Source organism: Lissotriton helveticus, chromosome 1_1 (genome assembly GCF_964261635.1).
Source record: "Lissotriton helveticus chromosome 1_1, aLisHel1.1, whole genome shotgun sequence".
In the NCBI taxonomy this organism is placed as follows: Eukaryota; Metazoa; Chordata; class Amphibia; order Caudata; family Salamandridae; genus Lissotriton; species Lissotriton helveticus.
Genome location: NC_136057.1, coordinates 96,378,584 through 96,522,762, shown reverse-complemented (window position 1 = coordinate 96,522,762; position 144,179 = coordinate 96,378,584). Strand labels below are relative to the sequence as shown.

The following is a 144,179-nucleotide window of genomic DNA, read 5'->3' as shown; positions in this document are numbered from 1 at the left end:
ATAGTGAAGGGTAGGTAACGCAAACCTTTAACACGTCGTGCCTATTTCGTTCCTCATTGATTGATTGTTTGCCCGAACATTGACTGTTTGGGAATTGGTTCTTTTTGGAGGTATTCCCTGTTTGCAAATAAACGTAGGAAAATCTTTGCAAGTAGTGAAAGGGTAGGTAATGCGGACCTTTCTCCCCCGTTGTAATCTGTCATGCCTATCTACTCCCCACTGATTGATGCACCTGTTTCACCCGGACCATTTACTAGAGATAGGTCATCTGGCCCGACCAGAGAGCACCCCTAGTGAAAAGGACATATGCAATAATAACGAAGTGATCACTGTATCCTGTTAACAGAAACTTTAGCATGAAACAACCTGGAAAGAAAGGAATAGGAAAACGAAAATCAGTAGGCCACTGATGAACTTTTTATTAAATAACAAACAAAGAAACGATAACAATACGTAATGATAAAACCTATTATTGTCCTAGAAACAAGAAACGTTAGAAGTAAGCCCGTAATAAGAAACCTGAAAACAGTAAGAGAAACCAAGTGTGACATTGCAACGGCCACAAGGCAACGAGGCTTCATCGCCCCTCACTGCCCCAAAACGTGTCTGTCCCACCGCCTGCCACGGCCAAATAACGGCAAACTGGGAAAGATACAAGTCAGCAGACATCCGCCCCATTCTGGAAACTTCCAAAGTGCAACAGGTTTGCGGCTACGCCCAGCCGGAAGCAACACATATAAGGCGGGTCCTGCTGCCAACCGTCGGCAGAAGATCATCACGTAGGGTGTAGCCAGAGGAAAGGCCGAGGCCAATGGGACCCGGCCAAGGGGATTGCTACGACAACCCTGGAGAGTTGCAAGGGAGGGAATGTCTGTGTCCTCGACCCTCCCCTCTCTCTCCCAGTCCGGCCACCATCAACCAGAGGCCGAGGCCGACGGGATCCGGCCGCGGTGGCGGTAACCCTGGAGAATTGCAGGTTAGACCCTCTCTCTCCCAGTCTGGGCCAGCATCCATGGAGGGCCTGGGAGTGGAGAGGCCACTGCACGAAAGGCCCAGGAGAGGCACCACACGCCAAGGCCTGCCCCACCGGATGAGCCAAGGAACCCGTTCATGGGGCCAGAGCAAAGGGCGTCCGGCCGCCATCCACCGGAGGTCCGGCCCAAAGACGGACGGGACATTTCTTCTTTCTTTTATAATGGCTGCGACAACACTGGGGGGGGATGTCTTGCACATGCCTCCGACCCCCCCCCTCGTCCTCATCGCCTGGTCCGGCCATAACAAATGTCAAGCGAGACGCCGTGGGGTGCACTGGGTGGGAGAGACGGTGCGAACAGGCCTCTCCCGCCTCCCCAGGTGGAGGCTTCCCAGCTGCACCCTCAGCGCTCCAGGCGCCCGGAAAAAGGTTCTTCCACTGTGGCGATGCTGCAACGTCTCGCCCGGCAGGGTGGAGCCCGTCTGCTCATTTGACCCCGCGATCGCTGGTAGCTACCGAACTCTCAAAATGGCGGTCGACCTGGCAAGAGCGGGCCCAACATAAAGAAATGGCCCGGTCACTGGTTGACTCCACCACCGTAGTCCTCCACGACCTTGAAGATTCTAAAGGAGCCGCGGGAGTCCCCGACCCCCGCAGACACCCCCGATGGGGAATGACTGCCATGATCGCCCGTGGAGTGACGAAACTGTAGCCGCGGGACGTCGGCGCTCCCATGCTGGCGCCAGCCTCAGTTTGAATGACTAGAATCCTGCAGACCACAGTTCGGATCAGTTCCGGTGAAAGCACAGTGTGACCCGGTAGGAAAAATTGTTGCACCCCCCTCCCCTTTTTGACTGATGGTTCAAACCACCGATCCTTTCCTTTGCCCTTTTAACGGAACTTTGGACTGCCTCCCCCGGCCTGGACAATCGGACACAGAGGAAGAGGAGTGTCAGAGGGTGCGGTAGTGAATAGGGCGAAAGGGAGGTGTCGGGCGGGCACAGGGTGTGATTCTCAGGGAAGAGCAGCGCAGATGGGGGGAGGTTTATTGCCCATGCATAAGACAGAGAGCGGGGGTGACCAGTGCCTGGGGGAGATGCTTGCAAGGGTGGGGAGCCATGCTAAGGATCGACAGCGTGCAGAGAGTGGGTCTGGTCAAGGCATCTAAAATGGCTGCCGTGCACGACAAAAGTGTGGCATTTGAAAAAAGGCAAGATGACGCAGACAATGTTTTTCAACACTTCCTGATTTCCTTCGAATCGAACGTTAACAGACGTTGGGGCATATTACCAAAGTTAAGCGATATTTATCGCTAACGATGCTTAGCAACGAATTTTTTCCCGCTAAGCATCGTCAGAAATTATCGCAGATAAACCTTGCTATTATCAAGGTTTATCGCAAATGCGATAAAAAACGGCCGTAATGCATGAATATCGCTGAAAAGTCAGCGATATTCATGCATTACCGAGCTAATGCTCTTAGCCATGTTATCCACCTCCCATTGGATAACATGGCTAAGAACTGCTCAGGGCAGGTGTTAGTTTTTGGAGATATTCGCGCTTAGCGCGAATATCTCCAAAAGTTGGTAATAGGAGATAGATATCTTGCATGTTGTAATGCAAGTTATTGTGGTATATGGAACTCATACCATAATCTCTCAGGAAAGCAGGAACTGATCCTTTTGGGACCGCCTGAGAAGGCCTAGGGGGTGAGGGGTACTCTACTTTGCCCCCTTTTCACGTTCTGAACTATTTTATTTTACTCTCTTCTGTAATTACACAAAATGGCAGCGATAGGATGCATCAGAGACAGACAGTGAGAGAAAGGAGGCCGGAGATGAAGAAGAGATGTCAAATACACATTGGAGATAATATAGTGGGAGAAGGGAAGTAAATATGAGTAAACTTACTATGTAACATAAAAATGTTGCACTCTATACTATAAGTCTCATTTTATACTACAATCACTTCGCTACAACCTCATAAATTAAAAATAAAAATGAATAATGTCTCAAACAATTTTTGATTTCTAAATATAAATTTATTCTTCTGAATTTTCATAATTTGAAAGAACTAGTAACATGTCCTCATCAGGAATTTCCTCTTCAATCATCTCATCAGGAATCTCCTCATGAAAAGTCTGCAATGATGATTCTTGTAACTCTATGGTCTCCAAACATTCGATAAATTCGCCGTCAAGCGATTGATCAAAAAAATCATTCAAGTCATCTCCTCCTTGTGAGAATATTTCATTATTGGTGCTGTCAATTTCAATAAATGTAGTGGATAATTCAAAAGAAATTGCCACGGTCTCTTCATTGTGATCCATTTTATTTTGAAATTTCTTGCTGTAAATTGCAGAAAAAAATAATCACTTTCATTTATCGTTTTTAGTAATACATAATATAAAACTAACTTTATCAAGTATTTAGTATAAGAGAAGGACTGTAAATAAATAACAGAAAACATTTTTCAAATTATCTTAAAGTGTACAACATAGTTCCCCTTACAAATTAACAACTCACCTTTTTGAAAGTAGGAGAAGCGTTAGTACTGTGTAAATCAAACACCAGAAATTGAGCACCAAAAACTCCTCACAAATGTACCTCAGACAGTAGTATCACAAAATGGCTGTGGTTTCCTCTCATTTTAGATATATACATAACCAATTAACTTTCATCACACACAAATACAAAACCAAAGCAACATTTTAATTGGTTCTAAATTTCAACACTTTCAAATGTGTTTTCCCCATGCAATTTTCCATAGGACATTTAGATACGTCTACAGCCTGAATGGCTGAACGGAATTACACCAAACTTGGCAAAATGGTAGCTGTGGTTTCCTCTCATTTTAGATATATACATAACCAATTAACTTTCATCACACACAAATACAAAACCAAAGCAACATTTTAATTGGTTCTAAATTTCAACACTTTCAAATGTGTTTTCCCCATGCAATTTTCCATAGGACATTTAGATACGTCTACAGCCTGAATGGCTGAACGGAATTACACCAAACTTGGCAAAATGGTACATCAAACCTAGGGGGTCAGGGAGGATCTACTATGCCCCCTTATGGTCATTTGCCCCTTCGCTTTGGCCTCCTCTTGTCTCTCGATCCTACCGAGAGACAAGATGGCGGCCGCTACGGACTGTTTGGAATGTTTACAGACGCCGGAGAACCAATCAGCTTCGCTTCACAAAGCTCCGTAACGCGAAAAGTACGCGAAGCGGAGCGCTGCCCGGTCCGCTGTCACAGATATATATCTTTTTTTTAAAGTTAATTTCTCAAAATCCACTGGAGCACATATATTGAGACATAGCAAAGGCACATCGGGCTACCAGTCCCTACAATTTTGCCAAGTTTCGTGCAAATCCATTCAGCCGTTCGATTATTATTTTATTTTTATTTTTTTTGCCCCGCGGGGCCCTTTTAAAACCTCCACATCAAACCTAGGGGGTCAGGGAGGATCTACTATGCCCCCTTATGGTCATTTGCCCCTTCGCTTTGGCCTCCTCTTGTCTCTCGATCCTACCGAGAGACAAGATGGCGGCCGCTACGGACTGTTTGGAATGTTTACAGATGCCGGAGAACCAATCAGCTTCGCTTCACAAAGCTCCGTAACGCGAAAAGTACGCGAACTGGAGCGCTGCCCGGTCCGCTGTTACAGATATATATCTTTTTTTGAACGTTAATTTCTCAAAATCCACTGGAGCACATATATTGAGACCTAGCAAAGGCACATCGGGCTACCAGTCCCTACAATTTTGCCAAGTTTCGTGCAAATCCATTCAGCCGTTCGGGCTAAAAGTGAGGCCAACCGCCCTATGGAAAACTCAATGTTAAAAACACGTTTTGGGACCCCCCTTTTTTCTCGGCCCCCCCTTGACGAAACCCCCCCAAATTTCCAGGGGCTGCTCAGAAACAAAATGTTCAATTTTCCTGAAAATTTCAGCCAATTCCGTCCACAAACGCCAAAGTTATTAGACATAGAATTTTCAAAAATCCCATAGAGAAAAAATCCTAACTATATATACCTACTGGCGACCGCCAGTAGGTAATATATATATATATATATATACATATATATATATATATATATATATATTTTTTTTTGTTTTTTTTTGTGGGGGGAGTCCCCCACACCTCCTTTCTACCCTTTTAATTGTTTTCCTACCATGCTCCGGTGTTCTAAAAGTTGTGGTTCCATCCTTCGTTGTTCCATCGTTCGTGGATGTTACCTTCGTGGTACAGCCCTCTTCGTTGTTCACTCTTCGTTGTTCCGGTAAGTAGTTGTTTAAACATCGTGGTTAAGGATGTTTCCCCCTTAGAGACCTCCGATGCCACTGCTCCTGCTCCTGCTTCACAGGGAACCTGAACCTACTTCTCCTCAACAAATACCTTACCACACACGCCAACTGAACTAGGCTCCAATAGCTCACTCTCTCCATGACTCGACCGTTTGGGATAGTTAGTTATTTGATTGTTTCAGCTGTCTAGTATGTCATTCACTTCTATAATTTATGCTGTTCTAATTAGTCTGCACACTGTAAACACACCTTTTTTTGCCTGATTCTCTTTATCTCTTTTTATGCTTGCTCGCTAATCTAAGTGTTTAGCATCCTACTCAGAACTACGTTATTCTATTTCTCATTTTATGCATCCTATGTAAAGCTGCAATATGCTATTTCTTTTTATGTAAAGCGCACTGATACCTTTTTGACTAGCTTACGATATATAAAATTTATAAATAAATAGGATAAGTATTCCCTTAGAGCCACCTTTTCTCATGTTGTAACCTCCCATTGGGACTGCCCCCTTACATGTGTTGCTGCGCTGTATCTTTTATTTACAATCTGGAGCACTATTTCCCTATAAGACTTTCCCCAACACGCTCAACCGCAATGTAATGACTTTTTGTTTTTGCAATGCATCATGCCTTGCTTGGACTTTAATAATGGCGGCCGCTCAACTTTTCTTTTGTTGCGCGTGTCTCATCCAACTTCATTTTTGAAACATTGTACGATTTTTTTCTCCCAGCGTGGCACGATGCTAATGGAGCCCATGTGTCTTTTTTTCAAAATGTGCGGCTCTACTGACTTGCCCTTCTCATGAAACTTGATACTTTATCAAAAAAACAAATATATATATATATATTCTTTTTTTTTCCTTCGAAAAACTTGTCTGTCAGTAAGCGGGGGTCTGCACCAATAAAGTATTTCATACTTTGAAAATTGCTCCTGTGAGTACTTTCCGTCTGGTACTAAGATATCAATCGTACCTTCTTGAAGAATATATATATATATATATATATATATATATATATATATATATATATATATATATATATATATATTACCTACTGGCGGTCGCCAGTAGGTAGTTATAGTTAGGACCTAGTTTCCATAGGAAATCCGCAGCATTCTATTGGGAATAACTTTGGCGCCGGTGTACGAATCTTTGCGAATTTCTCAAAGAAGATGGCCCGCTCCGCTCCGCTCTGCTCGTTCCTTGAAAGTTTGGGGGGATTCGTCAAGTGGGAGCTGAGATAAAAGGGGGTCCCAAAACGTGTTTTCCCCATGTTATTTTCCATAGGACCTTTAGACACGGGTACAGCCCGAACGGCTGAATGGAATTATAAGAAATTTGGCAAAAAGGTAGAGTCTGGCTCGCAGATTATGCTTTTCTTTAAATTGTGTAAATCCCTCCAGCAGTTGCTGAGAAAATTAAAGTTGAAATCAATTAAATATCTATAAGCGCGCACCCCTGTGCTGATTTGCTGTTTGACGTCTGTCAACATTCGATTCGGAGGAAATCAGGAAGTGTTGACCGACATTTTGTCAGTGCGAGTCAACATATTGTAGAGAACAAAGGGGCAGAACATGGAAAGGGGGCAGGGTGGAGACTCCCTGACCCCAAGGTATTCTCAGGGTGTCTATTAAAGTTGCGGGGTGCGCGCACCCGATTGCGCACCCCGTCTCAAAATGGCTTTTAACTCGATTCACATAAAAGTTTCAAAACGTTAGAAGGAGGCAAGGTAGACACTCTCTGACACCCTAGGATTTCTCAGGGGTCCCTTAAGGACCCCCAAGACCAAAAAGAAACATTTTTTTTGTTTTCTCCTCGCAAAAAAGTTGCAGGTGCGCGCACGGTCCGCGCACGGCGACAGAAAAAGATTAAAAAAATTGAGTTAAATTACAAGTTTGAGTGTTTAGATGTAAGTTGGCTCTAAAAAGAGCCGTTGTGTTAATTGGGTGTTTTTTGTACCTACAAGTAAGTACCGATGCAGAGTCTTATGTTACAGAGGAAGACTCTATTCCCCTCATCGGTGAAATGTACACCATCTCTCCTATAGATGCCTTGCATGTTGTAACGCAAGTTGTTGTGGTAAATGGAACCCATGCCATAGTCTCTGAGGAAAGCAGAAACAGATTTATTCACATGTTTCCTTGCTTTCTCAATCTGTGGACAAAATTGGTTGGACCAGTTCCATTTTTGCCTTTGGCATATATTAGAATATACCAAGGCAGTTTTTGGAAAAAGTGACATCAATTGCCCAAAGATGAACTGTTGGACTTGGCCCTTTTCACGGAATTTCTTTTGCTTTTTGCTTCCCTTAATTCTGAAAGTCCCCCTTTGTAATGTAGTTGTATAGGCCCTGTGAGGTTGTAATGCCCTGGGTAATGTTAAAATCCATGCTAGGTGCAGGTGCCCTCTTCCCTCAACATGGCTGCCATAGGCCCCTGTTACTGCAGCGTGGTCTTGTAAAGGCGCATTCTAGTTGCCAGGAGCTGGCAGGGACCCCAAACAATGTTGCCATTCCATCCTGCCTTGCCTGCCCACAGTGAGAGTAGGGAAGCTCCTGGCACCTTCTAGAATAGGGGCGGAGATTAGTTTTGCCGCCTTAGAGGGTGGTCACCTGACCTGGGCCTATATAAGCAAGGTAGGGAAAACTTTCCAGTCAGTTGGGGCATCACTGACCTGGGGAACCCACGCAGGAGTTTTAGGCGGGAGGGCCTAGTTAGGAACCTATGCTACTGGGAGTGACAGGATTTAGGTGCTGCCTCTTAAGCTGGGTGAGGTGTCCTAGACTAGCCCCCTGATCTGGCCCGGCGCCAGGGAACCCAGGGACCATCTACAGTGACCTGCATAGGAAGCCTGCCTGCAGCCCCCCAACTCAACCCCCTTCAAGAATCAAGAAACAAGAAACCAAGAAACTGATATTTACAAGGGCGCAGGAACCATCAAGCGCCAAGAAGAAGAAGTCTAACTGCGCTGACCAGGTACTGGACTGTGCTGCACCTGCGCCCCTTTTGCCCTCCCCTGGGTCCCTGTGCTAATCTGCCACTGTCGTGTGGCCTGTCCTGCATAAACTGTCTAATTTTCCTCAGCTTGCTGAACTGGACAAAGCGCTGTGCCCCAGGCGCTATCCCTCTGATCACCTGCTGAAGCGCTGTGTCCCCTTGAGAAGCACTTATGTTCTGCAGACAATTGGGCCCTGAAGCGCTATACCCTTGAAGCGCCACGAAGTCCCGGTGTGGAGCGCTTTGGCCCCATTGTGCCTGTGAGAAGTGCCGAGGTACTGGTGGCCTCCATGCCCCTGAGGCACTAGGTTTTTGAAGCGCCATAACTGTCCAGCGCTGTGCCCCCAAAAGCGCCGTCTGCGCACTCACCGCAGTCGTCCTGTCTGGCGCTGTCTTCCCCAGTCACCGCTGCAGCCCGGACGGTCTGAGGCACCCTGCGAAGCGCTGGCATCGCCGTCATCTGTCCCGGCGGGACCCCGGTAGCCGGAGAGGTCCGCCGCCGTGTCGCCGTGGGCCGTGCCCGGCCCGGAAGAAGAGCGAAGCAGAGGCGCTGTTACCCGGTGCGCCAGGGCCCGGATCGACTGGAGGGCCTTCCCGCCACTGCCAGCATGGTCTCGGCAGCCCCACGATGTCAGAAGGGGTCCGCCGCAGTATCGTAGCGGGCCGCGTTGGGCCCTGAAGCAAGAATACCGGTATCACGTGACGGGCGGCGCCGCGTCATCGGCCGCGCCCCCGTCTGTAGCCGCGCAGCCATTGGCTGCTGGTCACACACCCCAAGGAGCTGCCCTGCCGTTGGCCGCCGTGCCGCGCCCCTATTAAGTCAGGCCTCTGAGTGGCCCGGTACCGGGAGAAGCCCCGGCCGGGCCTGAGAAACGTCAAAGAGGGGGCCAGAAGGTTAGAGTGCCAGCTCCGATTCGCTGCACCATCGGGGCTGGCGGAAACCCCGGCTAGGGCCCCGAGAAGCCCCGCAACCGGCCCCACAGCGCAGAGAAGACCAGAGGGCTCTGAGAAGAGCACGAGCCCTCCCTCCAGCCTCCTGAGACCACGCAAGGGCCCCGGAGGGCCGAAATACCCAAGGTAACCCCCGGGGAGGAGGGCGGTAGGCCGGGTAAGGCCCGAGGTCGCCCCTCCCCTGGGGAAAACTGTGACTGGGCCCCGTTGGCCCCCCTAATGTGCCTCGAGTAGCCTGGAGGCTTGGGAGCAAATATTTTCCCCATTGAACTGCCTTATTGCCAGTTTTAGGCTTGGAGCCTGGTAATTGAACTGGGAGTTAATGTTTGGTGAACAAATAATCCACTTCATTGACTGTTGGTGCATGGTGGCAGTCTTATGCTGCCTTTACTGTTCATACTGCTTAAATGTTTTCATGCCTCCTTATGGGAGGATATTTTTCCCTGTACTGAATTTCTTGCAGGGGTGGGCCTCTATAGTTCCTGACGGGGTTAAGTTCTGGACCCTAGTGATTTATGCCAGTACTGTTTCGAGGGCCTGATTTTGGTCGCAAGACTGTTGATATTTACAAGAGGAAATGCTTATGATTTCTCCCTACAGGTTGACCCATGGTTTATGAAACTACCTTCCAGCCGGCTGAATAAGTTAACGTGACAGGCTGTGTATTTGGAGTTTTCTGCTGTACTGAAAGTACTTAATGACATGCTCTACCTAAGGTCAATGGAATGTTTTACCCTTGCGTAAACAAATGTTTAAATCTTAGCCTTAGGCATGGCTTAACCTGGCTACTGAAGCCATTCACTCCAGCTAATTAAATATTTTACTCCTGTCTAGGGTAGGGGTTCCTGAATGCCTACAGTGATTTAAGGAAATGTTTTATCCCTGCGTATGGAAATGTTCTACTCTTAGCCTATGTATGGTTTAACCTGACTAATGAAACATTTCACTCCAGCTAATTGAAGGTTCACTGCAGTGTAAAGAAACGTTATTTCTTTCCTGACAGGATTATTGAAATGTGCTGCATTGCTGATAAAATGGTCATGTTTAACTTATGAGGAGTTCCCTCTGATTGAGGACATGTTTTACTTCCTAATGACCTATTTACTCCTGATTAGGAAATGTTTGGGCTGTACCTAAGGAAAGGTTGCCTGATTCTCCCTAAAGTGTTTAGGCCTGCAAAGGAAGTTGTTGACTCCAGGTCTACAGTTATCTAAGGTACTGCTTACTGCGGGCTAAGGAAATGTCCTAGATGTAATGAAAAGTGTTATCCTGTAATGCACTGCTCATTCCTGCTGAAGGATATGTTTTTAGTGGAGAAGTGTGGCTCACCGGTTAGAGGCGGCAGACCCAGAAGCAGAGGTCGGCCCGGGACCAGGGTTCAATTCCCGACGCGGCAGGGTACGGAAACAATGTCAGCGGGCTCGATAAATCTCGCCTCGGTGCCTCTCTAACCATGGGGTGCTACGCTGCAACTCTGGGCCATAGTTGCTTAATCTCCACTAAGGCGGCCCACCCGCTGCGGGATGCCTGGCTTTCACCCTGGGGATACCCAGTAGGGGTTATCTCACAGGGAAAAAGCCAGGACGGGTTCCCAAGGCAAGCGCCTTGGTGCCTTCGGGTGATACGTGCGCTATATAAGTCGCAATACATTTACATTTACTCCTGCAAAGGAGTTTTATGTAATGTTCACCCTTGTTTGGTGAGAGGTTACTTGCTTTACCTACTGAACAGGTTACTTACTTGATGACATGGTGATTTCTCCATACCTAATGAGATGTTTTGCTCCTGTTTAATGAGATGCTAATGCTTCCAAGAAATGTTCATCTTTAACTACTGAAATGCTAATTATCTACTGAGATGTTATTGTAACAGATTCAAGTGATTATTGAACTGCTCCCTTTTCTCCCCTCGTATGAAATGCTTTAATGACTAATTGATACTGTGATTTTCCACTCCTGAACCTTAATCTTATATAAAAGTTATTTGATTTTTAATCAAACACACTGGAGTGGCGTCAGTCATTGCGTGCCTTTGATTGTCTCAGTGAGTGTGTGCTGTGTAGTCACTTAACACCTAAGATTTCGGGTGCCTACCTGCTCGTCCCAGGCTACCCCATGGGGAACTGGCGACCCCAGTTCCTACATGAACTTTAAAAGCATTTCCAGACCTACCCCAGTCAATGTGCCTAAATCATTTCCACCAAAGTGCACAATTATGATGTCAGGGTGTGGTAAATGCATAAAGGATTTTACCAATGGTATCAATTGGTGACTTCTTAATCCTCTCTGTCCAATCCATACAATGTCCACATTTGGTAAATCAAGGTTGTAAATACCTCTGTTAGCTGCGTATTTTTCACTCCAGTGGACAAAGCTATGACCCACAAAACAGATTTTTGGCATCTTGAAGGTAGATGTGCTTGTATTCAGATGAGTTGTGGAAATGAAATGGCAGTTTGAAAGTAGGAGTTATGAAAAAAGTGGTTGAGATTCAGTGCACATGAAAAACAAGAAATGATTGGTGCTTTCTTAAAATTCAGCACTGAAAATTAGGGTGCATGCTTTTTTTTTAAAGAAGTCATTTCAATGGTTGAGGAAAAGTCATTTCAAGAAATAGTGCACATGATTAGCTGGTACATTGAGAGGTCAAACACCCTTGCTGCATTGTTTTGCAACATAGTATGATGAACTTTTCAACAGTGAGCTGGGTTAGGAGGGAGTTACCATGGTAACAGGGGAATGAGCACTGGGAGGATGGGTGAATGTTATGTGACTTTCAAAGAGTTCAAATGTACAACCAATTAAAATGTGCAGTTTGGTTTTGAATTTGTGTGGGAATAATTTTTATTGGTTATGTACAAGAATATGGGTCTGAAATGAGAAAGAAACTGTGCCATTATTCTCAGGCTCCAGTGAAAAAAGCATTATTCAGAGATTCTGCTTAAGAAAATCTGTTGAGTGTGACTAACACTGTTCTACATCTTCTAAAGCATTTTTAAAGGTGAGTAATGATTATTTTAATATAGACTGCTGTATGCACTATGGGGAAGATTATGAAGCATATTGTGCTTCTTTATTCTTGCATTTTGTGTCATTTTTTGTAATGCTGTTTAAAAATAGAATGGTGCATATTGGAAATGTATTGTGAAAATGAGTTAGGTTTCTGCTTTGTTTTTTTTAGTGGTCATTTAAATGAGCTGTGCTTTGTGTCAAAAACGACTTACCATGGAAAACATTTTCTGGTAAAAAGTCTGGTTTTTAAATTTTGGTCAAGGATTACACTGAGTGTCTGTTTAAAGTAAGAAATTATATTTCTATATTTTTCAATAATGTCACATGTGCCTTCTAACAGTTTGCCTCTTTTAGCTTAAAAGGTATTCTGTGCCTGTGTCTCATCTTACTCTGTGCCTGTGTGTTATCTGAAATATGATTCATTTAATGAAGATACACTGCTGTATGCAGTATGGGGAAGTTTAAGAAGCATATTGTGCTTTTTTATTTTTGCATTGTGTGTCATGTTGTTTTGTAATGCTGTTCAAAAATTGTATGGTGCATATTGAAAATGTATTTTGCAAATGAGTTAGGTTTCTGCTTTGCTTTGTAGTGGTCATGGAAATGGACTGTGCTTTGTGTCAAAAACGATTTACTAAGTAAAATGTTTTCTGGTAAAAAGTCTGGTATATATATATGCTTATATGTAGGTGGGCTGTTTTTGGCCAATAGAGACAGTGAAATATTATGAGCAGAGACACACATACTGCTTGTAGAGACAGACATGGTAAATTATATGTAACATCCTGGTCATGTGCCTACGATCACACTGTGAGTCAAGCTTGATTTTAAATGGATCTGGGTGAATAATATGCTTAGTTGATGTCTTTAAAAATATGGAAGGACATGTTTTTTAAAGATATGGTAGATTACATGTAACATCCTGGTCATGTGTCTAAGATCACACTGTGAGTCAAGCTTCATTTTAAATGAATCTGGGTGGATAATGTACTTACTTGAAGTCAGTTAGGCTTTATGATATGTACTGCTAGAGAATCTTAGCCAGCATGTCTGTTAGGCTTCTTAGTTGCCAAAAGATCTATGGTGATTCCTTTTAGCAAGTAAGAGGCCTAACAGACATGCTACCTAAGATTCTCTAGCAGTACATATCATAAAGATTGCATGTAACATCCTGGTTCATGTGTCTAAGATCACACTGTGAGTCAAGCTTGATTTTAAATGAATCTGGGTAAATTATTTTTTTAGTTGATGTCTTTAAAAAATCATTTCTTGAAGTCAGTTAGGCTTTATGATATGTACTGTTAGAGAATCTTAGGCAGCATGTCTGTTAGGCCTCTTAGTTGCCAAAAGATCCATGGTGATTCCTTTTGGCAAGTAAGAGGCCTAACAGACATGCTGCCTAATATTCTCTAGCAGTACATATCATAAAGATTACATGTAACATCCTGGTCATGTGTCTAAGATCACACTATGAGTCAAGCTTGTTTTTAAATGAATCTGGGTGAATAATTTGCTTACTTGATGTGTTAAAAAATAATTTCTTGAAGTCAGTTAGGCTTTAGGATATGTACTGCTAGAGAATCTTAGGCAGCATGTCTGTTAGGCCTCTTACTTGCCAAAAAGGCTCTATGCTGTGTAATAAAGATGTGTGAACATGGTTATAAAATTAGTGTTTTTTGTTTTTTTAGTGTTTGCTGCTCAAATCCAAGAATCTGGAGTGTAATTGAGAGTGTTTTGAACCTTCAAAACCATTTATAAAGGTGAGTTGCTAATTTGTAAAGGGGATCCATTTTTGTGCAGCTTAAAATAATAAGAAAAATTTCTCTCAATGTTTCCACCATTTGTTGTACCATTTTATCTTTTATGTGTACCATGTCTGTATCTGCTTGCACTATTTATGTATGTTGTCAAACTATTTTACTGTCTCTCTGCACCATCTCTTTATGGGACTGCTCCATGTGTTCTTTTCTTTTCTTTGCAGTCCTGCTTCATCTATCGTCTGCCTGTAACAGTTTAGTGTCTGCGTGCATTATTTCTTGCTAAATCTGCATTATCTCTCTAACTCTGGCTGTACCATCTGTCTGCACCCATTCTTGTGTATTTGCAGAGGCCTATTATGATATGGCTGTTGGTATGTGTTATGCAGTCCTACCATGATAAATATTTTCCCTCTCTGTCTGTAGTTTTGCACTCTCTGGTTGTACTGTTTTCTCTTTGTCTTCTCTATCTGTGCCTCTGTGTGCTTCATGTAGCCTCGGGATGTAACATTTCAGTGTCTTTTTGTAGCATTTTTTCTCTATTGTACTAATTTATCATCTGTGTGTACCATGTCTGAGTCTGCTTGCACTATCTGTGTCTGTTTTCATACCATCTCACCGTGTCTACTGGCAAAAAACAGACCATATACATGTAAGCAAGAAATAACATTCCTTTTTCATTTCAACAGGACACCCTGGATCTTTATTGCACAACATAGTGCCTTCTTAGCAAATAAGAGGCCTAACAGATATACTGCCTAAGATTCTCTAACAGTACATATCCTGAAGCATAATTGTGTTCCAAACGTGATTTTAAAACACAACAACTAAGCAAATTATTCACCCAGATTAATTTAAAATCAAATTTGACTCACAGTGTGATCTTAGACACATGACCAGCATGTTACATGCAATCTACTATGTCTGTCTCTGCCTGCACTATGTGTCTCTATGCTCATACCATCTCACTGTGTATCTGCACCTTCTTTTTTTGAAAATGCTCCATCTGTTCTTTTACTTGCAGCAGTGCACCATCTGTTCTCTGACTGTAACAGTTTACTGTCTGCCTGCGTTATTTCATTTTTCGTCAGCACCATCTCTCTATATCTGTGCCTGTACCATCTCTCTGCACCCTTTTATATGCATTTGCAGAGTTCTATTATGATATGGTTGCTGTGACTAACCGGAGAGCTGCACACGGCTGGGCTTGGCTCCACTGCGTGTTTGTGGCCGGGCTTGGCTCCGCCGACCTTCGGTGTTGTGTTGTGTTGAGAGGGCCGGGCTTGGCTCCGCCGGACCACGTGAACCACAACCCCCATCAGCCCCTTGCGGCAAGGACGCCGCCGCGCAGGCAATCAGGAAGCGCCTGGGGGCGCATAAAGGACTCCTTGCGAAGGAGAACTGCGGGAGCCGCTGTGACTAACCGGAGAGCTGCACACGGACGGGCTTGGCTCCTCTGCGTGTTTGTGGCCGGGCTTGGCTCCGCCGACCTTCGGTGTTGTGTTGTGTTGAGAGGGCCGGGCTTGGCTCCGCCGGACCGCGTGAACCACAACCCCCATCAGCCCCTTGCGGCAAGGACGCCGCCTCGCAGGCAATCAGGAAGCGCCTGGGGGCGCATAAAGGACTCCTTGCGAAGGAGAACTGCGGGAGGCGCTGTGACTAACCGGAGAGCTGAACACGGCTGGGCTTGGCTCCGCTGCGTGTTTGTGGCCGGGCTTGGCTCCGCCGACCTTCGGTGTTGTGTTGAGAGGGCCGGGCTTGCTCCGCCGGACCGCGTGAACCACAACCCCCATCAGCCCCTTGCGGCAAGGACGCCGCCGCGCAGGCAATCAGGAAGCGCCTGGGGGCGCATAAAGGACCCCTTGCTCCCTCGTCCCGCGGGACGCGCGCAGGCGTGCCCGGGAGAAGCCCGGGACAAGGGCGGGCCGTCTGAGGCCAGAAGAGGCTGGGCTGGGCCACGGACATTGGCTCTTTGTATTTTGATCCTGGACTTTTAGTAAGACTTTAATTTATAATTTTTATTCGTTTTTTAATGTTTGATTCATTTATCTTGGGCTCCTTGCTAATATAGTTTTCCACAACAACCACCTTAGGCTAACTAGCATTTGCTGGACCTATCATGTCCAAGCTCAGGTCCTCAAAACCAGCGGCAATTAATGATACAAGGACATTGGACAACTATCTTGTTAAGGTTGTTAGCAAGATCAATAATGATAGGAGATTATCACTAAGCAGGGTAAGCCCAGAAACTTCACCTTCAAGGCTGAGCTCGCCTACCACTCCGTTGCCCCACCTAGACAGTGGCCTGGCTGCCCTTAATAATGTTGACACGAATAACGATGTATCCATCATAGTGTCAACAGATGAGCGGGAAAGTTTAACTGAATCTATCCAAAGTCAGAGCCTGTTACCTTCCTTAAGGCCCTCACCAACTCAATCACCTGCACGGAGGATGGTGCGAGCATGCAGGAAGGCTCCTGTCAAAAGGGCGGTGGGTCGGAAGACCAAAAAGGTAGGCACAACATTATCCAGCAGGGGAGATACTCCTGAGTCCATAAATATTGTTGAGGGAAGTACCTTGCATCCAGCCCATATTGAACTCTTGGCTACCATCATTGAGTCAAAATTAGAGGCATTAATTAAACCATTGGTGGCAAAGATAGAATTAGTCGCTCATGAGGTCACCAGATTGGGGGGTCTTTTAGATTCCCATATGACCCAGTTTTCCATCCAGACGAGCCCTCAACCTGGCCCATCGGGTCCTATGGGCAACATTACGGTGGGACCCGTAGCATCTACATCGGCTATCACTAGTGTCAGTGGCACAGGGGTCATTGCTCAGGCGCCCTCAGTCGTAAACGCACTGAATATTCCACCTTCTAATCTATCATCAGTGGTAATTCCCATAGCACAAACATCAGCACAACCACAAGTAGCACAAAATAGCAGTCAGAATATTTAGCAGGGGGAGATACTGCCGGGAGAGGTAGGACTAGGAGGAAAAACTTTGTCAACCTTCCACCGGAGTGTGTTCCATACACGGTAGTATTAACAAACGTCCCAGAGGTTGACTCTTGCATAACTGACCCTAGGCTAGAAACTCACGCTGCCTTAAAAAATAAAACACTTGCTTGGTTAAATAGGAATTGTGGCTTTCCGCTTGCCTTTTCAAATGATATAATATCCACTCGTAGAGTTAGCTGGATTGGCAATGGGAGAAAAAATATAAGAGGGGACTGTATCATTATAAATTTTAAACATCCACAACACGTTGCTACAGTCCTCCTTAGAGCCGCCTCTTTACCAACCTTGGAAAATTCCGTATGTGCTAGACCCCTTGGCTTCTTCTACAACCACCTGGATAACATCCAACATCGATTGCCTCATCAGCAAAGGTATCCTGTAAATGGCTGGTTGTGTCCCGAATGTACCTTTGAATGTACCCCTGCACCAAAATAGTGCGGACTTATATTGTTATCAGTTGGCAAATAGGCAGTTTGATCATACTTTACCTCTGTATAATCGTTTTACTGCTTTATCAACACTAGAGGAAAATGATTGACTGCCGTTGCCTTGGGGAATTCTATCCAGTCATCAGCACCATCTCTCAAAATCGCCACATGGAACATTGCAGGCTTAAAGAATAAAACTGGGAATGCTGAATGGCTAATGTCATTAAAATCCTTTGACATTATTGTCCTACAAGAGACATGGGATCAAACGAACAGTTTCTCTTTGGATGGCTATAGCCACTTTTGCAACCCAGCTATTAGTAGTGTGGCAGGAAGATCTAAGGGGGGCTTGTTAAGCCTATTTAAACTGGATATAAAAGGCACATTAACCCAATGTTCTTCGGGCTCTGAAAACTGTTTGATTGTTGAACTTTCTACCCAAGATAAAGCTAAGATTCTTTTTGTTAATTTTTATAACTCACACGCAAATGAGTGTACCAGTCAAAATTTGGAAGTACTGTATAAATTCTTGTCAACCTATAGTACTAACGTAAATACTTTTGAATTGATATTATTAGGGGACTTTAATATACACCCATGCACCCTACCATGCATTATACAGGATGATGATGGTCCCCCCCTCTCCTCACCTGTCCATCTGGAACATACTAGGCGTGGAGAGCATCTTGAAACTTTTCTTGCAAGATGGAATTTATATGAGTCAGGCTGCGGGGTTGGAAAAAATAGGTCCCCTACGTTTAAGGGAAGAGATATGGGTACTATTATAGATTATATTTTTGTGTCTTCTTTTTGGTTAAACAATGTGATAAAATATTACACAGAGGTGTCAGCTTTTAGCAATCATAATCCTGTTTTAATTGAACTGAAACATACGGATTTAATTTTTCTAAAAACAGTAAATGTTAGAGGGGGTGTAAATGTCATGGTAAAAGATCAGAACCGTAGGTTGAAATGGACAAAAATAGTCCCTGAAACCTTTCTTCAGGAGGTTTTGTCTAAAGTAGAGGATGAAGTTGCAATATGCCTAGCGAATAGAACACAATGTAAAGATGTTATAGTAGCATTTGATAATATCTGCATAGAAATTAATTGTAGTCTGCAGAATAAATCCAGGCAGAAGCCGCTAGTTGGGCAAAAGATGGTTCGACAAGAAATGCTCAAAAGCGCATGGAGTGCTACTTAAAGCTTTGAAAGCAACCCCCAAAAATCGTGTAGATATAGCTAGTGCAAGGATTTCATACAAAAAAAACTATCCTAGAAAGGAAGAGGGTCCTGAAAGACAATGCTCTGGCCCAACTTCTTGAACCAGAAACCTTAAAAAACAGTGGCCTATTTTGGAAAATCATAAATCAGCCACTCTTTTCCGATGACGAAAACACCCCTCTAGAGGCAAATATTTCAGATGAGGGCTGGATCGAACATTTTAGACAGATATATACAGAAGCTAGCAGTGCTATCACTTCTGTTGTCATTCCAAGGGTGGAGGTAATGGAACACTGTACTGCAGAGGATGCCGTCACTTTTGTGGCAACAGAAGTGGAAAAGGCAATAGATCAGACCCTGAAAAACAAAGCACCGGGCCCTGATGGGGTACCAGGGGATGTTTTTAAAAGTGCCCCGAGGTTTTGGTCTAAAGTCTTATGTAATGTTTTTAATGCTCTTACAATTGATAAAATCCCGGACTCCTGGAAAAAATCCATCATTATACCGGTCTTTAAAAAGGGTAACAGGCAAGACCCATCCTGTTATAGACCCATTTCATTGATTGATTCATTGGTGAAAATATTGGTCCGGGTTATTTTATCAAAACTGAATGACTGGTTAACTGAGAAAGGGGTCCTATCAAACGTTCAGTATGGTTTTAGATCAAAAAGGAGCACAATAGATCAAGGTCTTAATTTGCACTTATTGGTAGAAAAATATACGAGGGCCAAGGAGGGGTCCATGTACTTGGGGTTCATGGACCTCTCGTCAGCTTTTGATCTTGTAAATCGCTCTAAATTATGGAAAATTTTGCTCGATATAGGATTGGACAGGGTCCTTGTTAGTCTTCTAGCAGACTTACATACTGATCTAATAGCTTCGGTCAGAGTCACCCCGGAGGGGCGCTGCACGAGTCACTTTGAATCAAAAAGGGGAGTTAGGCAGGGGTGCATTTTGGCACCCCTCCTATTTACTGTTTACATAAATGCCCTGGAACCTGCACTTAAAGAGGCTTCGAATGACATCTCACGTGTAGGAGAACTTGGAATTCCAGTTCTTCTATACGCGGATGATGCTGTCTTGCTCTCACACACTGGTATTGGTCTTCAACGTTTACTGGATGCTTTTGAGGACTTTATGGGTTCTTTGGACCTAAAGATTAATGTAAAAAAGTCTCAAATTATGATATTGGGCAATGGTAAGAATAATAAGCGCCTAAAAACATTCACTTGTGGCAAACAAGAGCTTTGCAGACACCTTCCCTTACTTAGGGATCACTTTTGATGATAGAGGCACCTGGGGCCCCCAGTTAAAAAATTGAAATATTTCCCTTGCTAGATCATCTTCTGCATTGCAGGGTTTTACAAAAAAACTGGGAGCAAGGCCAATAGTAACTCTTGTTAAAATCTATAAAGCAAATGTCTTGCTGTTGCTACATATGGAAGTGCTATATGGGGATACTGTCCTACGGAAATTATACAGATCACTGAGAACAAATTTTTAAGAGCCGCTCTCTCTGTACCACAGTCCACTCCAACATATATTGTTCACACTGAACTTGGTTTAGGATATATCTCAGACCTGATTAAAGTGGCCCCTGTTCTGTCTAGGCCAAAGACCTGGTTGAACCAAGAAATCCCCCTTAACCATATCATCTTAAAAGACTGTTTGCAGCTGGATAGAGTAAACAAAATCCCGTGGCTAGTTTACATTAAAAACTGTCTTGTTAAGTTGGGGAGATCGGATCTCTTTTTTTCCCCGGCCTCTATAACTGCTAAAGACATTGTCCAGATTAAAGGCATGATGGGTGAATTGCTAAATCTGGAAAGGGAACAAGTAGAGCTTGAGAAACCAACGGTGCAGAATAGCATTATTTTGAGCACACAAGTGGGGCCCGAATTATATTTAATTACTGTAAACCAACCCTATCATCGCTTTCTTTTAACTCGTTTTAGGCTTAATTTGATTCATCTAACCCTTGGACACTTCCCAACCTGGAGTACTCCCGAAAATGCGATGCCGTGTACTTGTGATAATTTTTCGATCCAGAACACGTTACACTTCTTGATGTTCTGTGATCACTACATGGCACCAAGAAGGAAATATCTGATCCCGATCCTAAAGGAGGCAGGGTTTATTCAGGTTAAGCCAGCGCTCCTGTTTTTACAGTTATTACAGACCCCCAGGACTATGTTCCATGTTGCTAGTTTTCTAGTGGGGGCTGTCAGGATCAAGAAAAGGAAGTTGTCCAATAATTTAACTAATATGGTTCTAAATGATTGATTTTTAATTTTGGTTATAGGATACATTTACCTCATGAAATTAATATATTTAAATGCAATATGTAAGCGATGAGAATAGAAGGTTTTTATTTAACTGACCGCTTTTTAATACATTTTAATAATGAGTTTTTAAAATAAGAACATATTTTTTTTCTATATTCCTTATTTTTGTATATAGATACAGCATGTAAATCAATTAAGAGTTAATTTTGTATTAATTATGTATTAATGATCGTGTGAAATTGAATTGTGCCTATGTCTTTTTATGATATTAATTTATCGAAAATAAAGTATTTTGACTGACTGACTGATATGGTTGCTCATGCTTAGCATGAAATTTAGTACATGCTGTGCAATGTAGATGCTGAGTGTGCTGTTGAAAGGCAAAAGCAACTGTCTCTGTGGCAAGTAGTAATCTTTTTAGTGATTTTATATTTCTGCACTGTGACTTCCACCTTCAGTCTGTACACAGTTTAAACACCAGTTTATTGTGCTAAACTCAGAAAATCCATCCCTAGAAATAAATTATAAAGTCTTTCAACAGATCTACAGACCAGAAAACCCTTAAACAAAACTCACAGTAAGACCCTCTTTGACTGCAGTAATTATTTAAATAAATTGCAAGGGAAAGTGTTATGTGTCTAGCATCACAGTGTGACTCTGTTTTCAAAAAAGAGGAAGGTGGCAGATTAATTTGTATACTTAATGTGTTTAAAAGTATGGTAATGTATGTACTTATAAAATTGGTAAAGGTCGTTTTTAATCATCTATTTGTGAAAAAGATATAATTAAGTCTTTATATTTCTTTGGAACGACCAGCAACATAATATTATTGATACAATGGAAGAGCATCAAGAAAACGTTGCTTTGAATTTTGACATCTCAAGTGATTATTAGAGGAAGTGAAAGATGGACTTTTTCCAGAAGAAAATGATACTGGAAATGAAGATTTTTTGTATGAGAGTTTGGAAAGTGCTTTTGTTGAAGTGGTAGAAGATTTTGAATTGGAAAATGAAAATTTGGTTTATGATGAAAATGAAATACCGGATGAAGTCATGTTGCAAGTTTTATTGGACTATGAAATGTTTCACGAATAAATGTATAATTTATAATAAAACATTTTTCGAGTCAGTCTTCTTGTAGTATTGCTCGTTCATGTTTTTAATTAAAATGAGAATAAATGTTTTAATGAAGTGTGTTAGAGATTAGGGTCAGAAACATTAATTCCACTATGACCCCCTACACCGCCTGAAAACTACTGTACTGTTCTTAACCCTGAAATATTATTCTCAGGAAATACTATAATGTTGACACACCAATGCACTGCCATCAAGTCACAAACAGCACTCACTACATGATTTCCTACTCTGTTCAGAGACTGTTGCTATGTCTTAATTTTACTTATAAACTGAACCAGTGTTTACATTATTTAGTGGTTATAATTTCTATGTTATATGTTAGTAGAGGTCTATATTATTTTTTTATATTATTTTTTTTCTTTATTCATAACAGATTATAATTTTGAACAGAAAGAAAAATCAACAAGCCGAACAAAAATGAAAAAAGAAAAAAACAAAAACAGACATACTATTCGTAGAGAAAACAATTAGAAGAATTACGTAATCAACAAAGGACGGACAAAAGAAGAGTGCTCCTGGTAAGACAACCAAGGATTTTATAAAGAAAGTATGTCAAAGGAAAACAAATTTTGGATAATGTGGGAAAGGAATAACATTTGGGAGTATCAACAAGGAGAAATCAGAGAAAAAAGAAAAATGTTTCCTAACTCTGCGGTGAACAAATTAATAGACGAACTAATCAGTTTGCGGAAATCAGGAAGCGTATGTTTTATAATAGAGTAGGTTCAAATTTATAAAAAAATTTAAGAATTTCTAAAAGGAAATCGGCTTTTTATAAGATAAAAAGTATATTGAGAATATTGTTGAACGCGCATTTGAGACAAAAAAAAAGTTATTTGTTTTAGTAATTAATAGAATAAATACACTGAATAAGGAAATCAAAGTTTTAAAAGCTAAGAGTAAATGGAAAAGAGTAATTAATCGGACTCATTTTTGTGATGTTTTTTCTGGAAAATGGATGCATAGTTCAAGTTGTGAGCCATTTTTTAATGACGAGAGTTACTTTCAAACTAATGATTTGTTGCATGCAGTTGACACCAGTGGTCAAGCATATGAGGTGAAGGACGGTTGTCCTATTGAAAATGAGAAAATTGTGCCTAGAAATACAGAAGAGGTGATAGCTGATGATGTTTTAGGGAGACGTCCTAAGGCTCCTGTGTACACTTGGAATTGTAGTAGTATTTGCAGTGTACGACAGGATTCAATTGATTTCTTTTGCAATTTCTTACGTAAGTATGCTAAGAAAAGTCTTAAACAAAAAGTTAAAATGTTGCAAGAATTAGACCCTTGCAGAGTGAGAGAAAAAACAGGTCTGCAAGGGCATTCTGTGGCTTGTCTTTCTAAAAAAGTATGCCAGAGTGTTTTTCACCATTTCAGGATGTTAGCAGTGCATCATACCGAAGTAAGAACATTAGTGAGAAGGTTGTATTATGCAAAAAGTCCAGCACTTAAGCTCAAACAGTTAAATAGTGCTCTTTTGCATGGATCTGAATTAGATGTTAAGAAGATCTGTGAAGAAATTGAGGTTAAATATTTTGGTCCCGAAGAAGACAGTGCAGAAACTGATACAGTAATAGAAGGAAATGTGGTAGAAAATGTCCGGAATTTTAATACTGAAAATTCTGAACAGGAAATAACAAAGTTTAAGGTTATTGCAGGTGAAAAACCAAATTTTCCTTGTGTGTGTTGTCGACGTACTCATTACAAAAATCAAACCATGTTAGTTGATTTATACTTAAAAAGTGAAGAGGAAAATAACAGTGAGTTGAAAAATTTTGCAACTTATTTGTTGGTAGAAAATTGTTTTGATTTGGGTTCTGATCAACGTATTTGTAAATATTGTTATAATAAATTAAGTGATAATAGAATGCCTGCTAGAGCTGTACATAATAATCTTGAGTTAGTGAGTATTCCATCTGAACTGAAGGATTTAAATACCTATGAGACTATTCTGATACAATGTGTGCATCCATTTCAGGCTATTGTTTGTATGGAGCCTAAAACAGGGAAATTAAATCCTTCAAATTTACAAAGAGGATTAAAGGGAAGAGTTGTATATTTGCCTCTTGATTTAAAGAAAAACATTGAGACAATTAGTGTTGAAAATGTAGAAGACAAACCTTTAGTTATTCTAGTTAATGGTGGGCCTACAAAGAGTAAGAAAATCTGGCAAGATTTAGTGGATGTTAGAAAAGTCAAAAAGGCAACGTTGTATTTGGTCAAAAACAATAAATACTATCAAAATGTATACGTAGGAGATGAAGAAATAAATGAAGAAGAGGATAATGATGTGTCTGCTGGACAAATTGAAAAAGTGGTTGTGTCCAGAAGTGAAGAAATTTATGAGCATTACAGTGTTCATCCACTGCATTCCAAAGAAGCAATTGGGAATTCTATTGAATTATTTCAGATGAAAAAAGCAGAAGGAACTCCCATTAGTGTATGGGAAGAAAGCTTTGAAGCTCGTTGTTTTCCTCAGTTATTTCCAATAGGTCAAGGTGCACGATATGATGACCGACCTATGCAGATTCCTGCTTCTGAATACCGGACAACAAGATTATATGCAGAAGATCCGAGATTTCGTCAATGTATTCCATATTTGTTTCATCTTCTGTTTGAGAGTGATTTATCTGGACTTTCTTATGCAGTAAACCATATACTAAAAAGTGGAGTACAGCTGCAAAATGTTTTAGCAAGGTAGTTTATGGATAAAGTCCAACAGAAAGACACTGTTTTGGAATCTCACCTAATTAATCTAATGGCATGTCAGCGTGGTTCTAATGAGTATTGGTACCGTCATCATGGGGATTTAAAATGTATGCTAAGAAACTTAGGAGCACCAACATGGTTTCTAACTCTAAGCTGTGCTGAATATGCTTAGGAAGATTTACTTGAATTTCTTCGAGAGGCAAATGCAAACATCGAAAATATAGAGTACAAGACACCTGGAGAATTGTGCTCTTTGGATCCAGTTAATGTTTGCAGATATTTTAATCATAGATTTGAAGCTATGATGTCTTTTATTACAACAAAAAAACTCCTCTTGGCGAAGTTCTGGATTTCTTTTGGAGAAAAGAGTATCAAGCAAGAGGTGCTCCTCATATTCATATGCTATTATGGATCAGAGATGCTCCCAAATTTGGAAAAGACTCAGATGACACTGTACTGTCTTTCATTGAAGAATATGCAACATCTGATATACCCAAAAGTACAATTGATAAGGACTTAAGAGGGAAAGTGTTACGATTTCAAAGCCATCGTTGTGGCAAATATTGTCGATGAAAATTCAAATCAAAGGATAAATTCTATACCAAATGTCGTTTTGGATTTCCACGACCAGTAATTTCAAAAGGAAGAGTGAACAATTTTATGTCGTCTTTGCGACATACTGTTACAAGAAGATCACCAAAAAATACATACAATTTAAGAAGAAATGAACAGTCAAAATACATAAATGACTATAACCCAGTCATTTTGTCCATGTGGAATGCTAACATGGATATTCAATATGTTTCAGACAACTCTATTGCTGTGGCTCGATATGTAACGTCTTACATCACCAAATCTGAAAAGACGGAACTAAAGGATATGTGGGAAGACATTTCTCATGAAAAGAGCCTAAGTAAGAAATTGTATACCTACAGTTTGAAGATGTTATCTCATCGAGAAATTGGAGCATATGAATGTTGTGATCGATTATCATCAGCAAGTCTTTATGCAAAATCTCGAACAATCATTTGGGTGAGTTTAGGTCTTGCAAGAACACGAAACCGAGTTTTAAAACATGTTCAAGAAATTGAATATTTAGCAGAGAAAGAACCAAACAGTACAGACATTCTGAAGACAAACATGTTGGATACATACTATCCAAATAGAAGTAAACTGCTTGAAAACATTTGTCTGTATGAAATACTACAAAACTACACTTTAAAAAAAAGGAATATTACAGAGGATATTGATAAAGGTGTATATGCTGTGATTGGATGTGAAGGATGTCTGGTAAAACCATGGCGTAAAGAAGAGGAACTACTTGGTGACTTTGACAGTTATGAAGATTCATTCAACGCATCTAAAAATAGTATAGAATGTCCTGTTTTTAGTAATTATCTGCAAATGTTGAAGGACGAAATAGAGCAAGAAGCAACAATAGAAGCAGAGATTGCTAGAGACAGTTCTCAAGATAGTAAAAGTTCTGCTTCGTTGAGTCAAGATCCATTAGGACAACCAATTATCCAAAATGAAGCAGCCACTGCCATGGATGGGGTGGAAAGAGCAATGGAACAAGTTCAACAGGATGTAATAAACTTAGAAGAATTGGAAAAGCAACTTTATCTTGAGCAAAAACAAATATATGATGAAGTGACAAAGCAGATTGAGCATGGTTTTCGTCATGAGAAAAAAGAATGCTCATGTATGTCATTTCAACCTGTCCGACTGTATGTGAGTGGAGAAGCTGGAACTGGTAAAAGTTTTCTAATTAAAGGAATTGCCACATATCTACAGCAAAGAACTGAGTCATCACTCTCTTGTGTTGTTACTGCTCCAACTGGGTTGGCAGCACACAACATTAAAGGGATTACTTTACATCGTTTATTGATGCTGCCAGTTGAACATGAAAATACATTACAATACCACAAGCTATCTGGAGAAGCTTGCTGTGAAGTTTCTAGAGTCCTTAAAAAAATGAAACTTCTCATTATTGATGAGGTAAGCATGGTATCAAATGTAATGCTTGCCTTTGTGCATTTAAGAAGAGTATGATGTGTTATTTGGAGGCAAACACATCATAGTTTTTGGAGATCTACAGCTAACTCCTGTAAAAGGACAACCTGTATTTAAAACTGTTACACATGAAGACACCAGAAAGTGCCTGGGAAGTATTGGAAATGTTAATATATGGTCACATTTCAAATATACTGTACTCATTCAAAATATGCGACAGGCAAAGGATACTAAATATGGAAATATTCTTCAAGATATAAGAATTGGAAAACTAAGTGAACATGCCAAAGAAACTTTACAAACAAGATTACTTTCCAATTTGTTTCCAAATGAAAATAATGTGGCAGAGAAAATATATAGTAAAGAGGCAGAAGATAAGTCAGTTATATGGTTGATGCCAACTCTACAAGAATGTTCAATGTTCAATGAAAAAATGTTGAATTTAGAAAATGAAGAAATTAAGAAACTGGAAGCTAAAGATAGAATAGAGCATGAAGGAACTACTATTATTTTGTCAGAAAGGTTAAAGTTAAAATTGGATACTTTAGAGAAATAAATATCTAAAACTGCTGGTTTAGAAAAGAATCTGTATGTATGTTTAAAATGTCGATTATTTTACGTAGAAATTTACATGTGGAAAGAGGTTTGGTGAATGGAGCAATGGGTAATGTTGTTGGTTTTGTGAATTATCCAAATAGAGATGAGATTGAATTTTTAAAAATCAAATTGGATGGAATTGAAGAGGTACAACAAGTCAGTCGTTGTTCAAATTGATTTTTGCTTGTAAAAGATTTATATGTCTGCCGAAAACAGTTTCCTGTTTGTTTGGCATTTGCGGAGACTATTCATAAATCTCAAGGTACAAGTGTAGATAGTGCTTTGATAAATATTGGAAGTACTGTGTTCAAAGAGGGTATGGCCTATGTTGCTTTATCTCGTGTTAGAACTTTATCTGGATTGTATCTGATTGATTTTGATGAGACAAAGATTAGTGCAGATCTAAATTGTGTGAAGGAGTATAACAGGTTAAGAAGAGAATATGCTCCAAGTTTACCTCAATATCCTTTAATTGAAAAGTGTGTGGTAGGTCGAAAAAGGAGATATGAGGAAAAAAGTACTGAAGTAGTAGATAAACGAATAAAAATAGATGAACCTGTGATTGGTAGCAAAAAGCAAAAAGTTACTACTGAAGAGATTGTTGGATTTAAATTTGAAAACAGTTCTGGTGTCAACTGCTATGCAAATGTAGTGGTTAATGTTGTTTTCTTTCTTAAAAGTTTACAGCAACAGATTGTTGAAAATCGGGACCAAACATTTTGTTGTTCATTAAATTCTGTGTTTAAGAAATGTAACAGTGATAATAGTCAAATAGCAAATGTTTCTCAACTTCGAAATGTTTTAGACATATGTGCTGAACTAAATCAATTTTCTCAGAATATTCAGCAAGATTGTCAAGAATTTATTATGTATATGCTTACAGTTTTACAAGATGAAGGTGTAGATATTGATAGTCTTTTTGGCCTTTCTTATAAATGGCAACATAACTGCAACAATTGTTCATTTTCAAGTTTTACTGACATACACACTGAAAGATTTATATATTTAACATTACCAGACTGTAAAGCAGTGTCTTTCAAAAATCTAGTTAGAGATGCGCAACAAAACATGGTCTGTTCTCAATGTAACTCAGAAATGTTATCAACATTATTTATCCGAAGATATGGACAGTATGTAATTTTAATGTTCCAACGATGCAGACCTGATGGAACAAAATTGACAACTTCAATTAAAAATTTTGTGGCTTCTCAACTATCAATTTCTGGAAGAACTTTTCTAACTGTAGCAATTATCTTCCATGATGGTCCTTCAACAACATCAGGACATTACACAGCTTATTTGAAATCTCCAACAGGCTGGATTCACTGTAATGATAGTCAATTGACTTTTAAAAAACTTTTGCCTTTTGACTTACCAAATTCTTATCGGGTGTTTTTGCAACCCAAATTTCAGTAAAATTACTTGGCGTAGGAAGATTACTGCTGTTAAGAAAAGATACTCTGTTGTTCAGAAGTATCGTGCGACTGAGGGTGACCAAATTTAAAAATGAAACTTGTATTTGGCATAGTGATAGTATCAGGTACAGGTTTAAGTAATGTTTCATGGTACAGAACACGTTGGAACGTTTTATTCTAAAGGTCGGGAAAAGAATGGTTAAGAGTACAATTAAGTAATTTGCAAAATAAGGACTTTACTCATACTATTTGGCCGTGAGGAATAGTATCTGAGAACAAAATGACTACTTCAGATAAATGTTGGTAAAACATGCTTGTACGGAAGTTTATTGAGAGGTATTTAAAAATAAGTCATATTATTTTATTACTTTGTAATTGTTGAAGATGTAGCAACCTTACACAAGAAATTGCAATTTAGAGAAAAACATTTAAGACATGTTTTTTCGCATATTTACATTATGTAATCAAATGCTGTCTGGGTTTTTTAAACACAATCATTTTGATTGTGTTTTTTCCCCCCGCTGTTATATGATGAGTAGTATTGAGCTCACTGTTTATAGTGAAAATCAATATATTCTGAGAACAGCAAAAATAAACCATATAACATATTGTACAAGTTATTTTGTATTTTGTATTCACAAATATTTATTATAACTGATTTGTTTATTCTCTTCCACAGATATTACATTTATAAGGTAAGTACGACTAATAAAAAATACTTTTTCATTAGTTTTTTATTTCTGTTTCTCCCTATACTTCCCTCACTCCCTCTCTCTTACCCTCACTCCCTTCATCTCCTCACTTTGTCAGTCCCCTTCTCTCACGGTCACTCCCTTTAACTCATCCACATTTCGTCATTTACCTTTCTTTGCTCCTTCCCTGAGTCCCCTTCTGTCACTGTTTCATTCACTCCCTCTGTCTCTTCACTTTCTCACTCCCCTTGTCTCATGCTCACTCGCCTTTATCCACCCTCTATCATCCCTGTTTCCTCAATCTCAATGCCCTTCTCTTACCCAACCTCACCCCTGTTTCCTTACTCTGCTTCCTTCACTTCTCCTCATTCACTATACTTCTTTCCATACTTCAGTCCCCTTAGCCTACTCTATTTCCCTTTGTCCATCCCTTACACTCCTTCCCTGTCTCTACCCCATTCACCTTCACTCACTCACTCTTCTTCACTCTATTTCTCTTAGTGCCCTTTCACTGTCCTTAACTCACTCCTCTACCCTTAGTCCTTTTCTTTTCCATTACTCATCACACTCCCCTTTCCTCCCTCACCATACTTTCCTTTCCACAGTCATTCCCTCAGTCCCTTCCTCTCTTTCACTCAGTCTCTCCCTTTCTCTTCCTTTGTTTCACTTTCTGTTTCCTGCACTCCTACTATCTTTTGTTTTATGAAATGTATATTATAACTCTATTTTTTCTTATCTTCCACAGATAGTATATTTTTAAAAGAAATTTACTATTAGTTTGTTACTATTTCTAAGGTAAGTATAACAAACAAAGATACTTTTTAATCACTCTCTTACTTCTCTTTGTCTCTTGATCATTGTTAAATCTATCTCTTATTCGCCTTCCTTAACCATTTTTACTTTCCTTTAGTTTCCTTTAATTAATCAATCCATCAATCAATCATAACACTTGTATAGCGTGCTACTCACCCGGAAGGGTCTCAAGGCAGTTGGGGGAAGGGGGCCACTACTGCTCGAACAGCCAGGTCTTGAGTTGTCTCCTGAAGGCGAGGTGGTCCTGGGTCAGCCGAAGGTGGATGGGGAGGGAGTTCCATGTCTTGGCTGCCAGGTAGGAGAAGGATCTGCCTCCGGCGGTGGCTCTTCGGGTGCGTGGTACGGCGGCGAGGGCGAGGCTAGCGGACCGTAGCTGGCGGGTGGGCGTGTGGAAGGTCAGGCGGTCATTGAGGTACTTGGGGCCCAGGTCGTGGAGAGACTTGTGTGCGTGGGTGAGGAGCCTGAACGTGATCCTCTTGTTGACGGGGAGCCAGTGCAGGTTCCTCAGGTGGCCGGAGATGTGGCTGCGTCGAGGGATGTCCAGGATGAGACGGGCAGAGGCGTTCTGGATGCGTTGCAGTCTTTTCTGTAGCTTGGCTGTGGTTCCGGCGTAGAGGGTGTTTCCGTAGTCCATCCGGCTGGTGACGAGGGCCTGGGTGACCGTCTTCCCGGTTTCGATCGGGATCCATCGGAAGATCTTGCGGAGCATGCGGAGGGTGTGAAAGCATGAAGAGGAGACGGCGTTGACTTGTCTGGTCATCGAGAGGGAGGAGTCCAGGATGAAGCCCAGGTTGCGTGCGTGATCTGTCGGCTTGGGGGCGGTGCCCAGGGCTGGGGGCCACCAGGAGTCGTCCCAGGCGGAGGGTGATGGCCCAAGGATGAGGACTTCCATCTTGTCTGAGTTCAGTTTCAAGCGGCTGTTCTTCATCCACTCGGCGACGTTTTTCATCCCTTCGTGGAGGCTGGTTCTGGTGGTGTCTGGGTCTCTGGTGAGGGAGAGGATCAGCTGGGTGTCGTCGGCGTAGGAGATGATGTTGAGGTTGTGTTGGCATGCGATGGCTGCGAGAGGTCTCATGTAGACGTTGAAGTGGGTGGGGCTGAATGATGATCCTTGCGGGGCGCCGCAGATGACTTCGGTGGCCTCGGAACGATTATTATTTCCCTTTTTTCTTCTTTACAGTCTTTCTGTCATTATTAATACTGTTTTTTCAGCCTCACTCACCTTGTCTAACTACCTTTTTCTCTCTCTGTCCTTTACTTGTCTTTCCTATCACCTACTATCACTACATTTATCTTGCTTTTTTTTCCATTACTCTTTTCCCCTCACTCTTATATCCCTTCCCTCACTATCACTTCCCTTTACTGAATCTCACTCCTCTTCTCCCACTTCATGTTCTCTTCTCTGTACATCACTCCCATTCCTTTTCTTCTTCTCCAATTTCTTCAGTACCCCTCATTTTCTTTTCCTCACTTCATCTGTTCATCTTGCTCCCTAATTTCTTTTTCTCATTCCCTTGTGCTACCTCCTTTTCATTTACTCTCTCACTCATATTTTGAATATTTTTTTTCTCTCTTTTATTGTGTGTTACTCAGTCTAACTTCTCTTCCTGTCTGTTTCTCACACCTTTTCTCTTTTGCTCTCTCTTTCCATTACTCTTCCTCACACTCTTTCACTCATTTAATTCCTCAGGGGCAAATTTAGAAGCCCATTGCGCCTCTTTTATATCACCTGTGCGTCACTTTGCTTATGCAGTGGCAGTGCAAAGAAGCGCCATAGTGCAGGGAGATGCATCATGTTGTAAAACCCTGCACCACATGAAACCAGTTTCAGGTTTCATGTGGGCATTTCCACGCAGGGGTAGGCGTTCCGTCACAAGAACCCCTTTGAAAAGTGATTCAGTGAAATCGACAAGATTTCACTGAGTCACTTCACCAACACTGATGTGTCAAAACATTGCATCTGTTGAAGCAGGTGTAAAGGTTGACGTAGCACATTACAGATAGAGCAAGTTGGAAAAGTGCTGGAGTTGCGTCCTGCATAGAACAGAATTTTAATACTGTGCAAACTTTCAGCCCTCGATGTAACATGCATCTGTTTATTCCTGTGCCATGGTACACCGCATTGCAGATGCGGTGCATCATGAGTGGTGCAAGGATTAATTTGTGTATCGCATCTTTCCTAGCGCATCTCTGCTATTTTGCTGAGATGTGTTGGGTAACATAAATGTGTCCCTCTGTTCCATTCCCTTTCTATGCTTTCCTAAGTCCCTTCAGTCTCTTACTCAATTTTTTAATCACTTATTTCCCAATTCTCACTTTCACTTACCTCCCTTTTATCATCCTCAAATCCCCGTCCTTCATCATCTTTCCATTTCTTTTACCTTCACTCCCCTAACCCTACTCTATGTACCTCTCTTTGTCCCTTACTCTCCGTCCATATATCCATCCTCACTCCCCTTCTGTGACTCCTCCACCTTTACTTTCTTTTCCATACTGCTCTTCCCATAATTTTTAATTTCCCTTAACTCACTACCCTACCTTTAGACATCTTTTGCCCCGCCGTTGCATCACTTTTGTGACACATCGGCGGTGGAAAAGATGCGCTATGGTGCGGGCTATTTACAACGTGATGCATCTGGGAGATGCGTCACGTTGTAAAGCCCTGCGCCTTAAGGAGGTGTTCTGGTGCAGGGGGGGCGTTCCTGCGCAGGAACGCCTGCTAAAAGTGGCTAAGTGAAATCTACAAGATTTCACTCAATCACTTTTAGGCCAATGCTATGTCAAAACCCTGCGCCTGCTTGAAGCAGGATTAGTTGAATGGGCCCCCCAGGAGCATTGCTGGAGCTGCATCGCGAATGCGACGCAACTCCAGCAATGCGACACCTTTACGACACAGATGCGTCATGCATGTGTGCCGTTTTTGCCCCATGGTGCACCACATTGTAAATGTGGCACATCAGTGGTGGCGCACAGGTCGTTTTGCTTGTCGTAGGTTACTTGGCGCATCCCTGCTAATTTGCAGAGATGCACCATGTAACGTACATCTGTCCCCTAGTTTCAGTCACTCTTTTACTTCACTATCTTCAGTCACTATACTTCCTTTACCTCACTCATTTGCTCAGTCCCTTACTCCATTTTTGTCATTCATTTCATTTAGTCATTTATACACTACACATTCATACAAAAGAAAGATGACACAGTGCGTAAGAAATAGAGCTCTTTTTGGAAAAATAATTTAGTTCTGAAAAGAACTTTTTTTTTTGTTTTGTTGTTCTATATATTTTTTTCTTTTTTGAAAGTTTTATATATTTTTTTATTTTTCTAAAAGGAACAGAAATCTTCAACTGAAACACTGTTCAACAGGGACAAAATAAATCCAAACTTTGAAAAAATGTATCGTCTCTGGGAGCATTGATGTTCATTAATTCTGCGCTCGATCAGAGTGAGGCTCTGCTCCCCGTACACAACAATTTCAAAACATTTGTTGCATCTCATGTGGACTTTGGACAAGAATGGTCTTAGGTCCATCTGTGCAGTGGATGGAGATGCAGGTCGCCCTCCAGATGATGTGCTGGCCACAGCTGGTGGTATTTGTGTGGCCAGAGCTCTTGTTGATGCCTGTGCAAATTGGGTGCACTTGTCTGACATGCCTTATCATAGTATGAATTGAAAATGAGTACTTTTTTGATGGATTTCCTCTTGATAAAACAGTGCCACATATAGTACAAGTGACTTTCGGGGCATTCACTTTTTTTAGTCCTTCAGGAAACGTAAAAAAATTCCATATGAAAGATTCCTTCCCTTTTCTTTGAGGAAGCCGACAATCTTCCCCTGAATCGGAAGAAGAATCCTATCTTGCAGCCATTTCAGAAAATTCTCAGGAAACTTCAAAAAGGCTCCTTCTCCCATGAGAGTAAAATAGATAGTGAGGGAAGTGGGTGGGGTTTTTGAAGATTCTAGAACAGAAACTACTATAAACTAATCAAAAGTGTTGTTTTCGAGTCACATGACTTGACGTGCGCGCTAGGGTGCGCGCACGCGGTGGGCGCACCCGGTCGCGCACAGCGGTTTGAAATGGCGTGTTACCCTATTTACATAAAAGTTTCAAAATGTGAAAAGGAGGCAACCTAGACACTCCCTGACCCCCTAGAGTTTCTCAGGGGGTCCCAGAAGAATCTCGACGGACCCAAAACCCCTTTTTTTTTGGGAAAAATAGCGGGGTGCGCGTACCCGGTCGCGCACGTTGGTTTAAAATGGCGTTTTAGGGAGGAGCCTCGCGCGCATCTGTGATAGCCGCGTGAGCACAGGGCTCCCGAGGACCCTTGCTGCCTCCCGAATTTATCCTGGATAATATCCTGATTTGATGAAAGATCATTGAAGACACAGCCCGGCTGATGTAATAGCAGGTCGCTGGGTCGGAATCGGACGTTGGGTCCCCAAGTTACGCCATCCTGAAGTTTGTGGCCTTCTCCATGGGACCGCCTGGGCTTTGAGTTGTGGCTTTACCCGGATCGTAATTCAACAACAACGGCTGCGGGGATCAGTTCACAGCCTCACTTCACTTTCGGTTTCGTTTCTCCTGCGCACCGTATCCCCTCAGCGGGGTGAAGGCTGATCGGGCTGGCTCCTATGACAGTTTGGCTGTGGACTCAAACTGACTCATCTCTGCCTCCGGTATTCTTGTGGGTGAATTCTAAGGAGCCATTTGTACCAGATCCCAAACTTCCCTTCGGGGCTCCCGGCTCGCCATGATGGGCAAGCCCGAGGGCGAAAAACGGAAGGTCAAGACCACCTTACGAGGAGGCTCAACCCAGACGAATGTCATGGACCGCTACACGCTTACTAAAGGATCCCCCGGTGGCATACCTAAGACCCGGGAGGAGGCTGTCGACGACCCTGCTGTATCGGCGGACTTAACGCTACAGGACGTGATGGGTGCCATTGCAGGTATCAAGTCCTCTATTGGCCAACAATATGAAGCCCTGGCTCTGAAGCTGGACACGGTGGCTATTGATGTCAACCTCATTCGAACTGATTTAGCCAAGACGAACGAGAAGGTGAAATCACTTGACCTAAAGACATCCAGCCTCACAACGGATGTGTCCGACTTGCAAACAGAAGTGCGCAATCTTAGAACTGCCAATGACTTTTTTGCTCGTCGCTTGGAGGATTTTGAGGGCCGTGCACGGCGCAACAACGTGCGTATTATTGGGGTTCCGGAAGACTCAAGTCCCCTCTCCACTGATCTTCGAGTGGAGGACCTTATCCTCAACCATCTTGAACCCAAGGGCCTGAGTAAATTCTTCGCAGTTGAACGTGCACACAGGGTGCCGGGGGGGCAGGCGAAACCCTTTCCCCCCCCGTCCAATTATCGCACGGATCTTCAACTTCAGAGACCGGGACGCCATTTTTTGCAGGCGGCACGGACAAGCGGTCCTGCGCAGTTTGAGAACACTGCTGTGAACTTCTATCCGGACTATTCCCAGTCGGTCCAGAAGCAACGAATGGGATTTCAAGGGGTGAAGCGGCGGCTTAGAGACATGGAGTTGAAATACGCGATGTTCCCGGCCTGACTTCGTGTTGAATATGACAATCGGACACTCTTTTTTGTCCGGCCTGAGGAAGCAAGTGATTGGTTGGACACTTTACCCGCTGGCCGTGCCGGCCAGGACCATACTGGTGGCGCCGAGGGGGGCCTAATGGACCAAGAATGACTACGGCGTCTATGTCCGGAATAATATTCATCGTGGACAGCTGTGACTCACTGACTTCTTTGATCATTCCCTGCGTATCCTGGGAGGTAGCGGGGATGGCGGGACGCTTTCCTCCTCTGGGGTTCCTTTGTGTAGATTAGTTGTTTGTTTGTAATTGTTAGTGCGACAGGCACACTGCAAATTGGGGTGGCTTCCGAGTCTGTGCAGGGGTGCAGGGTGGGGGGGAGTTGTGTTGGGAACATTGGGGGGAGGGAGGGAAACGTGATGGGGTTGTTCATTTTTTCTTTTCAAGGCAAAGTATTTTTATTATTTCTGACATTGGTGTGGCGCTCGTTTTGCGATGGGAGTTCATTGTGGATTTGGATGGGGGTAGGGGGTTGAGGGTACTGTGCTGGAATGTGAATGGGTTGGGTGATCGGATAAAGAGAGGGGTGGTTATGCAGCTTTTGCGGCGCCCCTCGCCTGACGTTGTTCTGCTACAGGAAACGCACTTGATTGGGAATACTTGTTATGCTCTTAATAGAAGGGGTTATCGCCTAGTCGCCCATTCCGGATTTACATCTAGTTCTAGAGAGGTGGGTATATTGCTTAAGACCTCACTCCCCCTCGAGGTTGATGATGTGGTCCTTGATGCCAGGGGTCGATATGTTGCACTTGTTGGGCGGTGGGAGGGAAGAACGGTTTCATTGGTGTCGGTGTATGTTCCTCCTGGCCTACAATCCACAATGTTTGCAGACTTAGGGCGGATGGTCTTGGGTCTCCCGAGGGGGGGGTTTGATATTGGGTGGTGATTTCAACTCCGTCGTTTCCGGCAGAGCGGATCGCTATCCTCCCAGAGACCTTCCCGCTGCGCAATCCTGGTTGGGTGACTTTCTGGAGACATTGGGGCTGGTGGATTGTTGGAGGCTAATGCATCCGGAGCAGATTCAGTTCACCTTCCATTCGGGAGCACATGGTAGTCTAGCTAGATTGGATTATATCCTGATACCGGCTGCCATGTCCCCTTCGATTGGAGAAATTAGACACCTGGCTCGGGGTATATCTGACCATTCCCCTATCTGGTTTTGTTTTAATCTGAACACAGGCGCTGAAGGGAGGGTAGCCCCGATTAACCCCTGGTATCTTCTTAACCCCGAAACTCGTACTGAATTGATTAAATCATTTGATCTGTATTTTGCTGAAAACGTAGGTTCTGTGGCCTCGCCTGTTTCGCTGTGGGAAGCCTTTAAAACTGTTATCAGGGGACAGGCATTGTCTTTGATTGGGTGTGGCAAGAAATGTAAGAATGAGGCAATTGTTCATCTCGAGACAGAAATTATTGAATTGGAATCTGCATTGGAGCGGGATGTGACTTGAGAAGCATTGCATAACCTCCACCTTAAGCAATTGGAATATAAAACTTTGGTAACTGACGCGGCCAAGATGATGAGTAGGGAACAGCAGGGACGGTTATATGATGTGGGCGAAAAAGCTGGAAAATTGATTGCCTGGCTGGATAGAAAGGAGAGAGTCGTGTGGTTCCTGTGATTGAGAGATTGGACGGTGTGCGTGTCACGGACCCTGTTGAAATTGTTGACTGTTTTGCTGATTATTTCCGAGAGGTGTATACCTCGGTGTCCGATAGGCCCGAGGAGGATTCCCAGTCATTGCTTAAAGATATCGCACTGCCGTGCTTGTCAGAATCAGATCAGGACCACTTGGATGCCATACCCTCGGTGGATGAGATAGCCATCGCGCTGCGTTCCGTTCGTTCTGGCAAGGCTTTGGGTCCCAATGGCCTCCCTATAGAATTGTATAAACTACGCCCCGATACCCTGGCTCCTTATCTTCGAGATATGTTTCTTGCTGCGCGTGAAAACGGCTCCCTCCCTCGGGATCAGCATCTTGCGACCATTGTGGTGATCCACAAGGAGGGCAAGCCATGGGATCGCTGTGCGTTTTATAGACCTATTTCGCTCTTAAATGCGGGACCTAAGATTCTCGCCAAGCTACTCGCTAATCGTCTTATTACGGTGATCAGCGACCTGATTCATCCGGATCAGTCGGGTTTTATCCCTCATCATAACACGGCATTAAACTTACGACGTTTGCATGGTGTTCTCGCGAGGGCCCAGACGTTGCGTGAGCTTGCCATCTTGGCGTCCTTGGACGCCACGATGGCCTTTGACACAATTGAATGGTCGTATCTTTGGGCCGCACTCGCCAAGTTTGGATTCGGCTCGGGCTTTATTGGTTGGGTCAAACTCCTATACGAAACGCCACTGGCGCAGTTGGTGGTTAATGGTCGGGTCTCCATGCCTTTTGCTCTTGGGAGGGGCATGCGGCAGGGTTGTCCGTTATCCCCGCTTCTCTTTGCTCTTGGAGCCACTCGCCGCTTGGCTACGGTGGGAACCTTCAATGAAGGGCATACGTTGGAATCCGGAATTTGAAGATCGTGTCTCATTGTATGCGGATGACATTTTCCCAAAAATCCCTTAACGTATTGTTCGACGTGCTTAACTCCTTCGGGAAGAACTCGGGCCTTGTTATTACCTGGTCAAAATCCTATATTTACGAGCTCGAGGATGGTGTCCCTCGCATACCGCGGGGCTGCCCCATCCAATTGTCGCAATCTGGTTTTAAATACTTGGGTGTGTTTATCTCGTTGGACCCGGCGGTTCGATACAAACGAAATCTACTTCCCCCACTCCAAAGGTTGCGCTCGGATGTAGTGCGATGGCGTAGATTACCGTTGTCTCCCTTGGGGCGTGCGGCCCTTTTTAAAATGATGTCCTTACCTCGATTTCTGTATGCTCTTCAGAATAGTTTTGATGTGATCCCGTCGTAATATTTCCGGGAGATAGAGTCTTTGCAGAGACAATTGATATGGGACGGACGTTCACGCATCGCTCTTCCAAAATTAACACTTCCTTGGTATGATGGCGGCATAGCACTTCCGGATATTCGTAGATATTATTGGGCTTCCCAACTTGCTGCCATCAACCATGGGATGTATGGCCCGGCTCTTAATCCAGCGTTTGAAATGGATAGGTGGCTGCTCCCGGGTGGTGACTACTACAGGGCGCTTTACTCGGGATCCTCCCGTTCACAACTTTCGGGACCTACCGCTATAGCCGTGCGTATATGGCATAGCGCGACTGCGGCTACGGGTTGGAGCAATAGACTAACCGGTGCAACTCCGCTTTACGCCTCTGCAAAATTGGGATGTCTATGGAAGACGAAGGGGTTTGATAAATGGGACACGATCTGTATTAGTAAAGTGCGTGATCTCTGGGTTAAAGGAGGGGTGAAGACCTTCTCGGACCTACAATTGGAATATAAGCTGAGTGACAGGGAATTTTTTCGTTATGTTCAGGTACGCCACGCCTTGAACTCTGTGTTTCCTGTGGGTAGTGATATTCCGGAATCCTCCCCCCTTGAAGATCGTATATTGGATGGTTATGTGCCGGACAGTACTATCTCATTGTTTTATAAAAAGATGATTAACGACCGATCGAGTCTGCTTGATCACCTTCGTGAAGCCTGGATTGCTGATGGTATTGAATTGGATGATGAGGACTGGCAATCCGCGATCTCCTCTCCCAGGGAGGTTACGATTCCGGCCCGCCTCTGTTTGATCCAACTCAAGATCCTCCATCGAATCTATGTCACCGGCCCCCGTCTGATCCATATGGGCTACTCTACGGATGGCTTGTGTAGGCGTGGTTGTGGTCTCCTTGGCACCTATCTCCATATAATATGGGAATGCCCTAAGTTGGTGCGTTTTTGGAATCGTACATATGATGTGATGAGTGAAGTAACTGGTGTTGTGATGATGCCTGAATCCCGGCAATGTCTGTTGAATGTATAGGGTCCGAATGATTATGACGTGTCGCAGCTTCGGTGGGTGACTCTGGACAATATGGTAGCCAAACGAGATATTGCGCAATTGTGGGGGTCCCCGAGGCCGCCTACAGTGACTGCTTGAAAAGAGAGTATGGACTGGTATATGTTCAGGGAAAAGACTGTGTATATAGCGAGAGGCAGACCCAGAAAGTGGGGAAAGATTTGGAACCAGTGGAACTCATACCGGGGAGATATCTGTACGCCCCCACTCGCAGAAATTCCTAATCCTGCTCAATCGCCCTGACCTACATTCCTGCTATGTTGTGATACATTGTAATGTTTCTATGCGGTCTCGCCTCTGCCCCCCCTTTTCTCTGTATTCGACGAATCTTGTTTACTGTTGTCATGTGTCTCCCGTCCTCTTTGAGCGCAAGCCTAACGGATGTACTGTTGTCATATTGCCTTGATTGTTTGTTGATGTGTTTTCGTTGTATTAATAAAAAGTTACAAAAAAATCAAACAATTAAAATAAAAAAAATGGCGTTTTACCCGATTTATATAAAAGTTTCAAAACGTGAAAAGGAGGCAAGGTAGACAGTCCCTGACCCCCTAGAACTTCTCAGGGGGTCCCTAAACAACTCCAATGGGCAAAAAAACCTTTTTTTTTGCTTGAAAAATTTGCGGGGTGGGCGCACCTCGCAATTTAATTTAAAAAAAAAAGGTGAAATCATGTGACTCAAAAACAACATTTTTCATTGGTTCATAGTAGCTTCAGATCTAGAATATTCAAAAATCCCACCCATTTCCCTCACTATTTGCTTTATTCTCCTGGAAGAAGAACCCTTTTTGGAGCTGGAAGCAGAAAAAACAACAGGATGGCAGAAAGACAGGAAAGAACATCTTCTTCTTCTGACTCCCACATGGAATATCGCCAGCACGCCAAGAATGGGAAATCTTCTTTTATTTGGAAGTTTTTTACTTTTCCTGAGGGACTAAAAAAGGTAAATGCCCCTAAAGTAACGTGTACCCTTTGTGGTACCGTTCTTTCAAGGGGAAACCCTCTTAAAAAATACTCTTTTTCAATCCATACTATGATAAGACATGTAAAAAATGTCCACCCTGTGCAATATGCCCAAGCAGCCACAAGAGCTCTGGCCCAGCAGATTCCACCAGCTGTGGCCAGCACATCTACAGCTCGACCTCCATCACCAGCAACAGCAGAAATGGACCTTAAGCCATATTTGGCACATGTGCATATGCGATGCAACAAATGTTTTGATGGTATTGTTTTTGGAGAACAGAGCCTGAAAGTAATTGAACGCAGCATTCAGGATCATAAATGCTCTGAAAGGAGATAATTTTTTTAATATTTTTCTTTTATTTTGTTCTTGTTGAATAGTTTCCAAGTTGCAGTTCCTGACTTTAAAAAAAAAATACCAAACTTTAAAAAAAGCTAAAAAAAATATAAAACAACAAAAGAAAAAAAAAATTCTTTTCAGAACTCATTCAATTTTCTAAAAAGAGTTATACTCCAAATACACTGTGTCGTTTATTTTTTAGAATGAAAGCGTACTGCATAAATGAGTGATTGAAATGACTGAGTGAAGGGAAGGAAGGGACTAAGAGAAAGACTGAGACAAGGGGAATATGGTGAGTGACAAAAGAGGAGTCGAAGAGTGAGTGAAAGAAGGGGACTATAGGTAGAGGAGTGAGTTAAGGGGAATGAAAAACTAAGGGAAGGGCAGTAAAGAAAGGAGAAAAAAAAAAAACTTGCAGTGTTTTGATGTTGTATTTATACACATATTTTATTTAGGGGTTAGCATTTAAAAAACCTTTGAAATTCTCTAAAAAAAAACATAGGTTTCACACACGTTATAGTTAGGAATTAGCATTTAAAAAACCTTGCAAATTCACTGAAAAAACCATAGGTTTTACACACGTTATAGTTAGGAATTAGCATTTAAAAAACTTAGCAAATTAATTGAAAAAAACATAGGTTTTATATCAGTTAAAGTTAGCTGGACAATTTACTCATACAAAACCATTGAAAAACCCACGTTATAGTTAGTTGTACTCACTATAACTGGTGCGCCCGCAAAGCACTGCTAATGACGTCACATATTACATCACTCATGACATAGTCAGTGACATCACTCATGACATCACTGATGACATCTCAAATGACATCACTGATGACATCACTGATGACATCATCCTTGTGAAAGAATGGCAGACCCTCTCTCAGTGTAATATAAGGTTTGATACACACATTGAAAAAAGAATCAAAACATTTCAAAACAATGGAGAAACTAATTCCACTTACAACAACCTATTCGGAAGTTGTAAAATATACATACACATTAACTCATTCACCAACATTTCTATATAGTTACTCATACACATACTCAATCATCATAAATACTCATTCATCTATACATTTTATTACACAACGAAACTCATCCTTAGAGTTACTCACACACATACTCACACAAGCAAATAAATTATAAAACAACCGTACACTTGCTTACACAGCTATACATACACCACTATTCTTACTTCTACAGAAACGTACACATACTTTTTCACAAAAAAATCACTTATAGGAACAAAAACGTATTTATACAGAAACTCTTACAATCTCTCACTCTCACACATACTTACCTAGATGCATCAATTTTTACTGATACAAATTTAAAACATATGTAGTTACTCATAAAGAAATGATTCAGACAGTCATTCACTTACTAACACACCCATACACACACTCATCCACCCATACAGTCCTGCACACATGCTGTCTTCAAAACATATACAAACAGTAAGCCACTCCTTCATTCATATATGCACAAAGTAATACCCCCCACCAAACTTAACAGACACTCTTACTAATACTCAAAAAACGAACTAATAACCCATATAGACAATCATGTAGCTACTCACCAACCCAAGCATCCGTCTATAGATAAAGGGAGACAGTGATACAGATATTTACAACTTTAAACAATAATTGCTAATACATGTATTTAGTAACATACACTTAATAAGTCAGTTATACAATCAATAGAAAAAACCCCATCCATTTAAACACTTATTTAACCGTTTGTTCTTCCATCGATGTTTAGGTATATATATATTCACTGAAAAAACCATAGGTTATAGACCATATATAGTTAGGAATTAGCATTTAGAAAACCTTATTTCACTCACACAAAACCATTGAAATTCCATATATAGTTAGTTGCACTAACTATATATCGCGCACCCGCAATCCACTGCTGATGATGTCACATATTACATCATTCATGACATGGTCAGTGACATCACTGATGACATCACTGATGACATCTCAAATGACATCACTGATGATATCTCTTTTGACATCAATGGTCACATCAATGATGATATCATTAATGTGACAATACAATGCATCTCCTCAACTTTAATATAACCTCTGTTACACCCAGTGTTAAATACAGAGTATAATTTTTGAAACCATTGACACACCAATACTAGTTACTACATACGCATTCACTGATTCCTACGTCTACACACACATTCACTCATTCACCCATACAATCATTCATACATACAATCACTCATCTTTACAACACTATCATATGCACTCATACACCTATACAGACACTCACACTCTGCCACTCATCCATGGAGTTACTCACACACCTAGTCAGTCCTGTAAAGAATCAATCACACTTCCATTTTCTAATCTACACAGTTAAACATAGAGTACCTTACATTTTCAAACATATACTAACACATACTTACTCTCTTATAGAATCACTGATACAAGTACACATTGATCTGCACAGAGTCACACACCTCCCAGCCAGCCATACACACACTCAGTCTCCCATACAAATACTTGTGCAACCAATCAATAACCCATATAGCTACTTATATAGCTACTGATCAACACATGCAGCAGCTTGCACAACAACAGACATACTGATGCACACTTTCAGACAGTTTAGTCACTAACCCGTGCATTTAGTAAGACGCATTTAATCACTCACTCATACAGTCAATCACGCACCTACTAAAACCTTCATTCAGACACTTATACATCCACTCATTCTTCAATATGTAAAACATATTTAAACTTTACAGAAACACATAATCACTGGATGTTGTCATCAGTGATGTCATCAGTGATGTCACTGACCATGTCATGAATGATGTAATATGTGACATCATCAGCAGTGGATTGCGGGTGCGCGATATATAGTTAGTGCAACTAACTATATATGGAATTTCAATGGTTTTGTGTGAGTGAAATAAGGTTTTCTAAATGCTAATTCCTAACTATATATGGTCTATAACCTATGGTTTTTTCAGTGAATTTTCAAGGTTTTGTAAATGCTAATTCCTAACTATATATGGTCTATAACCTATGGTTTTTTCTGTGAATTTCATTGTTTTTTTAACAGCTAATATCTGTAGCTGTAAAATGTATTCTTCTTTAAATCCAAAAATATATTTTATATGTTTATGAATAATTTTTTTTTAAAATATTTTTTTTTCTTCGTTCCCGCTTCGCGAATCGGGAAGCTTCCCGTTAGCTGACCTTGATGCCGCGAAATAGACCGCGAGCCGGTAAACGTTTCTTTACCGCAAGTGCCGCGTTAGAAAACAACATCGTGACGCCTCCCGTCCGCATGACGTTCCACGTTGTCGCGTGATACGTCATATGACGTGCTACGTTAGCGAACTGGTACGCGAAGCGAGTGCCAAAGCGCAGGTTTCTGGAAGCAAACCGGGAGGCCCTGCAAAGCGCTTAACGTAAACACAGCAAGTCATGTGACTTGGTAATAACACTTTTCATTGGTTCATTTCACTTTTGGTTTCCTAATGATGTAAGACTAGGTCATATAATCTAAAATGAACACTTTTGATTGGTTGAGAACTCTTGTTTTTCCCAAATGATGAAAATCCCTCCTTCTTTCCTCACTCTGACTTTCATCATTGTGAGAGAAAGACCCTTTGTGATCACTGAGCAATGGCTTCTTTAGTAGCTTCAGCTGGTGCTTCCCCACCACCTCCACCACATCCAAGGAAGAGTGGACCACCTGCTCAAGTTGTAATTCAACAAGAAGAAGAAGAAGAGGAACAGGAGGACGAGCACGAAGAGAGGCAGTTTTTGCCTGAGCAGCCCAAGACGTCTCACCGGAAAGAAAACTTCATTTGGCAATTTTTTAAAATTCCCAAAGGTCAGAAAAAAGTAAATGCAAGATACGTAACTTGCCTTATATGTCAAGATAGACTGTCCAGAGGGACCGACAAAAAATACAGTTTCGGAAACTACACAATGCATCGCCATATGACTAGGTGGCATCCTAACAACTACAGTGCTGCACAGTTTCGGAACGACCTAGATAATCTCCCTATTATGGCCAGAAGATCTGTTGTACCGGAAGTAACGGGACCAGAGGGCAGGGAGATGGTGCCAAATATACAAATGAGATTTGGTGAAGTAAAACACACCTGCGTATTTTGCGATGGATTCATTTCCTACGGAGAAAGAAGCATCACTCTGATCAACAGAGCTATTGACTATCATATGCAAGTTTGTCCGAAACGCCCAAAATAATAAATACTTCTTTTTTTTGTTTTGTTGCTCCTGTTGAGCCCTTTACAATGAATCGTTTTCATTGCCCCCTCCAAGAAAAACCCAAAAAAATATAAAACTGTTCCGAAAAATTCAAAAACATTAAAAAAATGTTCAGAAAAATAAAAAAAAAAGTTCTTTTCAGAACTACCTCCCCGTTATTAAAAAATTGGTACAATATTTGGAACTGTGCCAACCTCTATTTCTCTTAGTTCGCTTCCTAGTTCGCTCGCTGGTACGCGAACTGGAAGCGAACCAAAAACAGTAAGTATAAGGGAAGGAAACACACACTTATGTTAAAAGAAAGACAGCTATAGGGGAGTAAACTAGAGATACTATTACCCATAATCCACTACTGATGATGTCACATATTACATCATTCATGACATGCTCAGTGACATCATCAGCAGAGGATTGCGGGTTTTTTGGCAACATGCCTTATCCACGGTTTAATAACGCTGCCTTTTGCTTTATATAAGTTTTCAAATTGTATGAAATATATACCAATAGGTCTTTATGAACCTTTAGGTAGTGCTTTTGTTCATGAGGTCTGGTCGCTTCCATACACATACAGATGTTTCAAAGATGATCAAGAAGTTTATCTGAATGGAGAGGAATGCACTGAGACGCCAGATCATTCACTAATGTGTAGGCACATACAGTTACACGATTCATGCAACAAACACCGACCAAATATGGCTTGCGTGTTGCAAGGCACGCCAGTTCCTGCTATCATCCCCACGTTCAAGTTGTTGGAAAATGGTAGTTATTTGATGCTCAATAATGAAGATTGTTCTGAGTTAATTAAAAGTATTCCTTTTATCGTAACAGTAAGTGAACGGGTTATTTGCTGCAGAAATGTTCTATTTCCTCCCACACATGAACATAGGGAGTTTTCAATCTGGCCACAAATACCAACCTTGGGACACGTTTCAACGGCATGACAAGAATAAGAGCTCTTTTGTCTCAGAGAGAGGTGGCCTTGAGTTCGGCCCGTGAAACTTTCGTACTTCACATAGCGAACACCCGTACACAGGTTTGCCTTTCAATTTCAGCAACATGTTTCCGACTATCTTTAACGCATCCTCCACAAAATCCCTGGCACACTTTTTTAAAGTTGTTACCAGTGGTCTCGTGACTTCATTTGAGAAAATCTTTGGAGTCATCCCTGCTCCCTTTCATTCCATTTTCTCCACTCTGGTTCGTGGATTGCATTTTTACTTGCATTACCAGCGGACGCTCTTGTGCTTTTTTACATTTTTAAATATGGATGTCCCTCCTATGCAACCTCCGACCCTGCAGCTGCTGACACTGTTCCGCAATCGCATGCTAGAATATTATGGCACAATGCCGTTGGCGATATTAAGCACGGCATATGGATTATCTTTTCGGTTCTCCTACTTCACCTGTGTCCAGCCTGTATTTCACTGCCTGACCTGTGATTTCGATTGGGCCATTGATTTGTGTCTCTGCGGACCGGTTTCTCCTGACGTCGACTTTAATCAGCTGATGACTCCTATCATTACTCACGAGTTGATTTGTCCTGGCGAAAGGATTATGGCTGTGGCATTGATGCATGGACTACTTGGTCCCTGGAATTTACTGGCGGCAGCACAGTCTTTCTTGGAACACAGCTTTCTTGAAAACCCACCGAGCTGTCCTCTGATGGTGATAGAGGATCCGGTGCTGGGAGAGCACGTATGTTCTTTTCCGCTTTTAAATTGGATGGCTGAACTGTTTTCGGATGAAGACGGTGACTTCCTGTTGGAGGCTGTTGCAGCTTATTTTGCATACACAGTTATGTCATAGACCTTTTTCATGTTTCATATGCTGAGTACTAGCATTTCATTGACAATTCATTGACTTAATTGTCAAGTTTTTATTATTTACCTTGCCTATTGGCTTAAGACTCGATAAAGTACTTGGCTGTTTTATTTTTCTTTAGCATTGAATTTTCCTAGTTTTTAATGCTTTACCTTGCGGACCGTCCACATATAAACTTGCAATCTGCTCTCATGAGATGGCACTTCTATTATCTTATTCAGTTCGTTTCCGGATCATGAGGAGGTGTCATCTAGGTCCTGGATATCTTTACACCGTGTTAAGTTAGCATGGGCTCATTACCGGTTTAAACGCCATTTTTCCTTTTTTGCAACTTCTGCACACGACATTTAGTTGTTGCTTTAGCTTTCCACCTAGTAGTTCATCGTGGTTTACATGAGAATAATATGTTATTGGTCTACTATCTGCTTTACTTGTTAAACTATATCTGTACAGTGAGTGCTAAAGTTTCAAGAACAACACGATACAGAATTGTTATGAGGTCTGATCTCCACGACTTCATACTCATAACATAAGTGCAACTTCTGCCAATTCTGGGCATGAGGCGGGTTTTATATTGCTTTGCCGAACACACATACACAACAGTTGATGCGGTTCACATGAAGAGAGAGCTGGTGTATGCTGATGTGATTCCTTCAAATCTAAGACACTAAAGTATGGGCACGCCCTAAACCAACACAAAGAGACCTTCTTAGCAAATAATATAATATGTGTATTAGGGAGGGTGAGATATAAGCAGCCGCGGGCCGTGGAGGGAGTTACGGTGAGGCAGGGAGGCGGGGAGGGGGAGAAGCAGGGTGGAGCCCTCTCTACCTTGCCCCTCCCCCTCCCCGCCTCCCTGCCCCACCGTAACTCCCTCCACGGCCCGCGGCTGCTTATAAGTGTTGCTAACTCTTATTCATTTACAGCATGTTAACATACTGTCACCATTCGCTTTTTATGTACTAGTAACTATGCTGGTAATTTTGCTACTGATAATATGTGTACTTGTATTCTCCACCCTGCTTCTCCCCCTCCCCGCCTCCCTGCCTCACCGTAACTCCCTCCACGGCCCGCGGCTGCTTATAAGTGTTGCTAACTCTTATTCATTTACAGCATGTTAACATACTATCACCATTCACTTTTTATGTACTAGTAACTATGCTGGTAATTTTGCTACTGATAATATGTGTACTTTTATTATCTAAGGTACTACGCCTGAGAAGACGGCATTAGTAAATAAACATTTCAAATACACATGTGTTCTTCTTAACTCCATGTTCTGGTTTCTAAGAAATATATAACGACCGACTGTTCATGAGTTCCACGTATCCTGAGGTACTATAAGTTCATATTATGGATTGTCTAAACATTGAGAGTTTGTTATATCCAATGTGACACTGTACCTAGCTTGCTAAATAGTTTTTGATTACTAACGTGAGTTTTGGGACACCCTAATTCGCCGAGGTTCCAATCCTCTGTCCACAGTTCTGTGTGAGAACAGAAACCCTGCGACAGGGGCACCCCCGACCCTTGCTGGACCTTCATCACACTTGCGATACAACTCCAGCAATGCGCCACCTTTACGGCACAGATACATCACGCATCTGTGCTGTTTTTGCCCCGTGATGCGCCGCATTGTAAATGCAGCACACCATAGGTGACGGAACAGCGGCACAGAATGACTAACACATCCCTGGTGATGCGCCAGTCATCATAAATCTATCCCTATGCTTCTTATCTTGTTAGAGATGAACCGCCATATGTATCATCAAAGTTATTTGCATTTCCTAAATAGCGAACTTTAAGGAATAAATAGCGATTCTTTACCATTCCTAGTTTGCGATGAGCTATTTGCTAATTAGCCGAATGTAGCCCAATGAAGCCCAATGTAGCCCAATGTAGCCCAAAGATGGCCGCCAGACACACAAAAAAACAAATGTAGCCCAAATATCAGCCAGATGTAGCCCAACTATAGCCCAGTGACAGAATGACCAATCAGCTTCGCAAACCTCCGTTACGCGAAGCGGAGCGCTGTTACAGATATATATCTTTTTTTGAACGTTAATTTCTCAAAATCCACTGGAGCACATATATTGAGACCTAGCAAAGGCACATCGGGCTACCAGTCCCTAATATTTTGCCAAGTTTCGTGCAAATCCATTCAGCCGTTCAATTATTATTTTTATTATTTTTTTTTGCCCCGCGGGGCCCTTTTAAAACCTCCACATCAAACCTAGGGGGTCAGCGAGGATCTACTATGCCCCCTTATAGTTATTTCCCCCTTTGTTTTGACCTCCTCTTGTCTCTCGATCCTACCGAGAGACAAGATGGCGGCCGCTACGGACTGTTTGGAATGTTGACAGACGCCGGAGAACCAATCAGCTTCGCTTCACAAAGCTCCGTTGCGCGAAAAGTCCGCGAACCAGAGCGCTAACCGGTCCGCTGTTACAGATATATATCTTTTTTTAAACGTTAATTTCTCAAAATCCACTGGAGCACATATATTGAGACCTACAAAAGGCACATCGGGCTACCAGTCCCTACAATTTTGCCAAGTTTCGTGCAAATCCATTCAGCCGTTCGGGCTAAAAGTGAGGCCAACCGCCCTATGGAAAACTCAATGTTAAAAACACGTTTTGGGACCCCCCTTTTTTCTCGGCCCCCACTGGACGAACCCCCCCCAAATTTTCAAGGGCTGCTCAGAAACAAAATGTGCCATTTTCCTGAAAATTTCAGCCAATTCCGTCCACAAACGCCAAAGTTATTAGACATAGAATTTTCAAAAAACCCATAGAGAAAAAATCCTAACTATATATACCTACTGGCGACCGCCAGTAGGTAATATATATATATAAAAAAAAAACAGAAAGACACACATTCACTGGATGATGTCATCAGTGATGTCATCAGTGATGTCATTTGAGATGTCATCAGTGATGTCATGAGTGATGTCACTGACTATGTCATGAGTGATGTAATATGTGACGTCATTAGTAGTGCTTTGCGGGCGCGCCAGTTATAGTGAGTACAACTAACCATAACATGGGAATTTCAATGGTTTTGTATGAGTAAATTGTCCAGCTAACTATACCTGATATAAAACCTATGGTTTTTTCAATGAATTTGCTAGGTTTTTTTAATTGCTAATTCCGAACTATAAAGTGTGTAAAACCTATGGTTTTTTTTCATCATGCCGCGCCCATGATGAAGGTGCTCGTTAGCACCGAAACGCGTCGGGAAAGGCAATAAGTTATTCGGGTTGCCCTGCCACTTTTGGAAAATAAAGGTTTTGTTGAAATCTACCTGCCTGGAGTGCTGCCTTAAACGTGGGGAAACTTTGAGGAATATATATATATATATATATATATATATATATATATATTTATATTACCTACTGGCGGTAGTTATAGTTTGGATTGATTTCCATAGGGAAATCGCAACATTCTATTTGGAATAACTTTGGCGCCGGTTGAGCAATCGGCCTGAAATTTTCAGCAACTTTGCCTCGCGGTGCTCCGCTCCTTCCCTGAAAGTTTGGGGGGGATTCGTCAAGCGGGGGCCGAGATAAAAAGGGGGTCCCAAAACGTGTTTTCCCCATGTTAATTTCCATAGGGCGGTCTGTCGCACTTTTAGCTCGAACGGCTGAATGGATTTTCACCAAACTTGGCAAAATTGTAGCCCGATGTGCCTTTGCTATGTCTCAAGATATGTGCTCCAGAGGATTTTGAGTAATTTAAATTAAAAAAAATGTATATATCTAGAGCCGCGCCCCGGTACGCGTACCGGGGAGCGCTCCGGGCGCGCCACGCGACTTGCGCACGGCACGGCAAGCTGATTGGTTCTCGGGTGTCTGTAAACATTCGAAACAGTCCGCAGCGGCCGCCATCTTGTGTCTCGGTAGGATTGAGACACAAGAGGTGGCAAAAATCAAAGGGGGAAATGAGCAAAAGGGGGCAGGGTACACCCCCCCGACCCCCTAGGTTTGATGTGGGGGCCATAAAAGGGTCCCGCAGGACAAAAAAAACCAAAAAAACTTTTCGATTTTCGCGAGGGGAGCGCCCGGTACGCGCACCGGGGAGCGTACTTTGGTGAAAAATAGTGAAAATAATAGTGTAAAATAATCATTTTGAGTGATTACAGGTAGGGTAGCTCTGAAAAGAGCTTTTGGGTTCTGTGGCTGTTTTAGGTACCTACAAGTACGTCCCACACACACCCACACGCACACAACCCCACACCCCCACACCCACACACTCCTCACACACACCTCACACACGCACACCTCCACCCACACCCAAACACCCCACACCCCCACACCGACACCTTACACATCCGCACCCACACCCACATCCCACACACCCACACTCAAACACACACCTCACCCCCCCAACACACACACACACACACGCACACACAGATATCTCACAGACACACCCCACACATCCCACACACACAACTCCCCCCACACACACACCTCACAGACACATCCACACATCCCACACATACATACACATCCTACACACATACCCCCCACACCCACACACACCCCACACACACCTCACACACCCACACTCCCACCTACACCCAAACACCCCACACACCCACACCCACACACACACCTTACACACCCACATCCCCACCCACACCCACATACCCCACACACCTATATACCTAATCCCCCCCAGACACACACACACACACATACACACCTCACAGACACACCCCGCACATCCCCCACACACACCTCCCCCACCCTCACACTTGGGGAAAACTCAGTGAAACACTAAAATAATAATTTAAAGTGTTTAGAGGTAGGGTATCTCTGAATAGAGTTGTTGTGTTGTGTGGGTGATTTAAGTACCAACATGTAGGTACCAATGCAGAGTCTTAAATTTAATGTACACCGTTTCCTCTGTAGAAAATTTGCATGTTGGTATAGAAGTTATTGTGGTATATGGAATCCATACCATAGTCTGTCAGGAAAGCAGAAAGAACATGGAGGCAGGAGATGAAAAAGAGATGTCAAATACACATTGGAGATAATATAGTGGGAGAAAGGAAGTATCTATGAGCAAAATTACTATGTAAAAACAAAAAAGTTGCACAGTATAATATAAGTCTGACTTTACATTATAATCAATTTGGTACTAGTTTAAGAATTACATATAAAAATGAATAATGGGGGCGTGGCCAAGATGGTGTCGGAGTAGGACGCTTCTTTGAGCCTCTCCGACGCCGTTCCGACAAAGCACCTGATAGCTGGGTCTGAGGAGTGCTGTACGACGCCAGACGGACAGCGGAGGTCGCCGACGCCTGGGGGAGCGGTCCGGTGCTATTGGAGGAGCGGAGCGAGGCTTGCGGCGCTCGCCGGCACGGAGTCGGGCTGGGGCCTGTGGAGCACCGATCTCGCGTGCTCGGGGGGCCGGTCTCGATCTGGGCGGTGCCCGGCACGGAGAGGAGGCGACCCGCATTGACGTTCCTGCTGCGGCCCGTGGTCCTGCCGAGGGGCGGAGGACGCGTCTTGCCGTGGGGTCTCCCATAAGCACGCGGAGAGAGGCACGGCTGTGCTGGCCTAACGGAGCGGAGGAGATCGGAGAGCGGCGAACAGGGTCCCGCTGGAGGCGGCCGACGGAGCGGAAGATCGGAGGAGCCGGGAAGACGACGGTGAGCTGCTCCCCCCCACCTAGCCCATTGAGAGTGCCGGAGCAGTGGGGAAGAAGACAGCGGGGGCTCTGGGGGCTCGGGACAGAAGCTTGCGGGCCGCCTTGGCAGGAACGGGCCTGGTGCAGAGGCAGAAGCGGACCCTGTCCTGATTTTACCGCGACCTCTGCCGGGGATTGCCGCTGAGCCACGCTGATCTGCCTACATCTCTGGGACAAGCAGCGGGAGCCCATTGGGGAATCTGGATTCATTGGCGGTGGGGTCCCTGCACAGCTACTTGCGCGGCCCGAACGGCCTGGCCACGCGGCCTTCACCTCTACGTGCGAGGCTGGGCGGCGGAATTGAGCCGCCATTTTGACTGCACCATCTCGGGCGGCCGGGCCCTGCTTGCTCCCGTGGCCTGGGCTACTGGCAGGGGGGCTCTGCGATACCAGTGCGCCTCCCTGTGAACTTGGGGCCGGAGGAGGTAGCTTCCCCCCCGCCCACTATGCTCTCTGGCTTGGAGGGTAAGCTGGTCGCCTGCTGTATAGCCATAAGAAGTGTCCCTATCAACGGAGGAGGGGTCTCAAGGCTGCTTGGATCACCCGGGGGGGGAGAGCTACGCCAACTGCCGGTGCGGGCCCCGCTTGAGCCCCCCAACTGGGCCTCCGGTGTGGAGGGGACGCCTGGCCACGTGCAACAGAGGGAGACCCACGATGTCTAACGCACTGCGGAAGGGGAAACCGGGGAAGGATAGTGCCCCTAAATCTTCGCAACAACCGGCCTCGCCGGGAGCCAGTGGCTCGTCGAAACAATCGGATGATGAGACGCCCGCCACGAAGGCATTCATGACTGAGCTCTTTGCTTCCATTAAGGAGGATATTTCCGAACTCAGTTCGCAATTGGCCTCTGATCTTCGGGAGGTGAGGCGAGATGTCGATGGGATTGGTGAGAGAGTGGCGACGTTGGAAGACCACGATTTGAGTATGGCGAATGATGTGCATCAATTGCAACAAGACGTCATCCGCCTTACTGAGCAAAATTTGGATCTGCAGACCCACGCAGAGGACCTAGAGAACCGCTCCCGACGGAATAACATTCGTATCAAGGCGGTGCCGTGGGACGGAGAGGCGGGAGACCTGCGTGGGTACGTTCAGGCTCTGTTCTTGCAGATTCTGGATGAGGAGGATGTTAAAGAAATAAGGATGGACAGAGTGCACAGAGTGGGGTTGCCCAGGCGAGGGGGGGACCGCCTCCGGATATCCTCGTCTGTGTGCATGACTTTCAGGTGAAGGAGCGTATCTTGCGGAAGGCTAGAAGCATCTCCTCCTTGCAATTTAGGGACCATCATCCGCAGCTATACCAGGACCTGGCGGCATCGACGCTTCAGAAACGGAGAGAGTTCCGGCCTGTGACCGCCTTCCTGCGGGATCGTAATATCTCCTACTCCTGGGGTCATCCCTTTCGTATCATATTTCGCTGGCAGAATAGGCTGGCCCAGATCAGCTCCCTGCAGGCGGCGAAGGATCTTCTGGGTCTTGAGGACATCGCGCCGACCCAGGTGACCCACAACTCGTCACCGCGGAGACGACGTCGCTCCTCTTCCTGGCATAGAGTTGGTTCCTCCCCGGAGCGGCGACGGCCGGACCGCACAACCAGCGTGCAGGAGAGGGGAGCTGCGGTGGCTTCGGTGGCCTCCGCCACAATGGCTGATTCTCAAGAGGGCTCTGGAGCGGCGTGACCCATGTTTCGCTGAATGTCGTCGGAGGGGCTCTGGCCCTGAGGTTCTGGGGGATCGATTGTACTTTTAGAGAAGAAACCCCAAACCGTGGCCTGGGGGTCACTAGGTGGATCCCCTTGATCCAGTATCAGTCCGGGGGGGCCTGACGAACTACGGTCTGCTTGGACTGATGTCTACCCGACTCAGGTTTAGTACCTGGATAGGTTTCCTGTTGTTCTTCTGTTGGGGGGGAGGGGGTGGGGGGGGGGGCTCTGGTGTTGGGGGCTTGTGCTCTTAGATGTGACATTCTGAGCTGTTTTCTATTGGTTTCCTGTTTGGGGGGGGTCGAGGGTGGGGGTGGGGGGGAACGTGGGGGGGGGAGTGCAGGGGAGTACGATGGCAGCGACTTGAGTGGTTTGTGGCATGTATGGTGGTATTGGGGGGGTGTCGGGGGAGTGCGTGAAACGGGAAGTGGGATTGTTAGAGTTCTTGGAGGCTGACGATCATTGTGCTGGTACTTGGGGAGGAGGGGTCGGTCGTCTTACCAGGCAGCATTTGTTGGGTGGGATTTCGTCGGCAAGAGGGGGATTCCTGAAATGCCTACTGAACGCTTTGATCTTATGGTTCCACTATGCCTGTTAGTATAGGGTCCTGGAATGTTAAGGGCTTGAATTCGACGCAGAAGCGACAGAAAGTATGGAAGTATTTGAATGACCACCAGTTGGATATCGTAGGGCTCCAAGAAACCCATTTGGCACGCAAAGATGAGCTGCGCCTTCGACATAGGGCATATCCCCTTATATACAGGGCATCTGCATCCACAAAACATAGGGGGGTGGCACTCATGTTCCGCGCTGCGTTGCACTTCCAACCTATTGACATCTGCGGTGATAAGGAGGGCCGCTGGCTGATGGTAAAGGGCCTGGTCCTGGGATGGCTGAGTACATTTGTGGTAACTTATCTGCCCAATGCGGGCCAAAATCAGTTTTTACAAAATTTGCTGCAGAAAGTGGGTGACTTTGCTGAAGGCCACTTGTTCCTCCTAGGGGACTTCAACCTGGTGTGGGATAAGGATGTGGATAGCTCTGGGTCCCGTAGAACTGACACAGGGGTGTTTTCTGCTCCCTCGCAGCAGCTGGTGGGGGAGTTGGGGCTGGTTGACGGCTGGCGCTTTTTCCATCCTACCACACGCGACTACACCTTTTTTTCACATGTACATCACTCCTACTCCCGTTTAGATCACATTTTCATTAGCCAGGCCCTCAGAGGAGCTGTTCTTGATGCCACCATTCTTCCACTTTCGGTGTCTGACCACAGTTTGCTGGTGCTTAGCCTTCGTTGGTCGTCGTCCGGCGACGGACAACGGAAATGGTACTTCCCGGCCTCGGTGTTGAGGGACGACGCCTCTAATAAGGCATTGCGGAAGGCCATCAGGGAGTTTTTTTAACTTAACCCCGTAGCGGACACCTCGGTCTCCAATACATGGGACGCCTTTAAAGCGTCTATCAGGGGCACGTGCCTGGGTCTCAATGCCAACCTCAACAGGTTACGGCGTAAGGACCGTGAGGAACTGAAATCCGAACTGGCGGACCTCGAGCGGGCGCATAAGCTCAAACCTTCGAGGGTGACCCTCCGACCCTTGACCGCGGTCCGGGGGAAATTGAGGGCCCACTACAACAATAGGGCCGAACTGACGCTGTTGAGGCTTGGAAGGCAATCCTACTCTGGTGGGAACAAGGTGGGGAGGCATCTGGCGCGTCAGTTGAGGGATAGGCGGGAACGTGAGTACATCGGGGGTATTCGGGATGCTACGGGTGAGGAGCAGCACAGGGACGAGGCGAAGGCAGCCGTCTTTGGACGCTTTTATGCGGACCTCAACACGGGGGACAGGTTACAGGCAGATGCACAGAAGGAGTATCTGCGGCGCTTACCCCTCCCCCAAATATCCGAGGAATGGAATGAGCTGTTGGGGGGCCTGATTGTCCGGGAAGAGGTATTAGAGGCTATCAAGAAGTTAAAACTACACAAGGCACCCGGGCCGGACGGCTATACTGCCGCTTTTTATAAAACATACGCCGTTGACGTGTGCGATTTTCTGGTATCCCTCTTCAATGACATGGCAGAGTCTGGTTCCTCATCTGGCTCATTCGCGGAGGCGGTGATTACGGTCTTGCCGAAGCCGGGGAAGGACCCCACCCAGTGTGCGTCGTATCGCCCCATAGCACTCCTCAACATCGATGCCAAGCTGTACTCGGCGATTCTGGCACATAGGTTACAAGATCTGATGCCGGCGATAATTCAGCCTGACCAGTCTGGATTTATCAAGGGGCGTCAAACCCACGATAATACACGCAGGGTGGTACATCTAATAGAAAAAGCTAACCGGTTCCACATACCGGCGGTCCTGGTCGGGCTGGATGCCGAAAAGGCTTTCGATCGTGTGGACTGGGGCTTCCTGTTTCATGTGATGGTAGCCTTCGGCTTCTCGGAGAGGTTTATCACCATGGTGAGGGCTAACTTTTCCAACCCTCGGTCCCGCGTAACTGTGAATGGTCACATGTCGGCGTTTTTTCCGCACTCTAGAGGCACCCGACAGGGTTGCCCTCTTTCACCTCTCCTGTTCGCGTTAAGCATTGAACTCTTGGCTGTGGCGAGACGGGAGCAGGAGGGGATTCGGGGCATTCCGTTCACAGGAGAGCAGCATAAAATCACGCTCTTCGCGGACGATATTCTCTTCTCCGTGGCGGATCCAGAGGGCTCTTTGCCTTGCATCGCAGAGACCCTGCGGCGATATGAGGAGGTAGCCGGGTTCAAGGTGAACTATAGCAAATCATACATCTTGAACCTTACTCTCTCGCGATCCGAGATAGAACGCGTGCGTCCGCTGACGCCTCTGGCTTGGGCCGATAATTCCATTGTCTATCTGGGGGTCCATTTGACTCAGACTGTGGGCAAACTATTCTCAGCTAACTTTCCACCCGTGCTAGCAAAGCTTCGAGCTGAGCTGGAGAGATGGAAACCTAAGTTCCTGTCATGGCTGGGTAGGATCCACGCTGTGAAGATGGTTCTCCTTCCTAAATTCTTGTATTTATTTCAGGCCTTGCCCATACCTATAGACAGTGACTACTTTCGCCGTCTTAAGACACAGATTCTGCGCTTTGTGTGGCAAGGGGGTCGGGTGCGTTTTTCTTTTTCTGTATTGCGTCGGCCGAAAGCCGAGGGTGGAGTGGGACTGCCTGACTTGCAGCTGTATTATAAAGCGGCGCAACTGAGGGTACTGGTGGAGTGGTCGCAGCAAATGTCTGAAAAACACTGGCTACACATGGACCGGAGTGTGGCAGGCAGGTCGATATGGGACCTGGCTTGGAAACCGAAGAAGGATCGGCCCCTGAACGCCTATATTAGCACACCTACGGGTACCACGCTCAAGGTGTGGGATACTCTGGCAACGGACGAGCGCTGGACTACGTTCCCATCACCGTTCACGCCTGTGCATTTTAACCCGGCTTTCCCCCCGGCGTTTTGGGAGGGGGCCTTTGATGCTTGGAGAGAGGGTGGCTGCAGGGCCTTGACCCATCTGTTTCATGGTCGGGATCCCCTTACATTTACTAACTGCATGAGGGATTATGGGATCCCCCAGTCTGACCGATATCGCCATGTACAATTGCTCCATTGGGCCTTGTCGCCTGGGGTGCTAGAAGCCGCTACGAGACCTCCGTCACCTTTCAAAGCCTTTATACTGCGGACATCGGCCATGAAAGGCGTCATCTCTTTCATATATCAGCTTTTGCTTAAATTAGCCGCATCGCCTAGGCCGCGCTACATGGAGCATTGGGAAGAAATGATAGGGAGAGATATCTCTGACAGTGAGTGGTAGGCATTATGGCGAGATCTGACAGCATTCAATCACTCGCTCCATCTAAGGGAAGCCCACCTTAAGACCCTTATGCAATGGTACCTATGCCCTACCAGGCTTCATCGCTTTTATCCGGCTACCTCCGATAGATGTTGGAGGGGGTGTGGGCTCCTCGGGGACTTCCAGCATATTTGGTGGGACTGCCCAGTAATTCGACCATATTGGGAGGAAATCCTCTCACACATCAGGGACATACTTCGATATCCTATTGAGGATTCTATGACCTCGGTGTTACTGGGTCTACGCGAACCCGGTCTTGAACATCAGACACGAGCGGATAAGAAAATCTTGTGGCTGTGTGTTGGAGCTGCCAAGATTACACTGGCTGCTGCATGGAAAAAGAAGGAGGCACCGGCAATATCATTGTGGCACGCTCGACTTTGGAAACTCCTAAGCATGGAGAGAATGGCGGACATCTTCCTCGACAATTTCAAAAACTTCCAGTTTCAGTGGGGTCCCCTAGTCGCATTCCTCTCTAAAGGCCTGCCATCAGCTGTGTGTCCGGCATCTATACGGTCACTGCACCTGTTTCAAGTTTAAGACTATCGATGGGATGGGTATTGGTATGAATGGAGTCGCCGCCAGGGGGGGAGGGGGGGGGGGTGGTGGGGGGGAGTTTTTTGTTCATGGTTTACTGAGGTACATATTAACAAGGCCGAAGCCTATGCAGTTATGGAGTGAAGGACTGTGGGATGGGCGGACTCCTGCCTGAATTTTCGTACATGTAGATGGACGCATGGTCCTGATCAATGACTCCTGAGACATTCTGCTGGGTTCCGTTATGCTTATGATGCCTCATGAAGCTTTCTTGCGCCCGTGTGGGCTCTGTATGGTGCCTTGGTAACCTGTTTGTGTTGTCTTGTTTTCTCAAACTGCAAATAAAAATTTTACAAAAAAAAAAATGAATAATGTCTCAAACAATTTTAGAATTATTAAATATAAATTTATTTTTGAGATTCATTTTCCAAATTAAATATAACGTCTAACATTTGACTGTCCGAAATGTCCTCTTTTTGAGTGAACATAACTTCCAACATTTGACTGTCAGAAACGTCCTCATATTGAATGAACAAATCCACAGATTCTACACATTGTAGAAGTTCATGGTTCTGTGATTCATCCATGAATTCCAAGTTATTGTGTTCAATGATTTCTTCATTGTTCATCTCTAGGACAATTTCAAAGTAAACGTTTTGTTCTCCTTCCATTTTTGTGCTGAAATTTGCATTAAAAAAAAATCAGTAGAAATATGGCACTGTTGGGTTTAAGTTCAGATAGGTAGTTTTGATTTTTTAACAGTGAAGTTAACTTTGGGCAGTGTATGATAACAGGCAGGAAGTAGAAATATAAAAAAGTGCCTGTGAAGAAACGTAAGTAAATTCATCATTATAGCAGAGAAGCCTAAGTCAATCCATAAATATAACAGAGGAGCCTATCTCTATCTATAACTATAGCAGAGGGACAGTAAATAACTATCAGAAAACGTTTTTACAAATTAACTTAAAGTGCCCCTTACAAATTATTAACTTACTTTACAGAGAGGTGAAGAAGACAAAATGCGAAAATCCTTTCAAGATGTACCTCAGGTAGTTGTAGTCAAAATGGCCGTGTTTCCCTCTCATTTTCATTTATATTCATGTACATAACCAATCAAATGTCAGGAAAAAAAAGTAGAAAATGAAAGTAACATTTTAATTGGTTGTAAATTCTAACACTTCAGATGTGTTTTTGTGAAGTAATTTACCTCAGGGTATTTAGAGAGGTCTACAGGCTAAATGGCTCAATGGAATTTCATCGAATTTGGGAAAATGGTAGGGATTGGTATGTAGTATGAGCTATTCTATATTTGGTGAAAGTGTCTCCAGTGGTTTTTATGTAAATTAACTTTTAACATTTTTTTAGAGCGCTTCCCGGTGCGCGCCCCGGTACGCGTACCGGCAGCGCTACGGCAGTCCTCCATTTTGTTTTCGGTAGATTTAAGACAGAAAATGGAGGACAAACAACGTTGGGAATGGGTATAAGGGGGCATGGTAGGCTCTCCCTGACCCCCTAGGTTTTCTGAGGGGGTTTTAGGAGGCCCATATAGGGCAAAAAAAATGTTTTAATTTTTCGCGGGGTGAGCGCCCGGTACGCGCACCGGGAAGCGTACCGGGGAGCGTACTATGGTGAAAAATAGTGAAAAAAAGTTAGAAAAAGATAATCATTTGGAGTGATCAGAGATAGGGTAGCCCTGAAAAGGGCTTTTGGGTTCTGTGGCTGATTTAGGTACCTACAAGTAGGTACCAATGCACAGTCTTAAATTTAGGAGGAATATTCTATTCCCCTCATCTGAAAAGTGCACACCATCTCCCCTGTAGATATCTTGCATGTTGTAACGCAAGTTATTATTGTATATTGAACCCATTCCATAGTCTCTCATGTAAGCAGAAACAGATTTATTCACATGTTTCCGTGCTTTCTCAAATTGTGGACAAAATTGATTGGACCACTTCCATTTCTGTCGTTGGCATATATTGGAATATACCAAGGCAGTTTGAGGAAAAAGTGCCATCAATTGATCAAAGGTGTCCTTTAAAAGCATTTCCAGACCTACCCCAGTCAAAGTGCCCAAGTCATTTCCTACACAGTGCACAATTAAAAGGTCAGGGTGTGGCAAATGCAAAAAGGTTTTCACCAATGGTATCATGTTGGTGACATTTCAATCCTCTCTGGCCAATCCATTTAATCTTAACATTTGGTAAGTCAAGGTTTTGAAAATGTCTGGTAGCTGCATACCTTTGAGCCCAGTGGATATAGCTATGTCCAATAATCCAGACAGAATACATGGTGAGAGGAGATTCTGATGCAGTCAGATGAAGTGTGGGAAAGAAATGGCAGTTGGAACAATAGAAGTTTGCAAAAAAAAACCTGTGGAGTTTCAGTGCTCTTGAATCACAAGCAATGATTGGTAGAATGAGATAGTTGAAAACTGAAAGTTAGGGTGCATGGTTGTGTTCTGTGTAAGAAGTCATTTGAATGGTTAAAAAAAAGTCATTTAAAGAAACCTTGCACCAGAAAAGCTGGTGTATTCGCAGGTCAAACATCCTTGCTGAGGTGATTTGCAACATTGTAGAATAAACTTTTAACCCTGGGAGCTCAGTGAGGAGGGAGTTGCTATGGTAACAGGTAGAAAGGGCTGAGGGGGGGAAGGGTGTTGGTTTGAAAATACAGAGGGAAGAGCTTTGATTGGTTACCATGAGCAATATGTGTGTAGAATTAGAGGTTTGCAGTGCCTTTATTGTTTGCAGTGCGTGGAGAACATACCTTTTGCTCTGCTAAAGAAATATTGGTGTGTGTATCTGACACTGTTCTGAATCTCCTAAAATATTTGTAAAGGTGAGTTATGATTCATTTAATATACATAGAGACTTGTATACTCTATGGAGAAGATTTGGAAGCAAATTGTGGTTTTTTAATGTTGCTTTGTGTCATGCTTTTTGATAATGCTTGGTAAAAAGTTTTTACTGCATAGAGTAATTGTATTTTGTAACATTGTGAAGTTTTAGTAGTGACATGGAATGCTTCTACATAGGACCTGTGCTGTGTTTTTTAAATGCGATGTCAAAAACGATTTTGGAAAAAATGAATGGCTTTTACATTTTTTAAAAAGAATAAAGAATGTGTGCATGTTTAAAGAAATTCATTTGACTCTTTACAATGATGTTACCTGTGTTAACTCAGTGTAGGAAGCATATTGAGTTTGTTTGCATAGAGGAATTGTATTTTGTAAAATTGTGAAGCTCCATGTGAAAGCTTTTGCCTCAGTCTTATCCCTGCTGTGAAGCAGATGGTTGTACATAGGATCTGTGCTGTGTTTCCTAAATGTGATGTCAAAAACGATTTTGGAGAAAATGAATGGTTTTTACATTTTTGAGTATAATGTGACGCAGAGGTTTAAAAAGTGACGCATATACCTACATACGTCACTTTTTAAATATGGGGCAAAAAGGTACATGTTTGGGCTTTCCTGGGGAGTGTAGGTGGTGAGACTTGTATCTAAGAGTGCAGTGGACTAGGCTTCATGAAGCCTATCCCCGTCTGCCTTCTTAGACACAGGTGTCAATTTGACTCTTTACATTGATGTTACCTGTGTTAAGTCAGTGTAGGCAGCATATTGAGTTTGTTTCCATAGAGGAATTGTATTTTGTAAAATTGTGAAGCTCCATGTGAAAGCGTTTGCCTCAGTCTTATCCCTGCTGTGAGGCAGATGCTTGTATATAGGATCTGTGCTGTGTTTCCTAAATGTGATGTCAAAAACGATTTTGGAGAAAATGAATGGTTTTTATATTTTTGAGTATAATGTGACGCAGAGGTTTAAAAAGTGACGCATCTACCTACATGCGTCACTTTTTAAATATGGGGCAAAAAGGTACATGTTTGGGCTTTCCTGGGGAGCGTAGGTGGTGAGGCTTGTATCTAAGAGTGCAGTGGGCTAGGCTTCATGAAACCTATCCCCGTCTGCATTCTTAGACACAGGTGTCAATTTGACTCTTTACAATGATGTTACCTGTGTTAAGTCAGTGGAGGAAGCATATTGAGTTTGTTTGCATAGAGGAATTGTATTTTGTAAAATTGTGAAGCTCCATGTGAAAGCGTTTGCCTCAGTCTTATCCCTGCTGTGAGGCAGATGCTTGTACATAGGATCTGTGTTGTGTTTCCTAAATGTGATGTCAAAAACAATTTTGGAGAAAATTAATGGTTTTTACATTTTTGAGTATAATGTGACGCAGAGGTTTAAAAAGTGACGCATCTACCTACATGCGTCACTTTTTAAATATGGGGCAAAAAGGTACATGTTTGGGCTTTCCTGGGGAGCGTAGGTGGTGAGGCTTGTATCTAAGAGTGCAGTGGACTAGGCTTCATGAAGCCTATCCCCGTCTGCATTCTTAGACACAGGTGTCAATTTGACTCTTTACGTAGATGTTACCTGTGTTAAGTCAGTGTAGGCAGCATATTGAGTTTGTTTGCATAGAGGAATTGTATTTTTTAAAATTGTGAAGCTCTATGTGAAAGCGTTTGCCTCAGTCTTATCCCTGTTGTGAGGCAGGTGCAAGATTTTGACATAATAGAGTCCTAAAAGTGATGCAGTGAAATCTCATAGTTTTCACGGTGTCATTATTATGAGGCTTTTTGCGGAGAAATGACCCCTCTCTGTACATTACACTTGACAGAGGTGTAATGTGGTGCAAAAGGTTTAAAAAATTACGCATCTACCTACATGCGTCACTTTTTAAATATGGTGCAACAAGGCACATTTTTTATGACGCCAATGCGTCACAAAAAGTGACGCATCAGTAGTGCAAAACTGACGCATGGCTTTATAAAAGAGGATCAATTGTGTCATCTGTGTTACCGGAGATTAGGAAATAGATTGTGTAGATGAGGTGAGACATGTCCAGAGGGACAGAGGAGGAGAGGTTTATGATCAAGACTGTAGTGGGAGAGAGGCCTTTCTTGGGAAGCATAGGTGATGAAGCCTGTGTATAAGAGTGCAGTGGACTTAGACATAGGTCTCATCTTCTTTGTACTTGTGGACAGAGCTGTCTTCCACTATACTCTTCAATACAGGCCTCACCTTTTGTGCACCCCTGGAGAATCCTCACCTGATCTGTAACCCTGTATAGATCGTTTGCTTTTTGTCATTGCTTTGTTGTTTGGTAATAGTGGTCTATAATGTGCTATTTTTTTCTTTAACACAGATTGAAATCCAGATTGGAAGAGTAAGCAAACATGCCCACAAGGGAAAGGAAAAGAAAAGAATGTAACCGCCAAAAATAAAAAACAACAATGGAATTACAGCACTCTTCCACAACAAATACTTCAAAAAACAGGAACCAAGCTCCTGGTAAGACAACTAAGTCTTTTATTCAGAACATATGTACTTTAACAAAAAAAAATGGACAGTATGTAGAAAAAGAGAATGACAGAGTAAATTTGAAAAGGAAGGAGAGAACCTCAAATAATCCTACAACTGGAGCAGGAGAGAATAATATGTATAGGAATAGAAGGCAGAATCAGTTTAGAGACATTCGTAAACGAATGTTTCCCAATAGGGTGGTTTTAAATTTGTTAAAAAACATTAGGAAAGGTAAACAGAGAGCTGATTTTTATAAGAAAAAGAAAAGTGTAGAGAAGATTGTTGATCAGGCTTTTGAAGTTAAGAAACAATTATTTATTTTAGTAATCAATAGAATTAGGACACTTAACAAGACAATTGATGTTTTTAAATCAAACAGTAGATGGAAAAGAGTAATTAATCGGACTAATTTTTGTAAAGTTTTTTCGGGAGAATGGATGCACAGTTCAAGTTGTGAGCCATTTTTTAATGAGGAGAGTTACTTCCAGGATAATGATTTAGTGCATGCAGTTGACACCAGTGGTCGAGCGTATGAAGTGAAAGACGGTTGTCCGAGTGAAAAAGAGAAACTTGTGCCTAGAGAACTAGAAGAGGTGTTAACTGATGAAGTTTTAGGGAGACGTACTAAGGGTCCAGTGTACACTTGGAAGTGTAGTAGTATTTGTAGTGTGCGACAGGAATCAATTGATTTGTTTTGTAATTTCTTACGTACATATAGTAAGAAAAGTCTAAAGCAGAAAGTGAAGTTGTTGCAAGACTTAGATCCTTGCAGAGTGAGAGAAATCACAGGTTTGCAAGGCCATTCACTGGCTTGTCTTTCTAGAAAAGTCTGTCAGAGTGTTTTTCATCATTTTAGGATGTTAGCAGTGCATCATACCAAAATGAGGAAATTAGTGAGAATGTTGTATTATGTAAAAAGTCCAGCACTTAAGCTTAAACAATTAAACAGTGCTCTTTTGCATGGAATTGAATTAGATGTGAAGTAGATTTGTGAAGAAATTGAGATTTGTTATTTTGGTGAAAAAGAGGACAGTGTAGAAATTGAGACAGCAATTCAAGGTAATGTGGAAGACAATGTACAGATTTCAAATACAGAAAAGTTTGAGCAGGAAATTAGCAGGTTTAAGGTGAAATCAAGTGAAAGGCCGAATTTTACTTGTGTGTGTTGTCGACGAAGTCATTATAAGCATCAAACTAGATTAGTTGATTTATATGTAAAAAGTGAAAAGATGAATAATTATGAGTGGAAAGATTTTGCAACTTATTTGTGGGTGGAGAATTGTTTTGATTTGAGTTCTGATCAGCGTATTTGTAAATATTGTTATGATAAATTAAATCAAAACAGAATACCTGCTAGAGCTGTTCATAATAATCTGGAGTTGGTAGACATTCCCCGTGAATTGATGGATTTAAATACATATGAGTCTATTTTGATTCAATGTGTCCATCCTTTTCAGGCAATTGTTCGCATGGAGCCTAAAATAGGGAAATTGCCTCCTACAGATTTTCAGAGAGGATTAAAGGGAAGAGTTGTTTATTTGCCCATAGATTTAAAAAAAAATATTGATACAATTGGTATAGAAAAAGTAGAAGAGGAACCTTTAGTTATTCTAGTTAATGGGGTTCCAACAAAGAGTAAAAAAATCTGGCAAGATTTAGTGGATGTTAGGAAAGTCAAAAAGGCAACGTTGTATTTAGTCAAAAACAATAAGTATTACAAAGATGTATGTGTTGCAGCAGAGGAAACAGCTGCAGATGAAGACAGTGATTGTTCAGGCGGCCAAATTGAAAAAGTTGATGTGTCTAGTAGTGAAGAAATATATGAACATTATACTGTTCATCCTTTGCATTCCAAAGAAGTAATGGGAAATGCAATTGAATTGTTTCAAATGAAAGCAGCAAAAGGAAGTCCCATTAGTGTATGGGAAGAAAGTTTGGAAGCTCGTTGTTTTCCACAGCTATTTCCAACAGGTCGAGGTGGACGATATGACGATCGACCACTTCAAATTCCTGCATCTGAATATCGAACTGTAAGATTATATGCTGAAGATTCAAGGTTTCGTCAATGCATTCCCTATTTGTTTCATTTACTGTATGAAAGTGACTTGTCTGGGCTTTCTTATGCAAATAACCATATACTGAAAAGCGGAGCACATCTGCAAAATGTTTCGGCGAGGGACTTTATGGAGAAAGTGAATCTGCAAGATAATATTTTAGAATCTCATCTAATCAATCTCATGGCATGTCAGCATGGTACAAACGAGTATTGGTACCGTCGCCATGGGGAATTGAAATGTATGCTAAGAAACTTAGGAACTCCTACATGGTTCCTCACTCTTAGCTGTGCCGAGTATGCATGGGAGGACTTACTTCAATTTCTACGAAAGGCAAATGCAAATATACAAAATATAGAATTCAAAACACCTGGAGGACTGTGTTCTTTGGATCCAGTGAATGTATGCAGATATTTCAATCATAGATTTGAAGCTATGATGTCTTTTATTACCAACAAAAAAAATCCTCCCCTTGGAGAGGTTTTGGATTTCTTTTGGAGAAAGGAGTATCAAGCGAGAGGTGCTCCTCACATACATATGTTGTTATGGATTAAAGATGCACCCAAATTTGGAACAGATTCGGATGAGACAGTGATGCGCTTCATTGAAGAGTATTCAACATGTGCTGTTCCGAAAACTACCGAAGAAAACAATTTAAGGCAACAAGTTTTACGCTTTCAATCCCATCGTTGGTGAAAGTACTGTCGTCGAAAATTCAGAAACAAGGACAAGTTCTACACAAAATGTCGTTTCAGCTTTCCACGACCAGTGATTTCTAAAGGAAGAGTAAATAATTTGATGTCTTCTCTGCGACATACTGTGACGAGAAAATCACCAAAAAATACATACAATTTAAAAAGAAACGAAGAGTCCAAGTACATCAACGACTACAATCCAGTGATTTTGTCCATGTGGAATGCTAACATGGATATTCAATTCGTTGCTGACAACTCTATTGCTGTGGCTCGATATGTGACGTCTTACATCACAAAAAAAGAAAAGACAGAACTGAAGGAAATGTGAGAGGACATTTCACATGAAAAGAGCCTAAGCAAGAAATTATACAGTTACAGTCTGAAGATGTTGTTGCATCGAGAAATTGGAGCATATGAATGTTCTGATCGATTGTCGTCAGCAAGTCTCTATGCGAAATCTAGAACTATCATTTGGGTGAGTCTAGGTCTTGCTGCAACACCAAACCGAGTTTTGAAATCTGTACAAGAGATAGAGTATTTGGCGGAGAAAGAACCAGAAAGTACAGATATTTTGAAAACAAACATGTTGGATACATACTATCCAAATAGAAGTCCTCATCTTGAGAACGCTTGTCTCTATGAAGTTCTGCAAAGATATATTTATAAGAGGAACATCAGAGAAGATATCAATAATGGAATATATGGAATCATTGGATGTGAAGGATGTCTAGTGAAACAGAAAAAAGGTCATTTGATTAATCATCGAAAATTGAGTTGTGAAAATCCAGACAAAAGAGAATTTTACTATTTGGCTCTTTTGCAACTCTTTAAACCATGGCGAGAAGAAGAGGAACTACTTGGAGATTTTCTCTGTTATGAAGACTCTTTTAATGCTACGAAAGATACCATAGAATGTCCTGTTTTTCCAAATTATCTGCAAATGTTGAATGAAGAAATAGAGCAAGAATCAACAATTGCTGCAGAGATTGCGAGAGACAGTTCTCAAGGCAGTCAGAGTTCTGCTTCATTGAGTCAGGATCCACTAGGAGGACCAATTATCCAAAATGAAGCTGCCACTGCCATGGATGAAGTGGAAAGAGCTATGGAGCAAGCTCAAGAGGATGTAATTAATTTAGAAGATTTGGAGAAACAATTAAACCTTGAGCAGAAACAGATATATGACGAAGTCACAGAACAGGTTGAACATGGATTGAGTCATGAGAAGAAAGAGTGCTCATGTACATCATTTAAGCCTGTCCGACTGTACGTGAGTGGAGAAGCAGGAACTGGAAAAAGTTTTCTGATTAAAGCAATTGCATCTTATCTGCAGAAAAGGACTGAATCACCGCTGTCTTGTGTTGTTACCGCTTCAACTGGGCTGGCAGCACATAATATTAAAGGGATTACTTTACATCGTTTACTGATGCTGCCAGTGGAGCATGATAACACATTGCAATATCACAAGCTATTTGGAGATGCGTTTTCCGAAGTTTCAAGAGTCCTGAAGAAAATGAAACTTCTTATCATTGATGAAGTAAGCATGGTGTCAAATATAATGCTTGCTTTTGTGCATTTGAGAATGCAAGAAATTCTTAGAACAGACTTTGATGTTTTATTTGGAGGAAAACATATTATTGTTTTTGGAGATCTTCTGCAGTTGACTGCAGTGAAAGGCCAACCTGTGTTCAAAATGCTCACGCATGAAGATACCAGGAAGTGCCTAGGAAGCATTGGAAACGTTAATATATGGTTAAACTTCAAATATGCAGAACTGCTTCAAAATATGCAGCAGGCAAAGGATGAAGATTATAAAAATATTTTACAAGATGTAAGAGTAGGAAAAATAAGTCAGCAAGGGAAAGAAACTCTACATGGACGGTTAATTTCAAATTTGTACCCAAATGAAAATATTCTTCCAGAGAATATTTTTAAGAAAATTAACAAGAAGAAATCTGCCATATGTTTGATGCCAACTCTGAAAGAATGTTCCATTTTCAACAACAAAATGTTAAATTTAGAAAATGAAGAGATAGTGAAACTGGAAGCTACAGATAAAATAGAGCATATGGGAGCAACAATTGTTTTGTCTGAAAATTTGAAATCAAAATTGGATTCATTAGAGAAGAGTATATCTAAAACTGCTGGTTTTGAAAAGACTGAATGTGTGTTTGAATTGTCGTGTCATTTTGAGAAGGAATATAAATGTTGAAAGAGGTCTGGTAAATGGAGCAATGGGTCATGTTGTTGGTTTTGTGAATTACAAAAATAGAGATGGAATTGAAATTTTAAAAATTAAATTTGATGGCATTGATGAAATAGAACAAATTTGTCGTTGTTCAGCTAGATTTTTGCTCGTGAAAGACTTATATGTTCGCCGAAAACAGTTTCCTATTTGTTTGGCATATGCAGTGACAATTCATAAATCTCAAGGTTTAAGTGTAGATAGTGCTTTGGTGAACATTGGAAGTTCTGTGTTTAAAGAGGGTATGGCATATGTGGCATTATCACGAGTCAGAACTTTATCAGGATTGTACTTGATTGAGTGTGATGAAACAAAGATTTGTGCAGATCTAGATTGTGTTAAAGAATACAATAGGTTAAGAAGAGAGTATGCTCCACATTTGCCTCAATATCCTCTAATTGAAAAACGTGTGGTAGGCCAAAAAAGAATAAATGAGAGTAATTGCAGTGAGGTAGTAGCAAAAAGACAAAACGTAGATGAAACTGTAATTGTAAGCAGAAGGAAAAAGGATTCTGTTGAGGATGTTGTTGGATTTCAGTTTGAAAACAGTTCTGGTGTCAACTGCTATGCTAATGTAGTAGTTAATGTTGGTTTTTTTCTTCAAAATTTACAAAAACAGATTGTCGAAAATCAGGAACAAACATTGTGCTGTTTATTGAATTCTGTGTTAGAGAAATGTAGTAGTGATAGAGGAAAAATAGAAAGTGTTTCAGAAATTAGGAATCTTTTAGACACACGTTCAGGTCAAAATCAATTTTCACAGATAATTCAGCAGGATTGTCAGGAATTTTTAATGTATATGTTTGATGTATTGGAAGATGAAGGAGTAGATATAAAAAATCTTTTTAACCTTTCTTACCAATGGCAACATGACTGTGATAACTGTGCTTCATCAAGTACTACTACAATAGACTCTGAAAGATTTATATATTTGACTTTACCAGACTGCAAATCTGTGCCTTTTAATAATCTAGTTAAAGCAGCTGATCACAATATGGTGTGTACCCAATGCAAGGCTACAATGCTGTCCACATTATTTCTACAAAGTTATGGTCACTATGTCATTTTAATGTTGCAACGATGTAGACCTGATGGAACTAAATTGACAGCTTCTATTAAAAATTTCGTGGCATCTCAGTTATCGATATCAGGAAGAACCTTTGCAACTGAAGCTATTATTTTTCATGATGGTCCTTCTACAACATCAGGGCATTACACATGCTATTTAAAAACTTCTAAAGGTTGGACCCAATGTAACGACACTCATTTGACTTTCTAACAACGTTTGCCTTTTGGCTTTATAAATTCATACCTAGTGTTTTTACGGCCAAAATTTAGGTAAAAGTAAGTGGCTATTGAAGACGGGAGCAGTTAATAAGGGTTATTTTGCTGTTTAAAACTATATTCTGAGTAAAAGTGATCCAGGCAATATAAAAAATTGACTTGTCATATAGGTATTGTAAGTAGATCTCATAGTATTTGATGTTAGTATTATACAAAATGATGAACATGAGTGAGTCAGAGATGGTTTTACAAATACTTAAATATTGTGAAAATGTTGTAGAGCCTTTCTTTCACAACATCGGGAAAAGGTCATTTCAGAGTGCCTTAGAATTAATTTGTACATATACTCATACATCTGACACTATTTGGCCAAATGGAAAGGTGCAGGAATGAGTAAAGAGTCATGACTGAAAAAAGGAGTATATGAAAATATTGAAAATATTTCAGATGTTCTTGGAGCTTTTCTTCTAGAAAGTCGATGAAATGGATTTTTAAGTGAACAGTAAAGTACTTTCCAATGAGAAAAGGACCTCCATGATACAGTATTTGGCCTCAAGGAAAAGTAAGTCAATCTAACTTTAGCGTACATTTGTCATTTGTCAGTATTTAAGTTTTTTTTTAAAACACAATCTTTTAGATTGTGTTTTTTTCCCGCTGTCATATGATGAGTAATTTGAACTCACTGTTTTAAGTGAAATTCAATATATTCTGAAAACAGCAAAAATAAACTTTGTAACATGTTGTACAAGTTATTTTATACTTTGGATTGTGTAAATTAAATTGTATTCCCATTCTCTGACACTTATTTTCCTTTTTCCATCCTCTTTCAGCTCTTTTTAGTCACTTATAATGTCTTTCTCTCACTCTCTGTAACCCCCGTTCCCTTACTCCACTTCTTTGACAACCCCTCATTCTCATTTCAACTGTGTGTATCCCGTCTCTCCGTTGCATAACTTTTCAGCTTTCAGTCTCTCTGCTTTACTTCTCTTTTCCGTATTTTCCTCCTTTGCTCTTTTAGTAATTCCTGTTTACTCACTCAGCAGTATTATTGCACTCTATCACTCTAAATCACCCACTCTCCCTAGCTTATCTTTGTTTGCTCCTTACTTTTGACCTCTTCTTCCTATTTTTCGTTCACTACTTCTATGTCCTCAGTGTCTCACTCTACTTGTGTTATTTTCACTTGTGTTTATCTACCTTCTATCACTTCTTTTAACAACAACTTCACTGCTCCTCTCTCATCGTTCTTTATCCCGTTTCTTTTACTCTGGTTCCATTACTATCCCTCATTTCCTTCCTTTCAATGTCCTTCTCTTTACTTTCATCACCAAATTATTTTTTCTCAGTACCACTGTTTTAGTCGTCTTCCCCTCTCTTTCCTTCTTTTTGCTCACTTACTCATTTCCTTTTCTCACTTATTGTACTCCACCTCACTCAGTTTTTCTCTTAGTCTGTCTACCTTATAACTTCCGCAGTCCATTTTCCTCAATCGTTGTATATTATCCTGTCTCCCTTCATCCTTTCACTCTATGACTGTTCTTCATTTACTCTCAGTTATCTTCTATTCCTCAATCTTCTAAATGCATCCTTAATTAGACTGTTTTCTGTCTCAGTCATTATCTTTTTACTTACTTCTGTTTCCTGATTTAGTTTTGCTAACTCACATTGTTTTAGTATCTTTCTTACCTTCAGTTCATTTCTCTGTTCTTCTCTCTCTTTTTGTCAGTGAATCTATATGCCTTACTCTTTGTAATTTCCTCTTCTTCTATTTCTTTTTCTCTCTTTTTGTCCTTCTACCTTGTTTTATTTCCCTTTCTGTGTTCTTCACTCTAACTTTATTTCTAAATAGAGCGTTATGATTTTTAACCTCTTCATTTGTATCTTTTAATTTAAAATACATATTTTACTAATTATAACATATTTTTTCTTCTCTCTTTCACAGATACAAAGTGTAGTTAAAACAATTAATTAAAGTTTTATTTATTATATGGTAAGTATGACTAAAAAAATGTAGTTTGTCATCACCCTTTGGTTTAAGCTCACTAACATTTTCTCAATCTACCACACTCCTGTGTCTTTACTCTGCTTCCCTCACTTATTCTTATTCTACATGTTTACTCCCCTTTTCCGATTTCCCAACTCATATTCAACTTCTTTCAATCCCTTTTCTTTACTTCACTTATCCTCTAATCCCTTCCTTTGCTTCTTCACTCATTCTCTTTTTCTTAATTATTTACCTTACTCCTACACATACACCTCATCCCCCTTCCAACACATACACACACCTGTAACATACACCCCACACACACCACACACATACCTCATACACACAAAAAATCCTCCCACACACACTCCTCAAACACACACACACATTCCATACAAACACATACATCGCACATATTTACACCCACAGTCATACACTCCTCACACATATTTCACACACCCTCACCTCCACCCACACCGAAACACCCCACACAGCCACATCCCTGGCGGGATGTTGTCTTATACACGGCCAGAACTTCTGGCTATAGGACAACGGTCTAGGGTATGCTTATGCAAGCCGGTAGATCCATTGGCTGGACCATATAGCTCTGCCTGTAAAGGCTGGTCACTCACGAGCCCCACCAAGATCCGTTCCCTGGAAGACGCTACTACCATCACACGCAAGCGTGTTGCGACTCGGGATCTTCGGATCTGGTGTTTGAATGTCAGGTCTCTGGCCAAACACTATCAGTTCATTCGTGAACTGATTGACAAAGATGACCCTGATCTCTTTCTATTGACCGAAACCTGGCTTCAGGACTCGGATTCTGCTATATTGAATCTAGCCTTTCCCCAGAATTATAAGATCTTCACGGCCAACAGGGCCACTAGAGGAGGTGGTATTGCTATGGCAGTCAAATCCTGTTTCCCGGCTGAATGGAAACTTTCAGGACTGCCCGCTTGTGAAAGCGCCATATTTAAAATTGCCTTTAGCCATCACTTTACATTCAGCGGTATGCTCATTTACTGCCCTCCCGGCAAAGATTCTGTCTTCAGGTCCGCACTGGCCGATATGGTCAGCCCGATAGCGCTCGGTTGTGCCAATTTTAACATCTTGGGGGACCTCAACATCCATTTTGACAATGGGTCATCCACAACCGTGAGCACTCTATTGGCGGATCTGGAAGCCCTGCAACTCATCCAGCTTGTCACCCTTCCTACCCACTCAGGAGGCCATATTTTGGACCCCTTTTTTTCCACGCTTGAGGGGGTGAAGGTGTCAGACCCTTTGTTGATGGGATGGACGGATCATTTGCTAGTGGAAGCCTTCTGTTCGGTCCACGATAAGCCTTTTATATCGGTGGACAGGCCTATTTTAAAAAGGCCTTGGCATAAGCTAAAGCTCGAAGAGTTTTATAGGCTACTGGAACAGAAACCTCTGAGCACCCTTGTTAATGCAAATGTGAACCAAGGATACCATCAGTTCTGCACCTGGATCACCGACGCTCTGGACTCTCTTATACCTATGCGGTGGTCGAAAGGCCGGATAAAAACACAAAGCCCTTGGTATAATGAGTCTCTTGCAGAGCTGAAAAAATCTTGCCGAAAAACAGAGAGGGAATGGAGAAGATCTTACGATCCTGCTCTGAAAATTCGGTATTTCGCTGATCTGAAGGTTTATCACAGGGCTATTTGCAGAACACGAGCTGCTTTCTATGCACAGGAATTTGCTCTCAGTTCCAACCCCTCGAAACTGATTTTCAAGGTCCTGAAGGACCTGATGACTAAAAAAGCCACCTCGGAGGTGATTTGTACAGACTCCCATTGTGACAATCTGGCCACTTTCTTCTTAGAGAAAGTGGAAAAAATCTACCAAGGATTTGATACAGGCTGTTCAAATCTAGAGGTAACCGAACCTGATGCTATGGGACATGATACCCTGGCTATTCTACCAGACCTGCCTATTGAAATCTTTGACAGGCTTAGCCTCAGGGTTAAGTCAGGTTCTCCTCTGGACCCGTTGAAGCCAGCTTTTATCAACACACTTTCCCCGTTGTGCCGAGACCCCATATTGAAATTAATCAATATGTCACTGTCCAACGGAATGGTACCCACCGCATGGAAACAGGCAGTGATTACCCCTATTTTAAAAAAGGCCAATTCTGACCCCCGGATGCCAGAAAACTACAGACCTATATCCCTTCTGCCTTGGATAGCGAAAATAACGGAAGCCCATGTCAACTCAGTTCTGTCTGAGCATCTGGCTCGTAACCAGATATTAGATCCCAGTCAGAATGGCTTCCGGTCAGGACACAGTACCGAGACGGCGTTACTTTACATCACGGAACATCTTCGCCAGGTACTTGACTCGGGTCATACAGCAGCGCTCCTGCTATTAGACCTAAGCGCTGCTTTTGACACTGTGTCCCACCATATATTGATCCAACGCTTACAGGAAGCTGGAGTTACGGACATCGCTCTCCAGTGGTTTCGTTCCTTTCTATCGGAGCGAACCTTCAAAGTGGCTATACCACCAGCTCAATCCGCCACTTATTCCTTGGAGATGGGAGTCCCACAGGGATCCTCGTTGAGCCCTACAATGTTCAACCTCTATGTGAAACCGCTAGCTGCAGTCGTCAAACAGTGGGGTCTGACGATGACCTCATATGCTGACGACACACAGCTGGCGGTGACACTTAGTGGAGACCCCGAGGTGGAGGCTCCCAGATTCCGAGAGGGTCTGGTGGCAGTAGCAAGCTGGCTCCGGACCAACTGCCTTCAGTTGAATGCCACCAAAACTGAGGTGTTGGTATTAGGGAAGCATGCGGAGCTATGGGGAAATCAGTGGTGGCCACCAGAGCTGGGTGTCATTCCGATTCCTGCCTCTGGCGTCAGAAATCTAGGCATTTGGCTGGATCCTGCACTCACCTTCATGGATCACACCAAGAAGGTGGCGGCCACATGCTATGGCATCTTGCGGGGTATAAGGCCGGTTTTAAAGTACTTTGACCCCCCCACTAGACAGCTTGTGGTCCAGGCATCAATACTATCCCGGCTGGACTACGGCAGTTCGCTGATGCTAGGGATGAATCAAGCAGAGGCCTCTAGACTACAAAGGGTTCAAAATGCCGCGGCACGTGCCATTGTGGGCCTCCCCAGACACTGTTCAGTGGCTGGCACGATCGTGGCCCTACACTGGCTCCCGGTCAGACAGCGAATCAAGTTCAAAGCGCTGTGTCTGGCTTTTAAAATTTTGAAGTTTTCTTCGCCGTCGGCACTTGCCAACTTACTTACTCCCTATTTTCCTTCAAGGTCCTTGAGATCTGAGTCGCTCCACCTGGCAGTATGCCCCCGTTTCAAATTGTGCAGAATGGGTGGCCGTTCCTTCCGGGTGCTTGCGGCAGGGTTATGGAACTCGCTTCCGGTCCATATTCGAGCTCTTGACGACCTGCTTGCCTTCAGGCAGGCGATTAAAACCTTCTTGTTTCCCGTCTCTGAATAGTTGCCCCTTTCTTTTATTGTGTGTTATGTTGTAGTGTCTGTCCAAGCGCCAGGACGCCCCTTTGCTGGGGCAGCTGTGCGCGATAAAAATACAATTAACATAACATAACATAACATAACATAACATAACATCCACAGACACACCTTACACACCCACACTGCGACCTACACCCACTGACTCCCTATAAGTCACACACACTGCATTACTTATCTTTTTTTGCTGTTTTACTCAAGCCCATTCAGGTACTGTTTCCTTTACTCTCTTTGTCCTTTCTCTTTGTCACTTCACATGTGTTTTCGTAATTCAATTTTTCTCGCTGTTTCACCCCTCTTTACTTATACTACCTGGTCTTTACTCACTTTCCCTCATTGTTCTTTATTTATCGTGATTCAGCCACTACCCTTCATTCTCCATTTTTTACTGTCTTTTCTTTTTCTTTTAACAGCCAATCACAGTCTCACACTATCTCTACTTTAGTGTTCTTCCTCTCTCTTCCTTTCTTTCGCTCCTTTAGTCATTTTACTTTTTTCACTTTCATCCAATTACACCTTCTCTATTTTTTACTATGTAATAAACAATCCCTCTGTGGTCATCTTGTAGTTCTTTTTCTCTTAACATAACTCTGTTTGTGTCCTTTCCTCATGCTAACTGCTTCATAAAATTTTTTTTTCTTTTTTTGCGGTGGCGCGCCCCGGTACGCGTACCCTAAGGACATTGCGCTTACCCGTGCGTTCACCGGTACGCGCCCCGGGAGCGCCCCGGGGTAAAAAAAAAAAAAGAAAATTGACATAATTATACAATATAAAATTAGCTTTAAAATTTATTCTTTTTTATAACTATAAATATTTGCTATTAAAAAACCATTGAAATTCACTGAAAAAACCATAGGTTTCACACCAGTTATAGTTAGGAATTAGCATTTAAAAAAACTATTAAATTCATTGAAAAAACCATAGGTTTCACACCAGTTATAGTTAGCTGGAAATTTTACTCGCATAAAACCATTGAAATTCCCACGTTATAGTTAGTTGGACTCACTATAACTTGCGCGTGCAATGCACTGCTGATGACGTCACATATTACACCACTCATGACATCATTACACCACGCAGCCTGCTTCAGGCGATATTCCGCGCTGGGACGTGGGGTTTAGGTGAAGAGGTCACCCGCCCGCTGCGACGAGATTACTGCCCCATCCTCGCAGACCCCACGGGAGCAGCCTTGGGGCACTCACGACCGCCAATGAGGGGTATCCCTTTGACGCAGGAACCCCTCTTCGGCTGGATTCGGCAACCACACAGGTTGTATACTTCAGATGCCTCAGCCTGATGCGGAGCATCTCACTAAGTCACTAAGTTTATGAGCACCCCCTTTTTTGGTCCTGAAGAATTGCCAATACAGGCATGAAACATGTCGACCTATTCACGATTGAGGGTTGAACGGGACTGACTCCTCGTAGCTACTGTAGTCCCATTGCCCCTCACATTTTTTACTAAGGTGGTGTACTACACGATTAAAGCCATAGCAGTAGATCACACCAACCTTTTTTAATCCACCTCACTCACGCTCACTACTTCACCCACTAGGGCCCTCACACCCTTACACCTACCGGCAAGGAACAAAAGATCTCCACAAGAGTGTAGCACCCAGTGCTACCCGTCAGGCATTGCAGCGCCGGCTTGAAGTTGGAGCAGGGAGCCGATGATGAAACGATACGACTAGCTGGTGACATGACAACAGCCGTTAAACCAGCCTGTTGTGTGAGGCATCCCTAGTTCCGACAAGGGATACCCTTCCCTGTTGTACTGAGGCATATCAACGCCTTACACTCTAGGAAGAGAGCAAGACATCACACTGCACTACGCCATCACTAATCTCAGGGGAACTGTGTGCAATCTATTGTTGCATAGGTTGTTGGGACACGCACACTGGACCCCTATAAATATTGTCCCCCCCAATGTCCCTCCCTGTTGTTGACACTATCACTGATGACATCACTGATGACATCTCATTTGACATTACTGATCACATCACTGATGACATCATTCATGTGATAATACGATGAACCTCTTCAGACTCTAATATAACCTTAGATACACTCAGTGTAAACAGACACTCACAGACTGTCACTCATCCATGGAGTTACTCACACACCTAGTCAGTCATGCAAAGAATCAATCACACCTCCATTTCCTCAACTATACAGTTATACACACCTTACTTATTCAAACATATACTAACACATATTTACTCTCTTATACAATCCCTGATACAAGTTCACAATGATCCATACAGCCACTCACACATTCACTGGCTCTTATGCACAGTTATTTATATATGTCAACTCTCACATGTACTGTGTTTTACATATGTACTTACTTTGACATGTAGCACTGAGATATCCATTCACTCACCAATAGACTCATGCACACAGTCAACCACCCATACAGCTGTTTCCACATGCACTTTTGAACCCATACATCTAGTGAATCAACTGCTCACACATCTATGCACAGAGTCATACACCTCCCAGCCACCCACACACACACTCAGTCTCCCATACAAATACTTGGGCAACCAATCAATAACCCATATAGTTACTCATATAGCTACTGATCAACACATGCAGCAGTTTACAGAACAACAGACATAATGATGCACAAATTAAGACAGTTTAGTCACTAACCCATGCACTCAGTGAGACACATTTAATCACTCACTCATACAGTCAGTCATGCACCTACTAAATCCTTCATCCAGACACTTATACATCCACTCATTCTTCAATATGTAAGACATATTTTAACTTTACAGAAACATACAGTCACTGGATGTTGTCATCAGTGATGTCATCAGTGATGTCATTTGAGATGTCATCAGTGATGTCATCAGTGATGTCACTGACCATGTCATGAATGATGTAATATGTGACATGATCAGCATGGATTGCGGGTGCGCGATATATAGTTAGTGCAACTAACTATATATGCGAATTTCAATGGTTTTGTGTGAGTAAAATAAGGTTTTGTAAATGCTAATTCCTAACTATATATGGTCTATAACCTATGGTTTTTTCAGTGAATATATATATATATATATATATAAGCCCTATATGGCCCTTGCCCCTCCTATCTTAAGCACAGATTTGCTTTCTACCAGCCGACCCGCCAGCTGCGATCTGCCTCCCTCAGACATGTGGTTATTCCCAGATTCAAGAAAGTTCGACTGGGGGGGCAGTCTCTGACGGTTCGTGCAGCTCAGCTGTGGAACAACCTACCTGAGGCCTTAAGACACTCGTCAAACCTTGCTAGCTTTAAAAAATTGCTAAAAACTCACTTATTTATGCAGACTATGTAAGCTTTCCATTGCTCTAGCTGACACCATGACCTTTTCATCGCGCCAGGACAGTTTCGACTAACAGCGCGCGCTATAAATAAACATATAACATAACATAACATAACATATATATATATATGTGTGTGAGAGAGCATATTTATAGTTAAGCACCTGTAGGACTATGGAATTACTAACCTGCAGACTAGCCCAAAAAAATCCCTTTTAAAGGTAACATATGGCATCAGCTTAAGCAGGTCATACTCAGTGTGCCAGTAGAGTAGCTCCATAGATTGCCTTTGCTAGACTTTTAGCACTGTACGTACCTATAGGGGCTCAGAAGAACTGCCTTGAATATTATGAGAAAAAAGGTGATCGCTGAGTTAGACTGAGACATAGTTAGAGCAACATTATGGATATTACCTTTGCAGGAGCGTTTAAAAAAAAATCAAAACGAATAACTAACCTCAAATACCCATAACTTTATAACTGCTGACCCTTCACCCTTACATGGTGCTTGTAGTGTTATAACAAACTCTTTGTTCTAGCCTCCTCCATTCCACAATAATTCCTATCAATAATTTTGGTATCATGCACTGAATCTGTTTTATGACCACTTAGGATTTGGTTTAATGATCCTCTGTAAATAAGAAACTCATATCAAATATTTATACAATTAATCTAACCGCAAATCGTTTACATAGTCAGCGATTGGCCAAGATCCAGCTCGATGATATACACCTCTGTGAAGTGCCACTATGATGGCTTAATTTACGGATGCATGCCATGATGAACATAAGCATCACTTCTTCCGCGTCAGGGCTTGGGTGGTAAATGCCGTGCACTGCAAACATTAACCCTGAGAGTCACAGCTCTCATTCCGATTCTTTCACTTATTCCGCGTCAGGGCTTTGGTCGTAAAAGTTGTGCAATGCAAGGATAACTCTGAGAGTCACAGCTCACATTCTGCTACTTTTACTTCTTCCGTGTCAGGACTTGGGTGGTAAATGTCGTGCACTGCAAGCAGTAATGGGGAGAGTCGCAGCTCCCATTCTGCTCTTCTCACTTCTTCTGCATCGGGGTTTGGGTGATAATTGTCGTGCACTGCAAGAATTAACCCTGAGAGTAACAGATCACATTCTGTTCCTTTCACTTCTTCCGCATCAGGGCTTGGGTGGTAAATGTCCTGCACTGCAAGCATTAACCCTGAGAGTAACAGCTCACATTCTGCTCCTTTCCCTTCTTCCGGGTCAGGGCTTGGGTGGTAAATGTTATACACTGCAAGAATTATCCCTGAGAGCTACCGCTCACATTCAGCTGCTTTCACTTCTCTGCTTCTGAACACTGTTTTCTGACCACTGTCACTGAGTCATCACTGTTGTATGAAATGACCAAACACCACAATCAGCTGTGAATATTCAGAGGTGTGCTTATTAAATTAGTTCTTCCTGCAGGGACTCAGTCAGAGTGTGTTGAGTGTATAGGTATTAGCACTAATCCTTCCAGTTACCTGAAAATACCCTTCTTAGCCCAAGCATTGTTCCCAGTGCTGCTTTTACAGGTAGCATGAACAGGAACCATTGGATGTTTTTCTTTTTAACTCTACTTCATCAAATAATTGCTCTTAAATGGTTTTTCCCCTGTGTGTGTTTGCTGATGGCTTTGTAGGTTTAATAATAGCCTAAAACTACTTCCATATTCACTGTTCTTGTATGTTTTTTCCCTTGTGATTTTTTTGCTGATGTCTTCGGAGATTTGATACTTGACTAAAGCTCTTCCCACATTCATTACACTTGAATGGTTTTTCCCCTGTGTGTGTTCGTTGATGAGCCATGAGATTTGAGGAATCACTAAATCTACTTCCACATTTACTGCAATTGTATGGTTTTTCCCCAGTGTGTATTCGCTGATGTTTTTGGAGGTCTGCTAACCGACTGAAGCTCTTCACACACTCACCGCAATGGTATGGTTTCTCCCCTGTGTGTGTTCGCTGATGTCTTCGGAGGACTGCTAACTGACTGAAGCTCTTCACACATTCATTGCAATGGTATGGCTTTTCCCCTGTGTGTGTTCGCTGATGTGTTTGGAGGTGTGAAAACCGACTGAAGCTTTTCACACATTCACTGCAATGGTATGGTTTTTCCCCTGTGTGTGTTCGCTGATGTCTTCGGAGGTCTGCTAACTGACTGAAGCTCTTCACACATTCATTGCAATGGTATGGCTTTTCCCCTGTGTGTATTCGCTGATGTCTTCGGAGGTCTGCTAACTGACTGAATCTCTTCATACATTCATTGCAATGGTATGGCTTTTCCCCTGTGTGTGTTCGCTGATGTGTTTGGAGGAGTGATAACCGACTGAAGCTCTTCACACATTCACCACAATGGTATGGTTTTTCGCCTGTGTGTGTTCGCTGATGTCTTCGGAGGTCTGTTAACCAACTGAAGCTCTTCACACATTCACTGCAATGGTATGGTTTTTCCCCTGTGTGTGTTCGCTGATGTGTTTGGAGGAGTGATAACCGACTGAAGCTCTTCACACATTCACTGCAATGGTATGGTTTTTCCCCTGTGTGTGTTCGCTGATGTCTTCGGAGGTCTGTTAACCGACGGAATCTCTTCACACATTCACTGCAATCGTATGGTTTTTCCCCTGTATGTGTTTTCTGATGTATTTGGAGATTTGATAATTGACTGAAGCTATTTACACATTCAGTGCATTGGTATGGCTTTTCCCCTGTGTGTGTTTGCTGATGTCTATGTAGGATTGATGATTGACTAAAGCTCTTCACACATTCAGTGCAATGGTATGGTTTTTCCCCTTCGTGTGTTCTCTGATGATCTTTTAGGATTACTAACTGATTAAAGTTCTTCACACATTCAGTGCAATTGCACAATTTTTCTCCTGTGTGTGTTTGCTGATGGTGCTTTAGTAGTGATGACAAACTAAAGCTCTCGCTGCATGTGTATGATTCTTTTTTCTTGCTTAGTGTTTTTGGGATGGATATATATTTGTCTACATCACATGACCGTGTTTCCTGAAGGGCCAATATGGTTGATAAGCTACTTGCGTTATTCTCACATTCCCTATATGTCTGTGTTGTTTTGGATGCTTGATTTCTGATTGAACAATAAAATACAAGACTCACTAAATACCTATCGCATTCATAGTAAAAGTAAGGCGCCTTTCTGGGTGATTGCGTCCTTACATTGGATGACGGCTTTGCGTGCTTGTGGGTAAAGATTTGTCTTCCTTCTGGTCGGTGCAAATTGGGACAATACTCTGTGCTTTAGAGAGCAGAACCCCTCTTTTCTTTAGCCTTCAGTTGTTTGGTTCCACTTCGTTGTGCTTCTCCTTGGTTCCTGTGGTTTGGCTAGAAAGAGTTAACAATACACTGAGAGCACTGTAATGCAACTTGTAATGTTTACAGCTACTCCGAAGAGTGTCCCTGGGCCGAGAACAGGTCTGAAGAGAAAGTAAATCTGGTTGTTTCAAACATGGACAAATAGCCAGGTTTTCAATCTTTTTTTAAACATTGTCATGCTACTAACAGCGCAAAGCTCAAGAGGGAGTTTTTCCAAGCTATGGATTCCAAATAGACACAAGACCTTCCTCCAACTTTTATACCGACCTCATGATCGAAACAGGCGTTGGACGCTTGTTTATACAGCAGGTGGTTTGTCAGTGTTATTCACTGAATTGCCTTTGACTGTTTCTTCCTGGATCTGTCCTCTGTCTCTGATTTCACTGATATTTTCTGAGCTCCTTATTTTTGACTATTTTTGCTGATTTGCTGTGTTATCTTCATTATTCATAATCAATCCGGGCATTTAGGCTTATTTTCTGTTGGATGTAAAGAAATTAAAAATTACTAAATGCAAATGTAATGGAATGTGAATACACAATATTTATCTGGGTGTAGAAGAAAGACATCTCTGCTTTACCATATCTGAAACTTAACAAGGAATATTTCACCATACATGGATATTTCACTAAAAGTTCTGTTGAGCAGGTCACAGCTTATTTACTCATAAAAAGGCAGTGATTTACCACTGTTCACAGAGTAACTTACTAAAGAAAGGGAAGCCACTGAGCCCTCACATGCTACAAATACAGTTTTAGCTAGATACTCATTTAAACAAGAACAGATTGTAAAAAAGAGAGGAAGCACAAAGCATTGCAGGTAGGTCAATTTCATGAAGTATCTACCAAAGGGTCCTCAGGACTGTCTTACTCGTGGTGGCGGTCTGACTGACACCACGCTGGCGGTCTGACTATCATAATATGAGTGTGGTGGTCGAACTGCAACGAGACCTCCACCTCCACCTGAATCAAGTATCCTGCATCCGCGGTGGTCTGCAAACGGCCTGAATATGTGTGCGGTACATATCCTGGTCCTGCTGAGCCTATTACGATCTGCATATCCACTGCCCGTTTCATGGTGGGGACACCACCTTGAAAAGGGCAGTAGACATGCAGGTAAAGGGGCCCTAGCAGGGCCTCCAGACTGGGTTGCATGCGGGGTGCACATGTTGTGCCTCTCTGGAACTGCACCCTCGTTCCTGCATGGTGTGGCATGCAAAACATTGTGCATGCCATACAGTGCAGGAACGTGCCGCAGGCCCTCTCAGGGTGGTGGTATGCTGTTTAGGATCTCCCATGGACCTAACACAGCCGCTGCCATGAGACTGCAGCTGCACCACCCGCCCTGGATTAATGTCATAATCCGGCGGGCGGGCTCAACAAGGGCTTGGCGATCTTCCTAGGACCACCATGGAGGTGGTCCCATTGGAAGACAGCCAAACTCGTAATAAGGCCTTAGGCCACCTTCAACACTTTCCACAGCCCTCCTAGTTCAAGAATTTCTGGATCCTTCTAACTTGGAAAACTGAAGCAGTATCCTGAGTTGAGGTGGATTTTCTATTGGCATAATATATATCAATCGCCCTTAAACTAGTGTCTGATTCTGAACTGAATGACAACTTAAACAAGCATTGGCATAGCCAATAGGTCTCGCCCACAGGACCTAATAAGTGTTTAGCCATGCAGGAGAATAGGGTTTGGGGCGGGGTGGGTTTGCTTAGACTGGGGTTGTTCTGTTGCAACACAAATCAACTACAAACAGAACCAAGCATATCCACACACACGCACAAACATACACACTCATGCAAGTTGGCAGTGAAGAAGGAGCATGCGAGAACCTAATCTGCCAACCAGAGTCTGTCCCCAGCTCTTTGTGCTGCCCAAGCAGAGCCCCCCGCACACCACACCAGATGCCTTAGGCACGTCTCTTTTATTATCCAGAGTGACTAAATCGATGATATCATGGATACTGTGACAGTAAGCACTGTGGCACTGTTAATTGTAATGTTACTGATGCAAAATAATAAATAAAGTTGTTTTTTTAAAAGCACGTCCCTTTAAACAAAAAAACAAACAAAAAAAGTTACAAAAAGAAAAATATTTGTAAAAAGTTGCCAACTTGGAAGACGATGTAGGTCCCCAGGCAGTGTGTCTTTTTGCCAGGTTTAACAGAATGCCAGCCGCGTCCAAAGGTTTAAGGGTGAAGGGCAGGGGGGTGCTGGACATGACAATCTGGACTTTAGTGAGGGGTGGGGGTTGTTGTGATGAGAAAGACAAGAATTGGCAAGATTTTGTTCCAGCTCGACATTTTTTTTTTTTTCAATAAATGTCGCAAATTGCTAAACTGGCTACCAGTGTCCATGCCGGGGAGTGATCGCCATGCTAGGCATATATTGGCTTTTACAGCAACGGTGAGAAATCTCATGCTGAAACAAAGAGGCCCGGTCTCCCTTAAGGGAAGAAAGAGAGAGATGGGTCCTGCAGAAGAGTTGCTGATTTTTGACATCTTTTTTCCCAGTCCTTCCCCTCCCCCCTCCTGCTCCTCACCCGATCCGTTACCCTGTGGAAAAGTAAATTTTGCCATGTTATGTGTGCCTACGTGTTCCCCATCCTATGTTATATGTGCATGATTAGATATGCATGTATTCCCCTATGATCGATTAAAGACGCAATTACAGTTGTGTCCAACTCTAGTATGTCAGTTTCCAGTTCTCGTGAAAGCAACGAGTATTAGGCCTATGTTGCCATGTTTTACAGTGTACACGTTAATTCATTGAATTGTCCCCGTTTCTAGGCCTCAAAAGGGCCCGGACGCCAGATTCAAGCTCCAGTCTTCTGAACCCGCTCCGAGGAGCGATACAGCCCCCACCTGCATCCCTGACCCTTCACTTACTTCCGCGCCGCGTGGTGCCCGGCCCGGCCTGGCTCTGCCTGCCTGTCTGCCAAGAGTATGTTATGCTTCTAGTTATCAGTCCAGCTCCTCGTCTCTGCATTCCTAAGCTACTGAATCGCATCAACAGTTTCAGCTATGATCTAGCCTTTCTGTCTCCATGCAAGAGAAATACTGTATTAATATTCATAGAATATTCCTAGCACACGCATTACACGAAGAATATATGCATGCACCAGCCTTAGAGTCAAGTAGCCTCTGCCCTGATAGCTTTTAGTTTCTATCAACATGTACTCCAAACACAAGATACCAGATATGCCATAGGTACATGTCGTCTTGACCCTGCAGACTTTAGTCTCCTCTTCTAGTGCAGAAGTCATAGCCCCCAGTTCTTCCTAGTCACACGTCATTGCCCGTTTGCGCGCACCACTAGGTTAAAGGTCCCAGCTGCTCAGGTAGCCCCCTCCATGTTTCCGCCTATTTTATGACACTTCTGTGACGTTTTCATCACATGTCCATGTACACGCCTTCTTGTTACACCCATTTTGTCCTTATCTTTCGCGACTGCTACGAGTTACGCCTACTGCTACGCCTATTGTATGCAATGTAATGTAATGTATTATACTATATATATGCTGCACTGTCGATGAGGCATTGCAGCTGCCATCCATTCTATTTCCGTGCAGGCTATCCCGTTCCTGTCCCTTCCCTTATGCCTGATTAAAGCCTGTTAGACTCAGATACCTCGAATCCTGTCTCTTATTTATTGAGCTATCTGTTTTATTCAATGTATTCAAAAATAGTACCGGTAATTAATTATTTATTTACCACATAATGGCGCCCGAACAGGGACTTGCCCTTTCCCCACGCGCCGGCGAAGCCACGCAGGCCCCCTGACCCTCTGCAGCCGTGACGGAACCATACCGTGCACGTGCAGATATTTCTGCTTCAAGTATCCCTCAGGCCCACGGAGGAGACGGAGACTGCGGTCCAGCATCCAGACGAGTCGGTGAGGAATGCGGCGAGTCCCGACCAGAGCCCAAGCCGAGAGTACAAGGTCCGAGGTATCCGGAGGCCCACCTGTAACTGAAGTCCGAAGTTCGTAGTCCGACGTCGTAGCAGTCCAGTCCAGTCCGAGGCCTTCCGTTCTTGCTGCCCAGTGAGTACCGTTGCTGGGGTAGTATCTAGACAGGGTCAATTAATTTGTCTCTGGTCCGATGGGTTTGGGTACACAGATCCAGTCCGAAGTATTCACTTAGGTGGATACGGGTCCTGACGTGTCTCTTTATGGGACCGGTATGTTCTTTACTGTTTTTAGCAGTGCATCCAGTAATTCTAGTAAGTCTGTTCTCGAGAAGTCCGAGTATTATGTTTTAAATGTACCAGGTAATATTCTGTTCGAACTGTTATTAATGTTATTTAATGTGTTTTCAATGTCGTGGTATGAGTGATTTGTTTTGCTATTCATTACTGTGTTTATCGTGTATTGTATTGTGTTTGGATTCAAGTCTAGAATGCCTCTGTTTTCCAAGTTATGTCAGATAGGAACCCGGAAAGGGTTACTCGAAAAATCAGTTCCTGTCCCGCCTAGGGACAGTCCAGGACATTTTATGTATCATAAGCATGGCTTAAGTGCCATATTGTATTTAGATTTATGGGTCGACTATACCAAGGATCTAGAAGAGAAATATAGATGGCCTGTATCAGGTACATGGGATGCCGAGTGCATCATGCGAGTAGAAGAGGCATTATGGAAAAAGAAAGCCCGACAGTCCCAGAAAGATGCCATCGAGTTATGGCGCAAAGAATCTCATAGAAGAACCGAAAAAGAAATCAGAAAAACAGAGTTAAGTAGGGAATCCGCAGAAAGAGCCCAAGAAAGGGAACTTCTAGAAGAAGGTGAACGAGTTAGAGCAGAACAATCAGACAGACAGAGAAATGCTCTTATAAGGGGCATGTATCCTCTTCTTGCCGAGGGTTTGCCGAAGGCAACCCCGGAAGCATCCAGTAATTTTCCGCCACCATTAGTCCCGACTAAGCTACGTCATAAACCGACCGCAGCTGAAATTTTTCTTTCGTCCTATTTGGACGATACAGTTCCAGAATATGCAAATCATATTCCGCCTGTTCAACCTCAGCACCCTGTTAATAATGTAATCCCTGTTCCTCCAGCCACTGGTCCCGGGGACCAAGTTAATGTACCCCCGGCCCAGCCTACAGTAAATGCACCCGTTTTACCAGTCACGTTACCAGCACCCGCACGTCCGGTATTACCTGACGACTCTAGCCCAGGAGGGGCGGCGGGAGGCGCTCCTACCACCCCGCCTCAAACGAAACGAATGACGCTGAGAGAAGCAGCGTTACAACGTACACCGAAAGTCTCTACTTACGCAGCCCTCAAGAAATACCTTACTGATTGCGTATATGATTCAGTACCAGGTGAAGATTACATGATACTGTATTCAGTACGTTTACGACGAGTTACCACCTTTTTGGTTACTCTGCCAGACATGAAGGACCATCTAGATAGAATATATCGTTTTATCCGTACAGGGGAGGATCCAGAAAGTATTCACGAAGCTATGGCACACAGAAAAGTCGAGACTCAACATCTGATTTTACAGTTTCTGATTAACTGTTTAATAAGAGAACAAGACTATCCTGAGAAAGATAAAGATAAGATGAAAGTCCTGACAAAGTGGAGTGATAATATAGCCGAGGGAAAACACAAGACACAGAATTGTATAGACGCTATGTACAGGAAAATCCGTAAGGAAATTCTAGACATACACGAAAAAGAGAAAGCAAGGAAAATAGCCGAGAAAGAGAATGACTCTTCAAGTGAAGAGGTAGACAGCGAGAATCCTGACAGAATAGCGTATGTAGGTAGAACTAGACTGTCCGACAGACATTCACGTCCAGATTACAAGAAAAGTTTTCCTCCTCCAGTGCCAGAACAATGTTCTCTTGAGCAAGTATTCCAAGCTACCGATAAAATTCTGAAATCACGAATAGGTTATAGTGAACTTAATACCATGCATGAACAAGAACTAGCCCGATCAGCAGTCCGATGGACTAGTGATTCTACCACGTTTCCAGATGAAATAGTGGCACAAATGTTCCTGAAACTACCCCCAGCCGAGCAACGTCTGGTGGGTATGTATATGATCCAGCACCTCATCACACTGTATGAGGTTCAGCATTCTGATCCAGGTCCTTTACATGATGTATTGAACGAGTTACTCCAGTACAGATGGAAAGGTCTAGGTACCGATTTAATTAATGTCATTCTAGAACAGCGCCACAAATACAGTACGTTCCTGACTCCGCATTTTGTTCCCGTTCCACCCCCAGTAAGGAAGTCATTCTACATAGATAGACAGAATCCGTTACGAGAAGTACATCCAGTTAGGACAACGGGGGGTGCTCTAGAACGAGTATTTGTTTACACCCCCATCACGAAAATAGAACTTTTGGAGATGAAAAAGTTAATTCCCTGTCATGATAAAGATCCAGCAGGGTTCCACCGTGAACTAAAAGACATGCTCCGTATGGGAGAATACACGTATCCTGATATCATTAAAATGTTAAAGGTCTTGTTGCCTGCGGGCATATATGAAAAACTTAAAGAAAAAGAATGGGAGGTGGGAGAGAATAAGATAGATTGGTCCGCATTAGAAGCCGAAGATAACACACGAGTACCAGGTACCGGTCTTGGGGATAAAGCTAAGGCTTTGCCCGAACTGTTAATACAAGTCTTGCCCAGATTACTAGCCACGAAAAAGGAAGATTGGGATGCTATCTCAGCCTGTAAACAGAAACAAGATGAAGATACTAGTGACTTTTATTCTAGATTCGAGAAATGTTTCATTATTAATAGTGGTCTGAAAACAAGTAGTGAATCGTACCCTCATCTTTTTGTTACCAAACTAGTCGAGAATTCAAGTCCACAAGTTAAAAATCGAGTACTGAAAGTCGAGAGTTCTTGGCAAGCTAATACTCCGTCACAAATGCTCCAGATGCTCCAGTACCACCAGAACAGAATCAGGGAAGAGCAGGAACATGAAAGAAGACGTATGAAAGACACAAAAATGAAAGTATTAGTTGCACAGTCTGTTCCACAAGACAGTCAGAAGAGGGGTCCGAATCAAGCCAGTCATCCTGCAGCTCCCGTTAAAGGGACATGCAATTATTGTAAACAGCCAGGTCATTTTATAAACGAATGTGCAGTTCTGAAACACAACATAGCTACTGGTAAGACTAAAGAGAGACCGCGTCCGTCTAGACAAGAACAAGTTTTACAGACTTCCCAGCCACCGCAGAACGCACAACAGTCAGTTACAGTACCGCAGCCTATCGCTGCAACACAGCACGTTACACAACAGATGTACCAGTATGCACAGTCAGAGTATCCAGATTATCAGCCGTATTCATGAAACAGCCTAGAGAGGGAGGTTGGCTTGCCTCTCATCGAGATTCCTGTAGATCAAGAGGGTCCCTATGTACATAGTCAAGTATTAGGAAAAGACAGAAAGTTTCTGATTGATACAGGGGCAAGTAGGACTACCATCAGTCATGACGAGGTTCCAGGGGCTCCGCTCTCAGGCTCAAGAAATGTTTCCCTTGGATTTTCAGGAAAGCCTATTGTTAATGAAATATCGAAACCAGTTACTCTAGAAGTTGGTCCACTGTCCCGAACTACTGATTTGTTACTTACGAAGTCATGTCCAGAAAATTTATTAGGCATTAAGACACTGAAAGAATTAGGTGCCATAATTTGTTGCTCCCCAGAGGGAGTAAGACTGTTCCTGCAAGATTTTAAAGGTCATTATGTATTACGTGATTTTGATCCAAGATTATTGAATGTACCACAACATTTATGGGCGCAAGGTCCAACTGATGTAGGTTGTATGCATATCACACCCTATCGTGTCACTCTGAAACAAGGTGTTGTATTATCACGAATCAGACAGTACAAATTGCCACCTGAGGCTGTAGCAGCCTTATCTAAAATTATTGACGAGCTTATTGTTCAAGGAGTAGTTGTAGAAACTGACTCCAATGTATGTAATTCTCCTATCATTCCAGTCCTGAAACGTACTGATCCAAATGCACCTCCAGTGTATCGATTAGTGATTGACCTTCGAGAACTTAATAAATGTATCATACCCCAGTACCCAGTAGTCCCAGATATTTCCTCACTCTTGACTGCCATTGATTCTGAAGCCACATTCTTTACAGTTATCGATCTCAAGAACGCATTTTTCAGTGTCCCCATTCATCCAGACAGACAGTTTCTTTTCGGATTCTGTTTAAATGGAAGAAGCTATAAATTTACACGAGCTCCTCAAGGTTTCACAGAAAGTCCTAGCATTTACAGTCAAGCACTTAAGAGACAACTAGACAATATTCACATGCCAACTGACACTGCCCTACTCCAGTATGTCGATGATCTACTGATCACAGCCCGTTCTGAACGTGACTGCGAACGTGCGTCACTTACAGTTCTGTATTTTCTGGCCGAGATGGGGCACAAGGTGTCCCCTTCCAAATTACAATTCTGTGTCCAGCAAGTGGTATACTTGGGACACTTACTGTCCAAGAGGGGTAGGCAGTTGACACCAGACCGTATCCAGTTAATAGCGCATCTTCCACAGCCCAAGACTCAGAAGGAGGTACGAGCTTTTATCGGCCTCACTTCTTACTGTAGACAATGGATTCCTCAGTATGCATTTCTAGCCAAACCACTGATACAGTTAACGACACAGGAGGCAGCCGTATCGACTGTCCTCCCTTGGACCCAGGAACATACACTTGTTTTTAATGAATTAAAGAAAGCTTTATGTAAAGCACCTGTTCTAGCAACACCAAACTACAGTAAGCCTTTTACACTTTTTGTTACTGAACGTGATGGTACTGCATTATCTGTTCTCACACAAGATCAAGCAGGACAATACAAGCCCTGTGCTTATTTTTCTAGCACATTAGATCCAGTAGCCCAGGCTCTGCCTGCGTGCCTCAAGTCAGTTGCAGCCACAGCTCTAGCTATCAGACAGAGTGATTCCATAGTGTTAGGACATTCCCTGACAGTACAAGTTCCACACTCCGTGGAAGTTCTTTTAAACCGAACACAGACCCAGCACTTGACAATTGCACGTTTAACAGGTTATGAACTGACACTGTTTCAGCCACACATAGAAATCAGGCGCTGCAACGTTTTAAATCCAGCTACACTGTTACCCTCAGTTACTTCAAGTCCTGCCACACATGACTGTGTGGAAATTGTTAACACCATGACAAAGCCAAGACAAGACTTGACAGATATTGCATTACCAGATCCCGACCTGACACTTTATGTGGATGGTTCATGTATGAGAACAAGTACAGGAGAACTAGTAGCCGCGTATGCAGTGACTACTGAAACCGAAGTTATAGAAACACACCGTATTGATACCCTGTCTGCTCAAGCAGCAGAGCTAGTTGCTCTGACCCAAGCCTGCATACGTGCCAAGAATCTGAAAGTTAACATATACACAGATTCACGTTATGCATTCGGAGTCGTACACGACTTTGGAGTGCTCTGGCAAGAGAGAGGTTTCATGACTTCTCATGGAACCAAGATTCAGCATGGTCTCCTCATTCAAGCTCTGTTAAATGCAATACATTTACCGACAGCTATCGCCATTATGAAGTGCAAAGCACATACGAAAGTTACTGATATCATTTCCCAAGGTAACGATCTAGCAGATCGTACAGCCAAGCTTACAACTCAGACTCCAGACATTCCAGTTAACATGGCACCGACACACATTCCAGAGCAGACTACTTGTATGACAGTTAAGGACCCTACACAAGATGTACTAGATATCCAGTCACATGCTACCTCTGATGAAATCAAGAAATGGTCCGAACAAGGAGGGGTCCAGACAGATCAGGGATGGTTGACGAAGGGAAAAGCCACATGGTTTCTCCCCGACTCAATGGTTCAAGTCATTATTAATACCGCACATAGTCCAGTACACCTAGGAGAAAAGGCCATGTTAGACAGTATCCAGAACATTTGGTTCAACAAACATTTACGAGCAGCCGCCAAACAGAAAGTGCGTACGTGCATGATCTGTTGTCAGTTCAATCCAGGTAAAAGTGTCCCGGTGGAACAAGGTGGATTCCAACCTCCCGACCACCCTTTTGAAGTCCTCCAGATGGATTATATTCAGATGGAGCGATGTCGAGGTTTCAAGTATGTCCTCGTAGTTGTATGTGCTTTGTCCAGATGGACAGAAGCATATCCAGTTCCAGATTACACAGCCGCGACCACTGCCAGGCAGTTGGTTCGTGAGTATTTTCCCCGCTATGGTTTGCCAAGGGTCGTGTATTCAGACAACGGCCAGCCATTCTCCTCTGAACTCATGAAACAAGTATCCCTTCTGTTAGGGTACCAGTGGAAGTTCCACTGTGTACGGCACCCCGAAGCAGCTGGTCTAGTTGAGAGACATAATCAGACATTAAAAATCCGCATTGCAAAAGTATGTACAGAAAAAGGTGTAGATTGGTTAGTAGCACTGCCAGTTGCCCTTTTTTATATGAGAATGGTTGCACACTCCAGATCAGGTCTGTCCCCGTACGAGGTCGTATTCGGCCGTCCTCCAAATATGTGGGGTACACCTATGCCCCGAAAGATTACAGACGTTTCCAGTAATATGCTGACAGATTACCTAGCTTCCTTGATGTCTGCCCTACACTCTTGTCGTTCACAGGTCGCCGCTGCTTTTCCAGACAACACCGAAGTGAAACCGCACGAAGTCATACCAGGCGACTTCGTCCTCGTAAGAAATTTTGATCGTTCAAGTCCGCTGGAGCCCCGCTGGAAGGAGCCCAAGTTGGTGTTATTAACAACAAGGACCGCAGTCAAGCTCGAGGGACGCAAGGGCTGGGTACATACCAGCCACATCAAGAAATTCCATGGATTACGACCAAAGACATTTATCAAAGACTGCCCCGTTCTCAAAGACTGTCCAGACACAGACTCTAAACTTCCCCTGTTAGAGAAAACTCCGCAGCAGGAGTATAAAGCCAAACTCCGGTCTAGTAAAATAAGTCAGCCAGTTTAATTGTTTAAGTCCCTCTCGGGTGAAGCGGTTAGACAGGTTCCTGACATGTATGAGATAGACCCACACAGTGAGAGAGTTAGTCAAAACTCTAAGAGATGTATTATCGTCCTATTCTTTTTATTATTCTTGAGTCTTATGGTTACCTGCATAAGTTATGCTTTTCATTTATGTTTTCCTATTTCACATGTACATATGTTTCCTAATGTTACAGTAGAGCACACATTTAGTGACCTGCCTCCTCACGAGTTATCCTATCGTCTTGCTATGCGTAATAACACATTTATCAGAATGTTACACTATTCACACCAGACCAGCAATGCCACTAATTGTTGGGTGTGTGGTCGACTTCCCCCTTTCCAGACACCGAAGGGAGTTCTGCCACTTTTTCCTTATCCGTTTTCACACAATGGTTCGTGTGGAGCATGGTCCACGTTAACGTCATCCTCAATTGATATGTCCCTTCTGAATCGAACATGTTTCCCAGACAAGCAAGGTCTTTCCCATAGAACAGGGTTAGATCTAGAAAATGAAGTATATGATTTAGGTAATTATTCCTCGAAATTTATGGTTCTGAATGTCCAGTCCGATACTACTCCAGATTTGCCCGCTATTTCAGTACTACCAGTTAAAGGCGAATTATGTGTCAGAAAGAATGGTTCCGCACATGTAGGACATAGTGATTGTACTACTGTGGTCGAGTATAGTGACAGTGGGAAATCCATTTTCAAAGCCTCACGTCATTCTTATTTTGTTTGTGGTCAGACCGCATATGTTCGTCTTCCCCTCGATTGGGATGGAACCTGTTACATTGCCTTCCTACTGCCACCAGTTTTTCTAGCCCCATCCGATTATCACAGAAACACACATCTAGTACACGTTAGACATAGAAGGGAGACTGAGTCCCCAATTGTCGATCAAACTGAAACTACTTTAGAACAATATCAAGACTTCAATAAAGGTTTCTTTTTCTTCATAGGTCCTGTCCAGAATAGTAAGTTAATACGTAGGTTAACCAGAACCCTTGAAGCAGTAGTGAATGAGACTACTTCCGCTCTAGGTAATTTAACCGAAGAGCAATCTGCCATTAGATTTGTCGTGCTCCAAAATCGTCTCGTCCTTGACGTCATACTGGCCGATAGGGGAGGAGCTTGTAGAGTCATCGGATCTAGTTGCTGCATTTTCATTCCTAATAACGCACCGTCTGTATATTCAGCTATAACCAGACTTCATAAAATTGCCCATCAGTTACACCAAGATCCAGGCACCTGGACATGGTCCGGTTGGCTCTGGAGTATAATATCTGCATGGGGATGGAAAGTATTGTCATTTATAGGTATAGCAGTAATGATCATATTCAGTTGCTGTCTCTGTTTACAATGTGGCCCTGCGATTTGCGGCTTGTGTGCTACATCCTGTATTCCTAGTCCTAAGTCCCGTTCCAAGACAATTCGAGACGAGCAAATGATGCTATATGAACAGATAGATGGTATCATGAATATTGATGTTTCCTGATGGAAACGTAGGGCACAAGGAGGGAATGTGGAAAAGTAAATTTTGCCATGTTATGTGTGCCTACGTGTTCCCCATCCTATGTTATATGTGCATGATTAGATATGCATGTATTCCCCTATGATCGATTAAAGACGCAATTACAGTTGTGTCCAACTCTAGTATGTCAGTTTCCAGTTCTCGTGAAAGCAACGAGTATTAGGCCTATGTTGCCATGTTTTACAGTGTACACGTTAATTCATTGAGGTGTCCCCGTTTCTAGGCCTCAAAAGGGCCCGGACGCCAGATTCAAGCTCCAGTCTTCTGAACCCGCTCCGAGGAGCGATACAGCCCCCACCTGCATCCCTGACCCTTCACTTACTTCTGCGCCGCGCGGTGCCCGGCCCGGCCTGGCTCTGCCTGCCTGTCTGCCAAGAGTATGTTATGCTTCTAGTTATCAGTCCAGCTCCTCGTCTCTGCATTCCTAAGCTACTGAATCGCATCAACATTTTCAGCTATGATCTAGCCTTTCTGTCTCCATGCAAGAGAAATACTGTATTAATATTCATAGAATATTCCTAGCACACGCATTACACGAAGAATATATGCATGCACCAGCCTTAGAGTCAAGTAGCCTCTGCCCTGATAGCTTTTAGTTTCTATCAACATGTACTCCAAACACAAGATACCAGATATGCCATAGGTACATGTCGTCTTGACCCTGCAGACTTTAGTCTCCTCTTCTAGTGCAGAAGTCATAGCCCCCAGTTCTTCCTAGTCACACGTCATTGCCCGTTTGCGCGCACCACTAGGTTAAAGGTCCCAGCTGCTCAGGTAGCCCCCTCCATGTTTCCGCCTATTTTATGACACTTCTGTGACGTTTTCATCACATGTCCATGTACACGCCTTCTTGTTACACCCATTTTGTCCTTATCTTTCGCGACTGCTACGAGTTACGCCTACTGCTACGCCTATTGTATGCAATGTAATGTAATGTATTATACTATATATATGCTGCACTGTCGATGAGGCATTGCAGCTGCCATCCATTCTATTTCCGTGCAGGCTATCCCGTTCCTGTCCCTTCCCTTATGCCTGATTAAAGCCTGTTAGACTCAGATACCTCGAATCCTGTCTCTTATTTATTGAGCTATCTGTTTTATTCAATGTATTCAAAAATAGTACCGGTAATTAATTATTTATTTACCACAACCCTAACACTGATGCCCCTCGTGTATTGGCTTAGCAGACAAGCATTGGCAAAGCCAATAGGTCCCGCCTTTTGGCTTTGCCAATGCTTTTTGCTGACTCTGTTCAGCCTTTTAACAAACAGTGGTGTGCCGTGGGGGGAAGGGGTGGAGGAGCACATCACAGGCCACCGCAAGTGGGTGGAAACAAAAGTAATGCAGACAATGCGAGGAGGGCAGGATTATGTTTAACACAGACAAAGGAGGGGGCGGGAGCAAAGGGTATGCGAACAGCAGTGGGCGGCGGGAGCCTGGTGAACATGGACAACGGGAGGGGGGGTGTTACCTCATGGGTTGCCGCAAGTGGGTAGGGGGAGGGACAGAGGGAATGCGGATAACGGGAGCATTGTGAACACGGACAATGGGTGGGAGGCGGGAGCAAAGCAACAGGAAATTAAACAAGCACGGCCTGTAAAATGAAAGTGACCGCGCTGTGTTTAATTAGTAACCTGATACACAACGAGGAATGCAGCTGCCACCCAGCGCTCCACTGCTCGCTCCCGAGAGCAAAAAAATGTGGGAGTGAACCTTTGGAGAACAGGTTGGACATGCACCCGCCTTTGGCCATTTGCATGCTTTTATTATTGAAAGACACACGCAAAGGCCAATCCAATGTGTGGGAGGAGTCAGACCCACACGGAGAAGTTTAGAGTGCTCACAAGAAGCCTCCCATATGGCAGCGCATGCGCACTGCACAAGGCTCGACATAAAAAGTAAGACTTTAGTTCTTCCTACAGTATTTAAAGTTAAGATCCTGTTGTAGTTCAATCAGCAGCTCCTTCCATGGTTTTCGGTAAATTGGAATGAGGGATTTATTGCAATTACCTGCCTATATTGTGCACACAGATAAAGCAAACAAATATGAATTCATGAAATGTATTATGCAACAATATCAGTCATTTATTCCTTATAGACAATCCATCACGACCAATAATTTACCTGAAATATCAAGCCTCCAACAGATGTGTGCATATTAATAATTGCTTTCCATGTTCTAGTTTTCCATGATATTTGACTTATTGTGGTCTGTCTGAAGGCCAGGATGCTAGTTTGTGACTCAACAGGGCTTTGGTAGAGCAGGAGGAGGTGTCTGTTGTTCACAGGTGAAGTCACATTTCTCCCATCCCATATTTCTTTTATCCAGGTTTACCTCATTTCATGTCCTTCAGCTCCCCTACTCCCCTCGGTCTGTGTACTCACTCTACAGGGTTCATTGTTAGCTTTGGCAGGGGGACATACTTGAAGCATGCACACAGCAGATGTCAGATAATGGCCTGATAGTCAAGAGGCCGTGGTTGGCAGTACGGAGCTCACAAGCTTCATTTCAGAAGCTCGCCTGGGAGGTACTAATTTAGGAGGTGCACAGGAAGGGGCCTATTAGCTATAAACAGAGAGAGTGTACAGGTGAGTGGTTGTGAGGTATAAACGGAGGAGGTGCACATATAGGCACCTATGAGGTACAAACAGAGCAGGTGCACAGGTGGGTGCTTGTGAGGTATAAACAGATGAGGTACACATATAGACACCTATGAGGTACAAACAGAGCAGGTGCACAGCTATATCTGCTCCTAGGCCCTCTTCCTATAATGCTGGCTCTTGCTCCTTCTACAACACTTGCTGCAGACACTGATTTATCCGACAGGTTATTGCCTCAAACATGACAGATCCCGTCCGATTTATTATAACTAACACAGGATATAAGGCACTTTTAATAGGGTGGACAGGATACCTGCCACATTGGTGACAGAATAAACCATCCACCTAAATATAAAACGGGCCCTTGGCGTATATTGTGTCCAGTGTCTTGTCAGTGTTGGAAAGTATACATTTTATTAACGGCACAGTATTATCTCACCACTGCTGTGGCTTGCAGTCATAAGGCCATTATGAACTGACTATGTTTTTGGCCCGGAACGCCTGTGACTAGATTAGCATGAACGTTTAGGAGGGAGATGGTCCTCATGATGAGCAGGACTAGGGGTTTTCCCAGGGCCTGTAAATAACCGTTATTACTGTTTCTCTCTTGGTGTCAGTGAGCTTGACTGTGTCCCCAGATGAGTTGTTTGCAGCTTATCTTATTTATGCTCAAAGAGTTGGAGTTTTTAGGACTAAGCAGCTCTTTTAACAATGTTTGAAAACAAAATTAGTCAGGTGATAGCTGCCAGGTGTACATGTTGTTCATGTGTAGAATCACACACTAGTAAATGTAGCGCACGCATGCTTCACCTTGTCAGTTTGTGAATGACCGCTAACTTGTGAATAAGTGAAAATTCACAGACCCCAATCTGACTCTTTCTGACACTTAGAGTTTCACTTCAACAAAATGCGGGAGTAACTCTCCTTCCAGGGTAGGAAGAGAAATGGATTACCCTCTAAACGTGGTGGCGAGTAGTGCTATACGGTACATTGCACCATTTATGCGAGCAAAACTGGGGAAATGGTACAATGCACTGGGAAAATGGCATGTGATGACAATGTGGCATGACCTTCCCACTACATGTGCTTTTACACTTTTTTTGGGCTGTCTGTGTCCAGTTTATCAAGGCTCAGGGTCTAGTTTCAAGTCAAGAGATAGTGCAGGATTAGACTAATTATAATGTCATACATTCCAACAAATGCCTTTACGCAATGCCTTTACCACGTAACACCTTTACCACGCAAGTCTTTACCATGCATATGCCTTGACCACGCATAATGATTTACAACAATGGCCCTGCCATAAACCACCTCAAAATGACTTTATCCAAAGGACGATCAGCCGCACTCCCACTCCGTGTGCCACGAAGACGACAAACCATTGTCCAAGCGCTCACTACTGTTTTAATAATTCTATAATGCAGCAACACTCAACACACAATGCCTACGCATTTCGACTCACGCCTTCAACCGAGCAACCCAGTGTACGACAACCACAGTGTTTGTAAAACAAACATCAAATGATCACTACACATTTAAGGTCTCCAACGCGGCTGTCCTCTAATCACCTATTACACATTTTGTGATATACTGCTCCAATTCCCCTTGTAATTCCTCATTTCGCCCACATTTTCAAACAGAAACGTTGGCAGTTTTCTGTGTTAAAGTAAATAGATTCTCTGTATTTCCAGATTTCATATTTACGGTGGGGAAGATAACTGCTTTTACCAGCCTCATCCGAACTAAAGAGATTATACGTAATAAGGGTTACACGATGGCTGACCTCCAGACTGCCCTGGGGCTTGTCTTGGCTGCTCCACCTTCAAGTCTCTGTGGTTCGCAAGTAAACTTCCCCAACGAACAGGGCTCTTAACGCCTTAATATCTCAGCGGGATGGTGTACTTGCTTGCAGCACATACAGGAGATCACCATATCTAATTAAGTTGGCCAAACTTTATGACAAGGCCTAAAACACATGCAAAGGTAATGCGCTGGCCAGCTTCCCGTACTTAGCTGTGTTCACATTCAGTCCTGTTAAGCACTGCCATGCTCCCCGAAGGAACTTCCCGCCACTGACGGGCTGATAATCATTTTCAACTCTAAAGCAGGTGTATTTCACGAATAGAACAATATCCAATGAGTCTTCACTCTTTCATACAGCATCCCTCTCGCAAATAACATTTGTTCTCCAGCAAGGCTAGGTTACAGCAGTAGCCAGTGTGTCAGGTCAGGGGCTCTAGTCCAAGAAAGAAATTCCCTCTTTGACCCAGGTTAAACTGTGAAATACAGCAATAATTAGGAGTTCAGTGGGCCCTGGTGCCACTGCACCTGCTGCGCAAATGGAAGCTACGCCTCTAGGTTGAAAGTAGGAATGGAGGAAAAACAATCCGTGTTTGGGATAAATGTGATTACATAGAAAATTGCGGGTGTGCTCATGTCATTTAATATGTTTTTTAAATTGTAAGGCAGGCTTGGGGAATACCTCATTAAAAGAGGCTTTCTATCTTCTACGGCAGAAAAGGGTGTACCTACAAAGAAATACACATACAAAGGTCTGCACAGGGCCACAAACACACACACAAAATATGAACACACAGATAAGTACCACTATACCGAATTCTGTGGAATTGATAAAAAACTCTGTGAATTCTGCTCCGCAGCTCCATTCCGTCTCACCACAATTAAGAAAACAGAATCCTCACATACCCTTGGGAAAACGACAAGTAACATTATTACATGCTAAAATCCATATAATCATCTAACAAAAGTGAAAATAAAAATACAGCAAGCAGTGAGAGACGTGATGATTCTGGGGTCCTTCCTAACCTAGGGAGAGGACCAAGAAGAATCCTTGAACACAAACAGCACACAATGCTGAAAAGATTTGGTGATGGTCTCATCCTCCTAGGACCACCCCAAGCACAGGTATGGGCAAAAATACAATCCCAACCAATGGCCCTGCAAAGCATTATGGGACGAAATTCTAGAGTGCAGTGAATATTATAGTATCCAATATCAAAACCCTCCTCAGGGGTAGGCTCTCCGGCTCAGCTGATAGCTAATACAATAATATTCACTAAACTGTAGAATCTTGCCCCATAATTCCCCGCTTTCAGCAATCAAGAGCATTTTTTTCTGTTCTCGCTTGCTAGAAGTGGAACACAGTTTGCTGAGGTTTGGCTGGAGCGGTATACCTCCTGCCAAGCCACAACAACCAGCTATGTCCCAGTGGTGGGCACCCAGGTAAATAGCAGGAGTCTGGCCTGGGGGTGCCCTGGGCCATTATTGGCTGCAGGTTCTTCATCTTTTCCCCAGGGCTGCGGAGGGGCCATGTGACCCCCGCAATACATTTAACAAAAAAGAGGTGGCAGTCCCTAGGGTTGCAGGGGGGTCTGTGTGGCCCCCACACATCAATTAAAATTAGAGCCCTGATCTACCAGATTGTTTTAATTGAGCCGAGGGAGACGCCCCAAAGATATGTAACCGGTCAATTGTATGCCTACTTTATGCAGATGATATTGTATTAATGGACCTAACCCCTATTGGGTGAACAGAAAGTTGATTTCCTTGCAGAACTATACAGTCGATCACTTTTTGAAAATAAATGTTTCAAAAAGTAAAATTTTAGTAAGGAAAAGTAAAAAAATTGAAAATTATGTAATTTCAATTGGCATATAGGTTATCAAAAATTGGAGGTTGTAGATTCATATCCTTATTTGGGGAAATTAATAGCAGGTAGCACAAAGAACAAGCTCCATATTGAACACAGCGCAGCTAAAGCAGTATCACACGCCAATGGTTTGTGTATTGTTTATAATGCTATGGGTAGAAGGCATTTCTTACATGTATTAATGGTTTTTAAAGTAAACATTCCATCAACGCTGCTTTATGTCATTGAATCCATCCCCATCAAAGATTGGAATTTTTTGGACAGAATTGAAGGTCAGACATTACGCAAATTATGTCATTTTAATACTTTAGTTCCATCGGCTGCTATTAGGCTGGAATTTGGCTTAATAAGCTCCTACATTCAAGGTTTAGCTAGGGTTTTACGTTGGATACCAGTTGAAAAATTCAGAGCGAGACTCATTAAGAGGGATCATGTGTCAAGAAGTTTTTGGTGTTCGGGCAACTAATTATTCCTTTTATCATGATTTTTTATTTGCACAAAAAACCTTCTCTATACAAGAAGATTTAGTGAGTACTCTTCTTCCTTTAGAATTCAAATCTTTCTTAAAAACCTTTAGTGGTAAGATTAGTTTTAATAGAGACATTGGATTCTGTAATTCCAAAAAGAGACTTGAGTTAATTGTAAGGACAAACACACCAAAAACTCCCCAAAAATATGTATATTGGAATTTACAGCATGGACCCCGAAGACTTCTCACACTATGTCGCATGAATCTTCTATCTCTAAACGATCTAACTGCACACTGGTCCCCAAATCTGAGTAATGGAAAAATCTGTAACCTTTGCAATCTGAGTGTTCAGACCTTGGATCATGTCTTGTTTGCATGTCCCGCATTGACCTCGAGCCATCGCCATTGGCTACGACCAATGTTCTTAGAAAATGGCATCAAAAATGTAACTTCAGCACGCAATTTTCTATTTTGTCCAAAAAATGAAGCAGTGTGTTTAAAACGTTTTAATTATTTTAAGGAGTTTATGTGTATATTTTAATCCTGTTATCTGCGGTTGTTCGCACAAGAGGGAGATGCTGTGTTCTTTTTCCACCTTCCGTTCCGCTGCTTGCTTAAAATCTCTGATAAAGTGAGATACTGGACTGCGTTCACACAAGTATTGCTGCTACTGTATTGCTTTCTGGTTAGGATAGGATATGTTTTATAAATTTTGTTTTCTGCTAAAATCAAAAAGGCTGCTGAGGATGAATTCTACATTTTTATCTTGTATTTTAAATTGTTGATATTTATTGCCCCCCGTTTACTTTAGTTCTTTCAGGATACATCTTGCCATTTTATTCCGTTTACTGTTTGTGGAATGAGTGCTGCTATATTTACATTTTCTTGTATTAACTTGTATGCATTTTATGTGGACCTCATTTGAGTTCCAAATCTTAATAAATATTTGAATTGAATTGAATAGAGCCCTGGAGAGGTGGTCCCTGGGTCTCCGGGAAGACTGCGCAGGCCCCCCCTTCCAAATTGACAAAAGGCCCAGGGAGATGTCATTCCCCGGGGCCACAGGGGTTCTGTGTGGCCTACCGCATTTTTTAAAATTAAAGCCCTGAGAAGGTGGCAGCCCCCAGGGTGGAGGAAGGGGTGTCCGCGCGACCCAAGCTTTGTGTAAAGAGAAAGCCCCAGGGAGGTGGCGGACACCGGGGCAGGTGGGGAGTCAAAGAGCCCCCCCAATTATAATTAAATAAGCACCGGGGAGGTGGTGGTTCCTGGGCAGTGGGGGAGGCTGTACAGGGCTCGACAAATCCATTCGCCCGCTTGCATTTGCGAGGGAGAATTGATTAGGACAAGCTATTTTTAGGTCCTACTCGCCCTTTCTGGCGAGTAGGAAGACAAACTAACTTTTGTACTCGGTCTTTGAAAACGGAGCAAAAGTGACAAGATAACAAGATTTAAAGGCATTTTTATTGCTCACAAAGGTAATGAGCAATAAAGATGCCTTTAAATCTTGTTATCTTGTCACTTTTGCTCTGTTTTCAGAGACAGAGGTCAAGAGGGTTACAGTTAGGTTGAGAGGATTTTCCAAGTTATTAGATCTGCAGGACTGGTACAACTTTTCAGATTTTTCGAGCCCTGCTGTGTGAGCCTCTCCCACTTTCATTTTTAAAGAAACCCCGGGTAGGTGATGGCCCCTGGGGCAATATTCAGCTTCATGGGGGGGACCTGTGTTCCCCTCACTCTATTATTTTTAGAAATTCCCTCAGGACCTGGCCCACCTGGGGCCAACACAGGAGACCACGCTTGGTTTAACAACAAAAACTTTGGCAGGGTCCACGGATCCTGCTGAAATGATTTTTTTTAATGCTTTTTTGGCCATGCAAGGTCTTTGTGGGACTCCCCCGAAGAGACCCAGTGGGGTCAGGGTGTTTCTACCCGACTCCCTTTTCTTTTTTTTAATGTTTTTTTTCTGTGACTTGATTCAAACAGAGTCACAAGATGGCTTCCAACACTTCCTGGTTTGAAATGTTGGTAGCCAATCAGATCACCGCACGAGATTGGGAGGGTTGTGGGTCCTCCGTGTCCCAAGGTATATCTTTAAATAACTCTGCAGCTACTGTACAGATTTAAAGAAATCACAAGAAGGCACTTCCCTGAATCAACATCCATTTTCCTGCCAAATCTAATTAAGACCCCAATTGGTCTCATAGTGTCATGGTACTCAATGGGACATGAACCTAAACTGAGTTAATGCCGTCTACGGAGTCCACTTCAATGGGCCTCTGCTACCAGTATCTTGAAAGCTTCCAGTAGCACTTACGCTTCTTTTAGTGCTGAGGCAGTTTTGGTATTTGGTTCACCACGAGAACGAAAGGCCCAACTAGTCCAGTTGAAACTTCAAATTTAAATTTAGAGAAGACTGTTGACTCAGTCGTCACATTTGTACATTGACAGGGGTTCTTGTCAGAGCATAAAATGTGGTGGACGCCCACATTCGATTTTGATGGCAATCCACCAAATGTTTACAAAGTGGGAGTTTGTTTCTGAAAAACACACTGGGAGTTTTTTCACGGGGAGTGTGGATCATTATTTTCTTTTCTGTCCATCGCTACCAGGTGTTACCTGGAGGTGACTAACAAAAACAAGATTTGCAATGCAATAGGTCTCGCATTTTCAAGAGTTAGAGCTATGCGCATTGCAAATTGCAAATAGCAAAGTATTTTACCTAACTATAAAATGTGAGGTTTGGTTTGATTATGAGTTTTAAAAAATAATACATGTAAACTTGAGCTTATTTAAAGTAAAATAAAAAGTAAATGTTAAATGAAAATAGAACCATAAGGTATTTAACTATTAAGCACATGTAAGATAAGGAAAACAGTCCAAAGTGAATATATTATAATATGTTATCAGATGATCCTGTGCCAGTTACTTTTTCTTTACCGACCGCTGTTCTTCCTGTAAGATAGCGTTTGTGACCGGGAGGTAGGTGAGAAAAGCTCTTTGTGGTGAGCCCGGCAGGATAAAAAAAAAACATGGCCGCTAACTTCAATATGAAGCGGTGTGCAGAAAAGGAAGGCGTGGCCGCTACTACGAAAGAATGTGAAAAAGTGAATGAGGTGTGGCACACACAAGTCATATATCATAATTAACCACCACATGTTAAACATACCTACAGATGGTATATGCATGTATATATACTCAAATGTACACAATAAAATTAAACAAATGAATATATGTATGCACTCTACTAATCTATTATAGAATACCGGGAGGGCAAGGGTGATAAAGCGGGCATTCTTGTTCAGAACACTGCTAGCCGGTGACTGCCTGTCTGCATCCTTCTGTGTACCTGCTTCTACCTGGGGGTGAGGTGCCTGTTCTGCAGCACTAATCACACACCGTGTACCACACACACACATCTGTGTTGCACAGTTTACTCCGTGTTCAACATTGCGTCGTTTGGGTTTCTTGTTATATATGCTTTCATTGTTTTAAGTTTTACTGGTATTATGACCTTCTGTCCTGCACAACACTTCTTTTAGCAAAGGAAATCCTAGGTGCGAGACAGGGAACACGAGAGCAAGTCCTCTCCAAGGGGCAGGGGAAGTAATCAAAAGAAGACAAAGATCTGCACCCAATACACTTACTGCGTCCTCAGTAGGCACATAATATGGTGTTACTTTCACTATTAGATTAGTTTTGTACCAGTTTTTAACTGCACCGTGTTCTTCCCTTTTAAGGCACTGCCTCGCATCTAAGTCAGTCCTAAATCAGTTTTAAAAAAACTGCATCGGTTTTGTTTGTTCTGCAAATGTACTGTGTACCAGCATTAGTGGGCAGGAGGGCAGGATACCAACATGTAGCTTCAGCTGTAAACTGGAAGCTACGGGCAGCGGCGTGGGGAAGGAGCTATAATCCTAACCACGCCACACTACAACAAGCAGCGACAAATGGAATGCTGTCTGTTCACAAGCTGGTAAATGGAAGCAGCTGACGTAGGCGCGCCGTGCCGACACACCATACGCGTGCACATGTCCTGTCCGGGCGCATGCACATCTCCTCTACCTCGACGACAATAGATCTTGCCAAGTGAGCAACAAATGCGCTGCATCGCTAGGCGAGACCTAAAAAGGACAGTACATCACCCACCCTAAATAAAGTGGGCAGTGTAATGCCCCTCCTTTGACGATCCCTACTCTATTGGCTGTCAGAGGAAGCTTGAAACCCTTACGGTCTGCCATCCAGGCAGTTTATTCTTTTGTGTTTGCAAAGGAGTACCCAAACTCTAAATCATGTCATAAAAGTCTAGTGGACTATGCTCTTGTTTGGGTAACACCCAGGATTCCAGCCCGGCCTCTGCACAGGAACAGTTCTGTTACCCTTCCGGGAGGAGCTTCAAATGAGCCAAGATGATAACCTTCAGGCCGGCCTGAACCTTCTAGATCCGACGGCCACTTTAGACACTGTTGAACAATTACTTCTCGTTTTGAATGTCCTTCGGTGGGAGGCACCAAGGGCAGCTCTACAATAGTTCTGCTTCTTCAGCCTGGGCGTTCCAACCCTGTTGTTTTTCTGCTCGTCTGCTCAGCAATGGTGGCAATAGTTTATAGAGGAACCCAATGGATGTGATATCTCACCCTTTCTCCGTAATCCGGATGTGTCACCACTGAGAGGTTAGTCCACTCCTTTGGTCTGAAAGTATTATCCTTTGCTGGTGACAAACAGCTGATCCTTAGGCTGGACAGGGATTCTGACAATTTCATCAGCCGTCTGAGGGTGTGCTTGACAGTCATTTACTTCCTGATGACTACTAAATGTATAAATATGAATAGAGTTCAAACTGAAGTTTTTCTCATAGCTAGAGGACTCTCAACAGGAAAGCCAGAGCTTTGTCCCACACCAGCTGAGCCTGAATAGGTTAAAAACATTGGAAGTTCATTTGCCCGCGATGTCTGATTTCTTCCTCAAATTCAAAAACTTTGGTCTTCTTGAGTTTTACAACAGGATTACTGGAAGGATTCAACAAAACTACTACCCTCTCCTAACAGAGTTGAGGGGTTAAGAGCTTATTCTTCTCTTTTGGCTGGACTATCTACCTCAACTTGTGAAAGGCTGCACGGGGAAGACAGCTACACCTTCAGAATATGCTGGTCTGAATATGCTGGCAATGATAGAGTTAGGGTGCAGAACTATCATCATGTCCTATCACTGCCGCCTTGATTTAAAACAGGTCAGCTTCAAACTCCTCTGTCTCATTCATCAGACGTCTTACAAAGTACAAAGGCTCCAACCTCCTGGCCTGACGTGTTAGTGCCGCACACTACTCCTACACGACTTCTAAGACCCATCACCTGGGTCCTAAATCATATTCCTCACTTCCAGAGGGCTAGATAGGGGTGGAAACCTTCAGTGAACTGAGGCATTACCTATTGCCCTCGCTTACAGAGGGTTGGATGAGGGTGGAGGACCTTCAGTGAGTGCAGGTATCACAAACTGAATGTTCTTCTTTTTGTCGCTCGACTCAACCCTTCCCTCAGTAAAGTCATAGTGGCTTCAGGAACGACTTGACAACATACTTATTCCTCTGATGTGATTTTCTGTTAGCTTGTTCTTTGTCTGCTTGTTTTAATTCTGTCAGTCAATTCTTGGTCCCCCAGGCCCCTGACCACTGTGTCAAACTTACGCTCTGCTGGTAACGTGTTACCACAGCTCCAGGGCCCTGGATCAATCTTCTTGTTGCTTTGGTGACTGTGGCCAGCTGGGCTTGAAGGATCTTGTGGTTTGTGGATCTCTCACTGCTTTGAGGCCACCGCCAGCTGGGACTTCTGTCAGCGGTGCCTTGTGCAGATCTTCCTTCCAGGTTGAGACTTCTGTCAGCTGTGCCTTGTGCAGATCTTCCTTCCAGGCAGGGGCTTCTTTCCTCAATGATCAGTTCAAAGGTCGGGTGAGATACAACTGGTCTAGGTCAAGTTCTTTATTGCAATTCTACTGGTCAAGCCACAGGTGTCAAGCTGTGAGATGAAGGACAATCTGGATTTTCTGAGCTCCGTGGAAAATTGAGGCAGTTCTACCGCATCCACCACATACTGCAAGACTCCAAGAGCTGAAGCTAGAAATACAATTCCAGGGATGAATTCAACCACTCTTTCTGAACATCCTCTTGAAAATGGCAACTAGTGAACATACCGACTGTACCAGCACAGTGCGGAGAGCTTTTCAAGAACCTCGAGGTACATTGACTTTCTCTATCTGTTGTAACAGAAGATGGTGATCCTTGGTCACATCAATACTCTTTCGGCCGGTCATACATTTTGCAGTAAGAATCCAATTAATCCTGCCCAAAGACACACCTTCAAGTCTATATTGCATGAAGTTGGGCGGTCTTAGTCCTCAGCAAGCCCTTTGTAAATTGCTGACATTTCTTACACCTCCTGGACAGCTCTGCCAACACACAGACCAACTAAACACCCTCCAGGAGCTACCAATCGATCTACCAGCACTTGGTAGCCCAATCCAGAATCCAATCTTTAAAACCATCTACCAGCATCCAGACTCAAATCTTTCAACGTTCTCTGTTACCATCTTTGGAACGGCCTGTCTCTGAGATTCGTGGAAGCTCCAGGCTCAAAGTTAGTTCGTAAAATCAGAATAGACTGGAAGACAAGAACAAATAATGACACACCGCACAGAACTGTATGTTAATCAACCATTTTTTCATAACATGTACCATTGTCTTACTTCTGTTGTTTCAACATGGACGTGTTGCTGTCTGCTTATCACAACAACTCCTTCATTTAAAACTTCACTCACCAGTTTGTTTTACATCATACCTCCCTAGCTGTTTACTATTTCTGACCTAAAGAAATCTCTGGAAGAAATGTTGTGCTGCCTTTTTCTACGTAAATAGTTAATGGATTACTGCTGCAGGAAGCGTGCAGTAAGATACACTTTATTGGGACTAAAGGTACTTTGTTAGAAAAGCTGCAAGTTCTAGAATAATATCATAACCAATGCAGAGCACACAGTGCAACAACACAGACCAGGTACTAGGAGAATCTGATGCAAATAATGCAATAATACAGGTCACACACTAGGAGAATCTAAAGCACAGGCCAGGCACTAGGATTGATGCAAACAATGCAATAACACAGGCCGGGCACTAGGAGAATGTGAAGCAAACAATGCAATAATACAGGCCAGGCACTAGGAGAATCTGATTTATACCATGCAGTAACACAGGTCATGCAGTAGGAGAATCTGATGCAAACAATGCAATCAATCAATCAGACATTTGTTAAGCACATTGCATACCCGGGAGGGGCTCAAGGTGCTGGGGGGAGGGGGGCACTACTGATCGAACAGCCAGGTCTTCAGTATCCTCCTGAAGATCAGCAGGTCTTGGGTCTGGCGTAGGCTCAGTGGGAGGGTGTTCCATGTCTTGGCGGCGAGGTGGGAGAAGGATCTCCCTCTGGTGGTTGTTCTTCGGATGCGCGGGACGGTGGCGAATGAGAGGTCAGCGGAGCGGAGCTGCCGTTTGGGGGTGTAGAAGAAGAGCTGTCTGTTGAGGTGGGCTGGGCCGGTCTTGTTGAGTGCCGTGTGTGCGTGGATGAGAAGCTTGAAGGATATCCTCTCATTGACAGGGAACCAGTGCAGGTTTCTCAGGTGGGGGTGATGTGGCCGTGTCATGGTACATCGAGGATCAGTTGTGCCAGGCATTTTGGATACGTTGTAGTCGATTGATGAGCTTGGTTGGGGTGCCCGCCTAGAGGGTGTTTCCGTAGTCAAGTCTGCTGCCGACGAGGGCCTGGGTGACTGTCTTTCTTGTATCTGTCGGGATCCATCTGTAGATCTTGCGGAGCATGCGGAGGGTGTTGAAGCTGGAGGAGGAGACGGCGTTGACTTGCTTGGTCATTGAGAGCGTTGAGTCGAGGATGATTCCCAGGTTGCGTGCGTGGTCGGTGTGGGTCGGGGGTGCCCCCAGTGCCGTTGGCCACCAGGACTCGTCGCAGGCTGACGGGTTGGAGCCGAGGATGAGGACCTCTGTCTTTTCCGAGTTCAGCTTTAGATGGCTGATCTTCATCCAGTCTGCCACGGCCTTCATTCCTTCATCGAGGTTGGCTTTGGCGGTGATGGGGTCCTTGGTGAGGGAGAGGATCAGTTGAGTGTTGTCGGCGTAGGAGATTATGTTGCGGTTGTACTGTCGGTCAATGTGTGCGAGCGGGGTCATGTAAATGTTGAACAGTGACGGGCTGAGGGAGGATCCCTGGGGTACGCCGTCGATGATCTCGGAGGCTTTGGAACAGAATGTGGGGAGGCGGATGCTCTGGATTCTGCTGGAGAGGAAGGAGGTGGTCCATACCAGAACCTTGTCTCGAATCCCTGCGGTGTGGAGGCGTGCATGTAGTGTGCGGTGGCAGACGGTGTCAAAGGCGGCGGAGAGGTATATGAGGATGAGTGCTGCGATCTTCCCGTTGTTTAGCAGGGTCCTGATGTCTTCGGTGGCGGCGATGAGGGCGGTCTTGGTGCTGTGGTTGCTGCGGAACCCTGACTGGGAAGGGTCCAGGATTCTGTTCTCTTCGAGGTATCGGGTTAGCTGTCTGTAAACGATTTTCTCGAAGACCTTGGCCGGGAAGGGGAGCACAGAGATGGGCCGGACGTTCTTGAGGTCTCTTGGGTCTGCCTTGGGTTTTTTGAGTAGGGCGTTGATCTCGGCGTGTTTGCAGCTCTCTGGGATGGTCCCGGTCTCGAGGGAGAGATTGATGACGTTGCTCAGGTGAGGTGCGACGGAGCTGCTTGCTTTGTTGAAGACGTGGTACGGGACTGGGTCTGACGGAGAGCCGGAGTGGACTGTGCTCATGGTCATGATGGGGTCATCGACGCTCACGCTGGTCCAGGCTAGCAAGGGGACGTGTTCGATGGTGTGCGGAGTGTCTGTTGGGGCTGTCTGGGTGTTGAAGCTGTCGTGGATGTCTGCTATCTTGCGGTGGAAGGAGGTGGCGAGGGATTCGCACAGGGCTTGCGACAGCGGGATGTCGTTGGTGTTGGAGCTGGGGTTGGAGAGTTCCTTCAGGATGTTGAAGAGCTCCTTGCTGTTGTGTGCATTGTTGTCGAGGCGGTCTTTGAAGGATGTCTTCTTGGCAGCCCTGATGAGGTGGTGGTGGTTGCCAACGGCTTCCTTGTGTGCTGTGTGGCTGTCTGGAGTTTGTTCACTGTGCCATTTCTTCTCTAGTTTCCGGCAGGCATGCTTGGAGGCTAGGAGTACTGGAGTGAACCAGCTGGCCCTCTTGCTGGTTTCTCTTTGGGGAGGTTGCTTCAGTGGGCAAGGGTGTTGGCACAGTCCTCGATCCAGCGTCTGAGGTTGTGTGCAGCAGCATCGGTGTTGGAGGGTTTGGTGGGTGGGCTGAGAGCGAGGTTTGCATTTAGTGGTTCTTCGGTGATTTTGCTCCAGCGGCGGCGGGGGATCTGTTGGGTACGGTGGTGTGTGGTGGGTTTCTGGAAGGTGAAGTGGATGCAGCTGTGGTCGGTCCAGAGGTGTTCGGTGGTGTGGCTGACGGAGACGTGCGGTCTTGAGGAGAAGACGGGCTCGACCGTGTGGCCGGCGGAGTGGGTGGGCTTTGTGATGAGATGTCTCAGTCAGAGGTTGGTGAGGTAATCGATCAGGGTTGTGTAATTGTTGTCGTTTTTGTTCTCAAGGTGAAAGTTCTGGTCTCCAAGGAGGATGTCATTGGTGCAGGTCAGGGGGTGCGTGCTGATGAAGTCGGCGATGGAGTCCCTGAACTGCGGGCGGGGTCCGGGGGTTGGGGGTCAGTGCAATAACAAGGGTCAGGCACTAGGAGACTGTGATGCAAACAATGCTGTTAGAACCCGGAGTCTCTAATTGGCAACAGTAAGGACCTTTGTCAAGTAGGGACCCTTTGTCTACATCAGGGCAAGGGAGTTACATGCTGTAGATAACCCCTGCTCACCCGGTTGGTAGTTTGGCATGAGCAGACAGGCATATCTCAGATGCAGTGTGTTAAGCGTTTACTCAAAAATAGGTTCTTAGTTTCAAGTGTCTCTGGCAACAGATAATCCCAACAGGAGTTATCGTTTCAACGCACAAAAGAGTTCTCAGGGGACAGTCTGCCTGCGAGGAGCACAGCGTCGGGCCCAGAGTCACAACTAGACTCTCAAGGGACAGTACCATTAAGAAAACAAACAAAGGCTGTTCTCAGCGTCAGGGAGCTGTGAGGTCATGTGGCACGTTGGTTGCGTCGGTTCCTTGCTTTGGGGGAAAGCGATGTGGCGGGACCCCAGCTGGGGATGCAGGCAGGAGGTGGCTTCGGTCCTTATGGGAGAGGAGGTGGCGATACGGCAGCGTTGGCGCAACAGGTCATTGCTGATGTCATTGAGTCAGTGAGTGCTTGGTCACTCTGGTCGATGATCGGCTCTGCCAAGATGGCGATCTCGGAGCCGGTTACAGCCCAGCGGCAGGCGTTGGTCTACGGTGCGAGTCAGAGCAGCACTCACGGTCTCGTGGCAGATGGTGGCGAAGTTAGCTGGCTTGAGTTGCAGAGTTGCAGAGTTCCTCTGTAGTGGCTGAAACAGCACTTCCAGCTTTGCTCAAACAGAAGAGGTGACGCTGTTGGTAGCCCTGCGCCTTCAAACACCTGCGCCTTCAAACAGGAGACTAGCACAAGTCTAGCCCTCGCGGAATAATCGGCAGGATGATGAAAGTATCTTCCTTGGTCCTTTCTACCTCTCCTTGGCACGAGAGACACCACCACAGGCCAACCCACTACAGCGCTCTGGCAGAGGGGCAGTACAACTCCTCCGGTCTCCAGGTGCTCTTCCTCGGCAGAGGGACGTCTTGTTCGTTCCAGAGTGATTCCAAAGATCTGGGGTCTGGGCCCCAGTATTTATACCCATAAATCCGTTGTTCTCTGAAGGCAGAGGGTCCTTTGCCTGGTCAAACCCAGTTTTAGGTGCATTCTACCAGTGTGTGTTTTCTTCCTTTGTCGGGGTAGGCCAGTGTCTTCAGACTCACTACAGGGAGTGGAGCCGATGTTGTGGGAGATGGCCCAGCTCTATGCAGATTTTTTGAGAAAATAACACACCCAGGCAAAACAAAATACTGGCGAGGTTCAAGTAGCAAAAACATTTTTTTAGTAAGAGATAATCAGGCACAAAATTAGCATTTACGGATTTGGTTTAATAAAATTGATAAAAGATGTCATGAGGATAACTAAACAATGGCCGTAATGCAGTTATTTGTTTAAACTGCATCTTTGCACTGTTCTTTTACTGAGGGAGTGATCAAGTTATTAAAGCTTTGGTATTGATCAACTATCCTTTTTTAACCTCACTACACTACATTTATTTTGCACGGCACTAGATTCCATCACTATCCTTCTGCTCAATTGGTCTTCGCTACATCTGGAGATAAGACCCAGTCAAATCTAGGTTATGGTTTTTTCCCAATGATCATGGGATATACCATTCCTATCTGGATGACCAAATGATAATATATGATCTACATCTGACGTTGATGGACATCCTACTCCTCTGTATGGGTCTGATCTTTATTTGAAGTGAATCCCACTGCACAGGTCATGGTTTTAAAATACTCTGTAATAAATCCCAATTACACAGTCTCGGCAAACACTCACCGACTTAGGTAGCGGCTTGTTTGTAAGTTGGTTATCTGGAGCATTTTAGGTCCAGCTGTAGACCCCCAGTGTGTGTTTTTTGTTTCTTACATTCTCGGTAGGGGGACTCCACCCTGGGTAGGTCTTTAAATATTCTCCCTCTGACCCTTCTGTCTCCGTTGTGTTTATTATGATAACTAAACAATAACAGTAAAAAATTCTTTCATTAGAAATTCGATATATATAAATTGTTGTGTATACAGATATTTCCAATGATCTGAATGGAAGATGGTTTTCGTCTACGCGTTTCACCACATGGAAAGTGTCTTCCTCAGGACGCTACCATCTTGTAGCATATAAAGGTGCTTTAGGATGTTGAAAGAAAAAACAATGGAGATATAAATTCAGCCATATCACTTCGTGGGTCGAAAAGTCATGACAGCATGAGTTGCGGTGAATAAAGTAAAAAGTTGACGAAAACTCGATGGCTTGGTGCGAGTGATCTTGCGTTCCCAAACGGCAGGCACTGTACTGTGCAGGTGAATAAGGTCAGTGGATAGCTGTTGATTAATGAGGCCGGGGCTTCAGAAATCCTCAGTTGCTGATATGGCATATGTAGTGCTTCATATATTGATGAAAAATCAGCTGATAAAACCATAAAACCCCAGGTTGGATACCTGTGGGCAGCTTAGCGTTGTAATTGCTGTAGAGGTGTGGCGTCTACTGCCTTGTGGAATAAAACGAATCTGATCTCGGGCAGTGGAGGCCTCATATGTTATCGAGCCGATAAAAGCATAAAAATGCAATTTGGATATCTGTGGGAAGCTGAGCGTGGTGATAACCGCAGCGGCGTGGCGTCTGCTGTCTTGTGAGATAAGTCAAAAATCTCTATGCAGACCCAGGTGCCTACTCCTCCCATCACTCTCAGGACTATCAGCCTAGTGCCGTCGCGCCCTACCTCCTGGAGTCCCTCCAGCCCTGTCACTCGCAAACTCAGACACACAATACACACGCTAGCAGAAGCAGGCTGGATGGTCAGGCAAGAAAATACTGTCTTTCTAAAAGTGGTATTTTCAAACACAGAATGGTAAAACAAACTTTACTAAAAGAAGCATCTTATCATTCTGAGTTCAGGCATAATAAACTCGACTCTCTACCTGGTTCCCTGAGTCAGGTAGGATTATAGGATGCTATAACCAAACTGCTCATTCTGGCCTAAGGGGGAACAGGCTGCCTTACAATAGTGAAAAATGCCCTCAGGGTTGATTCAGTACCAGGTCATGCCTCACACTCCAGGGCATGATCAGCCTTCCACATACAACACACCCTGCCCGCAGGGCCTTCTGTAGGGGTGACCAACAGGCAGTAAAGGGAAGGTTCACAGACCGGCGAGTGGTTGCACTCGTTGAGTCACACAGCAGCCCCAGGCTGCGTACGGCGCTCTGCGGTGGCAGGCCCGAGTCATACTTTACGAGCTGCTCCGGCGAGTGGCACAATTGGTGCTGCAAGCCCACCAGCAGCATTTGATTTACAAGCCCTGGGCACCCCTGTGAACAATACTAAGACCTGACAGGCCTGACAGTAAATCAAATACGGCAATCATGGAATCTCGAATTAAACACCATTTTAATCCAATGAGTACTTGCACTGCGGCACTGATTGGCAGTGGCGAGGTGCCCAAAGCGTCTAAACCAGCAAACATCAAAAACAGAGGAGGCAATCCATCAAAAAGTGGAAGGGAGACCCACGCCAATGGTACTAGGTCCTACAAATGCAATAACACAGGCTGTGTCATAGAAGAATCTGATGCAAACAATGCAATAACACAGGCCAAGCACTGGGAGAATTTCATGCGAACAATGCAAAAACAGAGACCAGGTACTGAGGAATCTGACACAAACAGTGCCATAACACAGGCCAGAAAAGGGGGTGGTGATGAACAGAGTGTCTGAATTAAGCAGACCACTCTTACCCAGTCCAAAGATCAGGGCTTGATCCATCACCGTTATTTAGCTCACTGCCCCATCCCAGCTCAGAACCTGGCTATATGCAAATTAGTCTGTCCCTGGCCCAGTGCATCATGGGAACAGGGCAGACCAAACTACCAAGCCAATTCTTCACCAGAAAGGAGACAAGCTACCGGGGACCGGTTTCTGGCATTTCAGCCTCGTCGGCCCGGCTTGCTTGAATCCTGATGGAGCAGTGAGCAAGGGACTCATGTCTGAGTATACCCTGCCACACCTATAGTGGCCAAAAACGATTCAGAAAAGGGGGTGGTGATGAATAGAGTGTCTGAATTAAGCAGACCACTCTTACCCAGTCCAAAGATCAGGGCTTGATCCATCACCGTTATTTAGCTCACTGCCCCATCCCAGCTCAGAACCTGGCTATATGCAAATTAGTCTGTCCCTGGCCCAGTGCATCATGGGAACAGGGCAGACTAAACTACCAAGCCAATTCTTCACCAGAAAGGAGACAAGCTACCGGGGACCGGTTTCTGGCATTTCAGCCTCGTCGGCCCGGCTTGCTTGAATCCTGATGGAGCAGTGAGCAAGGGACTCATGTCTGAGTATACCCTGCCACACCTATAGTGGCCAAAAACGATTCAGAAAAGGGGGTGGTGATGAACAGAGTGTCTGAATTAAGCAGACCACTCTTACCCAGTCCAAAGATCAGGGCTTGATCCATCACCGTTATTTAGCTCACTGCCCCATCCCAGCTCAGAACCTGGCTATATGCAAATTAGTCTGTCCCTGGCCCAGTGCATCATGGGAACAGGGCAGACCAAACTACCAAGCCAATTCTTCACCAGAAAGGAGACAAGCTACCGGGGACCGGTTTCTGGCATTTCAGCCTCGTCGGCCCGGCTTGCTTGAATCCTGATGGAGCAGTGAGCAAGGGACTCATGTCTGAGTATACCCTGTCACACCTATAGTGGCCAAAAACGATTCAGAAAAGGGGGTGGTGATGAACAGAGTGTCTGAATTAAGCAGACCACTCTTACCCAGTCCAAAGATCAGGGCTTGATCCATCACCGTTATTTAGCTCACTGCCCCATCCCAGCTCAGAACCTGGCTATATGCAAATTAGTCTGTCCCTGGCCCAGTGCATCATGGGAACAGGGCAGACCAAACTACCAAGCCAATTCTTCACCAGAAAGGAGACAAGCTACCGGGGACCGGTTTCTGGCATTTCAGCCTCGTCGGCCCGGCTTGCTTGAATCCTGATGGAGCAGTGAGCAAGGGACTCATGTCTGAGTATACCCTGCCACGCCTATAGTGGCCAAAAACGATTCAGAAAAGGGGGTGGTGATGGATCAAGCCCTGATCTTTGGACTGGGTAAGAGTGGTCTGCTTAATTCAGGCACTCTGTTCATCACCACCCCTTTTTCTGAATCATTTTGTCCACCATAAGCGTGGAAGGGTATACTCAGATGTGAGTCCCTTGCTCATTGCACCATCAGGATTCAAGCAAGCCGGGCCGACGACGCCTGAAATGGCAGAAACCGGTCCCCGGAGGCTTGTTTCCTTCCCAGTATAAGAATTGGCTTGGTAGTTTGGTTTGCCCTGTTCCCATCATGCACTGGGACAGGAACAGACTAATTTGCATATAGCCAAGTTCTGAGCTGGGATGGTGCAGTGAGCTAAAAAACGGTGATGGATCAAGCCCTGATCTTTGGACTGGGTAAGAGTGGTCTGCTTAATTCAGGCACTCTGTTCATCACCACCCCCTTTTCTGAATCATTTTGTCCACCATAAGCGTGGAAGGGTATACTCAGATGTGAGTCCCTTGCTCATTGCACCATCAGGATTCAAGCAAGCCGGGCCGACGACGCCTGAAATGGCAGAAACCGGTCCCCGGAGGCTTGTTTCCTTCCCAGTATAAGAATTGGCTTGGTAGTTTGGTTTGCCCTGTTCCCATCATGCATTGGGACAGGAACAGACTAATTTGCATATAGCCAAGTTCTGAGGTGGGATGGTGCAGTGAGCTAAAAAACGGTGATGGATCAAGCCCTGATCTTTGGACTGGGTAAGAGTGGTCTGCTTAATTCAGGCACTCTGTTCATCACCACCCCCTTTTCTGAATCATTTTGTCCACCATAAGCGTGGAAGGGTATACTCAGATGTGAGTCCCTTGCTCATTGCACCATCAGGATTCAAGCAAGCCGGGCCGACGACGCCTGAAATGGCAGAAACCGGTCCCCGGAGGCTTGTTTCCTTCCCAGTATAAGAATTGGCTTGGTAGTTTGGTTTGCCCTGTTCCCATCATGCACTGGGACAGGAACAGACTAATTTGCATATAGCCAAGTTCTGAGCTGGGATGGTGCAGTGAGCTAAAAAACGGTGATGGATCAAGCCCTGATCTTTGGACTGGGTAAGAGTGGTCTGCTTGATTCAGGCACTCTGTTCATCACCACCCCCTTTTCTGAATCATTTTGTCCACCATAAGCGTGGAAGGGTATACTCAGATGTGAGTCCCTTGCTCATTGCACCATCAGGATTCAAGCAAGCCGGGCCGACGACGCCTGAAATGGCAGAAACCGGTCCCCGGAGGCTTGTTTCCTTCCCAGTATAAGAATTGGCTTGGTAGTTTGGTTTGCCCTGTTCCCATCATGCAATGGGACAGGAACAGACTAATTTGCATATAGCCAAGTTCTGAGGTGGGATGGTGCAGTTAGCTAAAAAATGGTGATGGATCAAGCCCTGATCTTTGGACTGGGTAAGAGTGGTCTGCTTAATTCAGGCACTCTGTTCATCACCACCCCCTTTTCTGAATCATTTTGTCCACCATAAGCGTGGAAGGGTATACTCAGATGTGAGTCCCTTGCTCATTGCACCATCAGGATTCAAGCAAGCCGGGCCGACGACGCCTGAAATGGCAGAAACCGGTCCCCGGAGGCTTGTTTCCTTCCCAGTATAAGAATTGGCTTGGTAGTTTGGTTTGCCCTGTTCCCATCATGCACTGGGACAGGAACAGACGAATTTGCATATAGCCAAGTTCTGAGCTGGGATGGTGCAGTGAGCTAAAAAACGGTGATGGATCAAGCCCTGATCTTTGGACTGGGTAAGAGTGGTCTGCTTAATTCAGGCACTCTGTTCATCACCACCCCCTTTTCTGAATCATTTTGTCCACCATAAGCGTGGAAGGGTATACTCAGATGTGAGTCCCTTGCTCATTGTACCATCAGGATTCAAGCAAGCCGGGCCGACGACGCCTGAAATGGCAGAAACCGGTCCCCGGAGGCTTGTTTCCTTCCCAGTATAAGAATTGGCTTGGTAGTTTGGTTTGCCCTGTTCCCATCATGCACTGGGACAGGAACAGACTAATTTGCATATAGCCAAGTTCTGAGCTGGGATGGTGCAGTGAGCTAAAAAACGGTGATGGATCAAGCCCTGATCTTTGGACTGGGTAAGAGCGGTCTGCTTAATTCAGGCACTCTGTTCATCACCACCCCCTTTTCTGAATCATAACACAGGCCAGGCACTAGAAGAATCTGATGCAAACAATGCAATAACACAGTCCAGGCACCAGAAGAATCTGATGCAAACAATGCAATAACACAGGCCAAGCACTAGGAATGATGCAAACAATGCAGTAACACAGGCCAGGCACCAGAAGAATCTAATGCAAACAATGCAATAACACAGGCCAGGCACAAAGAGAATCTGATGCAAACAATGCAATAACACAGGCCAGGCACCAGAAGAATCTGATGCATGCAATGCAATAACACAAGCCAGGCACTAGGAGAATCTGATGCAAACAATGCAATAACACAAGCCAGGCACTAGGAGAATCTGATGCAAACAATGAAATAACACAGGCCAGGCACCAGAAAAATCTGATGCATGCAATGCAATAACACAAGCCAGACACTAGGAGAATCTGATGCAAACAATGCAATAACGCAGGCCAAGCACGAGGAGAATCTGACACAAACAATGCAATAACAAAGGCCAGGCACCAGAAGAATCTGATGCAAACAATGCAATAACACAGGCCAGGCGCTAGGAGAATCTGAGGGAAACAATGCAATAACACAGGCCAGGCACCAGAAGAATCTTATGCAAACAATGCAATAACACAAGCCAGGCACTAGAAGAATCTGATGCAAACAATGCAATAACACAGACAAGGCACGAAGAGAATCTGAAGCAAACAATGCAATAACACAGACAAGGCACAAGGAGAATCTGACTCAAACAATGCAATAACACAGACAAGGCACGAGGACCATCTGACTCATACAATGCAATAACACAGGCCAGGCACTATGAGGATCTGATGCAAACAATGCAATAACACAGGCCAGGCACTAGGAGAATCTGATGCAAACAATGCAATAACAGACAAGGCACGAGGAGAATCTGATGCAAACAATGCAATAACACAGACAAGGCACGAGGAGAATCTGACTCAAACAATGCAATAACACAGACAAGGCACGAGGAGAATCTGACTCAAACAATGCTATAACACAGGCCAGGCAATAGGAGAATCTGACTCAAACAATGCAATAACACAGACAAGGCACGAGGAGAATCTGACTCAAACAATGCAATAACACAGGCCAGGCACAAGGAGAATCTGATGCAAACAATGCAATAACACAGGCCAGGCACTAGGAGAATCTGACTCAAACAATGCAATAACACAGACCAGGCACTAGGAGAAATTGTTACAAACAATGCAATAACACAGGCCAGGCACTAGGAGAATCTGATGTAAATAATGCAATAACACGGGCCAGGCACTAGGAGAATCTGATGCAAAGAATGCAATAACACAGGCCAGGCACTAGGAGAATTTGATGCTAAGAATGCAATAACACAGGCCAGGCACTAGGAGAATCTGTTACAAACAAGGCAATGACACAGGCCAGGCACTAGGAGAAATTGTTACAAACAATGCAATAACACAGGACAGGTACAGGGACAAAAAGATGCAAACTATGCAATAACACAGACAAGGCATGAGGAGAATCTGATACAAACAATGCAATAACACAGGCCAGGCACGAGGAGAATCTGATGCAAACAATGCAATAACACAGCCAAGGCACTAGAAATTATGTCCGTCACGCCGTCTTCCATCGTCACACGAGGTGCAACAGGCAGGATTCTACAATAAGCCAAACCAGAGGACCTTTCTTGAATTTGCCTTTCAACCAGTCTCCAATCAGTAAGGGAGCTTTTTTGTAATTTGCAGCAGTCGCCAACAAGAAAAGAGGATCTTTTTGTTTCACCTCTGCCAGGCTTCCTGCTCTGACGTGGAGGCAAATGGGATTGAAGAGAGTACAGGAGGCTGGAAGAGTATTCCACCCCTATGCCAGACATCCAGTGAACAACAAGGGGGTTCCTCGGGGAAGCTACCAGGGGCTGCTTTCTGAAGCAGGCCACGTAAACAGAGACTGACCCTCACATAGGGACTAATCCAATTCCCTCCCCCTCTTAGACATTCACAAGATAAACAAGGTTCTGGGTCACACAGATTGAAGCATTCAGCACTGGTGAGTCTGGAAACCTTTGGTGGGATTATAGTGAATCAGCCTAGTTTATAGAAGGGACTATGCAAAGTGAATCTCCAGAAACTATCAGTTGGTAATAGTCTGTTTAACAGAAAGACTGGATATCAGAATGAATCTAGATCTAACCGAGATTATTCAAGTCCTTATTTCCCTTCCACTGTCAGTAAAAAGCAGCACCAGGTGGAAATATTCCTTCTGCAAATGCCTCCTCACAGTGAAGTAAAGTAAAAAGTAGTGCAGAGTAGCAATGTTGACCTCTGCACTCCTTACAGTGACAGTAAAATACAGTGCAATGTGCACATATTCCCTTGTTTATTTAAAACCCATGGGTGTCAGTAATAAGTGGTGCAGTTTATAAATGTTCCCTCATTAAATGCCCCTCGTAGTGTGAGTAAAAAGCAGCACATGTATATTCTGTACTTTAAACACTTCTCGAAGTGTACGTAAACATCCATGCACTTTACGGATCGATAGGTACCCTTTATAATATAGTGAAAAGCAGTGCTTTGGACACAGATTTCCTCTTTTGTAAACACCCCTCATTGTGTTTTACTCTGTAAATGTCCCTGGTAGTGTAATACACAGCAGTGCACTGCACACAGCTTTCCTCCTGTTACTGCCCCTCATAGGATGGGTAAAAGCAATGCAGTACTTACAGATTCTCTCTCTAAAGGCACCTCAAAGTGTCAGTAAACTGCAGTGCAGAGTCTACAGATTTAATCTTTTGTAACCACCCCTCGTTCTCCTCCTGTGGTCCTAACACTGCTTCTAGCGCAGTGCCCAGACTTCCTCTTCTGTAAACACGCCTCGTGATGTAGGAAAGAACAAAGCAACGTGCACAGGTCATCGATTCTGAAAATACCATACGCCTTTGAGCCGCACGATGAAGCGCAAGAGCGATGCAACTCTTAAGTTAGATTTATCAAGACACGCAAGCCCGCCTTGCAAGGCCCTGTGTGCCATCCCCCCCCCCCCCCCCGGATAGAAGAGCCCAGCTCAGCCCCAGGGGCCCTCGAATAGAAGAGCCCAGCTCAGCCCGGCTCCTGCAGAGATTCCCTCCAGGATTATTCAGTCTATTTCTTCAAACACAGCAGAAGGTGCTGACAATCTCCTACCTGTGCAGACGTGTCCAGGCTCCCTCCTCCCCCTGGGGGGCCGGGGGTCAGATGTGGGGTCTGAGGGAAGCAGATCTGGGGTCTGAGGGGGGGGTCTGTGAGGGTCTGAAGATGGAGGTCGCTGCACAGACAGAGAAGGACTCCTTCCTCCTCTGCAGCAGGCTGCACTCACGAGGAGAGGCCGGAAGTGATGTCAGCACCGCTGCTGGTGCTGTCTCTGCCGCCACTGACCAGGAAGAGGAAACCTTTCTCTTTCATCCAATGTGCAGCTCATTGGATTTCATCAGCAGGCGAGGATCGCCCTCTGGTGGCCGCTGACGGAACCACCGCCTCTAGTCAATTGGAAATGACAGTCTCTATTTCATTAAATATATGAAAATGTCGAAACTGCCAGAATTAAACTGGACAGCGTTTTTCTAATTTCCCTGTTTCTGTGGGTAATTCTTTATATTTGGTAGGGCTGTGTATATTCAAACAGCATTCCAAATTAAGTTTTGTATTTCTCTGCATTGTTTACCTGCTCACTCTCTCCCTTCAAAGGTTCACTTATAAAATAAAGAAAGAAGTAGATTGCAGTCTCAATAAATTCATAAGACAGAACGATCAGGTTTGACTCCCACAGATTTCTCACTCAGTGGATGGTGTCATGGCAGTGAGTGAACGGTGCCGGGTGTGGGGATGAGAGGGTATTCCAGCACTAACTAATGTCAGACTCCTTCATACAGGCTCTTATTAGAGTTACCACCTTTGGTCATGTTTTAAGATTTTGCAACGGCCGGATATTATTTTTCAATAAGACTTTGTATAAAAGTATTTGTATTGATTCTTAAAATGGCTTTGCTGTCTTTGTTTACTTTAACTATCAGTCATGATTCGTTAAGGCAGCTCTAGATTTTAAAGTGATTTCTGCTTATATTTGATATTTTAAGTTTGCACTGATTAGAGGAAAACATACCAGCTTTAACTAATCTTCCTACTTTTGTACTCGCGGGAACATTAAAATACAGGCCATGTCGCTAAAAGACCCGCCAGGTGGTAACCCTCTCTCCTATCATAAGCTACTCCTCGTCCACGCACCATCAATGTGCGGGTGCAGGAGGGTTTCGTAGCACTGTCAGGCAAGTTGCATTTGTTGCCTCTGCAGTGACATCAGATCCAACACACACACTCACATCAGAGCCTTCAAGTCTCACTCATCATGAGTGTTAGAACTGGGATTTCTGGTAGGCTAAGGCTGACGCCAAAGCCAGGCAGAAACCACCATTCTAGTCAGGGCAAGGGAGTCACACGCCAAGATAACCCCTGCTCACCCCCTTGGTAGATTGGCATGAGCAGACAGGCTTATCCCGGAGGCAATGTGTAAAGCATACGCGCCAGCACACAACAGCAACAACATCCTAGGCACACCACAAAAGGAACTCCACAAAAGGTTATATAAAAATAACGTTTGTATTGTCAAAACACATCAGATAGTAATCACACATGTACATTGTGCCACCTGACACGGGCAATATTCACAAGGGATTATGTACAGGACTTAGTAGAAATAGCACATCTAGACATAGGATATAAAATCACTGTAGCACAAATTAGCAAGTGTAGCACACAACCAGTAACTACTGGTAACAGGTAAGTACCACCTACGCAACCCTAACCACCTTAGGAGAATGTCACACAGGGAACCAGGACCTCACTAGGACCACCTGTACTAGAAAGAACAACCACCTAAGTATCGCAATACAATTAGGGGTATAAGCAAGAACACATCATACATGGTGCATCACAACATTCAGAGGTGTAGGGAAGTAAAACACATGATGCATAAAACATACATTCAGCGGTGTAAGACCAAGGCACATGATGCATGAAAAACACATTCAGAGGTGCAGGGAAGGAAGACGCATGATGCATACACCAACACATTCAGAGGTGCCAGAACGCAACTCAATAGCCCAAAAACACATAAGCCACCACCTGTGGCAGTCCCTAGGCCAGCTGGCCTTGTTGGGGCTAGGACGCCCTGTGTCCAAAAGTCAGGGGCCTAAACGGTGCAGCTGCCCACTAATTGCTGGGCAGCTGAGGACATCAGCCAAACTGCGACCAAAACTGAGCCTGTCGCTGGAGCCACGAAGGCTCTGGAAACCACTCAGGTAAGGGCTGAAGCTCAAAATAACATAGGGGGGTGGGGGGGCTCTAGGAACCATGATGCCCCGCGTGGGCAGGAGCCCGGGCCTCTCTGGCTCTCAAAACGACAATGGTGCCTTCACTGGCACTAGAACTACACTGGCCCAGGAGGGGACGGGCAAGCCTTCCCCTGGCCCAAGCAGCAGCACGCGCCTGGCAGGATTCAAGTTAAGAACAAGAACATTTTGTAAGGGGACACAGCCCCTTTTTATACCATAAAATCCTTTGTCTAGCAGGGTGCAGGCAGTGTGAGAACCAGCTACAACTGGTTATAGGGAACTCCTTTCAGTGTGAGGGGCAGAGGCGAAAGCCGCCCAGAAGGAGGTGGAGCCAGCATTGTGGCCGGCAGGCACAGCTATATTCACTCCCAGGTGCTATATCCTCCCACCACTCTAGTTGCAGATGCAGTCATTCAACCAAGGGCTGACTCAGACAACCTCCTGGGGGCTCCCCAGCCCCTGTCACCCTCAAACCAGACAGTCAATCCACAAGCAGGCCCAGGCACACTCCTGGAGCCAGGCGCCAGCCAATCACGTGCCAGCAGACTTACTACACACGCACACCCATGTCTAGAAGTGGCACTTCCACACTAGACACATTCATGCCACATACATCATTACGCAGCATTCAATTTCACGAGTTCGCACATACAAAAGTCGACCCTGCACTCCCCACACATCAGGAACTACCATGATCACACATATTCCCCATGCATTCCTATGGGAGGGCAGGTCACTCACCACACATACACAGAGAGCTCACGCACTTTACACTGTACCACAGTGAAAAAGTGCGCAGAAACAGGCTAGTCAAAAGCAAAAAGTTTCGGGGTGAACCTGCCAAAAAGGGCCAGGTCGAACAATGAGTGACACTCACACATTTAGAGGTTGTGCTGAAGTCTCACTCACACCTTGCTGAATCTTATAACTCGGAGAAGGGGGAGGCTAGAACTAGAATTCCATATGTGACTTTGCTCGTACTTCTACTGTGTGCAGAGTAGCCGCTTACAGTCAAAGAGGGAGATACTATTCATTTCATAAAGTTCAGCAAACCCACTGGCCTACATTTTCAATATTTCACCTTGACAACTGAACAGATTATACATTCGGTGTAATGTTAATTTAGATGTCTGTATTAACTTTTTGGATGTTAGCTGTGTATCTCATCCTCTGACATTATTAACGTCAAATGTTAGGTGACATCACTTCCTGTAGGGTCATCAATAGTCTATTTCATTTTAGCTCCTAGGAACTTCAAAAACTTGAGCTCTGTGAAGCACATACATGAGCACTCAGCTGGAATACGGTGTTTGAATGCCTGGTGGCTATTGGATAATACTCTTGTGAAACATCTGTGGGATAAGATCATAGATTATTTTGACATTATTACGGGATCTATCTCCTCAGAAGTTAAAGTTTGGGAAGCATTCAAGGTAGTGCCTAGATGATATACCATGGCTCAGATTAGGTGTAAGCTTGAAAATGGGAACAGGGAGTGTTAGAGCTGGCAGCCTTGGCATGGGTCTCCATTCCATTTTTTGCTGTTGCCTCCTGTGTTTTAATGTGTGTTGGGTTTAATTTTTGCTGGTTTGGATGCTTTGGGTACTTTGCCACTACTGCTCAGTGCCAAAGTGCAAGTGCTCCCACTGTAAATTGTTATCATGGATTAGTGTTTCCATATTTGGTTTACTGTTAAGTCCCTAGTACAGTGCACTGTGCGTGCCCAGGGCCTGTAAACCAAATGCTGCTAGTGGGCTTGCAGCACTGATTGTACCATCCACACATGCAGCCTTGCAAAAGAGTCTCATGCCTGCCATTGCAGTGGCTGTGTGCAGTCTAGTACTGCTATGTCGACCCCGCAAGTGGACCCACTTGCCTGGCCCTGCCTTTCCTCTTCTTACATGTGAGTCACACCTAAGGTAGGGCCAAGGTACCCCTGCTAAAAAACGGTGATGGATCAAGCCCTGATCTGTTGACTGGGTAGGAGTGTTCTGATTAACTCAGATACTCTGTCCATCACCACCCCCTTTTTGAAATAAGGTACCCCTGCGGGCAGAGTGCAGTGTATGTGAAGGAAGGACATGACCTGATGTGTGTGGCATGTACGGATAGTGAAATACTGCCAACTTTGTTTTTCACTATTGAAATGCTATCTGTCCTATAGGATAGAAGGGGGAGTTTACTTATAACACTTTATAAGTATAACCGCCCATGGAAACAAGATTGGAAAATAGAGTTTGGTATGCCTGTACTCAGAATAAAGAGATGCATCTTTTAGTAAGAATGATTTTTATATACTGGGTTTGAAAATACCACTTTAAGAACGTGGATATTTTCTTGCTTAGCCATCCAGTGTGCCGCTGCTAGGTTTGTGTATTGACTGTCTGGCTTTGGAGTGACAGGGGTTGGGTATGTGTATCCTGTTCAGACAGCCACTTGGAGGGATGGGGGAGTGAGGTGTGTCCTGCCTTTCCAGGGTGAGTCAGGGCTAGGCTGAATAGACCTGGGCTCCATTCAGAGTAGAGGGAGGAGATTCCTTTCACATCTAAATGGGCCTGGTCTGCCTTGGACAATGCTGTCTCTACCTCCTGCCAGGAAGCTGCACCAGAGAGGATAGAACTGGTTTGGGTTGGGCAAAGAGTTTCTCTGCCACCAGAGAACAAAGGATTTTGTGCTATAAGAAGTGAGGCCCAGATCCCAGACATTAAGATAATTTCTAGAACTCAAGAGGAACCTCTGCCAAGGAGAAGAGCTGAGATGACTGAAGGAGAAGTAATGCCCCTTTGCTGTGAGCTGTCTGGGGTTGGTCTGCAGTAGCGGTTTCTGCCAAGGCGAGGATAAAGACTTTGCTGTGTGATGTGTCTTCTGCTTGAGGAAGATCACCAAGGGCTTGAAGCAGAGCTTGCCTCCTGTTTTGAAGTCTGAGGGATACAAAGATTTCACCACCAGCTCCCCTGAACTTCCTTGCTGGGAGTTCTGAACTGCCAAGAGGTACCTGTGGCTGTATTAGGCCTCTGGAGGTTGTTTTGCCGATGGGAGCTGGAAAAGTAATGCAACTTCAAGAAACGTGACGCATCCGCACCTGTTTCCGATGCATCACTGAAGAAACCAACAGAGCGGCTGCCCACGACTTGAGAAAGCACCGCGCACCGAACTCCATGCACCGATCTCTGAAATCAGAGATAACCACACCGATTTTGATGCAGGCCCTGCTGTGTGGCTGCAAGAACCAAGGCATCATGGGATCGCGGCTGAAGAAAGCAAGAAAGTGTCGTCGCCGCTGCCACAGCGAGAACTGATGCATCCCCGATCCTCGGGCATCGCATCTGGTCGCCACGCCTGCAAGAATGCTGGGGCCGCACAGTAAGAAACTGATGCATCACCTCCCCTTCAGTAAGGAACCAACTCATCATCGCCCCTGCTTGGCAGTAAGGCAGCAGTGCATCTCCTCCCCTGGAGTAAAAAACCGACGCATCACCTTGCCTGGGCATAAGGAACCGACGCTTCACCTTGCCTGCAATAGTTTTTGTTTGTGCGCGTAAAGCGCAAAGGTACTTTTTGTGAAAAGTGTTGCATCTGCAATTTTCTTTGATCAGAACTTTTTCCATCTTTTGAAAGTCATATTTTTATTACTGTATTGTGGATTTGTATTATTTAGGTCTTGTTTGGTGTCGATAAAGATTACCTATTTTTCTAAACTGGGTGGTGTCCATTTGTAGGGTTTTAACTGTGTTACTGTATGCATGCACAAATGCTTTACACACTGACTCTGAGATAAGCCTGTCTGCTCACGCCAAGCGACCAAGGGGGTGAGCAGGGATTAATTTAGAGGTTTATCCCCCTTTCCCTGACCAGGAAGAAGGGTTCCTACTTGGACAAAGGTGCAAACCATTGCCAACTAGAGACCCCCATTTCTAACAGGGAGATTACTGACCTAGACAAGATTAGTGCGCTAGGAAAGAGGAAGGTGAATGCACAGCATACCGACACCGCTCAACAACTTCAACATCCAAGAACCACACTAAAGTAGAAAATCCATATTATTGGATGGACAGGTTAGTTATAATCACAAAGCAGATTATATGAATTGGGTGACAAGGCTGGGAAACTTTGTACGGGCTTCCAAACAAAGGCCATATCTCAAGTATTGTCCCTTCGATTGTATCTGCTGAGGATCAAGGCCAAATGGCGAACACAGATATTACAGAGAGACATTCGCCCACTTCTACGAAATATTATATTCTTGTATACATCCCCCTCCTACTTAAAAGTTTCATCCAGCAGCACGAGGTCAGACTCGTGTCTGTGGCAGCAGCATCCATTTTGTGATGCTGAGGCTCTGTTTAACTTTAACCGGGTAAAGCAGTACATGAATGAATGAATGAATTGGATCTTATCGCGCGCAAACTTAGCCCAATGGGCGTCAAGGCGCCTAAATCAAATATAGCAGCAGTGTCCCACCTTCTACAGCCTTCTCTCATTGGTATGCCCTCTTGAAGAGGCAGGTTTTAAGAGCCTTTTTAAAGGTTTGAATTGAGGGAAGGGTTTTTATTAGAATAGGGATAGAGTTCCAGAGCTTCGGAGCGACCACAGAGAAAGCTCTTTCTCCCCATCTGACTGATTTAGCCCGAGGAACGACCAGCTGGCACAGTCCCGAAGAACGAAGATCTCGTGTAGGGACATAACATGTAAGCAAGGAACCAATGGCGCTCGAGGGGCCTTCTACCAAAGCTCTATAGGCCAGGCACAGAATTTTAAAAGAAATTCTGTAGTGAACAGGGAGCCAATGAAGTTCTTTCCTGGCTGCAGTGGCGGAGGAGGATTTAGGGAGAGCCAGAGCAAACCGAGCTGCCGCATTCTGCACTATCTGCAGTCGGTGAACAAGACTTTTATTAGCTTCCGCATAGAGGGAGTTGCAATAATCTAACCTTGATCCTACCAAGGCAACTGCGACCTGTTTGCGAGCTTGGGGGGAGAGATATCCTCGGATTTTGTTGAGTATCCTGATCACACCCCAGCAAGTAGCCACGGTTCTATTAGCTTGGAGGGTCATAGAGAGCGAGATGTCAAATATTACACCCAGATTCCTGGCGGATTGGGAGGGGGTGGGGCAGATACCAAGCGAAGATGGCCACCACTCATCAGACCAAGCATCTTGGTCCTTCCCAAAAACCAACACCTCCGTCTTTTCGCCGTTCAGCTTCAGGGAATTTACAGTCATCCAGTCTGCCACATACTGCATGCATACCCTGAAGCTGACAGCCGATGACCTGACGGAGGAGTGAGCCAGTGACACCATTATCTGGGTGTCGTCTGCGTAGGACACCACCTCCATCCCCTGCGATCTTACTAGTCTTGCCAGGGGAGCCACATAGATGTTGAATAGGGTCGGACTTAGCGCCGACCCTTGTGGCACCCCACATTGCAAAGACTTAGCCGGGGAGAGGTGGTTCCCAAGCATCACTCTCTGTTCTCTTTCCAACAGGAAAGAGTTGAGCAGACTCAGGGCCGACCCCGTGACACCCGCTTCCCTCAGCCGAGATGTAAGAATGGCCGGGGATAGGGTGTCAAAGGCGGCCGTGAGGTCCAACAGAACCAAGACCGTGGTAAGGCCAGAGTCCACTTTGCGTCTGATGTTGTCGACTACATAGGTGAGGGCGGACTCAGTACTATGGTGTTTTCTAAAACCATGTTGCGTGTTGTCAAGGTATCCGGATGACTCAAGGAAAGAGGACAAATGCAGATTAAGATGTGCCTCGAGCATCTTGGCGGGGGCAGGCAGGAGGGAGATCGGCCGGAAGTTGTTCAGGAGGGCCGGATCGAGGGATGGCTTCTTGAGGAGAGGCTTCACAATCGCCTTCTTCCATACCGATGGAAATGAGCCCTGGATAATAGCCTTATTCATTACCTCAAGCATGGGAGGAAGAAGGCAGTTTCTACATTCTTTAAGTTTTTTCAAAGGTATAGGATCCAGGGGGGAAGCAGATTTAGTCTTATCTAGCAACAGATTAAGTCCCTCTAAAGATAGAGAGGGAAATTGAGCAAAGCAACAAGAGGAATCTGTAACTAGGGAGTCCAGGCTGGAAATAACAGAGGGAACAGTTTGATCCAACGCTTGGCGCTGAGCTTCCAAAAAGGTATGAATATCGAGAATTTTCTTGTGGAAGAAGTCGGAGATATTAATACAAAGTTCTTGCGAACTGACTACGGGATCTGGTAGTTGCAGGGAGCATAGGGTGTCTGCGATCTTAAAGAGCTCTCTAGGAGAGGAGAGAGAGCTAGTGAGATTGGAGAAGTACTCCTGCTTCTCTATCACCACTCTCTGTTTGTATTCCCGCAGTGCAGACTTGTGGGCCTCACGATCTTTTGGGTCCCAAGATTTTCTCCAGATTCTCTCACTACTCCTACAGCCCCGCCTCAAGAGTCGCAACTGGTCAGAAAACCACGGTGCTGTAGGTTTTCGGCGAGCAACATAGCGTAAAGATGATGGGGCAAGTTGTTCCACTGCATTAACAATAGAGTCTGTAAGATCTTGAGCTGCAGCAGCTGCATCTTTGAGAGATAGTAATTCGGAAGAAGGGACAAAGGGAGCAAGGGCCTGATCCGAGATATTCCTAAAGTTTCGCCTAGGAATGAATGGAGAGGTTTCCAAGTTGATAGGGCATGTAACGGGAATAGAAAATTCCAGTGGGACGGCAAAATGGTCAGTCCATACCAGAGGAAACGGGGGGCCAGTGGAAAGCCTGAGGTCGTTGGAAAACACCCCATCAAGAATGTGCCCAGCCTTGTGGGTGGAACTATTAACAAGCTGGGCAAAATCACATGCACCTAACGAATCAACAAGAGATATAGTGTCCTTTGAGTTAGCCTCATCCAGATGAAAATTAAAATCACCCAAAATGGTGAAGGCGGATTTTCCAAAATAGGGTTCCAATAGCGTCAACAGTTTTGCAGGGAAACTGGCTCTGAGACCAGGGGGCCTATATAGCAAGATCCCCGAAAAAGAGACCGAAGGAGAAAGGGTAATACAATAATATAGGGCTTCAAACCCATCTGAGGGCATAGAAAGAGATTTTATCACACAGGGAAAGGAGGTTTTAGTAAGAATGGCAATACCTCCTCCTCTACGTAGAGGTCTGTCCTGCCTGTAAAGGGAGTATCCATCAGGAATGGCCAAGATCAGGTCATGTCCTGAGGTGTCAGAGGCCCACGTCTCTGTAATGAAGACCCAATCTGGCTGTCGCTCATCAACAAAATCGTGAAAAGCGATGTTATGTTTGATGAGCGAGCGGGCATTAACCAAGAGGCCCACTTTCACGAGTACCTCGGAATGTATAGGCGAGGCATCAGGAAATAAAGTGCCAGTACGGGACAAAGCAAAAGAGGCCGAACAGGCCCTACACCTGTAGGTGTGCAAAATCCCCTCAGGTGCATAGCGATGAGAGCAGGGCAATAAGGCCGGTCTAAGTGCCAGTAAATCCGATCTTGAATATCTTACAGCAGACGAATGGAGAGGAGATGGAACAGAGTCCAGCCCAGCCCGCAGCACGTCCCTAGCGCGGACGGGCGCAGACGGGCTGAACTCTGGCGTAACTCCGGCGTCAGTCTGGCGTCTCCGCTGCGCGAGGCCGCTGCGCGTCAACATAGCTACCTTTATGTCCGCCTAAAGAGGGAGAGGAAGGACTACAGCACGCAAGATGACCCCACTCAATATGGCCGAACCGAGTCAGGGGCAGGGACCCACAAAGTGTGGTGAGTTTAAATCATTTATATGCAAATAAGGGTGACAACAGTGCAAGTGTGCGAGGCCACAGGATTAAAAACAGGGATTAAGTGTCCAACCTAAAAAATAAGCTGACAGGTAAAACGGGTAATTAAAAATGAAGAGCTTCGCCAGACAAGCGCTGCAGGAAGGCGGAGACGCTGCAATAGAGCGAGCTGCCCCAAATTTGCCTACCTTTATGTCCGCCTAAAGAGGGAGAGGAAGGACTACAGCACGCAAGATGACCCCACTCAATATGGCCGAACTGAGTCAGGGGCAGGGACCCACAAAGTGTGGTGAGTTTAAATCATTTATATGCAAATAAGGGTGACAACAGTGCAAGTGTGCGAGGCCACAGGATTAAAAACAGGGATTAAGTGTCCAACCTAAAAAATAAGCTGACAGGTAAAACGGGTAATTAAAAATGAAGAGCTTCGCCAGACAAGCGCTGCAGGAAGGCAGAGACGCTGCAATAGAGCGAGCTGCCCCAAATTTGCCTACCTTTAAGTCCGCCTAAAGAGGGAGAGGAAGGACTACAGCACGCAAGATGACCCCACTCAATATGGCCGAACCGAGTCAGGGGCAGGGACCCACAAAGTGTGGTGAGTTTAAATCATTTATATGCAAATAAGGGTGACAACAGTGCAAGTGTGCGAGGCCACAGGATTAAAAACAGGGATTAAGTGTCCAACCTAAAAAATAAGCTGACAGGTAAAACGGGTAATTAAAAATGAAGAGCTTCGCCAGACAAGCGCATACATGTATTCTCCCTCTGGAAGGGTGGAATGCAACCTCCACCACCAGGACTGGTGGGGGGTAGTATTCCAACGTGTTTGACACCTTACACAACATGTTTTGATAAAGCCAAACCAAAGTTAGCATTAACCACAAGGATTATAATGCACTTAAGAGTAAATGGTATGGCTATATCATAGAACAGCTATAAGGAGATGGTTCTGAAATCTGCAGAGGGGCTCAGCTCATGCTAGGGCACCCTCTCACATAAAACCAAGCACTCTGCCTTGAGGATTGTCGAGGCCTACCATGAGAGTGACTTATAGGTGCGTATGTGTCTATATATAAAGGTAGATATAGGTATACTATAAGTAAGGGGTGATTACACCACCTTACCCAAGCTGAGTGATCAGCCTGTGGTGTCAGTTTAGATGGCCAGCCAGGGGTGGCATAATACATGCTGCAGCCCCTGGTAGGCCTTGGATTCACCCATGACCTGGGTACCTAGGGTACACTATACAGGGGCTCACAAAGGTGACCCAGTAACCAATCTGGTATGTACCTAAAGTACATGGTATCAATTTAGAGAGAGAACAGCTGGGCTGTGGCTCTGATTAGCAGGCCCACAACCACACTAAAGTAAAAAAAACAGAAAATCACAGCAAAAAGTGGGGGTGACCATAGGAAGCAGACCCTACTCTCCTACACCTAGTTCCTCTGCATTTAAAGTTGATGTTCGAAGAGGCCTTTTTAGTTCTCGTGAGGGGCAGTTATTTCAGCTATCCCGAAGCCGCATAAGCCCCACAACTCTGTACCTCCTATAATTCAATTTCCGTAATTAATAACATCAAAACTAAAGTTTGTACAAAATAGCTATGAAATGACATAATGTCGTCCGAACCCTAGTGCACGATGATCAAAATGGCTTTATGCCTAATAAGAGGACTCGTCATTGCCTCCGGCACCTCCACATTATACCCTCCTATATGCACAATTTCCGCAGCCAGTGGCCCTACTTTTGCTAGATATATAGAAGACTTTTGACTTGGTACAGTGGCCATTTGTGCTGACTGCACTACCAAAATTTTGGGCCACATTTCATTTGTTTTCTCAATATCATTTATACATCCCCTTGGGCACAAGTGAGATTAAATGGAACATTATTGGTCCCATTCTCGACATAGAAGGACACCAGACAAGGTTGCCCTCTCACGCCCCTATTGTTCGCTCTTATTATTGAGCCTCTGGTGGAGTGGTTATGCTTAGATGCACAGGTCAGGGATCTGAACTGGGAAGACAAGCATGAGGACAGAATGTTGCTTTATGCGGATGACACATTTTACGCGGATGACATACTGCTATACATTCCAGACTCTGACATTACTATAGATAGATTAATGGAGATCCTTCGGGTTTTACAGAGGCGCTTCTGGGTTACAGGTACATTGGGGTAAATCCATGTATGCGCATGTTAAAGGGCACATGCCGTCATGCCAGGTTACTGCTGACCTTTAGGTAATGGGAGAACCATTTTCAATATCTGGTGATAGAAATCGCCCACTCACAGAGCAGGAGTTGGGAGCCGGCTATTGGCCTGCTTATGTTGTTGCTGAAGCGGGAATTTGAAGGATGTGAAGGACATCTAACATGGGCTTCAATTGGAATTCCATAGAGCATATTATCAAGTCCATTATCACCGTTTTAGCAGCAGTTTTCTGCCGCTAAAATGGCGATAATTTTATCGCCTGTCTTGATAATATGCCCCAGAATTCGGCACAACCTGCAATAGTAAAGTGATTCCAAAGTGTGAACAGTGTGCAGGGCTGCAAGCAAGGTGCACCCCAACAATAACTAATGGTTCCACCTGGTGTTTTAACCATCGAGAAATGTACACAAGAATCAGACTCCATATTAAGAGACGAGCACAAGTAAGATCGAAAGTCTCTTTATTAGGAGATCATCACAAACACAATGGTTGTGCATAGGGTAAAAAGTTCCTGGACCATTGTCCATGTGACAGCTTGTACCTCATCTTATCATTCTGGCATACTCAGAAAGTTGTCTTCTGCATGTGATCGGAATAACAAATATCCTGGCATGTGCCTGATATGATAATAGTGTGCTGTTCACCTGTAGAGTTTTAGACTCTGGAAGGTAGTTTGGGTACACCCAAAGCGGAACTCTTGTTAAACAATAGTGAATATTAAACAACCGTGACTACTGTACCCATGACCAGGCCAAGACACAACCAGGGTATGCCGAGACATGGGTCCCTTCCTCACTTTGCAACTGGATTTAAGCTAGCGTGGTTGATCAGGGGTGTTACCCCGAAACTGGTCCCAGGATGCTTGTTTCCGGTTCAGGGAAGACCTGGCTTGGCAGTTCGGGCTGGACTGTTCCCATGAGGCACAGGGTCAAGGCTGATTTGCATATAGCTGGGCCTGAACTGAAGTGGTGAAGTGAGCTAAAGAACGATGGTGGATTCAACCCAGATCTGTGACTGGGGCGTCTGAAAAGTTTCAGCGCTCTGTCCATCATCTCCTTGTGTTTGCTTTGACCGCCCTAAGTTGGCAGGGTATGCCCAGACGTGGGTCCCTTGCTCACTTTGCCACTGGATTCAAGCTAGCCTGGCTGATGAGTGGTGTTACCTGAAACGGTCCCAGAATGTTTGTTCCCGGTTCAGGGAAGTCCTGGTTGGCAGTTTGGGCTGGACTGTTTCCATGAGGCACACTGTGCATATAGCTGGGTCTGAACTGAGGTGGTAAAGTGAGCTAAAGAACAATGATGGATTCAACCCAGATCTGTGTCTGGGGGTGAGTGTCTAAAAAGTTTCAGCGCTCCGTCCATCATCTCCTTGTGTTTGCTTCCCAAGACACAATTTATGTATTGTGACAGTCATTTATTGCAGTTGGTACAGACCTTTGTACTTGAACCACAGTGGGGAGACTGTAGGAGAGTAGGGTCTGCTTCCCATGGTCACCCCCACTTTTTGCTGTGATTCTCTGGTTTTTCGACTTTAATGTGGCTGTGGCCCTGCTAATCAGACCCACAGCCAAGCTGTCCTCTCTCTAAATTGATACCATGTACTTTAGGTACATGCCTAATTGGGGATTAGGTCACCTTTGTGAGCCCCTGGATAGTGTACCCTAGGTACCCAGGGCATAGGTGCATCCAAGGAAGGCCTACAGCATGTATTATGCCACCCCTAGCTGTCCATCCAAACTGACACCACAGGCTGATCTCTGAGCTTGGGTAAGGTGGTGTAATCACCCCTTACTTAGATATAGTATATCTATATCTACCTTATATATAGACACATAGTAACCTATAAGTCACTCCTATGGAAGGCCTTAACAATCCTGGAGGCAGAGTGCTTGGTTTTATGTGAGAGGGTGCCCTAGCATGAGCTGAGCCCCTCTGCAGCTTTCGGAACTATCTCCTTATAGCTGTTCTATGATATAGCTATACCACAAGCGCTGGGATGCCTTCGGGTAGCCATGCGCTATATAAATACCATTTCAATTCATTTCAATTCAATATACTCTTAAGTGCATTATAATCCTCGCGGTTAATGCTAACTTTGGTTTGGCTTTATCGAAACATGTCGCGTAAGGTGTCAAACACTTTGGAATACTACCCCCCCACCAATTCTGCTTTACCCGGTTAAAGTTAAACAGAGCCTCAGCATTACAAAATGGATGCTGCTGCCATAGACACGAGTCTGACCTCCGGCAGCTGGACGAAACTATGGCAAAGGAGGCCTGGACAATAGGTTTCCTGTGGAGGGAGGTGCTAGCACCTCCCCAGACAGCCTGTAGTGTATTGGGGCAGGGTGGGTTCAATGGAGAGATGCTTTTCCAGACACTGCCTGGGGCACACAAGGTGCTCCATGCATAGCCCGGTTCAAACCAGTTGCTGGGGCACTCCAGCCGCACTCGGGCACAAAATTGGACAAAGGGAAAGAGGTGTAACCACCCCCTTCTCAGGGTCCACCCATAGGAGGGGCCTAGCAGGTAATCCAGCCCCTAAAATTGGTATAAAGATAGGAGCTGAGTCTAGAGACTTTAGATTATCCTGGAACAAAACTCTGAAATGAAACTCTTGGACCTTCGACATTCTATATCGACTAGAAGACTGAAGACATCTCCCTTGTGGTCAAGGAGTGACCACCCTGTGCAAACAGGCACCACCAGTAACTTGCCGGTTTGCTTTGTCGATGCTCCTCCTGGAACCCGAATACTCACGACTCAGGAACTGGACTTCAAGACTTCTCGAACTCTTATCCACATCCACAGCAAAGCTGAGACCCGTGGCAGACACGAGAGACGTGGGAACGGACATCCTGGACTACCTGCACTTTGCTAACAGTGCATTGACCAAGGCACCCTCGAAGTTGTGCATTGGGGTTTAAGAAGCCCCCGACCCGAGCACTCCTTGCATTGAAGCTCATCCCTCCACACTCCACGAGTGCCGCGTGGGGCCTGCTCTTGCATTTCAGCTTGATGTGTCTTCCCGGTTGCTAGCCTATTGGCTAGTTAGCCCCCTGAAGACTTTTCTTTGAATCTACATCACTGGCCTGGTTGCTCCAGGCTTGTTCCAGCTTCCCAGCAAAGGAGGAGCCCCGCAGACCTTGCTGGTCTGAACTGAAGCCAATCTTCCCTTCCTGCATGGATTGCATTGGTCAAGGCTTGTTGGGTCCACTCCAGATACCGACTTCACAGTCGACTAGATCCTTTGTGGGACAGCTCAAATCCAGCTCCTGGTCATCGTCGACACCTCCTGGTCCTTGTGGCTGCAGAGACAAGCTTCACCTTCTTCACGTGAAATCACTCAACATCGCCTGGTTCCTTCCTGGTTCCTTCCTGGTCACTGGCTAGTGACCCAGACTCTGTCCCCTCTGCTTTCAGGTTCTTCACATCTTCGATCCACCCTTAGATCCACCCGGACACTTTTCTCCTGGTCGCCTGCAGCACTTCTTTGCAGCTCTCCATAGGAAACAGCGACGAAACCCGACACGAAAAGACACCTATGCACCCGGCTTCCCTGGGTGAGGTAATTCGAGTACTCCGGTGCTTCCGTGGGTGTTGACTCTCGAAGTGTCCTAGTTTAAAAGGGTTTTACCGTAGTCCATCCGGAAGGGTCCTAAATCAACTACTTTGTAACTTTTACGTTCCCATTATAACTCTATGGCAACTTGCGACTGTGTTTAGACACTGCACACGTCTCCTCCTACTTCCAATCCATGGTTGTCCAGTGTAGCTCCAGCGATTCCCTAGGCTCTAGGCCTATTCACTATTCCTGAAGAGGTTCTTATACCACTTACTTAGTATATGGTTCGTGAGGCCCCTAGGGCAGAATTGTATTTGTGCAACTTATAGTATGCTTAAAGAGTAACTTGTAATGTATCTCGAGCTCTGACCTCATAAAGAGTCCAGAGGGGTTGTGTTAGTAATAAATACGTATATATTTGATTTATACCTTGTGTGGTGTCCTTTCATTTGATACTCAAGGGATTATAATGGGTAAAACAGCTGGCTTCACATACTCTCTGAAGTTTTAGCCTAAGACTGCTGGTCCATGCTACCACTAGGATAGCTGGTCTATAAGGTTGACTTTACAACCACCATCATAAGGGTCGTTTAGACTGGTGCAAGGTGCCCACTTGAATAGTGGACAACATATGCCAGGCCAACTTCTCACAGAGACTGCCAGACGATTTGTAAATCTGTGTAGGGTGTCATAACTAGGTGCTTGATAAAGTAACAAGAGATGGTTGGGTCTCTCACTTAGATGTATGTAGCCCCTAAAGTTGTATAGTGTTTTGTAGAGTTGATGGTGATCAGAGGTAGTTATCTCAGCTCTCCATGAATGTCGTTCTGCACTGCTCGAAGCTGCTCCTTGGATTCCCTACTCCCTCTGTACTGCTCTAAGCTCCTCCTTGGAATCCCTACTCCTCTGCACTGCTCGATGCTGCTCCTTGGATTCCCTACTCCCTTTGCACTGCCCTACTCCCTCGGCGCTGCTCGGTGCCGCTCCTTGGATTCAACGTCATCACCTAGAGGTTTTTACTCTTCTGGAAGAAGGTGAATTGGATCTCTTAGGAATAACAGAAACGTGGCTAGAAGATTCTTCAATGCCGGATCTCGTAGCTTCTCTTCCAGCTGATTTTCCGGCACTCTGCTATAATAGAACGTAAGCCAGGAGAGGGGGAGGTGTGGCCCTTCTGTACAGCTCACACCTACAGGGCGAAAGGTTTTTGACCGAAAACCTGGCTGGTGCGGAGGTGATGGGTGTTAAGCTGAAGCTGGGGACAGACTGCCTGAGTATTCTACTAGTTTATCGCCCCCGGTGGGCATCGCCGGATTTCCCAGATTTGTTCCTGAGAATGGTCCAGGACATTCGCTCTAGGTACGATAATGTAGTCATAATGGGTGACTTTAACTACCACTGGGAAAAATTCCCGAAAGAAGGTCAAGCGTTACAGATTGAGGAGGCGCTAATATCATTAGATTTGGTCCAACAAGTGAAGGGCCCGACCCACATCAAGGGACATACCCTTGACTTGGTCTGGATGACAGTCCCTACGCAAGGTGCGGTAACGGCTCAGCCGTGCGTATGGTCCGATCACCATTTGGTGAGAGGTGAGTTACTAGTGGGCAAACAAACAACAACGACCAGGGGAGGGTGGAAGGTGGTCAGGAAGTGGAAAAACATTGATGGAGATAAAATGGTAAATCTACTTCGAACTAATCCCCCTTTCAATAACCGGACGGATAATCCAGAGGTCCTTTGTAGGGAACTTATGGATAAACTTACGAAGGCCGTGGATCGGGTGGCACCAATCCATAGGCTGAACCTAATGGATAGAGGCCTAGGGGCCCCGTGGTATAATGAACCACTTAGAGAGAAGAAACGGGGGCTACGGAAACTGGAAAGAGCCTGGCGCAAGGACTACAGTTCCGATTCCCGGAGCCGATATATACAGGCACTCACTAGCTATAAGCAGGCGATCATAGCTAGGAAGTCCAAGTTTTTTGAGGAGAGGATTGCAACTGCCATGAATCCCCAGAAAGAAGTCTTCCGAGTTCTCACGGAGCTTAGGAAAAATAAGGAACAGACTCCGGAGTTTATTCAGGAAGACTGCCAAAAATTCCAGGACTTTTCTACTAACAAAATTACAGACCTTGTGGCTGAAATCACGACGACCACCCAGATTGACTGCCCGCCGCAGGTTATGCCAGCTAGAATGCCAGTGATAACCCCATTAACTGCCTTACCCTTGATTACAAGGGAGAGGCTGTCCTCTCTTATGGGGCGGGTCAAGTCGGGCTCCAGGTCTGATCTGTGCCCACCTGAAGTGTTCAAACTGGCACTCCCTGGTATAGAGGAAGATGTGCTGAGCCTCCTAAACCTATCTTTACAGGTAGGACAAGTGCCTTTTTCCTTCAAAGAAGCCCGGCTGATCCCCCTGCTGAAAAAAACGGGGGCGGACGGGAAATGTCTGAAAAATTTCAGACCAATCTCCCAGCTACCATTCCTTGCAAAAGTGCTGGAGCAACACGTTCTCACTACTCTGTCGGAGCACCTGGAAAGTAACGTCCTGTTAGAGCCGAATCAGGCAGGCTTTCGTGCGAATCACAGCACGGAGCTTGTCATGCTGTCGAATGTAGATGAACTGAGGAACAGAGCAGACAAGAAAACTCCAGGTGCCCTGGTGCTGTTGGACCTCTCCGCGGCATTTGACACCGTGTGTCATAAACAACTATTGTCGCGGATGAGGGAGTTCGGCATTCAGGGCACAGCACTTGCATGGTTCACATCCTTTCTTCAAGGGAGGATGCAGGGAGTGCAACTTGGTGACCTGTTTTCCACCGCAACATCGATCACCTGCGGAGTACCGCAAGGGTCTGCTCTGTCACCCCTTCTGTTCAATATCTACCTACAGCCTCTGATTCTAATGCTCAACCAAATGGACTGCCAGGTGTATAACTATGCGGATGACACCCAAATCATCAACCAATTGGATGATGGCCAGGATGCCTTCGGAAGACTGCAAAACATTCTGAGAAGCACAGCTAACTGGATGTCCAGGAATTCCCTAAAGATCAATCCGGATAAGACCGAGGTGTTGCCTATTACCATCGCTGGCAACCCATGGAATGATCAATTTTGGCCTAGGGAGCTGGGTATGCCTCCGGTATCGGCGGCAGTGGTCAAAAGCCTGGGCATCCATGTGGACGGTAAATTGTCCATGAAAAAACAAGTTACGGCTGTAGTCGGCACCTGTATCGGCCTCCTCCAACAACTCAGGAAAGTCTCCTCGTTGTTATCCTTTTCCACCTTGAGGAGTGCGGTCTCTGCTATGATTCTAGCCAGGCTGGACTATGGCAACTCGTTGTATATAGGATTACCGCAAAGACTGCTTAATAAAATGCAGGTTGTCATGAATGACGCTGCCAGACTCATCTTTAAAAAGCCGAGGAACACGCATGCATCCCCCCTCTTGCGTGAACTACACTGGCTGCCAGTCAAGCAAAGACTAATGTTCAAGGGGCTGTGCATAGTCCATAAAGCCCTTTATGGCAGGGCACCAAGCTACATGAAATCACGCCTGACTTTCTACAGGCCGGGTAGGGCGTTAAGATCTGCAGAAGCTACCCTCCTTGTTCAACCACGCTGTAGACTGGCTACTGTGGGAGGTCGTGCTTTCTCTTACACACTCCCAGCTCTCTGGAATAAATTGCCACTGGAACTGCGGAAAGCAACCAAGCTGCTGCCCTTACGAAAGAAATTAAAAACTGTGCTCTTTCAGCAAGCGTGGGGTTGCCTCTGATTTGTGACCAGCTGTATCTTTCTGAATCGCCATGCGGACCCTGACAAAGCGCTTAGAGACCCCTGGGTTAAAATGCGCTATATAAATCAAATAAATAAATAAAATACTCCCTCGGCGCTGCTCGGTGCCGCTCCTTGATTGATTGTTTGATTGTGGGTTTCTGAAAGCGCTAGAATCGACTCCCGAAGGAGTATCTCTGCGCTGTAGACCGCTGGGGAACCCGTCCTGGCTTTCCCTGTGAGATGGTCCCTACTGGGTATCTCCAAGGTGAAACCAGGCATCCCCGGCGTATGTGGGGGGCCGTTGTGGAGATGAGGCAAGCTAATGCCCAGAGTTGCTGAGTGTGATCCCTAGTTAGAGTAGGCACCGAGGCGAGAATTATCGAGTCCGTTGACCCTGGTCCAAGACCCTGCCGCGTCGATAATTGAACCCTGGTCCTGGGCCGTCCTCTGCTCCCGGGTCTGCCGCCTCTAACCAGTGAGCCGCGCCACACCACACCACCACTCCTTGTGTTCCCTACTACCTCTGTACTGCTTGATGCCACTTCATGGATTCCCTACTCTCTCTGTGCTGCTCGATGCTGCTCCTTGGAGTCTCTACTCCCTCAGTACTGCTTAATGCCACTCCCTGGATTCCCTACTCTCTCTGGGTACGGCTGAATACTGCTTCTTGAATTCCCTACACCCTCTTCACTTCTCAACACCGCTCCTTAGATAGCCTGCTCCCTCTGCGCTGCTCGATGCCACTCCTTGGATTCCTTACTCTCTCTGCGCTGCTCGATGCTGCTCCTTGGAGTCTTACTCCCTCTTCACTTCTCAATGCCGCTCATTAGATTGCCTGCTCTCTCTGCGCTGCTCGATGCCACTCCTTGGATTCCATACTCCCTCTGCGTGGCTCGAAGCTGCTCCTTGGATTCCCTACTCCCTCTGTACTGCTCTACGCTCCTCCTTGGATTCCCTACTCACTTTGCGCTGCTCGACGCAGCTCCTTGGATTCCCAAATTCCTCTGCACTGCTTGATGCTGCTCCTTGGATTCCCTACTCCCTTTACTCTGCCCTACTCCCTCGGCGCTGCTCGGTGCCGCTCCTTGGATTCCCTACTAACTCTCCACTTGTCGATGCAACTCCTTGGGTTCACCTACTACCTCTGCACTGCTTGATGTCACTTAATGGATTCCCTACTCTCTCTGCGCTGCTCGATGCTGCTCCTTGGAGTCTTACTCCCTCTTTACTTCTCAATGCCGCTCCTTAGATTGCCTGCTCTCTCTGCGCTGCTCGATGCCACCGCTTGGAATCCCTACTCCCTCTGCGTGGCTCGAAGCTGCTCCTTGGATTCCCTACTCCCTCTGTACTGCTCTAAGCTCCTCCTTGGATTCCCTACTCACTCTGCACTGCTCGACGCAGCTCCTTGGATTCCCAAATTCCTCTGCACTGCTTGATGCTGCTCCTTGGATTCCCTACTCCCTTTACTCTGCCCTACCTCCCTCGGCGCTGCTCGGTGCCACTCCTTGGATTCCCTACTAACTCTCCACTTGTCGATGCAACTCTCTGGTAGGCTTGTTGATTTATCGCCCCCCTGGACCCTTGGGTAGCTTCCCTAACTCTCTTTTAGAAACCACCGCACTTCTTGCCTCTTCTACTGCCAACTTTGTTGTCCTCGGGGATTTTAATATCCATCTGGATGACCCTACGAACATCGCTGGAGTCGATTTGATCGACGATTTCAACTCGTTTGGAATCTACTTGGTCAACTCGGGCGCGACTCATGAGAAGGGCCATCTGCTCGATCCCATACTCTCTAACTTGGACCATCTTGTTCCATCTCCGGCTCTTGCCATGCCTTGGACAGACCACTTTTTGGTGTCCGTGACTTGGCAATTCGATAGTCCAGCTGTGGTAGCCCCAAGGGTTCATACCCTTGAGAGAGCCTGGTCGAGGCTCCCAGTTGACATTTGGGCGACACACCTGGAGGCCACGCGGCCCCCTCAAGGAGCCAATCCGATAGTCGCTGACGCGAATTTACATACCTGGCTCGTGCACTCTCTGGATACCCTCCTTCCCAAAAAGAAACAACTTACAAATGGGAAGAGAATGGGTTCGGCACCTTGGTATTCGTCGGATTTGAGAACCTTGAGGAAGGGGTGCAAGAAGCTAGAGCGGTTTT

The 144,179-nt window shown here is 44.4% G+C and overlaps 1 protein-coding gene across 1 annotated transcript; it reads right to left on the bottom strand.

Moving 5' to 3' along the window:
* Window positions 1-81,046: 81,046 nt before the first annotated feature.
* LOC144759004 (uncharacterized) lies at window positions 81,047-143,827 on the bottom strand. The gene is made up of 3 exons (XM_078646462.1): window positions 143,647-143,827; window positions 130,278-131,514; window positions 81,047-82,737 (listed from the first exon to the last, which is right to left on the bottom strand). The coding sequence occupies exons 1-3, from the start codon at window positions 143,825-143,827 to the stop codon at window positions 81,285-81,287; spliced, it is 2,871 nt and encodes a 956-aa protein (XP_078502588.1). The 3' UTR covers window positions 81,047-81,284.
* Between the last annotated feature and the right edge of the window lie 352 nt (window positions 143,828-144,179).

Excerpts from the sequence above, each read along its gene's own strand:
- LOC144759004 (XM_078646462.1), bottom strand. The coding sequence starts at position 143,827 with ATGGTCCAAGTTAGAGAGTATGGGATCGAGCAGATGGCCCTTCTCATG. Across the intron at positions 131,515-143,646 it reads CAAAGTTGGCAGTAGAAGAG|GTGCATGTGATTTTGCCCAG; the intron begins GCAAGAAGTGCG and ends TTGATTCGTTAG. Across the intron at positions 82,738-130,277 it reads CTTACCACGGTCTTGGTTCT|GTATTTAGTGAGTCTTGTAT; the intron begins GTTGGACCTCAC and ends TGAATGCGATAG.